Source organism: Ziziphus jujuba, chromosome 5 (assembly GCF_031755915.1).
Source record: "Ziziphus jujuba cultivar Dongzao chromosome 5, ASM3175591v1".
NCBI lineage: Eukaryota > Viridiplantae > Streptophyta > Magnoliopsida > Rosales > Rhamnaceae > Ziziphus > Ziziphus jujuba.
The window spans coordinates 8,989,199-9,093,146 of NC_083383.1; the positions used below are offsets into that span (position 1 = coordinate 8,989,199).

Consider the following 103,948-nt stretch of genomic DNA (forward strand, 5'->3'; position numbering starts at 1 on the left):
TTTGGAGCCATGCCAATGGCATTAATGATGATAATTGAAGGAGAAGAGAGAGGATGAGCCGCCATTGATAGATAGCGCGCACGAGGGGGGTTGTGGGTACCCCATGCCATGCGTTCTCATCCCCCATCAAAACCCCTTTACCCCCACCACATTTTGCACACACACACTAGTCACAACTACTTTGTTTTTTTTTTTTTTTTTTGGTGAAACACACACTACTACTCTACTCCTACTACTCTCCCTTTACATATTATTTTTCTTTATGCATTATTATTTTACACTGATCTAACTTTTTTTATTTTTTAATTTTATAGTCAGCCCACTTTACAACATTTTTTCAACTTTTTTTTTCTTTTCTCTCTGCGGCTTTACGTATATGTTTTATACAATTAACGTCCGCCGTACGGGTTTAGCAAGTTGTAAACCATTTCATTATTTATAAGTAGAATTTTTATTTTTATTTTTTACAATATTTTGCTTGAATCGATAGAGAAATCGTATAATTGATTATTGCTACTTTAATTTTCCTCAAATTGCGTTTTCTTTTATCAATATAATGAAAGCATTTTGATAATTCAACTCCATTTATTCACCTTGTTGTTCCACTTAAACCACCATAAAAAGAAGTAAAGTTTTAAAGTGTATTTGATGACGTTTCACCGCAGCAGAAGTTGAGTTTTGAACTTTGCCTTTTTTTCTGAAAATCAAAGACGCATCAAATAAAATATCATCTAGGTTGGGGAACAAAAAGAAAAAAAAGAAGAAAAACCAACCATCAAAGGATTAAGATTATGGGATCTTTTGATTTCTTTTTTTTCAACTTTTGGTAGAGGGTCCACCAAATGTTTGAGAAAATGGAAAAGAAAAAAATAATGTGAAAAAAAAAATATGGAAGGCACTTAGATAGAGGACCATAGTATAAAAAAAAAGTAGCCTAGCGGCCAACAGGAGGAATCCAACTCTTTTCGGCAACCCTTTTGTAATATAGTAAACGAAGAAAAATTAAAGCTTTAGTTTAAGTTAATGAATTGGGATTAAAGGGGGTGTTTTTTCTTCTTAATTTTATCTTTTTGTTCCGTAAGATGTTGATCCTCTAGCTAAAGAAGCTAAGCTAATGAAGGGCAATTCCACTAAGGTTCCCACTGTGATGGTTAGGATCAATAGCGAGCTCTGGTTCTGATATCAACCACTTCACTTTAAGAGACATGTTGGACCCCTCAATTGAGACCACCATCATTCTAAATTTCGAAGAAAGGAGGGCCTGCCCACGAAGAATATATTTTAGCCTTTTGATTGTTAAAAAGTTTTTCTATCTGACATCAATATACTTTTATATATAATAATAATTTATAAATATATAGTACCAAAAAAAAAAGTTGGGTTTTGGAAGAGGAGGACTGGATCTGACCCGGCCTGCATGAACCGGTCGGATACCATCCTGACCTAGCCAGTTGTGATCTTAAGTGCATTTGCCCAGTTTTTCCTCCTCTTTTTAGTCGAATAAGTACATGACTGACAGCTAAATTTGATTTGCTGTGCACGAGAGAATCTTTGATAGCAGTCCCTTTGGTTGATAGAACTATGACCGACTCCCTACACATTTTGACTCTAGAAACACTTTTCTTTTTAAAAAATTTCTCTTTTTTTTTTTTTTTTTTTTTTTTTTAAAGTATTTCATGTGTTTTTCACCATTGGGAAATTCCATTTTCTAATAGGAAAAAGGTTAAAGCAAATGCGTTTTTTCTTCTGATCTCTACTTTCATACTTTTTTTTTTTTTTTTTCGGTTTTGGCGCAGAAAGAAAGATATCCCAATATATATATATATATATATATATGTATATATTTGAAAAGAGATCCCATATATTTAGTAGGGCTAATTTGATTCCATAGTATGTTCTTGCCCATATATATTAAAGAAAAAAAAAAAAAGAATAAAGGATCCCAAATATTCTGCATATGCATCCCTTAATGGTTATAGATCTTTTCTGCTTTGTCTATATAATAAATTTTTTTGAACGTTTAATAGGAAAGAATTAAAAATATATATGTATATACATATTGAATAATGTATATAGTAAGACTTAAATAAAATTTTTAATATGAGGATAAATATATGTGTTTTTTCTTTTTTAGTTTTTAACTTACACTAAATGCAGAGATTTAAAACTATATTTATTAATTATTTGATTCAGACATAGTTTATTTTTTTTAAATAGAACTTTGATATATGACTAAACCTATATTTAATCACTTTTTGAATTTTAAATTCTTACATTTGATATATTTTAGTGATAATTAAGGATGGAATTTTATTAAATTTTAATTTTTAATGGACTTTAATTTAATAAAGTTGATTTTATTTGAAACTAACTAACTATATATATATATATATTAGAATAATCATAATTTAGTGTGGCTATATAAAAATATGATCAGTAAATCATAATATTTACTTAAGAATTTTGTTATTTTTGTTTTTTAATATTAAAAAGCTAATAAAGAAAAATAAACTCTTTAATATTGTTCAAATAACTTTAGATTTTTCTTTAAAAAAATGCAAATTTTATGTATTTACTTACTTATCCCCATATAATTTTGAATCAAAATTTTATATTCAAAATTTTATGTAGAATTGTGATAATTACCATCCTGACAAATTCATTTTTCTATATATATAAAGCTACGTGCGTACGTAAACGGTGACACCAACATTACATGTGCACCAAATACACGCGTCAAATGACAGCAGGCGTATGGTCCAAATTCCATGCTACCGGCAGGGTTCGAATCCCACGGGCAACCACGCTTGTAATTGTAATTAATTCCGTACAACCACAGGGGCGAATGGCTTCTCTTTTCACATGGCGTGTTTTCCATAATTAAGATGTCTAACAGTGTGGTTTCAAGGGGGTTATAAGTATAATTACACTTTAATCTTTTGAAAGTTGCAACAATTATGTGGTCGAGTTTAGCGACTATTAAGAATATGTCAATTAAAATGAACAAGCATTTTATACTCTTGATAGTCAATCGACAGCATTTTATATTTGAGAGTAACAAATAAAATTGTTTGAAATTATACCTTAAATTTTTTTTTTTATTATTTTTTTCTATCACTCTTCCTAGTACTGTGCTAGCTCAATTATGAGTAATACTTAAAGATATAAATTAACGTGCATGCTAATAATAATGGTGTTTAATGAGCTATAATATTAATTACAAAGGATAACATGTTCATGATACTTCTTACGTGAAACGCCATGATTACAAAGCAAGAAAACTGGAGAAGTAGCACTGATTAATAATCAAGAAGTTGAATAAAAACACTAGAAATCGTCTTCTTCACGTCTTAAATAGAAGTAAGAACACTTTTTTCATTCAATCTTAGAAACTTATGATTTTGTTTTTCAAACAGATACATCGTTTTCTTCAATCAGAATGGTATATTGTCCGGATCGATGAGGCCTAGCTGCTCAAGTCAGTTGCCTTCAGTGTTGGGGTCCGAAGAAATAACCTCAACACAATTGTTTTTTTTTTTTTTTGGAAGAAGGTTTCAATTCAATTTGTCTAAAAATTCAATCTTCTGGTCCTTAATTTCAGCTGCGCACGTACTTGTTGTCTGTTATTGGGTAAACATGGATCACTAACAAAAATTGATAAGCCCCCCATTGACCCCTACCAGTGGGTCATTTCTTGAATGCAACGTTACGAATAAGATCACTTACTCAACCTACTAAGTGACGACAGATGCAACATTATAACAAAGCTAATTAAAGTAACTAAAATGAAACATGCATGCACAGACTGAACCCGTCGTTAATTAATTATCCAAATTTGACAGCAAATTAATGTTGCTAAAGAGAAGCTTTTTATATGAGGAAAACAAACTTACTTAAACGTTATCCATCATAATTGTTTGTTGGTATCCATTCCTTGTCATGGGTGAACCATGAAACTGCCTTATGTTGGTTATGCCTTTTTTCTTTTTCACTTTTTTGTTTTGTTAAAGTCTCCTAAGCTGCTTAATCTCAAAGAATTAGGATCCTTTTCTTATTCTTTTTTTTTTATGCTTATTTTTATTTGACTTTGTGGTTTATTAATCTAATCGTTAATATTAAACTATTGTATCAATAAAATTTTAAAAAATATGATGAAATTTAAGGCTCTTTTTAGTATATTTTTTTCTTTTTCTCTAAAAGTATTTTCCCAAACAAAATATCCTTAATTGATTTTAGTTCAAAATATTTCTAAATGTCAAAAGCATTTTTTAAAAATTATCAAAACATTTTTAGAAGGAATTTTTAAACTTTAAAAACTACTTTTTACTTTCCAAAAATTATATCAAACAATGCCTAAATATATAATCAAATATACTTCAAATGTTATAAAAAATAATCATACAGAAGCATATAAGGAAAACAAACAAAGAATCCACGAATCTGATATTGGTGAATTACTATTAATTCCAAAAAAAAACCAGCTTTTTCTAGGACAAACAAAGAATCCATCAATCCATTTAAAGCTTACAGAAGGTGGCCTTTTCATTTCATTTCACATGTAAGCTCGATTCTTGAAATTATTTTTTTCTTGGGTCCTTACATGTCTGGAATTTTTGAGTTCACGCGTCTTTTGGATATATATATATATATATATTTTTTTTTTATCCTTACATGTGTGAAGTTGTTAAATTTTAAATTCAAAATATTCTAAAAGTTTATATCTAATACCATAATAAATTAACATTGATCTCAAAAGTTTAAACTTTTATGAAAAATAAAATTTTCATTTCATTTATATATTTTTTTTAACAGATAGAAATGATATACGAACTGTGGCTCACCCTAAATTAGTCCCACTTATTGGACAGATGGGCTCCATGGTATAAACTTAGGCGGATCCACAAATAGATTAAAAGGACCGATCGTCCCCACTGAGATTTTTGGAAACTTTTGAATGATCTGGATCTTATTTTTTGTAGTTTGCGCTTGTATATGTGGGAATATATCCTAGTTTCTCCTTGGCCACCTTTTGGAAAATATTTATATGTCTGGGGACCTAATTATATATGTATGTAATTACGTATAATTATGTCTCTCTTATGCGGCAATCAATATTACCCATTCAGTTAATTGAAATTACTTGCAGAACAATGCCTTATTGTTAGTTATGTGTGGAAAATTTTATTTACATCCTTTTGGTTTTACTTTGACTAAATTTAGATATCACATTTTTCAAAAATTATCATCATTTATCTTTTTTAATTTTCTATATTTATCAAAACAATATCATCTATTAGTTTTTGTCATGTTTTACTTAAAAATCGAAATTGTATTTTCAAAATATCATTTTACCATTAAAATATTAATTTTTAATCTTCTTTTTAACTTTAATTAGTATAAATTGACAAATGAGTTTTTTTATAGATATAAAAAATTAAAAGAAGATTAATAATGATTTTCTAAAAATATTTAATCTAAATGGAGTTATTACAAAACAAAAAGAAACGAAATTTAATATGCCACTATTTTATACGTATATGTTCGCTTCCTTTTGTTTTGGTGGGTGGGGGGGGGATAAGGTATGAAGGTATGGGGCTCTCTTTGCAAACTTCCAAAAGGGTATCGAATCACGTAGAGAATAGCCTATAGGTTTAAATCCTTAGGTTTTAGGGAGGTTTGGCATTTCCTCTTAATTCCTACTTCCCTAATGAGATAATGATTTTTGCACTTTTCCCCAAAATTATGTTACTTTTTAGGTATAAAACGCAAACAGACCAATAATATAACTCCATAGATATAAATAACTTCGAAAAATGACATTAGGGAGGTTGAGAAATACTGAAATAGAATCAAACCCAGCTCCCTCCTTTGGGAAGATCTATCTAACTTTTTGTGAATTGGCATTTTTTTTTTTCCGAAATTTTCCCTTTGGGTAGCAGATAAAGCCCACTAGGGGGATAATCTTTATTGCTTTTGTTTGGCTCTTTTGGCACATAAAGTGATTCCACCCACCGCAAAGGAAAGGACTGAGAGACGAAGATATTTGGGTGAAATTAATTTTCACATGCTATTGTTTTAGGGGGTGCTACATGATTACTGATTAGATGGGGGTACTTGTAAAATTTCATGACTTGCGTTCTAAACATTCCAATGTATTAATACCATTCTATTTTATGTCATTTGCTTTCCTCTTTTTTGACTGGAAATCCTTCGTGATCATTAGGGGTCCTCCATACTGACTAAACTCTCCCCCTTAATCTTCTTTTTGACAACCCCCCCTCTCCCTCGTTAATTTAAATTGTAATTTTTTTAATTTATTATTATTATTTTTTTTTGTCCCTTTGCTTGACATTATATCACCCGCACCTTGTTTGCCACTACTCTCTATTCTAACCAAGTTTTTTTAATTTAATCTATTGCTATAAGTAGACAAAAAGACTCTTGGATAACTAAGTAGTTTTTTCTTTAACCAAAACAAAAAAAAAAAAAAAAAAAAAGATGAACTGAGAATCTAGAAACAAATTGCACGACGGCGTCGTTATCAGACAGAGAGAGAGAGAGAGAGAAGCTAGCATAATTTTCAGTGCTCGAGTACTCCATAGACTTGGTAAGGCAATCATAAGTTTTAAAACCCTTAGCATGAGTTTGAGCACGTAATGGCCAAAATAGACGGTTGATTTTTGAGCCCCAAATCAGAACAATATAAACAAAAGAAAAATTAAACCAAAGGAATATAGGAGTCTTCATTATCATAGTTGTAGGATTTGTATGTTTGATTAATAGCAGACTGTATAAGGATCACTCTCATACGTCCCATTCTATTCCAGACCATATATATATATATATATATATTTGACCAATATTCGACTAATATTCATCTTCATCTTCATCTCTACTAAACATTGTATGAGGATCACTCTCATACGTCCCATTCCATTCCTGACCATATATATATATATTTGACTCATATTCATCTTCAGCTGTACTGAACATACTGTGCCTAAAAATCATAATCACAACCATATTTGACTCCCTATCTCTCTCTTCATTTATTGCTTTCCCTTTTTTAACATCCACGTTCATGGGAGTGACAGCGTTTCCACTATATATACCATTCCCTTTGAATTGCAATTGCACCATGCATTGTGAAAGCTAAAAAAAAAAGGGTCCCAGAGAGCTGGGGTATGTATCCCACTTTCCCACTAATATTACAAATGATATCGTCGACCGACTAATCAAGTTGATCCCTCTTTTTTTTTTTTTTCTTTTTTTTTTTCCTTTTTTTGTTGCTCATTTTCTTGGTCATGTTGTGTGAGAAGATGGTATTGGAATCTTTACCAAAAAGATGCTGCTGAAATCTTCCAATCTTCCAAAGCTGACAATGAAGATTCCTAGTTGGTCATTTTCAAGATCCTCATTTTCTCCTCCCTCAGTTTATGCGTGGATCTGACATGCACGCTTCTAGCTTGTAGCATCCACCGCCCATCCAGTGGGCGAGACATGAGTGCCTATTGGTGCTCCACAAATAATGATCTATATATATATATATATATATATGTATACTACTCCATTCCGACATCCACTAAGTGCATTATTGCTCGTATTTCTCTCACAAGATATCTTTAAATATTGTCAAAAAAGAGATTAGTTTTTAAGTTGCTAGTACTCGAATTGTCTTGTCATTCCAAAAGCCATGCAACCTAATTAGCCTAAGGGGAACTAGTTTGGTTGATTATGACTTTTTTACTGTCACGTGATGAACTCTCTCGAGCCCTACGTTATTAAGTTCTACGATCAAGAAGTGTTCTTGATATTTTCATAAAAAAGAAGTATTATTAATATGAGATGGTCAGATATTTGGATTCTAATTAGAAAAGACAAGAACTTTAAGTACCATCATGGATCAGACTAATAAGTTAAATTACATAAAAAAACCAAAAATTGAATTTTTTTTTTTTTTTAAATGTAAACAGTAAAAAATTGAAATTATTTGGCATTTTATGAATGATAAAATAATTCGCTATCATCATGATGCGTATGCTAATCAAATAGGGGTCAGATTAGATTCCTTGCAGTGAATGGGCAAGCACGTCGAATGAAGAGAACTAACCCCATATGGAGACTTTTCATTGTTCCAATTACGACAGCCAACAGGAGAATTGAAAATCTGAGCCCTGTTTAATGGAATGATATTGAAGAATTCCATCGATTGGGATTGACAATACACTTGAGTATTATGGAATTGCGCGCAATCATGATATCTCAGAAAAAAAGAGTATAGGCAGACATGCATCATATTTCTTTGAATTCCAAATCTGGTATGTTGTTCTAGTGGCTAGCCTGCTTTCTATAACTTTCAGACAATTTAGGTTTCCTGTCGACCTACCCAGTCTATGGCTTTTGAAAAATGGGTGATAGTCTCTTTCTACTAGAGTCATCTCTTCCGTTATTAGCGTTCTTAATTAAGGACATCATTAGGTTTTGCTTGTACTTCTTATTGATAGTAGACGTGTTTATTTGCTTACGTGAGCATGGATTACTCTCTCTACCTGAACAAAATACAACCAATTGCATTGTTCTTACTTTCCCTACCCGTTCAAGTCTCACTCAGAAATAGCTCAACTCTGCATAGCGAGCATGCTTTCTTCTAGATGAAATCTTACAAAGTGTTCTATGTTTGTTTCCTTCATTCACAAGACCCAAAAAAAGGGCTAGGTTCAACTGATTCAATTTCTATATGATGTGGATTAGCGAAAGACAATTAGTGGACGCAGATAGAGAGTGGCCGAAAGCGGCGCACTATTCTCAAACTAGTAAAAGTACAGTGGACTATTTTGAGCCCAAAAAATAAAATTAAAAAAATACATTAATTCATGAAGCCTATATGGTGAGAATAGTGCGCCGCTTGAAGCCTATATGGTGAGAAGCCTATATGAAGCCTATTTTGAGCCCAAGTACAGGTCATTCATGAAGATGTACATTAATTCAGCGAAGCCTATATGAACATTTTTTCCTACCACCTCAAATTGAACAAAGATTATGAATTTTTTATGCTACTTTGTAGATTGCAAATCAACATGGTGCAACAAACATGAATATTCCATTACTTGAACTATACTAGTTGATCGTGTCATGTAATTGCTCCCTCATCACCTATAAGCGAGTTTATTTTCTCTCTATATTCCTGTCAAAGAGAGAATGGGTATTAAGGTACAGAGAAAAAAATGATTTTATTCAGCATTTGTATCCTCAACGGATTTCTTGTATTCCGGCTTAAGCTCATAAGTTCCTTGGTTGGTTCCTCTTTTATTGTATACGCAGAGCTCATTCAGGATCTCTTTCAAGAATTGCTGTTGATTAAAAGAACAAACAGATCTTTGTCAGTGTGTGACCAATAAAGAAGAAGATATTAACAATAGAAACAAATTTCGACCAAAAAACGAAAAACAATAGAAACAAATATTTGATGCAGCGGGACAAAAATTCAAATGAACACAAGAACATCCTTTCCAGATTAGGCTGGAGAGAGAAATAGAAGTTCCTGACTTAGAAGTAACCAAGGCACTTCAAGGTATTTGGACTCACCATACAAACATCAATCTACTTCAAGCAATTTGCAACAAATAAGGATAGCATTGTAGACAACTAAGCCTCTGTTTGGTATGGCTTATTTTTTACCAAAAAATATTTATTGATTGTTATAAGCTCTTTCGCTTAAAAAAATTGGATATTTGGCTATAAGTCAATAAGTCCCTGGCAAAAAAAGGCTTCTTTAAGCCAAAATAGAGAAGCCAAAATTTTAGGCTTCTCCCAAAAAGCTTTACTTTGAGCTTATAAGGGAAGCTCATAAAAGTTTTAGATAAATTGTCATAAGCACTTTCTAAACTAACAACCAAATACTTATTTGTTTTCAATAAAAACTCTTCTTACATAGCTCTATTGGAAGACGCTCTACCACCAAAAACTCTTCTTACATAAGCTATACCAAACAGACCCTAACTAATATTTGCATGAACAAATTTTAAAGGCAAACATACCGCAGGTTGATCAGTCTCTTGTACAAGCTGCTTCAAAGCCCAATTTGGTTGTCTTTCAAATAACTTGAACATTATATCCTCCAGTTCCCCACGATCCCTTCTAGTTCTTTTCATGTCTGATTGTTTAACTGGAGCAGTTTTCTTCTTATCCTGTTATAAATAATTTGAAACATCATGCCCTTTGCTTCCATCAAGCAAGTAGCTAAGGATACTTTAGGTCAATACTATAATACTACACTATAGGACAAAACATAAATAACTCTCATTAACAGTACCAAGATTTATTCAAAAACAATCTAAAGTGAGAAAAATAGCAATAACAAGGATAACTGCATTGTATCCTATTCACTACACCTAAATTGGTTTAGTGAATTTCATTTTAATATTCTAACTTATCACCTAGAGAAATCTAAATAGGTAAACAAAGGAGAAACAATAGGATCCAAAGTTCAAACATAGGTCTTTGCTTCCTAAAGCATCTTGAACCCGATCTCAATTTGGTCAATTTACCCAGCCAGCTTGACAACCTACTAAAATTAGATTAACTTCCTGGACGCAGACACGTGCTTGTATGCTGAATGTTGAGGCAAGACTAATAAATTCATATAAATAAATTCATAGTAGAAACTGCTTGTAACCATTGTGGAAGGAAAACAAGCAAAGGAATAACATATAGCTTGCATTTGGAAAGAAATCCATACCTTGGAACTGGACGAAATCAAGCCAACCATACCAGGCATGGGCCTCATATGCACTCCACGATCATTGTCAATTACCTACCATAAAACAGGAAGGATAGGCAAGAAAAGCAGAGTTCTGTCATAGCACATTCTGCAAGAATTGCCTTGGCAAAAATATCAACAGTGAGATGACTACCTGTATTTGTCTATTTTTTATCATGGACTTGTTTGTCCTCTCACGGCACAATTTTCCATACTCCTCAATGTTTTCTCTATGGGGCGTCATATCAAACTTGTGTTCCACCTTCCCTTCTACAGCAACCTTACCTACAAATGACCAGTACTAATCAGTCTCTTGAATTACTTTATTAAGAGACAACAAAGTACACGAACCACCAGAGAAGAAATTAAATCATCAAGCTTAGTCATTATAACTTATAATCTCGTTCGATCACATATGACTGCTCAAGTGAACTCTTAACTAAGCCTTAACCCCAAAAGTTTCAAAATTCATTACATTTGATCACTACGAAATCAAAATTTTAAGTTACTGCTGTTTCAGACAGAAACATTCTTTAGCTCAGATTCATGGCATTTTATGCCAAACAGAACAATTTCATTCTGAACATATCTTATAGCTATATTCTGATGCATATGTAAACCATACAGCCATGCAAATGACATTTTCAAGCATATTCGTTCAGATAAAGCAGAGATACTTATGCATCATAGAAAAAGACTTAAGAGTACTACATTACTGAAGGTGATAAGGCCCAAACTGTAAGAAAAGTAACGTATTTTTAACCAATCATGATTCTTAGTCAAAATTTGGGTATACCAATTTTCAATCATCTTCATAAGGTTTAAGTACAAAGAAGACCAACAAAAGGTGGTAAAATGGGTTCAGGGGATAACGATAACAATAACATATAATGTAATAAGGTGCTCAATAGAGCTAATCAAGAACAGACTTTGAGTAGGTGACCCCAAGAGTTGCAAAAAAATGCTTTGCAATATTATATTGAAGTTACTGTTTGAAGGAGAGTGAAAGGGGTCAAAATCCCAAGAGTTTATCCAGAATCATATACTCAAACAGACAATAAATAATATATGCACAAATGCATATATGAATAGACACTTTACAGTATAAACACACAGGGGAATCTGCTTACATAAAGATGCATAACCGCAGACTGACCATGAAAGAACTCTAAGTAATAAAATTATTAAGTTAGGGATGAGTTTAGGCGATGATAACAAACTAATCTTGCACTAAACAAGACTAGAAACTACTAGCATCGGCATTTATTAAAGAAAACGTGCACAAACATATATTTATATATATATATATATATAAAACAAACTCTGTATTACAGTCCTCACCTTGATTTGTTTCGGAGAATATGGACATAGGAACAAAGTCATGGAACATATTCAAGGAATAATTTTTCGGCTTATTTCCTGTCTCGACAGCAGCCACCTCCATAGTAAACTGGTTAACAATTGAAAACACGTAAGGAAATGAGAATGAGTTATTAGGCAAAAGGATTATGCAGTTCAAATCAAACATTAGATGAAATGCTTTACATTACATATAATTACATCCTTACATCCAACAACATAGATATAAGGATTGAAGTATCTTGTAATACATTGATTTTATGGAGGATTGCATATCATATGAGCACAAAAACTTCATTGAAAGGAAATTCAAAGTTAACAGTGTTCAAATATGTGGTTCAGCTTATATATTTTCAAAAATCAAATCGCAAAATTTTATCATTTTAAAAATTAAAAAAAAAAGCCGCGTTCTGCCTAAAGCGGGTTCATGAGCATTGATAGACTAGGGCTTTGTTGAACCAGTATTTAACTTCTTCAAAAGCTTATAAAGAACATTAACAAAACCTAAACCTAATTATTCTCCGAGCATTTCAGTCGATGAAAATTGTGTGTAAAGAGCGTAAGGAAATTCCAAGACGTAGCTTAGAAGATGAAGAATTTTGGAGTACCTGACGGGAAGAGGGATCGTCGGCGTGGAGAGGATCGAGAGAAACGATGACCTTGGCAAGAGGGTGAGGATCAGAAGGAGGGTGAGACTGCCATGACTTTGCCACCACTAAGGGGCACTTCATCAACCACACCGATCGCTCTGCTTTCCCAATTTCCACGTGGCCATTACTGCTTCCATTGCTACCGTGCTCGTCTTCCATCTCCGATTCTCTCTCTCTTTCTCTCCTCTTTCGACTTTCGGTTCTTCTTCGGCTCTGTGTCTTTCCGTCTTCGTCTTTTTTAACGGTGGTTTCTGGAAGAAATATTAGGAAACAAATCGGACCCCAAAAGAAACCGGGAGTCAACGATTTAAGACATGCCTCCGAGATTATTTACTACTCTTCCACAGCAAGTTAGCTTTGAATCCACTCTATGTTCTTTACGTGTCAGTACACAATTGGTCATGCTGTAATGTATGCCCCCGATTAAGTATGGTCTTCTGATCCGACGAATAGCATTTGGCGTGTATCCAAACCTACTGTGGGCTCGAGCATAAAGTGGACCGGCTACGAAGGCCGCGAAAAAATTGTTGATTGTTAAACGACCGCGCTTTGGACATGACTTGAGCCGCGCTTCCCTTTTTTTTTTTTTTTTTTAATTATTTTATTTTAAAGATTTTGGTAAATATTAAATGGGGCAACACTTTTCCAAATGATTTCTAATGGCTAAGATAATCGTCAAAAGTTACATATTAAACAATTTTAACATTTTTTTTTTCTGTTTTACCGTATTTGTAATTTGATCTTACTTCTTTTAAACATGCAAATTAATAATGTAACTACAATTCTTTAGATTATTTGCGTATTAGTTTAAAATGTCCAAAGTACTTCTTATGTGTTTTAATTACGAATTCCGTGGTGTATTTTGAAACAATTCGAATAAATAAATATATACAGTTGGTTATAAACCCTTTTCATTTAAAAATTCATTATAGAATAGTTATAAATTTCCGCTGGTTAATAACACATAACATACACCATAGCATATTTGATATACCAGTTGAGTTCCATTAGTTGAGGGAAACAGTTGAAAGACCAACTATATAATTCGAGTTGCGTCTTCATAGAAGCAACAAGTAAGAAACGCATCAATTAAACATTAACTAATCAATTAAAGATTAACTTCATAAATTATTAAAAGACCATGATTAATTTGTTGCCTATTCAGAAGCATATAGGCTACCTTTGCTTAATGATGAATGAATCGGTTTGCATGAAACATTCCTCTAACAATTTTCCCTTTCGGGTACAGCCTTCTTCCTACACTCAATACAGACTCCATAGTAAAAGAAAAACAAATCGTAACCTGGTCAAATAAAACAAAACAAAGCCCAATAGCCAAAAACAAAATAAAACTAGAAGTTGAATTTATATATAAGTTACATATAATGTGATATATTTTGAGAGACAAGACTAAGTAGTTCAGCGATTGAAAATTGAAAATAGAATTAGGAGGAGCTTCCATAAATTGTATGAGTACGACTTCCAATGTCTAATTTCAAGCAGTAAGAGGCAAGCAAATCTGCTCCGGTAATTCTCGCTCTATAAATAGGTTGTTACTTGTAAGTAGCATTGCCAAAATCCTATCAGAGGAAGCCTCAAATCCTCACAAAAAGATGTTTGGATTAAACACCATACACGATTCAGTAAAATATCAACAAGAGCATAATCAACCTCAATTGTAGGAATTTGATTCCTCTATCTGATTCAATCTGCAACCCAATCCTTCATTTTGCCTTTTCACTATTTCCTTAAACAATTATTTGAGTTCCAAATTTTATAAGCCCCCCCATGAGTATAGAAGAAAAAAGATAAAAACGCAATATATGGCAAATTGACGTCTACTTGTGGGGCTTGGGCAACTTCAACTATCATAATTATATATTGATCATTACCAAATTTTGTTTGAATATATGAGTATAATTGTTACAAAGTTAGATGCATTTACAAAAGCTTAAACTATAGATTTTTTTATAAAAATATAAACTTTTTTGTCACATTTCTATATTATTTTATATAAGTATTTAAATAAAAATAAATAAATAATGTGTATAAGTAACTACTTTATTCCAACAAATAGATGGATGCTAAGCAAGTAGTAAATTAAGTATATCTGATAGCGTATGGTATTAAAACATATTCGTATCATGTTGTATTGTATTTTGTGTGAATTTAATCAGTTCAAATATGACTTTTTAAGTTTTTATATAAAAATGAATAAATTTATATCTATTTATTAAATTTTCATATAATTCATCATTCGACTTGTTAATTTATTAAAAATATATACAAAATTTAAAAATTCAAATTTGATTTAAAATTTAAATAATAAAATAATTTTTCTATGAAAACTATAACAAATAAATTTGTTTTTTTTTAGATTTCTAAAAATTTAAATTAAAAAAACAAATTAATACATGTTTAAATAATAAACTAAATATTTTTAATATTATAAATTTTACATAATTATAAAAATATCTCTTTTATAAATATAATAAATTTATTGCATATTATTATATTTTATATATTAAAATATATTCATTTATTGAATTTTATTAAATAATACTACAACCTAAATTTACAAATTATTATACCAGTACGTATCATATTGTGAAATTTTGGGAGGCTTAAAGCTAAGATTGCCTCCTTATTTCTGTAACATGCAGTAAAATTTTCCCAATGAGAGAAATGGCATCTAGAAGAGAAACAAATTATACTTGTAAATTGTAATGAATTTTTACATAAATATGATTGAGATTCTTCTTCTTATTATTATTACTTTCGAAAGAATTGAGATTCTTATCAAGTGCCGCCACAGGGGAAAAAAACTTGTACATAAATGGCTTCTCGTTAATTTCATTAAACGCCAAAGACATTTTGCAAAAACAGTTTTACTAGAACATATAAATATATATATATATTATCTAATACAGACTGCTTTTTTTAATATATATATATATATATATAATAAATACATACTTCTTTTTTTGTTTTTTTGGGTGAATATTTAATACAGACTCAATAACGATAGGAAACTAGCGTTGATATTATTTGATACCACAGATACAGGAGCGTTGATATTAATTAATACGACAGATACGGGCTAGACGTGGAGAAATAATGTCCTTCTATTGTTAATGTTGACATCCAAAAGATATTGATAAGATATTGTTCACTTCTTGGCTAAGGAAGGGTAATCTAATTTTGACTCGGAGTTTGTCATGGTTTATACTCACGCAAGTATAATATATATATATATATATATTCTGTTTTTCCATTACCAAATATATATATATATATATATATTTATCAACCATACTTTTATATCTCTAATCTCTTGTTTGGATTTTAGTATATCTCACTTTTCTTTTCTTTTATATTAAACCAAGAAAAGAAAGAGCGATGCTTTGGCTAAATATAAAAGAGAAATAGTTTATGCCTTCTAAATTCATAGCCAATATATACACATATTTGTGTTTTTGAAATATCAATGAAATAATATATTTTTATTTTTCAGTCATATGATATAATTTACAAATTTGAAAATTCGTTAAAATATACTTAGAAAATTCATTATAGTACATGAACCGAATACAAGAAAAATACCAAAAAGAAAAAACAGTACTTAGTTTTATATAACCGGTTATAATAATTATGGGATGGATGCTTTTAAGCGTTTTGTCTTTTGTGAATTAATTTTCTCACTATTATAAATTCGCATCTATCTATATCTACTACCTTACCTTCTCTTTTGACTTATTGGATAAGATATTTAAATTTGTTTCATAAAATCCTCGTAATTTTTGACAAGTATGATATTTCCATTTGAAAATGCTACAAAATAATCCTCACAATTCCACGTTTGTAAAAACATTATTTTAATATTGGTGAAGTCATCCATGATCTGTCTTTTTTTTTTTTTTTTTTTTTTTTTAAAAAAAAAACATATCCATGATCTGTCATTGGGCATCACTCTCACACCGTATAAATACTAGATGGTACATGAAAACCATCGTTATTTATGGTTTGATTTGATGTATATCGAAAATGTCGGTAAAACATTTTTAATGTGTCAATTTTACAAAAATTCTTAATTTCAATGGATACTCTATCGCATTTCAATTTTTATCTTTTTGTAATGCCACCTCTTTTTGTATAACGCTTTACATGCAAATCAAGTATATAGAAGCATCCAATGTCAATTGCAGTTTGTTGAATAAAAATAAATACAGTCTATTACATTTTTTTTTTTAAATAAAGTGTCAAATACAGTTGAATTGATTGTCTTCTTTTTTTTCTTTTTTTTTTTGGGCTAAATTTGAATTGATTGTCTTTAATATATAATGATGACAATTTTTACATATACAACATAAAAAAGGTAATATTGCAATAAAGGAACATTCTAAAGATAAATCCAACTTTTGTGCTCTTGAATCATTTTCAAATGAACCGCGCATTGTCACTTCAGCATATACAATTAAAATTATAAACTTAATAAGTTAGCAACCTATTTAAATTTGCCATGATATTTTGAAAATATTGTAGTAACATAGTGGAATAAGAAACTATAAAGGCATATACGCAAACATATTCACAATTTCCCCTTTCTTTTTTGTTTTTTTTAAAAAAAAAAGGTTGTGAATAATCAATCAAAGTGATTATACCTTGGGATAGAACTATAAGTAAAATCTGTCTTCAAAATCAATATATTTTTAAACATTTTGTTAAACGACTCCAAAATTATTTATATATGAGAAAAAAAAAGTAATAATAATTAAATAACAGGATCACAAAACAATAAAATTAATGAAATGAAAAAATAACATAAAATAAGGTTTTTAAAAAAAAGTTATAAGCCAAAAAAAAAAAAAAAAGGGGAAGGAGAAGCAAGCACCACTCTCTTTCCGTAAATCGTTTTCTAGCGCAACTTGCAGGAAGACCAACGAATTAAAAACCAAACACGCGTCGCGATGCTATTGCCAAAAGCCTTACCCGTAATTTTCCTGGAAGCAGCATGCGTGTTTGTTTTTTCTTCGGTTGATTAAAAAAGTGCCCTCTCATCCTCCAAAAAAATCTCACAGTGCTCTCCTCCTCCATCGAGTCCATTCCTATTTTCGCAGAAATGGACCGTCCTACTCTCTTCGCTTTCTTCCTTCTCTCCATCCTATCCTCTACGTTAGCCTCCACTGTTACTCCCAAAGAAAACAGCGACGATAACCTTCTGATTCGCCAAGTCGTATCGGACGGCGACGATGAGCTTCTCAACGCCGAGCACCACTTCTCCAGCTTCAAGAAAAGGTTCGGAAAGACCTACGCCTCTCAGGAGGAGCACGACTTCCGTTTCGCCATCTTTAAGGCTAACTTGCGCCGAGCCAAGCGCCACCAGAAGCTTGACCCCGGTGCCGTACACGGCGTCACAAAGTTCTCCGATCTTACTACCGGTGAGTTCCGCCGGAAGTTTCTTGGTCTCAGGCGTCTTCGTCTCCCCACCGATGCTCACAAAGCTCCGATCCTTCCTACCAACGACCTTCCAGCTGACTTCGATTGGCGCGATCATGGCGCTGTCACGCCGGTCAAAGATCAGGTACCGTGCACATATACGCAAACCGACGCTTGACCTTTTTTTTTTTTTTTTTGGTCTGTGTTTGTAAGAAATGTATAGTTACTTTCCTTTTTTATTGAACTGGTTTTCGGGAATTAGGGATCCTGCGGGTCGTGCTGGTCGTTTAGCACGACTGGAGCTTTGGAAGGAGCACATTTTCTAACGACAGGGGAGCTCGTGAGCCTGAGCGAGCAACAGCTTGTGGACTGTGATCACGAGGTTTCACTTGTTCCCTTTCTTTACGATTTCATTTTCATCATATGCCTCTATTTTAAGCTGGAGTTGAATGTGAAATTTGATTTTTATTAATTCCTTTTTGGGTTAAATAGAAATTAATCTCATCGAGTTTGACTAAAATGTGAAGGAAATCGCTTTGTATACTATCTTCTGTTATGAATTTGATAGTAAGTTTACTAAGAGACTGTTATGTTTAAGCGTCCAGTGTTGAATATATGTGGTTGATAACTTAATACTACCATTCGATCTAGTTTAGGAGTGGTATGCTTTCAAAGAGCGCAGGGCTGGTTTGATTTTTTTTTGTGATATTTATAACTACTTTATACTATTCAATTTCCTATTACCGTCTTATGGTATCTGATCTTTTATATTGGGGTTGATATTCTGTATGAACCTTTTCTGCTTTAAAAAGCAAGATTTGATTGGTTGACTGGTATATTCTTCAATGTAATAATATTTGATGCATGCTCAATTTATGCTCTTAATAAATGCAGTAACTTTATACATGAATATTTCTGGTACATGGTAAAGTTTTTAATTGTCTACATATTATGAACAAAGTTGTTCAATTGGTTTGACTTTTCGAAATTAAAAAATTAATGAATAAATAGACAAGTTAATATTAGTTTTGAGTTCTAACTTACTATTTTCTAAATTAATATGAGTTTCTAAGATACTATGTTAGTGTTAAAAGAAAAAACTGGAATCCTGGTATCTAATAGACAGCTCACATGCCTACCTTTTGCAGTGCGATCCAGAAGAATATGGTGCATGTGATGCAGGCTGTAATGGTGGGCTGATGACCACTGCCTTTGAGTACATACTCAAGGCTGGTGGAGTAGAGCGAGAGAAGGACTATCCTTACACTGGGACTGATCGTGGTTCCTGCAAATTTGACAAGAGCAAGATCGTTGCTTCTGTGTCTAACTTCAGTGTTGTGTCCCTTGATGAAGAACAAATTGCTGCAAATTTGGTGCAGAATGGCCCTCTTGCAGGTAGTTAGCTTCCCTAGAAACCTTGCAATGATTTTCTCTTTGAGGGGTGTGGGGAGTTTCTTGCTATTGGATTTTTCTAATGATTTTGCCAAATGTTTATCCAACAACTACTTATTTTCTTCGTACAATAAGGAAAGTAGTATGGTTAAAATTACTAGTTAGATTTACTTATACACTACTAATATAAATAATTGTTTTGCCTTGCTGCAGTTGGTATCAATGCAGTTTTCATGCAGACATACATAGGAGGAGTTTCTTGCCCATACATCTGTGGAAGGCATTTGGATCATGGGGTGCTTCTGGTGGGCTATGGATCTGCTGGCTTTGCACCAATCCGCTTGAAGGATAAACCTTACTGGATCATAAAGAATTCATGGGGAGCTAGTTGGGGAGAGGATGGATATTACAAAATCTGCAGAGGTCGCAATGTTTGTGGGGTGGACTCCATGGTCTCAACCGTAGCTGCTCTGCATAATTAATATGTCATTGAATTGTCATATCATTTAGTAAGTTGCTAGGGAAGTGGGGTATGAGCTATGTAAATATATAAAATGATGATACCTATTCAGATAGCTTCTTGATGTTCCCATAAGCAAACTTGTGATGCTTCTGGTGTTATCTGCAAGCTTATTCCATGGTTGTATGTTTCTTTATGATTGTACTATCCTTTGCTTGCTAAACTTTAATAGATAAACTATAAGTTAATGTTTAATAAGACACTTGTTTAATGCTGAGGAGTCTAGTAATTGTCGTTTAATATGCTGTAAACAGGATTTTCATAACTCTTAGAGTTTTTGGTAGATTCTTGTCAGGAGAACTAGAAGCCTTGGTGTTCAACAGTTGTAGAAACTGATTGGTATATAGAATCAGACTGGTTATATGGAATTGTGTTCGCTCATTTTTGTTGACATAGTTCAGCGCTCTTTTTTTGGTGCTTTATCAGTAAGGTGGCTTGCGTTTGGCGAGGAAGGATAATTCAACCTAGCAGCAGCGACCTAATATTAACTTCAATTTCTCCATTTAAGATAATCTTGATTATTGATCCAACATAGGAACGACAACAATAAATAATGATATTGATATAGGAATCAAAACTTAGAAAAACAAGAAATAAAAATAATTATAATAAAAAAAGGTGAGATATTGCACGTGTCCATTGTAGACGATGTACCACTATGAGAATTAACTGGAGGAAACAAGTCGTAGACGATGCCAATTTTTTTAAGTTTTAGCATAATCCAATTGCACGTTTCCGTTGTAGTCTAGTTGGTCAGGATATTCGGCTCTCACCCGAAAGACCCGGGTTCAAGTCCCGGCAACGGAACGTTTTTATTTTTTCAAAAAGACAATCTAGAAATCGCCCAACCATAGAATCCATGGCAGAATTTGCCCAACTATAGAATTTTTGGGATAAAGAATTAAGCCAATAATGGTGTTCCCTGGCTAAAAAAATAATCATCGCAACCACTGATGTTTTTCTTTGAAAAGAAATAATTAACTGAGAAGTCTGGAACCCCATTTTTTTAACAGTCTGTTGTTCCTACGTCTCAAAATTGCATAGAAATAAAGGACATGAAGAATGTGAAAGGAAAAAGTTACTAAAAATAGAGTTACTAGAAGTAATGAATACCAGAACCCGGTATTTCATTATTCTTTGAAAGTTTCAATTGTATGAGTTACAAACTACAATACAACAACATCAATTTGTCATATGAAAATAATTGAATGCATATTACAACTCTCCATCTTCACAAGATTGCAACCGAGGGCAAATGTAAGAATTGCCGTGTTTCTCTACTTAAAGCTAACCTAATATGATCAAATTTTGTTTAGTATATTAATTATGAACAAACGTTTTATGTATTGTATCATTCCTCCTCTTCAGCAACTAATGCAAATGAAAAAGGGTAGAACTTGTAACCATTTCCCTCATAGAACTTGTTTTGGAACTCCACCCAGTGAAGCCTTAGGGCATGAAGAAATGCACTTAGTGTTTCCATTACTAGCAGAACACCAACGGTTGCGAATACAAAAACAACTATTCCGATAATTAGAACTATGACATTATTGAACCTGCAGTAATTCACAAGATAAATACTCTGCTTTTGTTGAAATCTCAAAGTCATTTTAATGACAGAAACAATTTGACCAAATATCTTACCCCCAGGCTAGAAGAAGAACCTTGTCATAAAATACACTCGACAACTCTGAATGAGCTAGGCTGAATGAAGTAAAAAATGAGACAAACCAGATGATCAATAATATAATATGGCAAAGTGGCAGAGGCTTCGTATTTTTAAGAACATGCTTAAATAAATGGAGACATGCAGTCTAAAGGCATGGATAACCTCTTAAATCAGAGATAGTTTCAGCTGTATTTGTATGTAGTGCATTAAATAAATTTATTATGTATCCAACATATTATCTAGCAATGAAAATTGGCAGGATCATACATTTATATAACACTTATGTTTTCAGAAAGCACAAGTGTTCAATGCTGTCTTTACCTGCTTTGCATGTTTTTGATGCCTATTTTTCAGATATGATGCCATGGAATGATACAAGTTGTTAGCCACCTACCTGAGGGCCCATAGACGTAGATATGAAGCTGTATTTGATACTGCTCCAAGAACAAATTCTATTGTATGTATGAGTTGGTGTACAATGACCTCACTGAACTCAAATTCCTCGTGTCCATGGGAACCATGATGTGGATCCTCATCAAGAGGGTCATCAGTGCTGTCTAGTAGAGCATAAGACCGACCTTGGTGCCTCTACAGAAACAGGTTATGGAGAGATGTTAAAGATTAGAAGAAGAACTAAAAGCTCCCAGCACAAATGGAATATACTGAACATATAAAGGCATGAACAAAATTTCGATCTTACTTCCTCGTGCTGCTTCCTCAAGAGAAAAGGTTTTGGAAACAGCATCCATGGTACAGCAACAAGAGCCAAGAATAGTAACAGAAGCTGGAAATAAAACATGGAAAGCTTTCAAAACAGTTCATCACAGCATGAAATAATTTTGGCATTAAAAAGAAAAGGATTAAACCTGAAAGAATTTTTGACCAAAGAAAAGTTGATTTTCACCCAGATCATCAGTAGGACTCAGGAACATGTATATCATAATATGATACAAATCAGCTTGTGACCCAGTGCACCATTTCACAATTATGAGGAGAGAAAGGTAGCCAAACAAGCTGTTTAAAAATATCATCTGGGGGACAAATTGGTACCTGAGCAATCCACAGCCAATTAGATGCATTAAGAGTCAATTCTAGGAAATCAACTCATAAAAATTAAAAACATCCCTTCATGAAGTCAAGGATAGCCATGCAAATAATATTAACAATATCACAATAATATTCTAGAAGCTCTATAAGAGAATGAGACAGTGGGAGAGCAGTTTAACTAGTTGCTCCATACTTAGGTGTGGTAAACATAGCTTACCAGATATTTAATTTATCATCAAAGAATTTTGCGTTAAAGTAACTCATTATAATTCCAAGATTCATCTGGGCTACTCCAAGAAGGATTGACATCTTCATCTTCAATGAGTTAAGAAATGGTAACTCGCTCCTGGATCCATGCCATTTGGGGTCCACACCAAATGGGTAAGTGTCATGTGCCTTAATCAAACCTGCTGTAGTAGCATCCCTACAACCAAATCATTTAATAAATAAAACCAAAACAACAACAAAGTATAAATTGCTTGAGCAGAAAAAATAATATATTGCATATTCAGCAATCGATACCTGCAGGAAGGGTCACGGCATTCATAAGCTGACTTTCCAAATAATTCAAAGGGAACCGAAAAAAATTCGTTATATATTAATCCTGTGTAGATTGAGAACAGTGCCATCATCAAAATAACATAACGACCACCAAATGTCATTTCTACAATGTCCCCGAGTTTCTGTTGTTAACAAAATCAAGTAAGCTGAACTATCCGAGAATATAATAAATGCAAACATCCATTACCAATTACCAGCGAGCCATGCAACAATTACCTGATTGGAAAATTTCTTTTCCCTGATTATGAAATAAAGTGTTGCGAGCAACAAGCAAATACCATGACCCCAATCACCAAACATTACAGCGAAAAGGAAAGGAAATGTGATAACAGTATATACACCGGGATTTGCTTCCTGATACTTGGCAACCCTGCAATGGTATTGCAGTAGTTCAGTTATTCTACAAATGATCCCTTTGGGGGGAAAAAAAAAACCAAAAAAGAAGTTAAACAGTTAAAAAAGAAACATATAGTCGGTGACCATACATCAATTCGATGTGTGTTTGCAGCTTGGAAAATGGATAGCAACACAAGAAATAGTTAGGCTTTCCAACATTATATAAATCATTTTAGTAAATTTCTCCAACATCAAAAGGTAGTCATTAGAGACAATTTAATATAACTACAATTCACCAACTGGCACATCACAATACGTCATTATAATTCATGTTACAAACTGAGACCATGAAAGGTGCACAAGGAATAAGGAAAACAAGTTATCATATAGAGAGAGAAAAAGAAAAAAGAACAGATTTTATTTTTTATCCTGTATTTATGACATGAGAACATTACGGTCCAGTAAATAGGCGTTGTGCAGGATATAGCATCATCATTAACTTCAACCTCCATTCTCTCTTTCAATACATCAAGTTATTTGCACTCATCACATTTCCTTTCTCCTATTTACTTCTAACCATTCAAATAAAAAGTCCTTTGTTTATTGGGACATTCCATCAATCCCATCTTATAATCATACCAAATATGTTGCTAGTTTGAGTAAAGGAGACATCATTCAAGTTGACTCACCCATATGCATCTACAATCTCTTGAAAAGCAGAAGTGAATTTGTTTGTACGGAAATAGGTAGGTGGTGATTCCTTTGTCTGCAAGACCTGGAATATGGCCCCAACTTGAGAGTTGCTGTCAAACGTTGCTTGTTGCAATGTACTTTGAATCTGCCAAAATCAAATTAATGACACATTCATGCCAAAATTCTTTTTTAGATACACTACAATGTCCAGAAAATAAACTAAACAGAGTAAGGAAAAACCTGTTTTGAAGCAAAAACAGGACACCAACCCTCAGCAACAAGACACTTCTTAGTCACATCAAAGCTGAGCATGTTTAAAGTATGATAAATGGACTTTTCCTTCTTCACCTATTGCGTTGATAGGAATAAACTTCAGTCCTTATACATAATTAAATTTGCATAATTGCATATGTAAGATGACTAATCTCCATATTCCCATGCATTCACAATGATGACCACACATAACAAGAAAAAGTAGATATATGTGCATGCTTTAGCAACAAAGGATTTAGAATATCAAATGAAGAAACAAAAACAAACCAGAAAGTTCCACTGCTCATACTCATAGCCAATTGTCTGTAACAAATTGCTTCGGTGCAGCACTCCAGCATCGATTGTAGTCTTCAGCTCAGAAAGTTTTCCAGAGACCTAGATATTGAAGTGGTTAGAGAATTCAGATTATGTAGTAACTTATTTCCAAGTGGAAGAAAAAAAAAAAACTCAAAAGTCCACCAAATTGACCAGACAAATAACAAGAATTTGGACTAAGCTAAGAATCCAACATGGTTGATTTCATCACAACTAAATTTCATCTACCTGCTTATTGGAATAGACAAATTCCAAACTGTAAACAAATATTATTCTTATATCTTAAATAATTTGTGACAACTTCCCTTCTCAGCTGCTTTATACTGCCAGAAGATCCTTCCATTATACATGCTTTATAGGGGAGAATATCATAAATGAATTTGACATATGCTTTACAGGGGAGAATATCACAAATGAATTTGACATAGGTCATCCTTATTTTACCACAAATAAAAAACAGAATCTTATGTGCCCAACCACCTTATACAATCATAAGTCTGGCCCATACCAACTAAGCTGTCTTCTTATGATAAAATTCACACCATTTTCATTTGAAAGATTAAGGAACCCTGCAATGTGAATAATCTACCCAATCTAAACGCACAAACCAATTCAATTGATATTTAGTCAACAAGAACATTTCATAACGTAAAGGCACTAAAGAAGCAAATAATGTATAAACATGATCGAAGAGTCAGCAGGAAAATCAAAATATAAGATATGAATATGATTCCCATGATACCAAGCTTTTAAAAAAAAAAAAAAAAAAAAAAAAAAAAAAAAAAAAAAAAAAAAAAAAAAAAAAGAAAGAAAAGGAAAGAGAAAAACAAAGCAAGCAAAACAGAATCTAAGAAATTGCCATATCCTGAACATGATGGCAGGCTGAATCCCCAAAATACAAAACCATATACCTCTGTAATCATCTGGAATTGTTTGCCTAGATCATCTGCAAATGGGTAACGGTTTGCTCCAAAGGCTTCACATATTTTTATAATCTTGTTCTTTGCCCTCTCTCCAGAAAAGAAGATGACAAACACATTTTTCTCCACCTAAAAAAATAATTCATTTTCCAAATAAAAAAAAAGGTTTTTTTAAAAAACATAATATTAAACATATACATGTATTAGATATATCACGCATATAAATTAGTTTTACACTGGATGAAGAGATCATTATTTACCAAAAAAAAAAGAATGAAGATATCATCACCATACTTTCAGTCAAAACAAGATTAGAGGAAAAAGAACGTTTGTAAAAACCACCTATTCACATAAAATTGGGAAGAATATTAACAATGAAAATTTACAAGTATTAACCTTCTCTCCCGAGATGGGATCCATGACAGGATCATCAACTACAGCTTGCTTCAAAAACACATTACCCCTGGTTGCACGAAATAGGATTCTTTCAAAGGCCATTGATTTATGCCTTGCAACAAGACCGCTGATATACCCAAGCCTAACTTGCTTGGTCGGATCAGTTGTCATTTCCTACATAAAATGAATCCCTATGCATCATGCTGATAAGAAAAACTGAAAAAATATCAATTGAAACTAGAAAAGGAAACATAATGACTGCAAAAGCATACTTGTTCAATTAATAATGGACTGTCAATGGATCCTTCGCCATTGTGCTGCCCTTCAAATTCTCTCTGATGAGCTGCAGCACTACTTTGAGCTGAAGAGAAAAACTCACCAGCCTGAAATGAAAAAACAGAGTTGTGATTTACTAGATGATTAAAATGATTTCTTAAGCCAAAAGTAATCATGCTAATTGATCTGGTGTATAATGGTCCACAAGAAACTTTTTTCTCTCTAAGAATTAAAAGATTTCTTCTTGAGTCAAAGCAACAAAGTTTTTACTAAAATGAGACGAAGCAACAAAATTAGCCATACCTTCTGGAGAACAAGTTTATATTCTAATAGCTCAGTATAAGTGCGGTGTAGCTTTTCATTGTTAGCATTAATTTCTAGCAGATCAGCCTCAAGTTCACCCAGTTTATTCTGCACAGCAAAATTTTGAGGGGATGCCAATGTTATTTCATTATTAACATGACAAGTTGAAAATCCAAAGGACCATATCAAAATATGTATTGACCTCTAAATCATCAAGATCAACATTGCTGCTTGTTCCAGCCCTTGACGAGGGTGACAAACCAGCCTTCATCATTTGCTCCCTGAAGAAACGTAGTTTGCGAGCCATTTCTCCACATCTTTTTATCTGCATGGTATATTTTATAAATATATATCACACAAAAACAAAATTCAAAAGATCTTCACATTTTCATTATTCAAATTTAACCAAAAAGAATTTGAGAATAACCTACAAAATCATGGAAACTGTAATATGGCTTTCCAACAATCAAGTTATGTAAAATGGGATCCACATGGCAAAATGCATGTATTGCAATCGACAAGCAAAAGTAGTGAACACCCATGGTAATAATTTTCCCCATCATGGTTCAAAATCTACCTAATTTATCAAGCAGCTAAAATATGAATGGGATTAGGACCAATTAAGAAAACAAGCATCAGAGCACATGAGTGTCAATAAAGGGAGACTTCCTAATAGTTGGGGGCACATGATGAATCCTTGCAAAAATGACACTGTGCAATATCATATAATATACAAAAGCTTGTTCATTTAAACAACCAGGAAATTGTGTTTTCAATTATGTTATATACAAAGAATATGGTTCATGTCAGTTATAACATTTTCTGTTTTAGTTATGTTATAATTTTACTGTGGAAAACAAAATGAAAATAGCAGTGAGTTTGTAAGCTCTTTGAACAATTAAGAAAACTCTAAAACTATGCTTGAAATAAATCGCTAAATACAAGAAAGAGCTTCACATGCTAATCCAATGTTTATTTTGGACCCTAGGGTTATAAAACTAGTTAGGCACAATATAAGATTTATAATCAACTGGATTCTCTGCTCAATGTGAAGAGCGGCACCATTCGCTAGTATTAATATAAAGGTGAAGAATTGGCAGGGAGGTTGGTGTAAATCCCTAAAACCAAAGTCTTTTAAGGTACCTACCTAGACTACCTAGGCCGAAAACAACCTCTTAGGGACAGAAATTTCACAATGCATTGAAATGATAATATACTCCACTCTAAGATCTCTTCCTATATCTTGACCCTAGACCAACTGTCAATTCTAATAAATCTTGTAGATAATAACTACCAGTAAACACCACTGTTGGAGTTAAACCATTACATGTTCCGTGCACAGACTACAGAGTCAAGCAAATTGAGAAATTAAATACTGAATAATCATGATATAATTTTCCTTCAAGATACACTTTTCCCTAACGTTTTCCTAATTATTTGTAGCTATTAGTTATAAATCGCAAGCGAAGAAAATTGAAGTGATGGATCCCTCATTAGCTCAACAATTACAATAACAATAACAAATATGGGGCATAATATACGCACCTGACCAGCATAGGTCCGCTGGAACGGGCTCTTTTCCGCATTGAGCTGTATAAAATAAATAAATAAAAATAAAAAATAAAAAGTTTGTAACTCAGAGAATCCACACCAAGATAACACTACATAGTTACTACGTATAATTACATAAAAATAAACACAAAAAAACTCTCTCTCAATTATTATTAGTATTTCGTAGATCCAAAAAGTTAGATTCATATTTTGACAGATTTAGTATGCTTCAGATTATCCTAATCGATCAACAAGTCTTCGATCATACAATTTCCTCTCCGCAACTATCATACAAGCCAAGATTTCCCAAACTAAAAAAAAAAAAAAAATCAGAAACAAAAATTTGCAGTTTAAAATAAAATTAAACAGCAATGGAGAAGAATTAAAGGATATGAACGAGCTTTTTACATCAATGAATTGGAAAAGACCAAGTTCGCCGAGGTAGGAAACCGTGAGGTAAGCTGATTCCATGGGAATGATGAGCTGTGCCAATTGCATTGGCTCCGAACGTAGCAGATCCATCGTCGGATAACACCTTTCCTCCTCCATATCTTCCTTCTTCAATATCTATATCACGAAAGTATATAAATACAAAATATAATATCCATATACACACAAATCTGTTTCATATATATGTATATAAGAAATTGTATTATGTATCTAAGAAATTGTATTATATGCATGTACAGGCGTCGGAGCCTGATCGGAGAGAGAATGAAGATGGAGATCGGAAATTTCAGGCTCCGAATATGCTTCGGAGAGATTTTAGAATTCAATTGTTGTCCGTACAGCGTACCTAACTTTAACGAATGCTTCCAGTCCGCGGGTTCAAATATGGTTTCTTCGGTATGCCGTCGTTTTTGGTAAATTATTATTCTTCGTGGTTTCTGTGTCGTGTGCACGACGCAGCTTTAGGCTTCAGGCACAAGCACCAGCAAAGTTTGACCCACCTGCGAAAGTGCGAAATGCACCGGTTGGCTGTTGCATTTTTAGCTTTTTTAAATGGCTGCTTAAAAATATGCTCTATTTCTCTCCGCGTCACCGTCACTGTCCGTACGTTTGAATGAACGGTAACGATTTCAGAATCTTTTTTTTTTTTGGGGGGGGGGGGGTTGCATGTTCAGAGAATCTTCGGAACGACGAATGGGATTTGTTGGAGGCAGGCCCAGTCAGTCGATTTGGCCCAATACCCTTATAGGACCGAGTTTCATGAATTTTGTCCTTTCAATTTAATTTTTTTTTTATCTACCCCTTAATATCCTTTATAATTTTCAAATAAAAAATAATTACTTACATATTTTCTTATTTTTAAAACCAAACAAAAATCAACTGTTCCTTTTCTAAACGTCTTTACACTTTCATACAAATACAAAAATACAAAAAAAGCAAACAAACGGCTTTATACATGAACACACAAATACAAACAACCAAACCGAAGCTGTCATGGAAAAGCCAAACATTAGGATCTCATCTCAGCACAGGGAATAAGGTAATTGGTTGAATCTTTTTCTTTATTTGTTTCCGTGGGACCGGTGTGGGTTGTTTTTGTGTGGATTTGGCTTTATGTTTATTTCTTTCGTTGCCGTGGAGTGAGTTTTTATTTATAATTTTTGTGTTTATATTTTTTGAAGATTTAGGATAGATTGATATTGGGCATTAGTAGGAAATGAAGAGAGGAAAAAAATGGGACCGGTTTGGCCTTGATCGGTGGCCGGAGGTGGAAGAAATAACCCGGTGAAGAATCGGGTCGGTACTGGTTTAGGCAGGTTTATTTTTTGAAGATTTAGGATAGATTGATATTGGGCATTAGTAGGAAATGAAGAGAGGAAAAAAATGGGACCGGTTTGGCCTTGATCGGTGGCCGGAGGTGGAAGAAATAACCGGGTCAAGAATCGGGTCGGTGCTGGTTTAGGCGGGTTCGGGTCGACCCGGACAAGAGTTGAAGATGGATTGAACGACATGTTGTCTGGGATGAACGACACCCAGACGACACGTCGTTTTTTAATTTTTTTTTTTAATTTTTTTAAAAAATATTTTTTTTGGGTATAGATATATATATAGAATTGAAGATAAGAGAAAGAGAGAGAGAGAGAGAGAGAGAGAGAGAGAGAGAGAGAGAGAGAGAGAGAGAGAGAGAGAGAGAGAGAGAGAGAGAGAGAGAGAGAGAGAAATTAATTAGAGAAAAAATGAGAGAAATACTTTATGATTATTTTTTTTGGGTATTTTTTGGGAAAGAATGAGAGAAAGAGAGAGAGAGAGAGAGAGAGAGAGAGAGAGAGAGAGAGAGAGAAATTAATAGTAATTCATAAAGGAATGTAATACCGTCAAGAATTCCCTATTAGATTTTTTTCCTTGTATTCATATACAAAATAATGAAATATATTATGAATTTTGTGTCACAAATATGTATGAAAACTAGGATGCCGTTTATTTGATCCAAAAAGCATAAAAGCATCCTGTCTAGATAAAGGTAATATGTTTTAACGGTTATTGACTAAGACCAAAAGGACCCTTACAAGCAGCAACATCAACATACCCATCCTTTCCACAAATTCCAACACATGCTGAAACCCTTAAATTACCATAATATATATATATCAGAGAGAGAGAGAGAGAGAGAGAGAGAGAGAGAGAGAGAGAGAGAGCAAAAAGACGCCGACTACTAGAAGACTGCACTTTGTTCTACAAATAAATAGAAAAGAAAAAATGCTTATACATGTCAAAACTCTCCAATGGGGAATAAACTGTACAGTATCAAAGTGCTCTTCCTCTGCTAGCTGATGCTATTGCTATGGATATGTTAAAACTAAAACCTCTCAAGTGTGCATATAATCACAAGAAGCACCCTTCTTGCAATGACCACTCTCATGATACTTGCAAACTCTCTGTCCCTTAAACGGAGGCCTTGAAGAATCTCCCCCTCCCCCTCCCCCTCCATTACCAAACGATGACTGCCTGTTCCAAGGTTTATTACCCCCACCATAACCAGAATCCCCACCTCTATCCCTCTGATTTGAGTATCTATCTGCATTATGATTCCGTTCGCTTCCCCATTTCCCTTGGTTCCCTGTTGGTGCGCCCTAACCCGGATTTGGATTTCCTGGTGGTGGCCCTTGACCAGGAGAAAAGAGAAAAATACTTTATGATTAATTAGAATTGAAGTTGAGAATTCCAGAGTTAGTACTTTCTAAAGGTATATATATATATATATATATATAGAGAGAGAGAGAGAGAGAGAGAGAAGATCGATGCATAAAATTTTAGGTACATGGTTAGCTAGAAGCAAACACGCAAACACTTTATCCCCAAAAAAGAAAAAAAGAAAAAATTAAAGAAGAAGAAGATAGAAAGATTTAGATGGCATCCACACTGCTATACATTAAATGTTCAGTAAATGTTATGGCATGCACAATATCCTTAGGAAGAGAGCGTATGAAATTGAGAATTGCGGATATTTATACATGTATGTATACATAGTTGACAATGTTGTTAAAGGTAGATAAAAGTTTATTAATGTTGTCAATGTACATTTGTAGGTTGTACTTTATAATGGCACCAAAGAGGAACTTGCGACGTCAACCAAAGAAGGGAGTTAAGAAGGTGGAAAGTAAGAGACGCGGTGGTAGCACAGCAGCAGCACCCGACTCTAAGCGTCAACGTACTACTAGGCAGAAATCCAAATCTGAGACGGAAAGCACCAAACTACGAGGGCACGTTCCACTTTCCTCTCCCCCATCTGATATGGTAAGTTTTATATTCATTTATGTTGTTTTGTGCGGTAAATGATAAGACATGTGACAGTATTTATTCATGAATGTGAAAACTGAAGAAAAACTTCACCCGATGGCCATCGGTAATTGCCGATAGGCCATCGGGCTTTTTTTTTAGTTCATTGTAGGTTGATTACCGATAGTTTCATCGGTAATTACCACTTGTGCAAAAATGTGAACCCATATGTCTTAAGATTTAGTTGGAAATTATTATTATCAAGTTAGGGTGGAAAAATAGGGTATGATTAAATCGTTGATGTCAGTTCCATTTATGTAATTCATATTGCAGCCCATCGATGCTCCAAAGGAACGGATGTTGCAGGATGCCGATATAAATAAAGGTAGGGCACATTCATTCGGGAATCCAATAGGGGCGAACAAAGTAATTACAAGTGTCCTCACAAGTGAGCAGCTCGAAAAGTATAGACAAACATGTTTTGGACACTTACTTGACATGAAGAACCTCCGGTTCTCTGGTCAGTTAGTGCATCACTTGCTTTGCAAACAAGTTGAGTCCAACAATCCAGAAGTACTGGAGTTTAACTTCGGCGGATCTGCAGTGCGGTTTACGAAGTGGGAATTCGCACTCATCAGTGGGTTAAAGTTTTGTAGGTACCCTTCGATGTATGATATGCAAATTTCCAAAGGAAATGAGCTACGCACGAGGTTGCTAGATGACAGGAGTGACTTGAAACCGCCTGAACTAGAACGACTATTCAAGGATACACTTTTTGTGGATGATTGGGATGCTGTTAGAATTGCGTTACTATATTTCTTAGTTCATGGTGTACTCGGAATGGATCCGAAGGTTCAAATAAAAAAAAAATTCATTGATTTGGTTGCTGATCTCGACGTATTTAATTCCTACCCTTGGGGCATTCTGAGCTACAAGGAGACGATCAACTCATTCCACAATGCATTCCAGCAACGAGGACGAGGATGTGCAGTAAAGAATATATCACAGTATTATGACCTAAAAGGTTTTCCATTGGTGTTTCAGGTACGGTAATATATTTAATACATGTAGCGTTTACTTAAAATTTATATTTAATAACCTATAATTTGTATTTTATAGGTGTGGGGGTTTGAAGCAATCCCTGATTTTGGTAACCAATTTGCCGACCGGTTGGAAACCCGTTGTCCGAGGATCCTTGGATGGCATACTCCAAGGCAACCGAACCATTTTGCTGTCCATAATTGGTTCTCCTCCAATAGCAATGTAAGGCATATTTTGTTTAGACTACATGGTACGACTACATTCAAGTTACATTACCATAGTCAGTTTCCAAATTAACTTTTTTGTCCTTTCTTCATTGCATGTAGTATGTTGTGCACTGGACGTTAGATGCTACCGATGAGGAGAAGACTATGGATTACTGGCGAACAATAGCAGTTGACATACATGAAGTTCGCTACACGTCACCTCCAATTGTAGCACCAATAGTTGGCGCTAAAGATGTTAGCGCTAAAGATGTGTCCAAAGCTGAGGAGCATTCTAGTGGCCCTCCAGATGCTAACTTCAGGGTATGCAATTGTTACTTGCACGCAAATTTGTATTTCATATGTTGTACTAATATATGTTGACTTATGTTTTGGATATTGATATTGATTAGCTTGCTTGCTTGGAGGCAAAAGTTGATGAATTAAATAAAGAGATGGCAGCGTTAAGGAAGATGCTTAGTTCTGTTATTGACCAACAAAAGCATCAGGTATCATTTAGACAACTTAGTATACTTTACTTTAGTGCTTCAGCATTATTAAATTACATATTGTAATTCAGCAATTATTTTTTGTTAGAGTTTGGGAACTGCAAAAATAATCATTGTGTTTTGCAGGCCGAGCATCATATGCATAGCCATTCACCGTCATCTTCGGTTAGACCATCATCCCCTGTGGCACCGTCTGTTGGAGAGCAAGCTGAAGAATTTGATGCACCCATAGACGGTTCCAATGGTAGGAAGGAGGATGATGATTGTACTACACCGTTTGAGCCTATCGTACCTGGAGGACCCTATGTGGAGGATTCCTAGGCTTTGGTGCCATATCGGCCTTTGCATTTCGGGTGGGATATCGGTGCTTCAGCTGACAGTCCACATCATGACCAATCAGCTGAGATTGAGGTGGAAGATCGGAAGCATAACGTTGGTGATACAAGCCGATTCGGTCAAGTTTACCACCAGTCACATCACGTCATCTCTCCTTACACCGACCCGTGTAAAAAGAAGGTCAAATTTAATCTTACTCGACCTATTGATGCATCAAAGGAGAGGGCGTTCGATGAGTGGTATAGGGTGGCATCGAAGGAAGCAACCGTGTGTACATCTTATATGACGGTGGGAAATGAATTTTTTGCTGAGCTACTGACCGATGAAGGATGGTTGAATTCCGATGTAAGTTATATGTTTTATGTTCATGCAAAATCATTGTGGTCCTATGTTTGGAATGATGTTTTATTTATCACCTCGCACTTGTTACTTATTTCCTTTAATGTGGTTTTGTAGCATATTGACACTATTTTGTATTTCATACGAAAAAGGCGGTTTGATAATGAGAAGATGTTCACCAACACCTGTGCCATATTAGACGTGTTATTTTGGGTAAGATGATGGGATGTTACTGCGTTGCTTAATGTTATATTGATGATATTTTATATTGTATATATTTCATTATTTGGCAGTCATCCATCAAAGGGCGTTATCCCATATGGAGGGCATCTCGTAGCACATATTCATGTGATGCGACCCTTTGTAACTATGTGCGTGGGAGGTCACCCAAACCTAGCGTGTCGTGGCGGATATGTGATTATGTAAGTCCATACATATATTGAAAAAAATTCTCACTAAGTTTCCCATTTTGTGGATAATGAGGTTATGTTCTAATTTGCAGGTGTACATCCCCGTCAACAATGGAGGCACGCATTGGTTGGCAGCATGTGTGGACTTGAAGGCCCGGCATATTGATTTATACGATCCAAATATGGGAAATAAATATGTCCAGAATAGAGAGTTGAAGAATGCGGAATGCCTTACGTATATGCTGCCTTACCTATTGAGGGATGGGGGATATTACGGGAAGAATCCGGACGTGTCTCCCACTTTAGATCCATTCACGATGACCATGATCAAAGATGCACCCCGCCAAGATAATGGGTATGAATGTGTTGTCATTTCAAACAACTTGTATTGCTGCTGTTTTTTATTGTGGTTACGTGTGAAAATACACGTAGTTGGTTTTCATTAATGCTAATCATTAATGCTATTCTGCAGGGGTGATTGTGGCGTCTACGCTCTGAAATTTATTGAATACATGAGTAGTGAGGAGAACCCTTCATTTGATCCGCAAGACATTATGTTTTTTAGAAAAAAATATGCTGTTGATTTGTACTTTAATAAACTTTCAATGTAGATCGTATGTTTAATGTTATGACGGTCTATACTAATGTTATACTAATGTTATCTTAATATGTTGAACCTATCTTTACTAATGACAACCGTTGAAAAAAAAAGATAAAAGATAAAAGATAAAAAAAACCCTCGGTTGTGGTAAAAATTAAAGGAAAGATGATTATCGATGGTGCATCGATAATTTCCGATTCACCATCGGTAATTACAGAAACGCTTTTTCGTAACCAACAAATAAACCCTGGAAAAATTACTGACGGTTTCGTCGGTAATTTCCGAATGTGTACAGTCCATCAAGTTTTTCCAATTTGTTGGGCCCCACAAGTTCCATAATGTGTGTTGAATGCAAAAACATGGCAAATAGGGATTCTAAAATTATAATAAGTGGAGAAAATCCCAAAATTTAATAAATGTGTATCACATTTTGCCAAAAAATGGGATGTCTGTTCACCCTCCGTAATTCCCGAGGAAAACGTCGGTAACAGCCAAATTCCCTCCGAAAATTACCGATTTTTTCGTCGGTAATTCCCAAGGGTGTACAGTCCATCACATTTTACATATATTTTGGGCCCCACAAGTTCCATAACGAGTGTTAAAGCAAAAACATGCAAAACAGGGATTCTAAAATTGTACTAAGGAGAGAAAATCCCAAAATTTCATAAAAGTATATCAAATTTTGCAAAAAACTTGATGACTGTTCACCCTCTGGAAAAATTACCGACAGTTTCGTCGGTAATTCCTGAAGGTGTACAGTACGTATTATTTTGCCAATTTTTTTTACCCCACAAGGCCCCTAAAGTGTGTTGAATGAAAAAACATGCAAAAAAGGGATTCTATAATTGTACTAAGGAGAGAAAATCCCAAAATTTAATAAAAGTGTATCAAAGTTTGCAAAAAATAAGCAAACTGTTCACCCTCGGTAATTTCCGAGGAAATCGTCGGGAAACTACAAATGCCCTCTGGAAAAATTACCGACAGTTTCGTCGGTAATTCCCGAGGGTGTACAGTACGTATTATTTTGCCAATTTTTTTTACCCCACAAGGCCCCTAAGGTGTGTTGAATGAAAAAACATGCAAAAAAGGGATTCTATAATTGTCCTAAGGAGAGAAAATCCCAAAATTTAATAAAAGTGTATCAAAATTTGTAAAAAATAAGTAAACTGTTCACCCTCGGTAATTCCCAACGAAATCGTCGGGAAACTACAAATGCCCTCTGGAAAAATTACCGACCGTTTCGTCGGTAATTCCCGAGGGTGTACAGTACGTATTATTTTGCCAATTTTTTTTACCCCATAAGGCCCCTAAGGTGTGTTGAATGAAAAAACATGCAAAACAGGGATTCTATAATTGTACTAAGGAGAGAAAATCCCAAAATTTAATAAAAGTGTATCAAAGTTTGCAAAAAATAAGTAAATTGTTCACCCTCGGTAATTCCCGAGGAAATCGTCGGGAAACTACAAATGCCCTCTGGAAAAATTACCAACAGTTTCATCGGTAATTCCCGAGGGTGTACAGTACGTATTATTTTGCCAATTTTTTTTACCCTACAAGGCCCCTAAGGTGTGTTGAATGAAAAAACATGGAAAACATGGTTTCTATAATTGTACTAAGGAGAGAAAATCCCAAAATTTAATAAAAGTGTATCAAAGTTTGCAAAAAATAAGCTAACTGTTCACCCTCGGTAATTTCCAACGAAATCGTCGAGAAACTACAAATGCCCTCTGGAAAAATTACCAACAGTTTCGTCGGTAATTCCCGAGGGTCTACAGTTCGTCATATTTTGCTATTTTTTTGGGCCCCACAAGGCCCCTAAGGTGTGTTGAATGCAAAAACATGCAAAATTTGGATTCTATAATTGTACTAAGGAGAGGAAATCCCAAAATTTCATAAAAGCATATCAAATTTTGCAAAAAAATGACAACTGTTCACCCTCGGTAATTCCAGAGGAAATCGTCGATAATCCCAAAAAAACCCTCGGGAAAATTACCGATTGTTTCGTCGGTAATTACCGAGGGTGTACAGTACATCAAATATTCCAGAGGTTATTACGGACGAAATATCATGCACTGTGCACCCTCGGGAATTACCGATGAAATCGTCGTTAATTTTTCCAGCGGGCATTTGTAGTTTCCCGACGATTTCGTCGGAAATTACCGAGGGTGAACAGTTAGCTTATTTTTTGCAAACTTTGATACACTTTTATTAAATTTTGGGATTTTCTCTCCTTAGTACAATTATAGAATCCATGTTTTCCATGTTTTTTCATTCAACACACCTTAGAGGCCTTGTGGGGTAAAAAAAATTGGCAAAATAATACGTACTGTACACCCTTGAGAATTACCGACGAAATCGTCGGTAATTTTTCCAGCGGGCATTTGTAGTTTCTCGACGATTTCGTCGGGAATTACTGAGGGTGAACAGTTAGCTTATTTTTTGCAAACTTTGATACACTTTTATTAAATTTTGGAATTTTCTCTCCTTAGTAAAATTATAGAATCCATGTTTTCCATGTTTTTTCATTCAACACACCTTAGGGGCCTTGTGGGGTAAAAACAATTGGCAAAATAATACGTACTGTACACCCTCGGGAATTACCGACGAAACTGTCGGTAATTTTTCCAGAGGGCATTTGTAGTTTCCCGAAGATTTCGTCGGGAATTACCGAGGGTGAACAGTTTACTTATTTTTTGCAAACTTTGATACACTTTTATTAAATTTTGGGATTTTCTCTCCTTAGTACAATTATAGAATCCCTTTTTTGCATGTTTTTTCATTCAACACACCTTAGGGGCCTTGTGGGATAAAAAAAATTGGCAAAATAATACGTACTGTACACCCTCGGGAATTACCGACGAAACTGTCGGTAATTTTTCCAGAGGGCATTTGTAGTTTCTAGACGATTTCCTCGGGAATTACCGAGGGTGAACAGTTTACTTATTTTTTGCAAACTTTGATACACTTTTATTAAATTTTGGGATTTTCTCTCCTTAGTACAATTATAGAATCCATGTTTTCCATGTTTTTTCATTCAACACACCTTAGGGGCCTTGTGGGGTAAAAAAATTGGCAAAATATTACGTACTGTACACCCTCAGGAATTACCGACGAAACTGTCGGTAATTTTTCCAGAGGGTATTTGTAGTTTACCGACGATTTCCTCGGGAATTACCGATGGTGAACAGTCATCAATTTTTTTGAAAAATTGGATACACTTTTATTAAATTTTGAGATTTTCTCTCCGTAGTACAATTATAGAATCCCTGTTTTGCATGTTTTTGCATTCAACACACCTTAAGGGCCTTGTGGGGTCCAAAAAATTGGTAAAATAATATGTACTGTATACCCTTGGGAATTACCGACGAAACTGTCGGTAAATTTTCCAGAGGGAATTTGTAGTTTCCAGACGATTTCCTCGGGAATTACCGAGGGTGAACAGTTTACTTATTTTTTGCAAACTTTGATACACTTTTATTAAATTTTGGGATTTTCTCTCCTTAGTACAATTATAGAATCCATGTTTTCCATGTTTTTTCATTCAACACACCTTAGGGGCCTTGTGGGGTAAAAAAAATTGGCAAAATATTACGTACTGTACACCCTCAGGAATTACTGACGAAACTGTCGGTAATTTTTCCAGAGGGTATTTGTAGTTTACCGACGATTTCCTCGGGAATTACCGATGGTGAACAGTCATCAATTTTTTTGAAAAATTGGATACACTTTTATTAAATTTGGGGATTTTCTCTCCGTAGTACAATTATAGAATCCCTGTTTTGCATGTTTTTGCATTCAACACACCTTAAGGGCCTTGTGGGGTCCAAAAAATTGGTAAAATAATATGTACTGTACACCCTTGGGAATTACCGACGAAACTGTCGGTAAATTTTCCAGAGGGAATTTAGGTGTTACCGACGATTTCCTCGGGAATTCCCGAGGGTGAACAGCCATCAATGTTTTTGCAAAATTGGATACACTTTTATTAAATTTTGGGATTTTCTCTCTGTAGTACAATTATAGAATCCCTATTTTGTATGTTTTTGCATTCAACACACCTTAGGGGCCTTGTGGGGTCCAAAAAATTGGTAAAATAATATGTACTGTACACCCTCGAGAATTACCGACGAAACTATCGGTAAATTTTCCAGAGGGAATTCAGGGGTTACCGACGATTTCCTCGGGAATTACCGAGCGTGAACAGTTATAAGTTTTGTTGCAAAATTTGATACACTTTAATAATGCTACATTTAGCATGTTATTGGTTGGAACACACATGATTGAAGTTGCAGGATGGAATTGTTTTGAGTCTTTTACGACGGTGTACAAATGTCAATTACCGATGATGCATTAGTCATTACCATTGGGCAGTAATATCATCCATGCAATAGTAAGAAACATACAAACAACTGAACCAAAAATTGAAGACGGAATGATATGTTATCAAAACAATACGACAGATGAATTTGACAATAAAGGAACACATAAAGCCAACGTCTATTATGCCAAAACACATGTTACGCGTTTGACCAACTAATTGCATTCCTGACTACATTTCATACACACGCATACCACATAACATGGCCTCATTGTCTGAATATAGCATCATGCGATTGATGGGAGTTCGTTTTAGTGGTGCTGTTGGTTGTTAGTGCTATCAAGAGGTACGGCGGCGGAGCATGATCGGCTGGTGTGACCAACCTGTTTGCACCTCCCGCATCTATATTGATGACGCTCCTCTCCTTGAGATTAAATCCTCTTCTTTCTCGGTCTTCCTGACTGTTTGCCAATTTGAGGTGGAAGTACAACCTGGTTTATGACATCATCTGGAGCATGCCACTGACATTTATCTCCAAATGGATATATGGTTTCCGAATATGCATAACGGAGTGAGTCAACTGAGTAATGCGCCGAGCAAAGGAAATATGGAGAAATATGTCGATGCTTACATGCTGCAATTGCATGGACACAAGGAAATCCATCAATGTCAAATTCCTTGCATGAGCACGCCTTATTTTCTAAGTTAACAACTCCAACGAACATGCCATGGCCAACAACTTGAAACTCATATAAGTTCATTGGCATAACACGTAAGCCTCTGCCATTATTTGAGCGGTCCTGCAAGATTTTTTCCAACCAATTAGTAACAGGAGTTTGCATTGCAGCAGCGTTAGTTCGACGTTCATACCACCACCTTTGCAAGACATCATGAATGTGATCTAGTAATGGCAAAACAGGTTTATCCCTAGCATCAATAAGCACAAAGTTCATGCTTTCTGCATTGTTAGTTGTCATTATGTTGTATCTATTGCCCGGAAAATGTGATCTAGCCCATTTTGAAGGACTTGCATCCTTGAGATATTGTACAGCTTCAATACTAACCCCTTCTAAAACCTGCATGGCCTTATCAAAATCCTCAACAATATATGCTCTAGCTGCATCATTAAAAGTTGATATAATCGCGTTGACATTACCTTTAAACTTCTTAGCACGTAAATTTGTACCAAGATGATATGTGCAGTGGCCATGGTGATTATTAGGGAAAACTGTACGTATTGCTTTTGCAATGCTCTTGTGTCTATTCGATATAAAAGCTATATTCGGATCATCCCCAAATGCTTCTTTAAAGCTCTCAAAAAACCATGTGTAAGCCGCATCCGTCTCCCCAGGGCCTATTCCATAAGCAAGTGGATAAATTTGATTGTTCCCATCCAAACATGATGCAATATATAACAAACCTCTATATCTATTCTTCAGGGTAGTTCCATTGACAGCTACGACTCTCCGCATATGCTGGAACCCTCTAATGCTAGCTCCAAGTGCCATGAAAAAATATAAAAATCTGTTTTGATCATCAGTTTCAATTCGAGTAAACGTGCCCGGATTTTTGCTCTTCAAAACGTGACTCCATAAAGGAAGTTTTGCATATGAATCTTCTGGCGTGCCCCACAAACCCGATAGTGCAACTTCCTTAGCGGCCCATGCTTTGTTGTAGCTTATGTTTACTCCGTAATTAGAGCGAATGTCATGCACGATATTTCAAGGTTTGTATTGCCTTGAAATCCCATTAAACATTGGCTGGATGATGTCTCCGATAACTGAACTTGTTACTTGACGATGATCCCTTTTCATGATATTTAAAGAGCAAATATGCTCATCTTTGAAGGCCCTAATCATGAAGGCCTCTGTATTATCACCATGTAGTTTGGTAGCACGCATTCGCCACACGCAATTGTCGTTTGCACATACAACCTTATATCGGACTCTATCCGACTTCTTGACCTTGAATTCAAAATTTCTCCTTAGTGCATAAAGACTAATCTTCTTCTGTATCACATTCTTACTCGCAAAGATTTGGTTGATTCGAATGATTTCATGGGCATTGACGGATGAGAAGCGATGGTTGACCCTACGTTCAGCCATGGTTGCCGTCGAATCCTGTCGAATGTCCAAATGATTTTCGGTACAAGAGAGGCAAGCACATCATCATTCACATTATCAATTGGAGTACTACCATAAGGAGACTCACCATGTCGACTATCACCAGCTGAAAGTCCCGAATGTTGGGTCCAACAAATGTCTCATAACCCATCTTCACTACGATCAGTGTTGACCTCAACCTCAAATTGTTCATCTTGATCATAATCATGTCCACGATATTCATTCAAATCATTAATTTTGAAGTGCTCGTTATCATGATCATGTTCCGCAGATTGCACATTGTTTTCACATATTTGATTTTCAGAGAATCCAGGTTGAGTTTCCGGCACATGAATTTCGGTCGCTGGGGACTGCATGTCGGCATCAGAGGTACAAGTAGCTATCTCGGGAACTGCAGATAGTGGGGCAATAGTCGTAAATCCTGAACTTGTAGGTATCCTATTCACCACACATCCAGCAGTATCAATACTCTTTGGAACCCTGGATAACACATCAACAATAAGTGGAGATCTGTCTTGAGGTCTGTGTGAACTATACTCTTCTATAAAACTTTGTAGGTCTTCATCATTTTCCACAACGTACGGCTCACATGACAAACACACATGGTATATGAACTTGAAGATTAATTGATGTTGTGTAGAATCTAAGTTGAGAGCGTTGTAGACAACATCTTCAAGTTCGGCCAACGTACAATTCCTTTTGATACGTATAATCTTCGTTCTTTGACGTTGGTATCTCCAGGTACCTTCAGAACATACACTCCATGTTCCATCGTAGAACAGTAAAACTGAAATTTGTGACATTGAGCACAAAGAGTTTACCAATTCAAAACATACTAAGTATCTACTTCTGCAATCGTAGAATCTTTGCTGGAAGGTTTAACTATAATCCTGAAGCAAAAGTAATGAAAAAATACAAATACATTTTTAGTAAATGAGTACATAAAATAAGCCAAACAATTATGTTATTAACGCCTACTGGAATAGCATTTTAAATACAAATACAAATGCATTTTCAGTAAATGAGTAAAGATAAAATAGGAATGCATTTTATGTAAATGAGTACAAATGCTGATTAAGGGAAAAATGTTGCCATATATGTTCACATATTTATATTTATAACACACCCTGTGAAATCTGATAGAAGGTACTAGCTGCTGGATAGAGAAGACAAACGAGTTTTGAGGACCCTACAGTGAGAACATGTTTCTTGGTACTAAAGTGCTACTAAAAAAGGAACCCTATTACCTAGCTTCGTAATCTTATACAATCTGAGATCTAATTACTTGAAGATGACTGGCTTTTTTAAATTTAGTATTTGTAATATTTAACATAAATATATCGTTTTCATGTAGGTATATGAAATTGACTGATATGAAAATTGTAAAAGAAAGGAAACAAATATGTTAACAGTCTTTCCTGAAACAAAAATATGAAAGCCAAAAAAAAAAAAAAAAAAAAAGTCATGGTTTGCAAGCCACAATAATGAAAATTACACTCATTAAATTTAAATGAAATTTTGTGTTCCAAAATCCAAGTCCAATTGAGTCATCCAAAATCTTGACTGGAAACCAATGATCTTATCTTTCCTATAACCCTAAGGTGTTCCTTGTCACTTTGTAAATTGTCCCGCTTCACTCCTCCCAAATTCATTGTGAATTTGCTACACTTTAAGCCAAAAGTACTTGTCAACTCATAAATCACACTCTCTGTCTAATAATTTCTCTCTGCAACTTTATTCTCCCATCTAGAACAACAACAAAAAATAATAATAATAATAATAATACACGGTTTCGGTGAATAATCCTTTTTGTGGAAATTACCAAAGTAATTTTTATTTTATTTTTTATTTTATTTTATTTTTTTTGTGGTACAAAGTTTTGACTTAAGGAGTCCTATTATTCGATCCTTTCCAATGCAGAAGGTACATATCCATGCTCCTTCGGTGAATTTTCACTTATCTGGTTAACTGGACAACAATTTTTCACCAGAACTGAATTGGAAATAAACAAATAAATAAATAAATTATGGGTTTGAAATTTGAAACCCAGTTGCTTTAGGGAAAAAAAAAAAAAAAAGAAAGTTTTGTGGTCTTTTGGAGATGGTCCAGGCGAAAAACCTTTGCTCCTTTTCTTTATTCATTATTAAGTGGAGCTGTCAACAATGACCTTACATGTAAATTGGTAGGAAAATAATGATCAATGAGACCATTTCCATATGAATTCTAGTAAATGTTATTTTTTTAATACAATATTGACTAATTAAATTCTTATTCTTAGGCTAATATATAAATATATATATATATATATATTTATTAATTAAATCGATCCATTGAAAGGTCTAATGCTCTAAATTTGACCTCGATATCATCTTTCTGTGAATTCAAACAAAACATTTTTGATTCATTTTTATAATATTATATTTAATTTTTTGTTCATAGTTTATAACGCCTCCTTTGTTCGTACCAATTCATACTTTTTCCTCACTACTAGTATTGTGATAAGGCTAAGTCATTATTTGATTTTGACTTTATCTATCACCTATACGTAAAATATATTTTAGGAAATTTTTTTCGTAAAATCAATTAACAAAATTAATATGAAGTATATTGTATTTATTTTTTGGCTTACTTATTAAGCCATTTATGTTTACTATTGGGAGTTCATGATTTCAAAACATTAAGATGGAAAAAATTTATTATAAATGATAAAAAAAATTATGTAAAGAAGTAGCATAAAGCCAAATTATGTATATATATATATATGTATATATATCCACATACCAGGTAATCGTTAACTCCGATCTGCAGAAACGTACAATTTAATTACATCCTTTTGAAGTGTATGGGCTCCACAATGAATATTTTCAGATGATGCAGGGAGAGTGAACTGAACTGAAGAGATTTTGGGATTTTCTGCAATGTTCGTCAATGCAAAGAAAGAAGGCTGAAAGGTACCCAACCAACAAAAGAGAAAGAGAGAGGAAGACACAGTATACATTTAATGTGGTAGCAGGACAGAAGTTAATGGGGTAGATGGAAATGAGGGATGGTCAAAAAAGTTGTTTTAATATTATCACCTGTATTCGAGACAGTCAATGAGAAAACTGTTATTTTTACTTGACACTTTCATAGGTATCCATGTATTTAAATAGTTTACAAAAGCCAGACAATTAATTTCCTCCTAACAAGTCTCATTTGGACATACTACCATGGAGCCATTCATGTAAAAGTGATTAATACCATCCATTTAAATTATCATCCTTCTTATTTATTGCTTCTCCACATATCAAATAATATGGATAATTTAATAATGAAATTGGATCCTTACACATCATATTGACACGAGAATCAAGTACAAAAACTAAAAACAAAATCTGAATATGGAAGAAATTGGATCCTTTCACAAATATGGAAGTTTCCTTCTTTTTTTTTTTCTTTTTTGTTTATTACATTTTGGTATCTTTTTTTCTACGAAAATCCAGCTGAACACAACTCTATAATTCCTATGTTCCAAGATTATGTATAAGATTCAAAACATATTGGATACAAAGTCCTACAAGGTAGCAAACACGGCAAGACTTTACTGGCATACCTCATGCTGAACCAGAATCCTGATATCCCAAACAAAAATATATAAAAGAAAGAAAAAATTTGTGAAAATTAAGTGAAAATTCAAACTCCAATGCCTGTTATCAACTGGCCCAGCGTGAAGGATTCTTTTCACATATACCAGGTTAGGCCATCTGCCTCTGTGCTAATAAGCCTTTGCAATTCAAATTTTTTTATGATGCTGAAGAATGATGCCTAAAATTCACACAGCAGCATGCATCTCTAGCCGTCTTCGTGCTAAGATTTTCAAATTTGTTCAGAATGCTTTGAAGCAACCTGTGTGTCCACCGTTCTTGTGTCATGCTTTCTCTTGCTTCGTCTCTTTGATCTAGATGTGCGGGTCTTTGTAGGATGCTTTACAGCATGCTCTTGGATGCCCAACACTACATTTTCATTGGTAGGGAGTTCAGGAGGGGCATCAGGCCATGGTGTGCGTTTTGATGGTACATTGACCTCCAGAGGAGGATCAATTATCCATCTGTAAAGAGACCACACTAATGTCAAATGCATGTGCATAGGAAGAGATTCTGCTAAATGAATTTTAATTAAATAGGCAATTGACTGTCATGATTTTTGTATGTCAATGATATATATTGAAATTTAGATGGCTTGATGAGGGGTGGGGGGAAAAAAAGCATTTCCATATGACAAAATTATTGAGTAAAGGTAAAGATTTGCTGAACCAAAGTAAAATAAAAAGAAGCATGCTACATAAAATCATAGTACAATTATATAAGTCAATTGTTTAAAGGATTGTAGTCAAATTGCAAGTAAGAAAGCCCTTGGGAATAAGGTCAGAGGACTGAACAGAAATACATTGAAATGCCACACCAATACCACTTGACCACTTGAAACAATGCAATGACATTCACTTGAAAAGAGAAGTTGAGCATCATTGTCACATTCACAGGTAGGTTACTAATTTTAAGTTCTACCCATGTGTGATATTCAAAATCACAATTTCACAGCCACAATTTTATGCTTTGAAAATAAATTAGAGACGCATAGTACTTAGAAATTGAAGGATATAACAGCAGAAAGTTTAACATGACAAGAGTATTACAAAACATTTCTACCAATTGTATATGATCATTGGCACTGTTGACTCCATCTATGCTTCAAATTTTTTAAACAACCATGACAACTTTCAGAATGCAAAAATCATATGCACTATAAAATGGAAAATGGATTGGAGACACAATAGGAAAGAAGATATGGTACCTGTAGGGCCAAACCATAACCGCCATTCACATCTTGCTCGAAATAAAGTAACTGGAAAATAAAGCAATTAGATTATAAATTTAATGTCACATCAGCAACACAAAAGAAAATGCAGATGCACAGAGAGAGAGAGAGAGAGAGAGAGAGAGAGAGAGAGTTCATAGTCATCAAACATGGTATATAAACAATTTAAATGCAAAAATATGAAATATACATACCTTAAATTTGCTTTGTGCATTTGAAGTAACTCTTACTACAATACCACACTCGACTTGTTGCTCGTTGATCGTCACACCAAAGAAATGAGCATTTTGCTTATCCACCTGCAACAAAACAAAATCAAGCAAACGAAAAATTCCAGAAAGAATGAAAGTCCATGATAACAAACATGAAAGCACCTTTCCACTAACTGATGACAGAATGGAATGTATCCCTAGTTGGCTGTACTCCATCCAGCATCATATCATCATACATATCTCTCAGCAAGAAATGCCTACCACCACCGTTATTAAAAAAAAAAAAAAAAAAAACAGAACACAACTTTCACAATTTCTCCCAAAAAAAAAAAATTCCCAAAACCACTAAAAGAAAATCAAAATTAGAGTTGTTGCCTACCTGTTGCTTCTACTTCTGCTCCTAGGGCTCTCTAAAATCCTGCAGTTTTCTCTCTGAGTCGCCTCTTCACCATCTCCTTCAAAACGCGCAGTCTCCATGCTTACAATCCGGCCGATTCATGAAAGGAAACAGAGGGCTCCTAAGGTCTGGTTATGGATAAAGAGATGGAGGGGAAAAGTCGAAGAAAGGAAAGAAAAAAACATATAAAAAAAAAACATAAGGTTATTTTGGGATTTTAAAAGATTGGAGGGGTAGATCAAAAAAGAAATGAATTGAGGGGGCAAAATTCATGAAGCTCGGTCCTATGGGGGTATTGGGCCAAATTTCCCTTTTCACAATACTAAATGGGCCACCGACTTTGCGTTTATGGTGCGGGCTTTCCTTGGACTATTTAGGGGAATAGAAGGATTCGTATAAAAATTCTATTTCCAATTTTCTAATTCCGCCCCATGCTATTTGTTTAAAATTGCAATTTTTTTGCGGGGGATTTTCACCTAGTTGGAGATTTACATTTTGAATTTGAAAATATATTTTCAACAATTTTATCACTACAAGGAGCTTATACCCATAGTTTGTTTAAATCCCAGTGAAACACAGATTTGTCAAGCACCAAATAGAAGGGCAGCATAGTAAATGACATTAAATTCCATGGTTTTGGTGCCCCTTTAATTAACAAGGTTAACAATTTGCATTCTTACCAAAATTCTATTTCTAATTTTCTAACTCTGCTCAATGCTTTTTGCTTGAAATTACAATTTTGGACGGGAATCTTCACCTGGTTGGATATTTAAATTCTGAATTTGAATGTATATTTTTAATAATTTTACCATCACAGATCCTATAAATACCCATAGTTTGTTTACATAGCTGTGAAACACAGATTTATCAAGCACCAAATAGAAGGACATCATAGCAAATGACATTAAATTCCACGGTTCTGGTGCCCCTTTAATTAACAAGGTTAACAGTTTGCAATCTTACCCCAAAAAAAAAAGGGGTTAAATTTGCATAAATATTTTAAAATTAAATGTTCATTTATGATGTTTCCAAATTATAAACAGAAGAATATAAATTAAAGATCTTTGGGAGAATTAAACGATACTGCAATATATTGGGAAAATTAAACTAGAAATTAATCAGACTTAAAAGTTTAGAGTAAAGTAATGGACTGGCTGGCCCCGAAAGCAATACAAGGGGATAAAAACATCACAGAGGTTTGCAAACAGCTAGCTAGCAAAGCTCTGTAGCAAAACTGATAATATTTATGGACCACATACCAGTGGTTGTATTGGTAGACCATAGCGCTCAGAAAGGAAGCCAAAAGAGAGAGATGAACAGTAAACCGGCATGCGTACGCCTGGCCTCAACCTAGCTACGATGCTAAACATTCCAAAACCCTAGACCACCCTATATATTTATTACAATATATGTTGAAGGAAATCCCTTACTGCTTCTGCTGGATTATGATGCGTTAGGCTTCCTTTTTTTTTTTTTTTTCCTGCCAACTTTTATAAGGACGATGAACCATACCCCCTGGCTGACAAATCATGGCCATTTCAAGCAAATAAACAGCACTTTTTCATAATATAGAGTGGTAAGCTATCTAGATTTGGCCTACGCAAACTTTAACCCCCCCACCCTCTTTCAATTGATGGTTTTCTTTTCTGGAATGAACTAAGTAGCCTCTCCAAACTCTATTATATTTATCCTCATACACATCCCTTTGAAGAACTTGAATCGGCTAGGAATTATCATTTCTTGTTAACTCATGGTTCAAAACAAAAGGTATCTTGCTAGTTGACCGACAATCAACTCTTGAACTGCCTTTATTCGATGTGCATGATTATTGGGAGACACTCCGGATAAGCAAAACACAATAAAATAAAAGCTCTCATAAATTTTAAAATTGATTTCATTTTGATATCTAAAATATATTGTAAGTCTCTCTGAAGTGATACTTTATATAAAAATAAAAAATAAAAAAATAAAAAAATCTACATGTAGTAATAAAAAATTATGGTATTAACTTGAACTTGCTATTGATATAAATAAGTATAAACTTCACATTATAATAAGTTATAATTTTTATAAATCTCATCATAACTTATTTTTATCTAATAATAATTATCTATATATTGTAAACAAAATATATGCTATATTACATTAAAAAATTTGAAATAAACTAAAATATTCATTTAAAGTTATTTGGAACGATATATTTATAAATTCACATTGAGATTTCGTTTGGAAAATGCTAAAGTTGAGAGAGAAATTGATTACTAGAATTTAGTTTTCTAGAAAGTAGTGTCATGAGAATTAATTTTTCTCTTGTTATGTATGTTTGGTGATAAAAATGAAAAATGAAATTTGTAAGTAATTAAATTTAATATTATATAATAAATTAAGAATAAATATGTATTTTTAAAAAATTTCAAAAATATTTTTTTTGAAATTTTTAAAATGACACATTTATAGATAAAACAATTTTCCTACATATTTTATTACATTTGTGGAAATCTAATTCTTTAAATTTATACTTTTTCATTTTATAATAAATATTCGAATAAAAATCATCACTTTTTTAAGGAAATTTCACTAATTTTACCGTTATTCAAACAAACAGTTAAAAAATATATTAAAAAGAGTGCAAAAATGTACAGTTTTAAGGTAACTTAAGATATTCCTAATAGTTACATATTGGTTACATATTAACTATATCTATCCTCTCTTTTTTTCAATCAATTTTTATATCTTGAATTTAACATGTTTTAATATAGTGCATATTTTACCTTTTATACCACTTGCGCTAACGATGCTTAAATCAAAATAATAATTTTTGTAACCAAAGTTATAGCTTGCTTATAATAATAAACTTAGTTTGATCAAAATCTTATAATTATAAAATTAGAACAATGTATAAATTATAATTTAAGTGAATAAGTGTGTGATCCATTTCATGTATTGAAAAAGACAGGACAGGGTGGGATTTTATATGGATCCCGACACCGGATTCCATATCAAAGCTTCCAACATGCACATCCTATTGCCAATTAAATATCTCTCGAAAATGTAGCAGCCTTTTACTATTTTATTCTATAGGGATGAATCATCCATTTCCGGACCACTGTGTCATTTGAATCATCGTCTCCGACACTGTTGTCTTCCCTGATCTAAATCACGTTTTTTGGGGTGTCTTTATGACCATAATATATAGTTCGGACAAAATATTGCTTATTTTATGGCATGAAAAAATTGTCCACCCTTCAATTTGTATCGCCTAAATAACAAAATAAAGTGTCCCTAGTAATCACTTTTATATCTTATATTAGCTAGCTATCTCCACGATGTCGTATCTAATTTTTATTTTTGTTTTTTCTGTCCTATGGTTGCTAGTAATAGGTGTCAAGCTAGTTTATATTTTCAGGAAGTTGGGGGCTACACATTTGTTTAGACTATCAGAATATTAGGAATATCATAAATTTTTCTTTGGATATGTTTCACAGAACCAATTTTATGTCCAATAAAAATATATATTATAACACGCTTTGACAAATCCTTGAATGCAATGGTCATGTAATTGAAGTGGAAGTAAAGCATATAAAGCTAGGAACAAAAAGCGATATTCATCAGACTAACTGATCAAAAACGTTGGAATGTGTTTGCAATTAATAATAGCAATCTAGAGCATATGAAATTAACCATCGCTTTTGAAACCACATATTTAAAATAATTCACGATAAAAGTTTAAGAAAACATAGACATAAATCAGTTGGCACTAATTGCACATTAAATTTCAGTAAGCAAAATTAAACCTAGCAAGCACATGGCCACATAATATTTCTAGCACTCCAAAGTTCATATTTCCCCAAAAAATCTGGTCAGACTTTTTCCTACACGTTCTATTTCGCATTATATTGTTCAAATTCTAACTCGAGAAAGCATAGACACAATGTTTGAACACATTAATTAAAATGAAAAAGCATGTTCATAAACAAAGATGACTTAATATTAACGAAGGCATTACTGGTTCGGCCAGACAATTACCTCAAATAAGTTAATTTTAAGTTCGTTTCTTGTGATGAGTGAAATGCCAATCAATAATTAGTATCGTAGGGAAGACAATTATATATAAGCTTAGAAAGTTAACATGCATTATACTTGTCCCATTACAAATTCACTACTTAGGCAGCTTTTGTTTGATAAAAACCTTGCATAAACATAGTAGGATACGCTCGCTAGCTACTGAAATACTACTCATGTTATATTCTTTCCAACAAGAGAAAACAAACAAATCGCTAGTGGTAATGTGGTAAGAAATATTTTTCCAACATACCTAACAAGCACCTAGAATTTCAAGAAACAGTCTGAAATGATTCTTATTTTTATATTTTTTTGTTGGAATATACGGATGGATTTTGTTTTCGTCCATGAAGTAAAACATAATGGAAACAGAAGTACTGGAATCAAAATTAGCGTCCATATATTCAATACTATTCTATTCTGGTAGTAGCTAATTTTCGATTATAGCATTTTCAGCACAACCAAATTTGTCTATGTTGCAAGTTGCAGTCATTAATATAAATCAAGCAGCCGCTTTGGCATTTATATATTTCACAACCACATTCAGTTTCACGCAACCACTGTATTTCCTAATGCAGACCCTATAAAAGAAACCTTTCCTCCCCTACATTTGTAAGTTTTCTTGAATTCTAGTTGTAACTTGGTTTCAATTATTGAGTATATATTTATTAATTTTTCTCTTGTGCAGGAATTATGAACAAATTTTTATGCGGAATAATGTATTTAAATGAAAATATGGATACGCATTATCCTGGACAAAAATGTATATAAGATTCCAGCATGAGAGAATGACTAATATATATAATTCTGTGTTTTATTTTAAATATGCATATAAGGTTAGATTTTTCTATTATTGCATGGTTTTTCTTTATTTATATTTCTTTTAAATATGCATATAATGCAATAGCTTCTTCATCATTTTCTTTTTCTGATATCATAATTTCTACTTAACAGATTCCATACATTTTTTCAATATTTTTCCTTCTATTATAATAGGTTAGCAAGTAACTTAACTATACTGTGTTTATAGTTTAATAGGCTATTATCTTAGATATCTTGAACTTAATATATAAACCAAGGTTCTAGTATGAGAAAAGTCAATTTCACCAACTTCTTCCTATATAATATAACTATCCAGTCATGAGAAAATTAAATAAATTAGTTAAAAAATAAAAATAAAAAATAAAAGAAGAAGAAGAAGAAGTAAATAATTAAATTTTTTTATTTGATAGAACATTAAATAAAGGAGCTAGGTGTATTATATATATATATATTCTATAGAAATCTGCTAGGGGGTGTAATTGGTGTCTAAATCTGATGATGAAGATGAGATTGCACATGTTAGGGGTCAGAAGTGTTACGAAACTGGGGAAGTTTTTCAAAAACAATATGTTCTTCCACATGTACCAAATCTAGTAGTCTATAGAAGAACATCACAAATGTACCTCAACCCCTATAGATTATCATTATTTTGTAGTCTACATATATATAAGCCTAAAGGCACATGCAAATACTTTCAAAATGCATTAAACGAAAATAAGCTATATATATAATGATCAAAAACTTTCCACACCCTATAGCTGCCTCAAAATGGGGTCACATCCATGCATGTCTATTCAAATATCTAAAATTTTAATATTTTGCAGATAAGTAGTTGGCATAAATGCATCTTATAAGTATCCATTTACGTGATTATAATGTGTTAATATATATATATATATATTTATTTTGCTGAAATAATGTGTTAATATGTTGTGTATATATAGAGTGAGGGAAGCTAGAGAAAGAGAAAAGAGAAAAGAGAAAAAAAGGTTCTTCAAGGTTTTTCACCTTTTGGACAGGACTGCCTACTTGCTATTTGCCAATACATGAAGCCTATAACACAAAGGGTGGACCGCCCGTACCACCCACTTCTCTTTTCTTTTTTTCTGTTTTTTCAGATTTATTATTTTTATTTTCTTCAATAAAGATAAAAAAAAAATTTAAATTCTTTGGTTAACCAAACACGAAACCTAGTTTCGTCCCATTTCTATCCGGCAAGAGAACGGATAAACGGGGAAAAAGCGGCTTCGAGTTCAACACCAACCAGAAAGCGCATTCAGTATGAAACCGAGATAAGAAAACAAGGGTATTTATTAAAAGTAATAAACCAAAATGGACATTAAATTATAAAAAAAAAAAAAATATATATATATATATATATACGAGCACATATCCAAATGCTGCTATCTGCAGAAGAAACAACCAGGCTCATAAACAACAAAAACAAATGCTTCTTTTCCTTAAATAAATTGACAATGGCTCATCGATAAGATCAAAATAAAACCATATGGAAATCTGAATTGAAATTCGAAAACAAAACAAAACATCCCCCATATTATCCTCATCCCAGTTTTTTCCACTACTTCCTAGGCAATTCTTTTTTTTTTTTTTTTTCTTTTGTTCTACTTTCAGTGCATGTTAAAAAGGTTCTTGAAAACCATAATAAGCAGAACTAAATTAGAGAGAGGAGCTGACAAATGAAGATTTTGGTAAAAAAAAATTAAAAAAAGAAGCAGGTGTGGGTAGAGAGATCTATTGAAGGGCAAATTTTTTAAGGCCTCGGGGGTGGGAAGAATTGCGTACCAGCCATGAAAGCGTTGAGTGGAGTTGGATACAATGAAGGATCAAGCAAAGATGATGGGTTAGCTCCAGTATGGGTTCCTGATGATGAGGTTGTTGTGGTTCCACCTGTGATGAGGTTTAGTTGCTGCACACCGTCGTCGTCGCCACCGCGGCCTGAAGAGCCCTCGCCACCCGTGGAATAATGACCGTCAGGTCCTTGGTCGTAAAGAATTCCTCTGAAAACATGTCCTCCGATGTTCACAGCCGTTTGATACGCGTATTGGTCATCTACATCGTCCATCGTGCTCACTCTCACACACCGAAACACCGCTGGTGAATTCACTTCGGTTGGGAATTGTGATCCCAGTTCCAACCCTAATCAAACTCCAACACAGAATTAAAAATAAAGCAACAAAAATAAATTGCGGATAATTTGGGAAAAAAGTCAGGAGAAAATGATGGAAAAAGTAGTGTCTAGCTAACACCCAAGTTAGATATAAAAGAACTTTTCGTCATTTTTACTTGCGAACAGTGAAGGAATGGAAAAAAGAAAGAAAAAAAGGCAGGTGAGTTGGTAACTATGGAGGTGGACTTTCCTACACGCAAACGATATGGATTTTGTTTTTGTTGGGAGAGTACAGGTACAGGTACCCAAAAAAAAAAAAAAAAAAAGTCTAGAAATTCCTCTAAGATCTTTACCATGAAATTTCTCTATAGTTACCATTACAGTTTCCTGAAAATTCTTTTTGGCAAACTTTTTTTTTTTTTTCCTAAATATCCAAATTCATGAACATGAATTTTTGATGTGTATTTTTTTTTTTTTCCCTTTTTGTTTATTTGTTTGTATTGTAAACTACAACTTTACCTGACGTGGTAGTGGGTAAACGAGTGCAGGCAAGAGAAGCCGATTCTTGATTCTCTCTCTGCCTTTTGGAGTTGTCTACTCGAAACTGTTGTTGTTGTTGTTGTTGGTGTTGCTGTTGTTGTTGTTGTTGTTGTTGTAATTCAGCCAGTTGCTGTTGCCTCTCTCGCCTTTTTGCAGCAGGAACCCAAGTGCTCTTGACATGCGTTGGGCACTGAAACCCTCGGCTTTTGCAACAAGTTCTGCATCTCAAATGGATGCAATCTTTCTTGGCTTGGTTCCCACAATCTTGGCAATTCATACCTCCACCTCCACTTCCACTTCCACTTCCTCCTAAACCACCACTTGGCCTCATCACCGTAAATCCGAATCTCAAAGACTCATCGGAGGAATCGTTGTTGATGTTGAAGCTTCTAATTCGGCTAGGACCCACTCCAAACGAGTAATAGCTGCTCAAATTCTGCTGTTGCTGATGATACTGTGGCCATATCTCAAAACCCTTGTTGTTGTTGTTGTTATAGATCTCTTCGTTTCTGTACAAAAACAGGCTGTTTCCTCCTCCTCCTACTCCTTGTTGCTGTTGTACTCTATGATCTTCTTCTTCCTCTTGCTTGTTATTTGGAGCTTCTTTACCACCACCTAGACAAAAGAACCCAGCCATTTCTTGCACCTAAAATCTGCGACTAACCTCAATTTGGGGTAAAAATCCATATCCAGCTAAAAATTAACCTTATAATGTGTATCAATCAGGAGCTTTCAAATCTTGAAAGACAAGTGATCGAGATCTCCGGGTTTTCGCTAGATTAGATACAAGAAGGGGGGGGGGGGGGGGGGGAAGTGGTTGGTCTGGGTCTTGTGGGGGGATGATATTAATAAAGAAAAACAGCGGTTGTTTGGAGGAGGGATGGTTTCTGAAAATTCTGACTCTCTCTGACTCGATGTAATCTTGTAGTCGAGGCTTTGCAGCTTTTCCACCAACAAATTTTCCCAAATTTTTTTTTTTTTTGGGTAAAATACTAATAAATCATAAATGATAAATGAAATTATGGTTCTTTTTTTTTTTTTTTTGGGATTTCAATTCTCTTCTTTCGTTGTTCGAAGCAATAATGGCACGGAATTAGAGTCCTGCAACGCCGCCATGGTAACTGCACTGAACCCCCTTACTCTGCTACACCACTCTCATTTAAGACAACAACAGCGCCACCTCTTTCTCTCTCTTTCTCTCGCTATCGTATGCAAGTTGTAACTGCGTTTTTTTGGCTGTGCCTTCGCGTGTGTGTGTGTGTGTGTGTGTGTGTGTGTGTGTGTGAGAGACAAGAGAGAGAATGTGTGTGTGTGTGTGTGTGTGTGTGTGAGAGAGAGAGAGAGAGAGAATAGTGTGAGAGAGAGGGAACAAGAAAATCTATCACTGGACACTTCCCTACAGTTCTACTTCCAGTCTCAATGAATCTTCACCGAGCATTATTCAATCCCAGTCATTGCCATGACAATCCTTCGGTCCTTATCGTTCCACGTGTTTTTTCGATCAGCTTTTTTGCTTATTCGTCCTTTCACCGGAAAACCCGCTACTACTTGTGTTTTTTTGACCGTCCCCCACCCCTCCCCTCCTATAATTAAGATTTTTTTTTATTTTTTATTTTTCACCCCCACCCGTTTTTAATCCCATCAAGCAATCTAGTATACTCAAAAATAGATTCTTATTCAACCACATGCATCTATCTTATATTTCCATCACAGATCCTTGTGATTCTCGACGCGTGTTATTCATCTCCAAAATCAAACGGCTCAAAACTGAAGTACTGTCTTTGAGTCCGTGACAAACAGGGTGGTAAATATATATATATATATATATGTTGTATATTCGCATACTCGAAAATTTTATGCCAAAACGTAATTTTGGGTTTTAACGAAATTCTCGGGGCACACGTATGTATATAATTTTCACGTCAAGTGCCTCGTATTCCACTAAAAATTCTTCCTGTAATCATTTTATCATTGACAAAATGATACAAAATAATTTTCTTTTCTTTTTTTTGTCTTTTTACAAAAAACCATTATTTTATGCTTAAATAATTAGTTAACGCGGAAAATTTTACCTGCATCTCTCAGAGGTCAACACCTTGGATCGAGATCTTTTTATTTTAAATATTATACATATATATATATATATATTTCTATAAATGATACCTAATGGAGCTAGGGTTTATGTTTAAAAAAATGTTGGAAAAATGTCCAGCAATTGGATTCGTCTTAGTTAAGAAAACAGGGCAAGAGAAATTTGAAAAGAAAAAGAAAAAAAAAATCATGTGGTACGTTTTGCATAATTATTAATAACGTGTTGACTTGAAACTTAAAATTAATGAGTGTTAGGCAGAAGTAGCACATTTCGGCATTTTAAATGCTTTTTTTTTTATGTGTGATTTGACTGATATTTGATTTTCAATATCTTTTTTCATGTTTGAAGGAAGAAGAACGAACTGGAACAAAATGATGGTCATGATACTAAATGACTGGAGCTTGTTTTCTTTTCAATATGCAGCTGTTTTCACGCAACTTTGTGAGGTTGTGAGGGCACGCACTCTCTCATGCAACTATAATTATTTATAGTTTTAAATATAATTTTAATTCTTTTTTTTTCATAATTTTTAATTAAGTAATATCCCCCATTGATTTTTCCTTGGTGACTTATTCTTTTACTTTTTTATTTTTTCTTTTTCTCTGTTTATCAAAGTTTAATAGCACAGGACTAAATTCGTTTTGATAATAATTCTTCCAAGAAAGGCATAACTTCATAAGTTGTTCTTTGGATTTGAAGTGACATGGAGGTGAGTGATTTAAAGAACGGCCTGTATAGATTAGCTTGCCTTTAATAATACTCTAATGTAAAAGCGAAACATTAGTCTTTTCCTACAATTAAATATTAATGAGATTTTTTTTTTTTTTTTTTTTTAGTTGGAAGGGGAGTGTGATGTTTTCAGAAATTGGATTCATAATATATAGGTAGAACTTGGTGATATATTGGGACCCCATTGGTCGGAAGTGATATAGTCTCCATTCAATTTGGTTCCTTGTCAAATTGGCTTGTCTGTTTTAGTGATATAGAGAAGGACCCTTTTTGAAGTGAAAATTTATGGTTTTTGTTTTTCTCTTGAAAAATATTGTTGTTTAGTCACTATAAACGCTTTCTCCTTTTTCTTCTTTTCGCCATAACAGAACTAAGCTTTCAACCCCTGCCAAGTGTGTCTCCATTTAGATTAGGACCAGTCCATTGATCAAACAGCTGCTGAGGTCATGTCCTTTCAAAATCTCTTCTCAACAAATAAATAAATAAAGTGGTCAATGTTGGTGCTAGAAAAACTATAAGCATTTAGATGCCTTGTTCAATTAAATTTAAAGTAATATATTTTGTCATGAACTTGATGCTGATACTATTTTGGTATTATCATTTCTATAATTTAGCATTAGCATGAAATTTTTATGGTGAATACTAATATCAATGTTAAATTTATAATTCATGTTCCAATGACAAATACCAAAAAATAGCAATGTCAAATTTTAAATTTTATTAAATAACAATGGGACTCATTTTAAATTACTTTTTACTAATTCAAAACAAAAATAATATTGACTAATTCATTAATGTCAATGAGACTCACATACTTTATGAAAGTGGAGTCCAATGGCAAACTTCGTCAATTGCAAATTTTGATGCCAAATTTGGCATGAAAATTGCTTTGACAAAATTTGCAACCTGCTATTGGAAAAGTAAAAAGGTGTTCATATGTTATCATTTAGCAATGCAATGCCAAAACTACACCTCATTGAATATGCTCTAATGAATATTTCAACAAATGTATATAGTATGACAATTATATTGCAGATAAACTTGAGATGAAACTGTATTGCACATACTGCATATACTAGTGTCATTCTTTTAAATCTAACCATGTGTTGAGGTCTCAACTTTTAAAAGTGTCAAATTTAAAAAAAAAAAAAAAAAAAAAAAAACATTTAAGGGTGTCTTCGTGGGACAGTCATTACTGATTTCGAACAATGATCTCTCCTATTTTCAATTGAAAAAAAAAAAAACAACAACAACAACTTTCAAGAGTGTCATTAATAGGACACAGAATATTAACTTTATATATATTTAATTTCACGAACGGCACATGAACTTTATCCTTTTCATGTGCTTCATGCATTGATCAGTTTTCTTGAGAGCAATCGAATAACAAAAACACCACATATTTTTTAAACACCTAAATCATGGAATATTAAAATTTCATGTAAACCAAAGGTAGTAAAAACAAATATCCAATCATACTTTAAAATATAGATGATTTTTTTTATTAAAAAAAAATTAAAAAAAGGGTTTGAGGGGGGGAGGTTAAAAATGATGTGATTGGGCCCCTTTGGTGGGAGGACCACCTCTAGGGTCTTAGGCTAGCTTCACTCAATTAGTTAAATTGGATGTGCTCGCAGGCTCATAGTTTAAAGATCCACGCCTCCATTACTCCATAAAATTATGCATTTTATTCTATGCTACGAAAACTATATAGCTATAGTAGAAGGAGGCCTTTTGCTCTAAAACCTATCTTATTTTCATAATTAAGAGAAAAACGCACCCGCTTTTTAATCAAATAATCACGTGAAGCCCGCTAATTAGTGCACACTGATTATTGGTTTTCAATTATATATACATACAGGTACGGACTCCGGCCGGCTTATCCCGCCGTACGAATGGCCTTGACTCTACCTTAGCTGCGTAAAACAAAAGGAAAGTTTTCGTGGCATATAATAACACTAATTATTTGATTAGTCACTACTTATTTCAATTTAATTAATCCAGTACTATTATTGCTTATTAGGGGCCCGAGGCAAAGCTGGGTCTTGCCTTTATCATTTCTTTATCACTCTCCCATAATTAAATAATTGAAAATAAACTATATTGTATATGATTGTATTAATTACTTGGTGCCCTATATTATATATTAATTTAAACCATCCCGAATCGGCACTAGAAGCCAAATTCAGCTTTTGCTTTGCTCATTTAACAAATTTTAATTTCTCTTACGTTTAAATGTGTATATATGACTTATGAACATAGCATATTGTGGTGTATGTAATTAGATAAGAATTGGTCTTTGATGATGAAGTCGGAAATTAAAGGTTTGGACTGTTCGTGTTGCATTTTGAAAGCCATGTGATTTAAATAATGTGATTAAAATTGTCAAACTCGATCTACGTACTTCTCTACCTAAGTTGATATATCTATTGTCTGATTGAGCTCGATTCAGCATGTGTAAAATCTGATAATTGTTTTGTTTTAAATTTTATTTTTTTTATTTGGGGCTTGGTAATTAAAGAAATTAATTTAATTAGTAAAGAGAAAGTACTATTATGCATGTTCATGAGTATATGTTTTCAAACTTAAGTTCCTTACATATTACCATTATCATTATGTTTTTAGTATCAAAATTATCATATATAATTTGACACATGCTGCTATCTTAATCAAACTAATTTGAAAAATAAAAGCCACTAACTAGCTGCAAACACAGAATTTATAATTACATGCAGGAAGAGATCAATGGAATACATCAAATTAGAGAAGCCTATATAATTCAAATAATAATCATTAACCCTATTTAAATATTAACAATAATATTAATCAAAAATCACATCAAAGTTGTTGGACATAACGCTCATGAGTAAGCGTGACTTTCTAATAAAGACTGATGGTACAAGTATTTTTTTTTTTTTTTAATATTATCATTGCATTAAGCTCGTCTATATCTTATAATTATGAAAGCAATTCCTCAAAATTAGAGAAAGTGATACTAAAATTTTATCGAGCAATATACCCTTTTCTATAATTATTTCTTATTGTTCCTACAATGCAAACTGTGACATGGAATTGATTTTTTTTTTTTTTTTTTTTATAAACGACATGGAATTGATGATGTATAATGGGTACGTAGGAAGAATTTATAAAAATAAAAAATAAAATAAAATAACAGGGTTGGAGAGAGGGCGGGTGAGGAGGGAGGGTTTGCACTTTGCAATTGGGTGAGTGAAAGAGCCAATAATTGTGTCTCTGTCTTTCACTCTCGAGCCCAGTGCATGGCCTTCTTGCAGTTGACTGCCTTTTTTCTGAGTCTTTGCCTCTCCCCCCACTCACTCAGTACTAAAAAAACCCAGTTTTTGCTGAGAAAGGTAAGCTTAAGGTTCCCCTTTGCAAAAATCATTAAGTCCTCCTCCACTGATTTGTCCCTTTGCTCGCACGTGCCCAAACGACTGGACAGTGGACACAACTTTTTATTAACCTTTTTATTTTTAATCTTTCCTTAACAATCTGATTTAAGGTTGTATCTTATATGCTCTAATTTAATTTCATAAGAAAGCTTTTTAATATTATTCATTATGTTCTTCATTCTTATGATCTTCTTCTCCATTTCTTTGGCCTTGTTAGGCGGATATATATCTTGTTTTTTGTTCCTACGATATTTTTTTCAATTCCTAAGTTGGCACCACAAAAGGAAAATCTCGAAAAGTTAGCGGCCCATGTTTGCAGAAGAAAAAGTTATTTTCGTCATAATGCGTGGAAATTTAATTAGTACATGAGAATTGGCAAATTCAAGAATCAATATGAAAGGCTTCATATATATTAACGGATTTTCTAGTACCTTTTTCTTTTTTTTTTTTTTTTTTTTTTTTTTTTTTTTGGGGGATAAACTCCGATTTTAATAGTGCTGTCTTAATAGCCATGTGACTTATATACATCATTCATGAGAAGAAAATTATTTTGCTAGTAGCCTAGTGCTTGATGGTCAAATTATTTCATTAATCTATATTAAATTTTCAATATAATTTGAAATGTGATACACATTTTTTTAATATTAGTTAAATATCCTTGCATTATTAATTATCTATCGAGATATTGACAACTCATGACTATTAGCATTGACTACTTCAGCTAAATTTTGGGCTCTAATATTGGATCTTTGTCTTGCTTAGGATTTGGGTTGATTTTAGAACTACCCTTTATATTATGAAACACGCTTTAAATATATACTATATGTCTTTCTTTTTTTCTTTTTTTTCTTTTTTTTCTTTTTTTGCTTAAATAAATATATACTATATGTATAACTTGGAGCTGGCTGTTAATTAATAAGAAACTTATCGGAATGGATTTTGCTGTGAGATAAGGTAAATCTATTAAAGATGATAAGATAATTAAAAAAATGATGTTGTAAGATTAATTAATCAGATATCCTATAAAAGAATTTTGCGATTATGGATTGACCATGCGAGCTTTGTTATGCAGGAAGTCATCTGTTTTGACTCCCTAGTAACTACCCTATTATTCATTTTCTTCATAAATACTTTATAAGTAGAAAGAAGAAGAAAAATAAGTAGTGTTTGTTCATATTTTTTTTCACTTGTTTTCTTTTTGGCCTCGGACTCCCATTAATATATGAAAGAAAACGCTAAAGTAGTTGTAATTAACTTAGAGATGTATATCGTATAACATACAAAACCTATTGCTTCAAATTGAAATCAACGTTGTTACGTGTTGGGTTCTTTACGGAATCATTTTGTATCCAAATTAAAATTTCTTTTATATAAAATAAATTATATATTTTTTTGGTCAATATTTAAGATAAATTATCTGAATATAATAATTTCTTAATAATTTCACGATTCTTATAACTGAATTATGAAATTAGACATGTTGGCATAGAAACATAAAAAAGGTAAAACTACAGTAATACTAATAAAATTTGAATAAGATAAAAAATTAGATAAACTTAATTTTAAATCCTCTTTGACAACAACCTAATGGTAAAACTACTATCTATATTGAGCATTTTCATTAGAAGTGTGACTGTTATTTATATCACATAGAAATAAATAGTATTAATAACTATATGAAATAAATGTTTAATGTAGCGATACCCAATTCAAAAAAATTGTTCCGTTAAAAAAAATAAATATTAATTAATTATATATTTCATTACTTTGTTATATCTTTAAAAAAAACAACACATTAAAATTTTATTTTTAAAAAAATTTACAATATCTAATAAATCTTTTTAAAAATAAACATTTAATTTAGTAATGTTTATGTGATGTAAAGTCAGACACTTATTTTATACGTTATTATTAGATAATAAAGTTTTAAAATAACGTTTTTATTTATATATACGTGTCTGTATGCGTTAGTTTTAACAATTTATATTTTCATTAGGAGTGTTTTAAAATTTGGACAAAGTAAATAAAAAAAAAATTTAAATTGGACAAAGATCTGCCGAATCTCCCGCCCCCAATGATTTATAAAAAATAAATAACAAAAAAAAAACCCTAAAAAAAAGGAAAGGACCTTTTAGCCCCCGATCCTTGAGGAAGGGGAAGGCATACGTCTACAATGGTGGGAAAGAGGTACATGTTAATGATCCCCATAAAAATGTTCATAGAATGGGTCCCAGCTTAAACTTGGCGTGGGGTCCCCATGAAATATTCATAGGATAGGTCCAAACTTAAACTTGGAGTGGGGTCCCCATAGTCCAGAGCGCAGTGGGGAGTGCATGTGCAGAACATCATGAGCATATATAGTGTAACATACATAGAGAGGTATGTAAAGATGATAGGTTTCCCTTTATAAAGCAGATTATTCATTGTTTTTGGGTGTCTTGGCCTTTAAATGTCATTATGTCTCATGAAAGGTTGCAGATCCTTTACCAAAGGATAAATATATAAATAAATAAATAAAATCCACAAATTTCATAAAAAGATACATAGATAAAGAAAAATAAATTAAAAGCAAAAGCAAAAAAAAGAAGCCGAAAGGAAAGAAAAAGGGAGTTAGATTTGATACTGAGTTTTGGTTTCTGATAATTTTATTACTTTTTGGGTTTCTTTTCCTATTTCTTTTGTTTTTTCCCCCCCTATCCATTAGGTGTGGCTGGAAGATAACAAGTCCTTAATTTTAACCATATGCTTGAATTTTAATTAGAATCTAACCAAAAAAGATAATAGAGAGAATAAATATTATAAATCTTTGTTTATAGTTTCATGAAAATTTAAATTTTAGAATGCATTTTTTTTTTGTGTTATATTTTATATTTTTCATAGTTAGTCACTGATTCACCGATTAAAACATAATAAGTGTTTATTTGGTAGAAATTTTTTATGGATCAAAAACTTTATTTAAATGTTAAATTTTTTAAAAAAAAAAAAGATATTTGATAAAAATCAATAAATATTTATTAACAAAAAAACAGATTTTTTAAAATTATTTTAAAAAAATCTAAATTTTAAACTTTTTTATAATTTTTTTAACTTATATAAAATCTAATGAACATTTAATAAAAAAAATTTATTTACAATCAAATATTTATTAATTTTTTAATATATATATTTTTAAATCTGTTATATAAAATTTTACATAATAAATAAACACCAAATATATTTAGAAAATATTTTATAATGAAATATTGCAGACCAATAAAAACTGACGGCGGAGTTTATTTATGAAAATTAAGACGAAAAACATGATAGGCGTTAACAACTACAGTTGAAAATACTAGTTACTGACATTTAGCTTCTTCATTTAGTATTATTATTATTATTATCCTTGATTGGTTAGCAAATCATAGTGCGTAAAATTAATTTTAAAGCTTAAAGTTTCAAATTCCACCGCAAGTGCTGCGACATGAGGCTGTTAATTAATCATATATTTGAACATTGAATACTATACTGATAAATATTCACAATATTCCATGCATATCTACGATGATCAAATTAATTGCAGACTAAATAGGGCCAGAAATTACACCCAACGTTCCAAACAAACCGGAAGTTTACAGCAGTACTTTTTTTTATTTTTAATAACATAAAGAAATATTAAAGATTTTTTATTATGTTGTTGATGGCTAAAATATAATAATTGTAATTTTTTTTTTTAACCAAGAAAATAATTTTTGTAATTGAACACCTTTATTTATATTATTAAAGCATGAGTTTAAATCATGGATGCATTAAATTTTATTTTATTTTTTATAAATATAATAATTATAAATTTGAACAACTTTATATGTTGACGTGAAAATTAGAAAACCAGTCCCAAGTCCTGGCCGATCACGAGAGCGCGATTGCGGACGCACTGCCAAGTTGATTGGTTGACGAGTCACTCTGGGTTTTCATACCTTTTGGGCCTGGATCGTTTACATCACGATTATAAGAGAATTCTTAGGCCCAGTAAAGAAATGGAATAGGATGTTACGCTATTTGACCATCCGAAAATTTTCTAACATAAAAACAACAAATAAATAATAATATAAAAATATATATAGATTTTTTGGGTTTTAAAAGTCAAGAGGATCTTTGCCAACTTACACGTGCATTGAGAAGTTTCTTAAAGTCTTTGTGGGTAATAAAAAAATGTAAATATATTGGGCTTGATGTTTTGGGATGGATCGACAAGATAGGGCTTTGAGGCAAGGGCTTAGGCTTATGTTTACGCTGAGTCCCTGAATTTACTTTTTCACGAGTTAATTAGGTGTGACAATTCGTGTCAATATATTATCTTTGTATCAATGTATTTATTAATTATGTAAAAGTTGTTCAATTGAATATATTTATTTACTAATTATATTATAAATTTTCAATTTGAATACAGCTTGTTTAATAAATAAATAATCTAATACAATCCATATAATTTGTTAATTAAATTGATTAATTTGGATCAACATAATTTTTTTTTACGAAATTGATAAGTTCTATATAAAATTGACCTGTTTATATAAAATTAATCCGCTTAAACAAAATTGATCTATTTATATGAAATTTATCTAATTAAATAAATTAATTTTTCATATAAAATAAAAATAATTTAGTCATTAATTAATCCTAAATTAATATATTAATATATAACTATATAATTATAGTTACAAATTTACATTAATATAACATATGATATCATAATATAGCAATCTCATATAATATTTAAATATAAATATTTACGTATACATAATAGATCTATTACTATTTTTCTAAAAATAATATACAAAAAACTTTATTAATAATGATGTTTTTAATTTCTACATCTCTAATACTCTTAGGTATATTAATTTTTATTTTTTTGATATCCATAAAGCCATACATGTATTAAACATAATATATTTAAATAAATAAATATTAATTTTAATAATTATTATTATTTATTTTTTTAATTAATAAAAAAATTAATAATACAACTTTATGTAAGTTTGTAATTTAATAATAACAAAATATTAGTTAAAATTTTATTAATGATAAATTTAATTATTAAAATTATAATTTTAACGAATTATAATTGTGTCGAATTAGATTAATATGTTAATTGAGATTTTTAGTTAAATTGATAAATTTTAAGTTTAGTCTATTAATCTAAAATTAACACATTTATAATTATATTAAACAGGTTAATACAAATCCATTTGTAATAAATTAAAATGTACTAATTTTGTATCATTTTTCAATCGTATTATTGTTTTATAATCTAAATTATCACCCCTAAAATTAACTATGTGGTCATAACATCTCATCCCATCCCATCTCATCCCTTTGACTAGCTGCTAGCCTACTTCAATCCCTAATTAGTACAGTTGTCAAGGGATGTCCTAGATAGGCGGTCCAAGTGGTCCAAGTAAACCGTCCTAGACTCCTTGTCCTACATCGACTAGCAAATTGGTGTTTTTTTTTTAATCTAAAATGTACTTTGTATTTTCTATATCACAGTTGTTCGATAATATTCCCATATTGTTTATTTCCGTGTTAGCTCAAGAAAGTTTGAATATCAATTAAATTTAAATCGAATGGTGCCAAAAATCTAATGGAAAATTAATAAATATAGAATTGTCTTACCTGTCATTTACCAGATTAAATCTTTCTGGATTCATAACGTTGTTTTCATTTGTCAAACATTCACTACCAAATTCAATGAACTAAATACAAATATACGTATGCATAAATGTTAATATTAAGGATCAAGTCTGTCTACTAGTATTAAAATTATCAAAAAAACTGAATAAAAGGAGCAACAGTGCCATGACCCCAAAAAAGCTAGCAACAGTGCAAAGAGTACATAAACATCATCGAGACGTCAATTGTTTTCAGCATGTTTCTTGCATTATAGTACAAGTAGAAAAACGAGGAAAAAAATGTCTATAATTAAAGTTTAATAATCTCTCAAAAGATATTGAACAAAGAAAAATTAATTATATATTCTTGCCTGACTTCATGCAAAGTCCATCCCGACATCAATTTCACATTGTAAGCAGAGTATATCAAATATAAAAACCTGCCCAGAGTACCAACCATATCTCTTAAATTACAATTCAAAATGGAGAGATTTCTTATTCAAAATTTTATGTCTTTATTTTATTATTATTATTATTAACTTTTGGGTCTCACTTGCTCAGATAATTACTCTATAAAACCCCACAAAGATGTAGCTCAAAAATGTGCACAAACCATGGAAACCCAAAGGTCTGAGATTGAGCTCGTAACTGACAAAAACCCCAGCAGCGTCACCGGAGACAACCATAATAATCAACAAACCCTCTTCTTCATCATCGCGAAACGGTCATCAAAATCACTAGAATCCATACTGAAGAAATTCCATGCAGGTTACTTCAGAATAAGCCTGTCTCTAGGAGGCCAAGCTTTGTTATGGAAAACACTCGCGGATCCATCCCATGACACAAACGCCATACGTCACGTGCTTCGCATGCTTCTTCATCCTTCAGCTTTTATGGCACTCTGGTCTTTGGCTTTCTCAACTTCATTTCTGCTTTCTCTTATTTACCTATTGAGATGCTTGTTTTACTTCAAGCTGGTCAAGGCTGAGTTCTTGCACCATGTAGGGGTCAACTATCTTTTCGTTCCATGGATTTCTTGGTTGCTTTTGCTCCAATCCGCACCGTTTTTGGAACCGAGGGCAATCCCTTATCTGGTTCTCTGGTGGGTTTTTGCCGTCCCTGTGGTGGTTCTGGACGTGAAAATATACGGACAATGGTTCACGAAAGGGAAGCGGTTTTTGACGATGGTGGCCAACCCGACGAGCCAGTTATCGGTCATCGGTAACTTGGTTGGAGCACAAGCTGCGGCTCACATGGGGTGGAAAGAGAGCGCCGTTTTCTTGTTTTCTTTAGGCATGGTGCACTATCTGGTGCTTCTGGTGACGCTTTATCAGCGGTTATCGGGTGGTGACTGTCTTCCGGTAATGCTCCGACCGGTTTTCTTCTTGTTCTTCGCAGCACCAAGTGCAGCGAGCTTGGCTTGGGAAGCAATTAATGGTGCTTTCGATGTGGGGTCGAAGATGTTATTTTTTCTGTCCCTCTTCCTCTTCACGTCTCTGGTAAGGCGTTTTTTATGGCTTTGAATTAGATATTAATAAAAGGTCAAGATAAATACGTAGTTTGGAAGTATTAGTTTAGCAGCCATATATATATATATATATATATGAATGTATAGTTAGTCACATATAGGACTTTACGATGAACCTAACTTTTTTGTTATTATATCTTTTCAAAGATTTTATTTAGAATTTTATAAAAGTTTAATGAAATGTTAAATCTAAAAAGTAAAATAAATATGAATTCAAATGAATTTTTATATTTCAATTTTTTAAAGAAATTTAAAAATTGATGAGTAAGGTTTCAATGGATTTCCATAAAAAAAAAAAAAAAAGCCTGATGAGTAACTGTTTATATATATATATATATATGTAGATATATATTTTTTTTCTATTAGCTAAGAGATCAAATTTATGATTTGTGGGATATTTTTTGATCTTAAAGCTTTACAATGTGTTAAGGTCTCTCTATTATCCATTTAATTAAATTTTAGAAAACTAAGACATGTTTTTTTATACCATACAATACTTGTCAAACATGGCCCTAATAAGTTGCTAAATATTTGTAAATTTTGAGACCTACCTGCATTAACAAAGATTATCAAACATTTAACTGAATTTTTTCTTCAGCATAACTTATATATTCAGCACAATTATAGTTGATTATTTTAGAATTTATATAATACCAAACTGATTAAGCTGTTATTCTTTTTTCAATTAGATTTATTATGGATAGGATAAAGAGAAAAAAAAAAAATAGGAATTTTTTTTTTTTTTTTTTTTTTTTTGTCCTCTCATGGACGACATGATGCTCCGGACATGCTCGGCATAATAGTTATGACTATTCAAAGTCAAACATCACATATAAAATCTGGGTTTGCTTTGGTAAATATTTTGACAGCTTGCTTGCTTTGTATTAAAAAAATTATTTCTAGCCTTATGAGCATAAACCACTCATTATTTGATAGTTTGTATTTATATTCAAAAAATATATTTAAAACCATTGGCTTTATATTTTCCAAGAATTATGCTCTGTCGCTACTATTATATTTTCTCCCTGTCTCCCATTTATTTTATTTTCTTAAACCATGTATTTTTAATATTTTCAATTTTGAAAAATTGAAAATAGATGTGCAGGCCAAGACTTTTCAGGAGGTCAATGAGAAGGTTCAGTGTTGCATGGTGGGCTTATTCATTCCCACTGAACACCCTGGCTCTGGCTTCAATTAAATATGCACAAGAGGTCAAAGGAGAAATTCCCCACATCCTAATGCTTCTGCTACTGGTGCTTTCTGTTTTGGTGAGCATCAGTTTGATCGTTTTCACTGCCTTAAATACTAAAATGCTTTTACCTGATAACGACCCAATTGTATGTCTTCCCAACATTTTGCCAGTTCGATCGGCCTCTACCACCAATGCCTAGCTAGCCACTAGCTACCTCTATACATACATATATATATGTATAGAGAGAGAGAGAGAGAGAGAGAGAGAGAGAGAGAGAGAATTCAAGAAATGGACTATTTAGTCGTAATAATTTATTATCAAATATCAATGGTAATGGTATGTGTGTATATATATATAATAAATAATAAGCACTTTGTTTGTATAATTGTTTTTTGTTTTGTTTTGTTTTTTTTCCAATATAACTATTACCAGTTTATATAGGAGCTGTAGCTATTTAATATCATCCATAAAATAAATAAAACACGATGAGATGTTGGCACAGGTATTTATATAACCTGGCCATGGACGATGACTTTAACACCTGTAACTTAAACCTTTGGTCATTTGCTCATTGCAAAATGTAAAAGCTTTAAAACAACGCAATAAGTATTATTATTCGGAATATGCCATAGGATACCAGCGATTTAATTATGCATAGTTCATTTTTAGGTATTGAATCTAATGCATCGCATATTCACCAATGTTATATTTGACTTTTTTTTTTTTTTTCCTTTAATAGGACATTTCTCATTAAGAAGTATGTTAGAAGATACATATAAAATCAAATGACTATATTTTTATATGTAAATAGTGAGAATATAGATGATTTTATTGCATGTGGATATGAAAATTTCAATAGTAATAAATTAATCGGGTAAACAAATAGCAATATTAGATTTTATGGATACTCTTCACTTATCTGTAAAAACTCATTAGCATTGCCCTTAAAAAAAAAAAAAAAAATTATTGGGACTTGTTTAACGAAATGCCATATTATATATGGAACCATTGTTTTGACAATAATCCAGTTTGGATATTCCACATCCAATATACAATATATATACATATATAATATAATATTATATATTATTATTATACAAATTAAGGATAAGGCAAGAAAGAGGACAAAATTGTATATATCCAGAACCTTCAAGTTTTCTGTTTGGTACTATCCAGAACCTTCAAGTTAAGAGACTAAGAGAGAATCTTTTCTGGTATTTGGCATATACAAATAATAAGATTTTAATAATAAGATGGTGCTGTTGTTCTAGCTTAATAAAACGACAAAAAAAAAACAGGTTTTGATATATATATATATATATATGTATGTATGTATGTATTTCCTTTGAAATACAGGTTTTGATATTTTAGGATTATACTAATCAAGCATTTTCTTAGCTGTTACTGTGACAAAAGTCAAACCCTTAGCTGTTTTGCAAAAGAAACGTTGTAGAGTCGTAGACCAAGATACTATATATATATATATATATATAAGTACGCTTTATATATAATTATAAAATTTTGTAAATATATACCAATGTTTTATAAAATCAGAAAAGAACAAAGTAAGCATTACAATTAGTCAAAAATTTGCCAAAAAACGACGTGACCGGCAAATCAAGGACTAACGTTGAATTAATTCGACTATTCGTGAACTTGATCAAGACAAAACAATTTAAATTTTAGTGTTTGAAAATTAAAAGGGGTTAGGTATTTAATTAATTAATCGTATCTTAAATATATAAACATATGACTTGTAATATATTTAATACCCATGAAAATTGAATTCTTGTTTTGTTTAATTTCACAGTTGTATATGAGCTAGATTTATCAAAATCATAATTTGTATGCTATGAAAAAACAGATCTTTGCAATTTGGCACGAGACTTATCAAAAGTATAGGACAAAATGCGAATAAAGTGAGGCTGGCTACCAATTTAGGACACAAGAAATAGCTTCCTTAGGTTTACATCTTTTTCTTGCAATCGGCCAACTGTACGTTTCACTGCAACAGTTTGCCTAACGTACGTCTTAGCCAATCTTCTTCAAGTTGCTGCCGCGGTCTCTTTCAGTGTCAAAGTTTTATTTTTTCCTAAATTATTTAATTAAATATATATTTTTAAATCGAATCCTATGGTCTCTGTGTGATCAGTCACTCTCTTTACACGCTTAAAAAAGCTAATTTCTATATTACCAAATATATATATATATATATATATAAAGCCAATTTCTATTTTACCAAACAAATAAAAAGCCAATTTCTTGCTCATCGAGAAAAAAGAGCCAATATTTTTTTTTTTTTGTGGGTAAAATCCCAATTTCTTTAAAATTTCTCCATTTTTATATTATTCTTTTTGTTATCTGTACTTTATGGTTTACATGCTATGTCAATAACAACGGTTGAGCCACATAATTAAATATCTCCTACTAAAAAAGAGATTAAGTCACTTATAAGGTGTAATTAGAATTTTTCAGGTTGAGACTGCAATATCATATTCTCAGTTCAATAATTTTTTTCGCTTGGATTTAAAGTTACTTATCAATATCATGGCTATAGCACGTTCATGAGGACTTTATGAGAACTATCACAGGTTGGTGGATAAGCAAGATAAATAAAATAAAATAAAGAGTGCCGCCCAAAATCATTGAAATGTTTTTTTTTTTTCAATGGACATTGACATGTTAAATAAATGGAAAAACAAAATTAATTATGAATTCCTACGTATATGGGCTTAACCGTTATGCCCGACCTTTAAAGCCCAACATACGGGTATACCCCACGCGGTCTGAGATAGATCAAAGATGGGTTCGAGCCCTCTTCACCAGACCTATATATGCTATGGTCTTGGTCCTCCTCCTGTATATATATATATTTATCTATATATTTGCTTGATGCGTATGAGATTACGTTGTGTAAGAAAAGAAAGACTTTACATTAAACTACGTATGCACGTTGCGCTGAAGTTCGTTGTTTCATTCGTGGGTTATACGTCTTTTTCACTTCTTTGATACTTCCAAAATATAATAAATAAAAACTCCAATTTCCTACTTTTAACAGTAGTAAATTTTTGGATTAGTACATAGAAAAAAAAAATGAAAAAAAAAGAAAGTCAAGCTTTCTTAAAGGATAAATATCGCGAAAACTCCGGGAACACGCTTTTTTTTTTTTTTTTTTTTTGGGGGGGGCATATAAATGCCTTTGTGTTTTTAGAAATAACAGAAAAAAGAAAATCCGCACTTTTTTTTTCTTTTTGCAACATCACCAATTTTGTATATAAATTTTCAAAGATCATTTTTTCTTTTTTGGAATATGACAAAATAGAAGATGTTCAGAACGGTGTAATGTTTCTAAAATATACAATATATATTTATATAATCGTGGGTGTTGTTTATGTAAATTGGGCAATTACGTGAAGGAATTAATGTACATCTTAAGTCATGGATTTACGGGTGTAGCTTTTTTGTTAAATGCAGTCAAATGTTGAAGGCTAGAAGTGTTGAACAACGTTAAGCAATTCAAGTATAGTATTTAGTGTAGAAATTAATTAAGCGGCGCAGATGTGCCAGCTATTAATTGATTTACCTACAAACCTAAGCTGCGTGCCTGCATTCACACAAAACCAGCCGGCAGGCACAGAGAATAGCTGTGTTTCTTGTTTTCCTAATCTTCTAGATATTTGGCGTGAGCAATTATATATTATTAGGCTTTTATTTATTTATTTATTATTTTCTTCCTCTAGTTTGCTGAGCCAGAGAGAGCAATTACGATTAGGTATTAGTCATTAGTACTGTGTAACCCAAAGCACATGAGACCAGCTAGCTAGTCAATATCCAACGGGTATAAACCAGCCGTTAGTTTTTTTGAATTGAATCAATCAAAAGGAAAATGGGAAGGATAAGTAGACGGTGAAGGACGGAAAGTAATGGTCCCCACTTTGAGAAAGCTGTTCTCGTCCAAAGTCCAAACAAAGTATGACTACCACCCCCGTTTTTATCACTCTTCCAAACCTTTCACCAATTCGGCATTCCCTTTCCATTTTTGGCAATGCCTTTTCTCTTCCACTCCTATTTAATATCTTCTTCTTTTATTAATTTATTTATTTATATATTTTCAATCAGATCGAAGAGAACAATTTTTGCTTTGGGAAAAAAAAAAAAAAAAAGGAAGGAAATGGCAAGGGGAAAGATCCAGATCAAGAGGATAGAGAACACAACCAACAGGCAGGTAACCTATTCCAAGAGACGCAATGGGCTTTTCAAGAAAGCCAACGAGCTCACCATTCTCTGCGATGCTAAAGTCTCCATTCTCATGCTTTCCAGCACCGGAAAACTCCATGAATTCATCAGCCCATCCACCACGTAATTAATCTTTCAAACCCTAGAAATCTTCCACTACCGTTGGATTTTTCCCATGCATTTTTGTTTTTATTTATTTATTTTTTAATTTGGTTATAATTTTGGTTTTATTTATTTATTTATTTATCTTTATCTCGGTAGAACGAAGCAAATATACGATCAGTACCAGAGGTCTGAAGGAGTCGATCTATGGAACTCTCACTATGAGGTCTCTCTCTCCTTCCCTCACTTAATTAAATATACGCTAATATAAAGATATATCTAAAGCTTTGGATTATATCTATGTATATATATACATATATATATATATATATATATATATATATATATATGCGTGCAGAGAATGCAAGAGAACCTGAAGAAGCTGAAAGAGGTAAATAGGAGTCTCCGGAAGCAGATCAGGTAAGAGTTAGCGTGATATATATTTTCAGTATTTGAAAATTTTATATTTAATAGCTTCAATTAATGGAAAATTGATGATTTGTGGATATATAGGCAGAGGATGGGTGACTGCCTGAACGAGCTGAGCTTTAAGGAACTGCTTGGGCTTGAGCAAGATATGGAAGAGGCTGTCAAAGTTATTCGAGAACGCAAGGTTTGAATCGTTCATTCTTTGTCTACCGCTTCTTTCTAGGGTTTCAATTATACATATATATATATATATATATATTTTTTTTTTTCTGTTTCTTGTTAATTTATTTTAAATTTACATCGGTTAATGCGTCACTTTCTTTGTCCTTTCTTTCTTTTCTTTTCTTTTTTTTTTTTAAAGAAAGAAAAAACTAATTAAGTTCAAGATTAAACTCTGCATCAAAATAAATAAATAAACAAATAAATAAATAAAGTTCAAGAGTAAACTCTTTAATTTTCAAGTGGATAATTGGGAATTATATTATAGGATTCTTACATTTTTTTTTTAATTTTTTTACAATTTTTCCTTGGAAAAGGAATTTTACAAAAATTTATGATATTTAAATATCTGAATTTAAGTTAATTTGTATAAGGACTAGTTTGAGAGTAATTCTTAGCAATCTCTTGAAGTGAATTATAAAGAATTACTAAAAAAATGATTTTTTTGAAAATAAAAGCACTAAAAAATAATTTCACATTTTATTACTAAACATTATAAGAAGCGCTTTTATCTGTCTAAAAATAATTATGAATTAATTTTTCTCATCACAAAGCATTTTATTATTTATGAATTAAGTAAATCTATGGATAAAATTTTTATTTTTAATTTAACTGGCAATACATGTAACTAAATATTAGTTAATTGAAAGTATAAATACCAATTGACTTGCCATCTCATATACCAATTTACTTACTTAAAAAACAATAAAATCGTAAAATCAGGAAACATGTCCAATTTGTTTTTATATTATTATGACGTCTACCTTGTTTGCTTCACTGAGATTTTCCTTTAGTTGCCAAAGGAACTAGATAGACAGGAGATGACTGCTAGTTAGCACATAAATTGTTACATATATTAATGTCTTAAATGTTATTTTCCCTTTCCCTCCTTTTTGTTCACTGAGCTCAAGTTTTGCTTTGATTTTCTGGTATTTAAAATATTTGATTTTACACTGGGGTTACTCTGGTTGTTGCTGTTGTTATTTGTAATTGTGGGTATATTTATATGCTTATATAAACTAGAAAGTTGCAAGCTATGTAACATAACTATCATAATGATTTACAGTATAAGGTGCTTTCTAATCAGATCGAAACTACCAACAAAAAGGTACGTCTAATAATCGACCATGGTTAATAATCTTTTTGTCTCTTCACTCTGATATTTGATCTTAGATTGGAGGAAATATTTTTGGTTAGCGTTTTTTATCAGTATTGACAGAAAACTCTTCTCTCTTTCTTCCGCTCTTTGAAATGTGTTTGCAGCTAAAGCAAGCAAGACAAATAAACAAAAATCTCCTTATCGAATTTGTAAGAACTATGAAATTAATCAAGCTTATAATACTCTTCTAGTTCAAATTATTATTATTATTATCATTATTATCTTTTTTGAATGCATATTAATTAGATGAATTTCGATTTGATTAGGATGCTAGAGAAGATGATCCACACTATGGATTAGTTGACAATAGAGGGGATTATGAATCCGTTATTGGATACTCAACAGAAATAGTTCCTCGCATGTTTGCATTGCGCCTGCAACCGAACCAGCCTAACCTTCACAGTGGAACAGGCTCAGATCTCATTGCCTATCCCTTGCTTGAGTAGTAGTAAGTATTACTCCTGAGGCTGTGAAGGCAAATAGATATTTAAATTATATTCAGTTGTGTATCTTTGAAAATGAATTATGTATAGTTCGTATGGGTATTATTTGAAAGATTATGCTTTTCAACAGTTATGTATTAACTACGTACCATGGATTTCTGTTGGTTTTTATGTAACTGAATTTGTAGTTCACTTATTATTATTTTTTTCTAGTTAATATATTGAAGATGTTTGCGCAACCGCAGACTTCTCGTGGTGCATATGCTTTTATACAATTACCTGATATATTATACTATTATACAATGTTAATTGCAGTAAAAATCCATATTTAATAGGCAATTTCATACGTAGTTCATGTTAAACACTTTGTAGGATTATTTTTTTAGGACTTGACAATTTGAATTTTTACTAGCATGCAAAAAGGATTTCATTCTTTTTTTCTTTTTTTTGGGATAATATATTTAATGATCTTGATTTGATCCAGAGAGACTAATTGACATTGAATGTAGGGTTGCTACTAAATCTTATCGATTTACAATATGTATAATATATTATATTTGAGTAAGCCTGCTGATATTAGTATTGTTGATTCTTAATCATCACCTTTCTGTTGGTAGTTACGCAATTTTTTTTGGATGCTTTTTATATAGGTTTGTGCTTTGTACATTTTTAGTTGATTTGTATTTTCTTTCTTGCCCAGTTATTGTTCACCTAGCTACTTCTTTGCTTGGAATGGCAATTTACCAATTAACTAAATGATCGGTTGAAAAGGGTAGAGTACTAGTGTTTTAAAAAAAATGTCAATGGTGATTAACTTATGATTAGAACATAATTATCGGAATGTTTGCAAGTTCTTTTAACAAGTCAACTCATGGTATTAATGATACATCACAGACAGTACAGTCGCTGTTAAAAAGTTCCGATGTCCAAAGAAAATTATAGAAGGTCTCCGACAAACAAGAAAGGTCGTTATTGGATTCGTACATATGGTCCCGTTGGCATTGGGCCATGGCCCATGGTACGATTGGTCACCGTCGATGGCAAATTCGTCTTAAAAAAATTGTGAGTCCATTGATTGACTAATATTAGTTTTGTGAAGTGACAAAGAAAGTTTCCTAAGAAAAAATAAAATTGAATTGACAAAGAAAGCATAGATGGGAAAATTCGTAATTTTGACAATCTAGGTTTTATAATTGGACATGAAAAGCTATATGTCCCTTTCAAATATTCACATTACACTCTCACTCCTAAACTCTTTATTTATTCAATGCCATCTTAATATAACTCTTCATTTATTCAATGCCATCTTAATATTCTCTGTCTTTATTAGATCTTTTTAATTTCATGTAAGAGTTTAATTTTTGACTGATGACATAATTAATATGAAAATTTTTATAAGACATGTACTACAAACATAGTCAAGACGTACCTTTCGTGCTAGCTACGCACGTGACACATGTATTTTTTTGGTGGACCGTGGTATTCAATTATTTTATGTTTTATGGTCATTTATTACTATTTTAATTATTTTATCAACCCTTATTTCCGTGCAAACGCTAGTGAACTCTAAAACAGTTTTATTTATTTATTTATTTTTAGAATATTAAAGTTAAAAAATCGAACTCAATGCCTTTTATTACCTTACAAAAAAAAAAAAAACGAAAAAACAAAAAACAATTAAGAACGACAAAAGGTTAATCGTGACATATAACAGCTTTCACTGTACGCAGCATATGTTTTAATAAATATTTTTTAATTTAGATTACGAAATTAATAAAATATTAATAAAAAAAATTGGGCGAATAGAAAGGAAAGAGAGTGTTTGGTTGGGTCAATGGTCAACCCAAGAGTGAAGCAGAAGCTGGATACCGCGGCGACCTGCAAGTCCAGTAAAATAGTAACCTGAAAGAGAGAGATTGCACGTGCCCTAACCTGACATTGATTTCATGGATCCTACATGAATTTACTGGTTACCTGAGACACCACCGAATTGCTCTCTCCTTCTCTTCTCTCTCTCTCTTTTGCCAGTCCGCTCAATCAAATATTAAAAAAAGTTTAGGTTTTTTCACTACCTCTAATAGAACCTCTCTATCTTTCTCACTTTATTTTATTTTAGTTTTTCTAATTTTAATTTTAATTTTTTCTATTCTTTCTTTTATTATTTTGTTGTGACTTGAAAAGCTTCTTTCCTTCCTGAATGTACACAGCTTAGTCTCAGAGAGAGAGAGAGCGAGAAAGAGAAAGAGCGAAATTAAGATAGTTTGTTGAAGTCCCGCCACCATGGGTGCTCTAGCTCCTGTCACTCCTTGGATTCCTGAAGATGACTTTTTGCTGAAAAACGCCGTCGAGGTAAGTTTTGTAACCGCCATTGATGTTCTTTGGGTTCGATTTCGAGTCTTTGGAAATCCTATTTAACTTTCTTCGTCTATAATGTGGGATGGGTGGCTATGTTACTTCTTCTTGGTCAGTTGCTTTACCCTCTGTATTATTATTCAGAAATGAGCGAATATTGTTTGTTTATTTATTTTTTAAATGTTTGATTCTTGGAGTTGATTACTTCAAATTTTTGTAGCCTAATCCTTGTTTTGTTTTGTTTCTTCTTTTCCCCCTTAAAAGCAAATATACTATCTCTGTTAATAGATTTTGAAATCAATGGATTTCTTGTGTTTAAGCATAAATATTTTGGCATAAAAGAAACAGTTTTCTAATTTCCAAGTGCATATATTTTTTCACTGCCATTAAAAGGGGAAAAAAAAAAAAAAAAGGAAAGGAAAAGAGAAGAAAAGAAAAGAAAGGAAAACATGTCTAACCAAAACATTCTAGGGGTAGTTTTTTCTTTTTTGCTTAAGATTCTAGGTCTTGTTTGGCATAGCTTCTGGGAGTGTTTGGACAATATTCAAGAAGTACTTCTGGCATCTAGAACCACTTCTAACTAAAATCAATGAAGAGTGGCTTCCTCAATAAGCACTTTTGGAGAAGCAGAAGAAGAAGCCCTTATTTAGGTATGAAATTCGAAAAATTGAACCAAGGTAGCAAACAGGCCCCTAGTACTTGCTGTTTGCAGAATGCCCCTCTATTTAGGTTTGAAATTCAAAAAAGTTGAACCAAGGTATGTGGGCCATGCTAAATACAGGAGTGTGAATATGTGTGGAATTTTGTGTTGGTGCTAGAGGCATGACATTGCAAAGCCTGAAGTTTGTTATATCTGTCACATGTAGGTAGGGATTGAGGTGGAAATTATTGGGTGGCATAAAAGAAGTGTTACAAAGTGTTAATTTTGTGAAAATGTTAGGTTTTGATGTCAAAAGTGGATATTTTTGAAAATATATGTTTTGTTTCATTGCATGAAGGCTTAGGTCATACCCTCATATATTTTAACAACTCAAATCTAGGTTCCTGTTTTGGTCCTCCATCCCACAGAATTCTTAGCTGGGGGAATCCTGTTAATGTTATGCATTATTCAAGATGGAAGTTTAGAAGCTATCTTGAGGTGAAATTTATGTACTTATGAGCTTCCGAATAAAAGATAATAAAAGATGACATAAAAGGAAAATAGAAGACTAACCAGAAATAAGTGGCCTGTTAATATTGAAATTGATTTCTTCCGAACAGCTCATTAGTAAATTCATAAATTTATGTAGTGATTCCTATCTCACTTTATTATGAAATTTGTTTGAACACTCATTGATCATGGACAGCTGGCTTTAGTAACTCAACATTTTTTGTTTTGTGACAGAATGCCTACTGTTTTTATTTTTTCTTTCCATGTTAAATCTCTTTGGGTTCTGATGCTAGTATGAATTGCAGATATATTTTTAGAACTGTGTTCTTATATAATTTCTTTATTCTGTTTTCAGGCTGGTGCTTCCTTGGAGTCACTTGCTAAAGGTGCTGTGCAATTTTCTCGCAGATTTACTGTTCGAGAACTGCAAGATCGGTGGCTTTCTCTCCTTTATGATCCTGTTGTTTCTGCAGAAGCTTCTGCTTGTATGATTGAGTTTGAGCATTCTGCGTCAATGCTTCCATCTAAGTTTGATAAAATTGCAAATTCAAAAGAAAACAAGTGTGTTTCTGGGAAGAGGAAAGTTGAAAGTGTCCGTAGTTGTTACTATGCTCGGCGTAAACGGATCTGCAATGAACCCTTTAATTCCATGGACCTCAGCTTTCTTGTTGCACCTGGTAGTAGCAATTATGTAGTAAACGGAGATGAGCATCTATCTGCAAATTGCATGCCTGGGGATCCGATGTCAAATCCTTTTGGATTTGAGGGGTCGGATATGGATGCTATAGACCATGCTTTTCCTCAAAATATGATTGATAGTGGTGATGCGGCAGTCCATAACTTCCATTTAGGAGTCCAGAATCCTGTTGCAGGAGGTTTTCATATTGAGCAAAATAACACACATAATGAAATTCCTCATATTTTTGGGGAGAATCCTGTTGCAGGTACTGGCTCTGGGATTGAGGACTTGGGACAATCGAAAGAATTGCCAGTATGTGACTTCTTTAAAGCTGATGACTTGGGAATGAAATCCCCATCTGCATTTGATCATATTAATAGTGACCAGCCAAATATGTGCTCCGATTTTGAAGGGAATAAGGTCTTTAATTCACCTATTTCAGAATGTGGAGCATCATTTAGCAGCTTGGATTATTCATCTCCACTTCCTGGGATGTCAATGTGGAGAACAGTCTCAGCACCAGCTTTGCCAGTTGACTTCAGTCTTAAAGATAAAGATCTGTGCACTGGAGGTTCTTTTGAACTTCCTGATGATTATGATGCTAAAAATACAGGAACATCAGGGTATGATGTGCCATTGGACATTGAGGTGAAAACCGAAATGGATTTGGATGATTTCAAAGGTGATAGTAACCGCGAAGGTTATTTGGCAGAATTATCTAATTCCTTAATGGACTTTACCAATGATGAAGAATTCCAATGCATGAATTTTGATGGAAAAGACCTAGGTAAGTCTTACTTTGATGGCCTGAGCTCGCTTTTGTTGAATTCACCAAATGATGTTGGTCAAGATAACATCAATAATATAACTGAAGCAGAGACATCAATAGCTCCGGATGTGTGTATTACAAGTTCTTCTGGTGTGTGTCCTGGAGAACTAGATGACATTGGGGGCTCTCACAATGTTGATGGACAAATGTCTTGCAGTTCAGAGACTCAGATGGAATCATCTATACTAGCTTCCAGTTTTCAATTTCCTGAATTGAAAGATGGAGTTATTAACTGCATGTTAAACACAGAAGACCCGGAAATTCCATGCAATGATGATATATTTCTTCCAAATCATTTGTCCCAGACGATGATGCCCTCTACAGCTGAACAGAAGTTTCAAGAAGCTAATAACACCATTTCTTCATCTCCTAAGGATTTCTCTGGCATTCAAAAAACTAGTGATAGAGGACCAAGCCTTATGCACAAAGAACGAAATGCTCCTGGAAAATCTCATGCATCTTCTCAAATGTTGTGTCCAAATATGCAGGAAATAGGCTCAAAACCTTCTCTTGTTAATTTTGGGGTTAAATTTGAGCCGTCTAAGCCTGAGTTACCTAATGTAATTTCTAAGGCTGTAGGTATTGCCAGTGGTTGTCCAGATCAGATTGGTATAGAAAATGTAAGAACAAAAGTTTCCCCTGAAATGCATGAAAATGGTAAAGAAATTGTATTCACAAAGCATCTCACCGCAACTGATCGTTTTATAGAGAAGCAAGCTTTTGATTCTGAGAGCTTTAAAAGCTATTCTCAGACAAATGCTAGTGGAATTAAAGAGGAACATGATGTGTCAGTTGCAACTAGAGATCAGCAATCAATACATACAGAAGTAGCATCCATGAACAATGTTGTCCCAGAACCAGCTTTAAATTCTCCAATTCCAGAACAGGATGGGATGCTTATTGAGAGTGATGATGATGTACCTTGTTATTCAGATATTGAGGCAATGGTAACTCCAAAATATTAAGCATCTTGTTGATAGGTGTGGTATCTTTTTATTTTTTATTTATATGTGGTTTCTTTTCATTTTTCTCCTTGTAGATACTTGATATGGACTTGGATCCAGATGACCAGGACTTGTATGCGAGGGAGGAAGGTAACCCAATCAAGCTAGTCTTCATTAAATTGATAGCCAGTTGTTCTGTATCTATACATTGGTTATTATCTGCATCTATGGTTTGCTACTCCTTTAATAAATTTTTTAAATTCTTATTCAGTCATTTTCTAGCATTTGAATTGAAGGAGATGCTTTATAAGCTTTTTGTTGTCAAGTGATTGGCTTTTTGTGGCATATATCCATGCATAACATTTTTACAATGTTATCTTTACATGAATTCCATCTTATATAATTTGGATACCTTTTACAATGAGATTTGTAGTTATTTGTATGTCATATCACCATGGACAATATGCACATGTGTTGTTTGTTTATTTAATATTGACCATCCCTGGTAAGAAGAAGGTACACGTTGGAAATCATGCCATGTTTTTGTAACCCCATGTGTACTGAGGAAACATGCTGTTATGTGATTCAGGTCCTAGACTAATGAAATTCACTGAAGGATATTCTTTCGACTGTGAACAAGCACGTGCTGACATATGATTTTCCTTCTATCATATATATCTGATTGATTATTATTATTATTTTTTCCTTTGATATGGTACTCATTGTTGTTTAGTTAAGTAATTTATAATCATTCATGTTTATTTTTAAAATTTCTTTTCTTTCCCTTTTGTTGTACTGTTGTATTTTGTCTGTTCTGTTACTAAGAAGACCTGAAAAGTTATATTCTTATGCAAATAATTGATGCTTGTTCTTTCATATGTGCAGTCTTAAGATATCAGAATGAGTCCACTAAAAGGGCCATCATAAGGCTGGAACAGGGTGCTTATTCTTATATGCAGAGAGCTATTGCATCTCATGGAGCACTTGCCATTTTATATGGGCGCCACTCAAAGCATTATATTAAGAAACCTGAGGTATTTGCACATCCATAAATTACCTACTTGGGTTGGGTATTGGATCTTTTCCATCTTTTCTCTCTTATCAGGGGTGTATAATGGGTTTCAACCCTTTGGTCAAATCTGGAAAAGAGCTATGAAGTATGCAGTGATTCTCTCTTTAGACTAACCACTTTCCTTAGTTATCAAATTAAATTGGTGTTTAGCAACAGTAAGGATGGAATTTGTTTGGAAGGAGCTAGAGTGATAGAGTTTGATTGTATTTTCACAAAATCTGAAGGTTTTTGACTTCATGTGTTTCAATGGATAGTGGTTTTCAATGTGTTGCAGGCTAGAATAGGTTTATGGAAATTTTATGGTACAAGTGGGTGCAAGTCAGCCAACGTGGAATGACGATCTCACTGAATAATAAATTTGTATTCAGGTTTTGCTTGGTAGATCAACAGAAGATGTGACTGTTGACATTGACTTGGGAAGAGAAGGCCGTGCTAATAAAATATCCCGACGGCAGGTGAGCATTTCTTTAATCATCTTAACTTATTCATAAGAGAAATATTTTGTTTCCCCTAGAAACTTCCTTAAATGAATACATACAACTATAGCGTATTATGCATGAGTGTGTCAAAAATTTTAGGATATGCTGATGTGCTAATCGTACAAAGGTGATGCCTGGTGAACTCTTTTGTTTGGAAGAGAGGTTTGGTTACACTTACTATATATGTATAATCTACCTCAGGTGTAGAAACATCTTTTTTTTGAGGACAGGGGAGGGGGCTATTATTATCTAGCAAACCTTCGGCCTGCTTGTCGTTTCACCTTGTATTATTAACCCCTTCTTGCTAAAATTCAGTAGGGCATAATAAATTCTACCATCTTTGATATGAATGTAATGATGTGTTCTTTTTCATATTTGATAGGCAACTATTAAGTTGGAAAAAGGAGGATCATTCCATCTCAAAAATCTAGGAAAGTCTGCAATCTCCATTAACGGCAAGGAAGTAGGCCCTGGACTGAGTGTAAGCCTTAATTCCAATTGCTTGATTGAGGTATGTGCTCGTAGTTCCCTCAACTGAAAAATGAAAATAAAAGGTTGTAGCTTTGTTTGTTAAATGCAGCTACATGCTATGCATAGCTTTTTTTGATAATCAGTACCTCTGCATTCCACTTCGCACTTACCTTGTCCTTTTAGTTGATTAACGCTGCTGCAAAAATAATTTATATGGATGGGCTGTTATTCCTCTGCAATACTTTATGGTTCCTTTATTAATACATGTATACTGCAATTTATGTCGGCATTCTATGAAAACTGGCTGCTATCTTCTTTATTCTTGTTTGTGCCTTATTTGTTTGATTTGTCACAAATGTTGAATTTGCAGATAAGGGGAATGCCATTCATATTCGAGACAAACCCCACTCGCATCAAGCAGTATCTGGATAGCATCACGAACATTGCTCAAATACAGGAGCACCAATTGTGAATGATTAACTCAGACGCCAAAAACAGTGATCCTATCAAAAGTTCAGGCTAATCTCTCTCCCTCTCTCTCTCTCTCTCTCTCTCTCTCTCTCTCTCTTTTCAATATATATATATATATATATTTTTTTTTTTTGGGGGAAAAAAAAATTTATGGTGCAAATGATAATAGCAGGTCAATACCAAATGTCAAAAGTTTTTTTCATTTTTATTTTTCATCAATTCATTTCTAAGAAAATTTTCTTGTGTAACAGTTCGGTAATGTGGTAGAAGACATGAGTAGAATCAGTTCTAGTCAAATGTATATGTTCTATAAGTTATCTGATTGAAGCAGATTTTCTATAATTTTTCATGTACGAATAGAGTTTCCAAATGATATACAGGGAGAAGGAAAGCAAAGAAGTTTCTTTTCGATGACAACATCGAGTATGATTATGACCTAATTAATAAATGAAATGAACAAGCCGTACATGATGATCTGCCTTTTTTATTATCTGTGAACTTATATTAGGACTCAAACCCTCCATTCTTATAAAAATCTATCACATTAGGTGGGTTGAACACGTGACCAGTAATTTATTTTATTCAAATCTAACGGTTCAAAAGGAATGAGGAAGGTAATGAAATCAATCTCTTCGATTCTACTTCTTACTACTTCTCTCTCTCTCTCTCTCTCTCTCTCTTAACGAACTTCACCCTCTATTCCATTCCGTTTTGGTTCCAAATTCAAAAAGAAAAATGTCAAATTACAATTCTTCTTCCCTCTTCATCTCCTTCAATTCTCTTCTTCTTCTTCTTCTTTTGGTATCACTATGTCCAGAACTGTTCCATTCAGTACATTCAAGAACCTTCACGGGAGACATGCAAGTTCTGAAAGATCTGAAAAACGGGTTGAAAACCGGTTCCATAACACCCGGATCCTGTCTGAGCTCTTGGGATTTCTCGGTGGACCCCTGCGACCACATCTTCACGCAGCGCTTTACATGCGGATTCAGATGCGACCGAATCGTCTCGGGCTCTGCTCGGGTCACCGAGATCACTCTCGACCAGGTGGGTTACTCTGGCTCTCTCGCTTCCACCTCCTGGAACCTCCCTTACCTCCACACTCTGGACCTTTCTTTCAACTCCTTCTCCGGCGAAATTCCCGACTCGTTCGCCAACCTATCACGCCTACGTCATCTAAGCCTCTCCGAGAACTCTCTCACCGGTTTCGTCCCCGATTCGCTTGGCGATCTTTCTCTCCTGGAAGAGATTTACCTCGATGGTAACTACCTTCGCGGCCCAATCCCATCGAGCTTCAACCGCCTCATCAGCTTGAAACGGCTCGAGCTCCAAGGCAATAACTTCTGCGGCGAGATTCCCATCTTGGATTCGCTCAAAAACCTGTATTTTCTCGATGCGAGTGATAATCACATTTCTGGTGAAGTCCCCTCGCCATTGCCGACTTCACTGGTGGAATTGTCGATCCGAAACAACAATCTAGAAGGTGATATGCCGAGTGGTTTCGGTAATTTGGTGGTTCTTCAGGTACTGGATCTGAGTCACAACGAGTTAAGTGGGCGAGTGAGCTCGTTTCTGTTCGATCACCCTTCGCTGCAACAACTTACGCTTTCTCACAACAACTTCACGTCAATGGGAGCTCCATATAATATGGGCGTTAATAGTAGATTAATAGCGCTTGATCTGAGCCATAACAAGCTCCGAGGTCTGTTACCAGCTTTCATGGCATTCATGCCGAAGCTTTCGGCTCTGTCTCTGGAGCATAACGAGTTTACAGGGATGGTGCCATCTCAATATGCAGTGAAAGCGGCCATTCCTGGGGCAGGAACGTCGTCGTTCGAGAGGCTGTTACTGGGTGGGAACTACTTATTTGGGCCGATTCCTGGGCCTTTGATGGGCTTGAAGCCTGGTTCAGCTAACGTGAGCCTGGTGGATAATTGCTTGTTTCGGTGCCCAGACATATTCTTCTTTTGTCAAGGTGGGCGACAAAAGTCGTTGCTGGATTGTAAAACTTTTTCGCGTTTTATTCCTTGATAAAATTCCAAATTACCTTCCTATATGACCACCAAGGAAGAATTATCCGAGTTTGTGGTTTTGACCGTTTAACGTTTAATATTTGTTAGGAAACTAGAATGAAGGTACTGGTTTTAAACTTTTAATTAAATGTACGAGGCTCATTTTGTGAAAAGCTCGTTTTCCTATGCACCATTGCTACTGTAGCCGATGATGCTTGCACTCTATACATTTCATTAATTTCACATTTTGACTTCCAAGTCTGAATTCAAACTAATTCCAAAGACTGGTCATTTTCTCCTCCCAATCTTTTTATTTGAGGACTTTATGATGTAGAAAAGCTTAGAAAGTTTTCATGTATTCAAAATTTTCTCAAAATCTCAAAATGCTCAATGATTTAGGCAATGGTGACAAATACGTTATATCTGGTCTAAGAAAAACAGAGACTCATAGCTAGATGCTGATGAAGCTGAACATTGCTCATTAAGACCATAGACAGCAATATTATTGGTTAGACTCCTACATGTCAACCATCAAGAATTAATTGTTTCAGAAGATGATGATTGTCAAATGGTTGCGCGATTATGTGGACTGGTACCATGTCGATTTGGAATTTTTGGCTCGGAGTGGAGGATGCACTTGCCAATTTACATGGAATGACTATTTCCAATATAATACAATTACCAAAAATAAAAATAAATCCCAATGGATAGGAATTCCATTTCGCATGTTCTTTGCTTGATTACGAAATTATCAGTAATAAAGGGTGCTTCTCTAGAAATTCATCAATTTCACATGCTCTAGGCTTAGCCTGCACCGTTATTGTATTTATCAATTATTATAATGTTAAAATATTTTCTCTTAAATAATTACCAAATATATATATATATATATATATATACAGTGAAGCAAATGTCGCCGACACCGACGAAAAGTCGCTGATACTGTTTGTTGTTAGCTACCTTCGACACCGAAAGGAGGGAGGGAAGAGTTTCTGTCATAGATATCGTCGGAATGTTGTCGAATTCGATGGGTTTACCCTGGAAACACAAGAGTCGGTCAGGATTTCATTTTTTGGGTGGATATGGTGGAAAATCCAGTGGAGAAGTCGGCGAGAAGTCGTCCGGTTTCGGTGGATTTTTTGGGAAGATGTCCGCGGCTGTGATTCTGAGATCTGATCAATGAAGAAAATATTGATGTCGATGAAAATATCGAAAGTATAAATTTAGAGAAATATCGATGGAAATGTCAAAATCGATAAGGTTACGGAAACTGTAAATTTTTAATTTAGAATACAAATTTTGAGATATAAAATAATTAATATAATAAAATAATATAAAAATTCAATAATTAGAATACAATAATAATAAAATATAATAAAATACTCATCCAATTAAGCATATATACTAAAATTTTATATGTTATATAAAAAAAAATTAACAATGTTATTTATTTATTTTTAAATAGATAAAATCAAATTTATTAAAAAAATAAATAAAATTAAATTAAACATTAAGATAAAAAAAATAAAGAGATGTGTATTAAAATACACATATAAAAAAATCATGTATTATCCTTTATATAATATAAAATTATCATATTATTATTTTATATTATTTTATTATAAAATATTATCCTATTATATTTTATATTATTTTATTATAAAATATTATCATATTTTATTTATTTATTTATTTTTTTCCTTTCTCTTTCCTTCCCCCCACGTGGAAGAAAGATTTATTTCTTATCCTTTCTTCTTCTTCCTCCCTCTTTTCTTGTCAGATCACAACCAACCCAACCAGGGAAACAAATTCATAACATATCTGATCTCAGAATCGTAGCTGTCGATATCTCCTTGAAAAATCTACTGAAACTCGACGACTTCTCGCTGACTTCTCCACCGGATTTTCCACCATATCCACCCAAAAAACGAAATCCCGACCAAGTTCTGCGTTTCTAGGCGAAACCCATCGAATCCGGGCGACATTCCGACGATACCCATGATAGAAACTCTTCCCCCCCTCCCTTTCGGTATCGTAGGTGGTCGACAATTAATAGTATCGGCGACTTTTCATTAGTATCGGTGACATTTGCTTCACTGGATTTGATATGTTATGAATTTGTTTCCCTGGTTGGGTTGGTTATGATCTGGCAGAAAAAAGAGGGAGGAAGAAGACGACGGGAAGAGAGCCTGGTTGGGTTGGTTATGATCTGGCAGAAAAAAGAGGGAGGAAGAAGACGAAGGGAAGAGAGGAAGAAGAAGAAAGGATAAGAAATAAATCTTTCTTCCCCGTGGGGGAAAGGAAAGAGAAAGGAAAAAAAAATAAATAAATAAAATATGATAATATTTTATAATAAAATAAAATAAAATATAATAGGATAATATTTTATAATAAAATAATATAAAATAATAATATGATAATATTATATTATATAAAGGATAATACATGATTTTTTTATATGTGTATTTTAATACACATCTCTTTATTTTTTTAATTTTTTTTATCTTAGTGTTTAATTTAATTTTATTTATTTTTTTAATAAATTTGATTTTATCTATTTAAAAATAAACAAATAACATTGTTAGTTTTTTTTAATATAATATATAAAATTTTAGTATATATGCTTAATTGGATGAGTATTTTATTATTTTTTATTATTATTGTATTCTAATTATTGAATTTTTATATTATTTTATTATATTAATTATTTTATATCTCAAAATTTGTATTCTAAATTAAAAATTTATAGTTTCCGTAACCTTATCGATATTTCCATCGATATCGACATTTCCATCGATATTTCTGTAAATTTATATTTTCAATATTTTTATCAACATTGATATTTTTTTCACTGTGTATATATATATATATATATATATATATATGTTCTCTTAAATTTAGTCGATCGTCGATATAGTCGAAATTATCGAGAGCATATCCTAATAAATTAAATCAAATAAATAATTTTAAAAAAATAGAGTGGCATTCCATTATTGTCAGGATAGTAATTTGGACAAATATCTCCGTCCATCTAATATATTATCTCTTACTTTCCTTTCTTGTTTCGGTTTGCCAAACATGCACTTTTGTGTAATATATATATATAATCATCAGTATGTATAGCAGAATTATATTAATCTATTGATCAAACTTCTCTCCAATGGAGGCAGAGGCAGATGCAGAGGCAAATGATAAGTGGGAAGGGAAGGTTTCTGCAAGGCTAACAAAAGCCTCTGCAGACCAAATATGGCCTCTGTTCAAAGATTTCTTCAACTTCCACAAATGGTTTCCTAGTCTAGCCACCAGCTATGGCGTCCATGGCACAAACGGTGAACCCGGCTGCATCAGATTTTGCTCCGGTTTCTCAATTCCATCCAACGACGGTGACAAACCACCCGTTAGCTGGTCCAAGGAAAGACTCGTAGGCGTTGATGAAGCTGAACATCGCTTATCCTATGAGATCGTCGACAGCAATATCGGATTCAACTCCTATGTGTCCACCTTTGAGATTCTTCCCATAGACGGCCATGATCATCATCATCATGATTGCGTGATTGAGTGGTCCTTCACCGTTGATCCTGTAGACGGTTGGGTATTGGATGATTTGGTGGGGAAATATCAGGTGGGCTTGCAACGCCTGTCTCAGAGAATGGAGGATGCATTTGCAAATTTAGAGTAATTAAGAAAATAAATAATAGTCATGCAAAAAAGAAAAAAGAAAATAAATATTGTCTGTCTTCACTTTAGCTTTGTCAATTTATGAAATTTTATAATCCCCAATGTCTATTGAAGCCTCTTTTCCTTTTTATGACCTATGGAGTAGAGAATTAAGAATCAGAGACCAATTAAATGGGATGGGAGTGTGGTTTCTTACGACAAGGCTATAGAAAAGACAATAGTTTATAATTAGAAGTCAACCTTTTTGACCAAATTTGTTTTACCACATGAGATTAGTACTTGGAAAATGAATGCAATGATATTATTTAATAAACAAAATTTGGTGAGAAGATTTGCTTCCTCTAGAACTTTTGAAACTTCGTATGCCGCCCCTTCTTTTTGTAGTTCTCCAGAACGCAGTCTTCGGCATACTTTGTTCAAATCATGTGAAAGCCAGTCAGAAGCACTCGTAAGAAAACTAAGAACTTTTTGCTCTGAGTGGCCCATTTGGCACACCATTGATAATTAGAGAATTGGAAATTGCATGACTTTTGAGGTGAGACAACCCGAACGCAACGCCTTCCCAATAAGCTAAATTGGTTTTCCAACTAAGCCACTGCTCAAACTAAATTATATAACGGGATGTTTATCGTGAGCTATCTTTACACTGCTTTCTGTTTATTGAGGCCCAAAACAAAATTCCATATAATATATACATATATTTATTAAATAGAATATAATTATTAGTTTATTTTATAAATATAAGAATTTTGATTTAAAAATAATTCTATATTATCTCTATTGATTATTTTTTTTTTTATGAATTCTAATTGACCATTTATTACTATAATTATTTTTATTTTTAAAAAATAACACCAATTAAATTTATTTAAATATTTTATATTCCATACTTGATTACATTTTAATGATAAAAAAAGAAAAAACGTTAAATAATCCTTTTGTTTATACACCTTTTCTCATTTATTTATGCATTTTTTCTCATCTAGCTCATTTATTTTTATCATTTCTCATTCACTCATCCTTAATATTTATTTAATTTTAATATCAAACCTATATAATTTGCAATTTTGATCAAAATAATTCTAAAATAAAAAATAAACTTGTAAGTTATTATTTATTTTAATGAATTTATATTGTTCATTCTCATAATATTTTTAATTTTTTTTATGTTTTTTATAAATTTATAATTTTAGTTATTTACTAATTGTTTTTACTATTTATAAAAAACTAGACTTCGTGCTTTCATAATTTTTGCTTTCATTTTCATTTTTTTTATATTTTAATTTGAATAAGTTAATTAGATTTATTTTAATAACTAAAAGTCTAAAGAAAAAATAAATTAAAATTAATAAATTTTTATTTATATTCAACTATGTCTAAACAAGATTAAACAATTTAACAATTCAATCAATTGAAAAAGGTTTATTATTAAATTTTGAATACAAAACTTAAATCGGTCACTTTACATTAAAAAAAAATTCAAAAAAAAAATAAATTCTATTAAAAAAATCTATTTTATTAAAAATAATATTTAATTAAGACTTCAAATGTTTGTTTTTTGCCCAGGGCCTCAGAAGAAATTGTTGAGACGGCCCTGACGGAGGTGAGAAACCACCCGTTAGCTGGTCCAAGGAAAGACTCGTAGCCGTTGACGAAGCTGAACATCGCTTATCCTGTGAGATCGTCGACAGCAATATCGGATTCAACTCCTATGCGTCCACCTTTACAAATAATGTGAAAGCCAGTAAAAAGCACGTGGAAGGAAACTAAGATCTATTTTATTAAAAATCATCTGATTTTTTAGGTGAGACAAACCTGAACGCAACGCCTTTTGAAAAATCTAAATTGGTTTTCCAACTAAGCGACTGCTCAAACTTATATAATGGGATGTTTATCGTGAGCTACTTCTACACTGATTTCTATCATCCCACATTCCCCACACTCTCTTTCTCTCTCTCTCTCTCTCACTCCTTTCTCTCTAATCATAACAGAAGAAATGGAGGAACAAAAAGTTGACCCAAAATGGGAAGGCGAAGCCTCAGCTGAGATAAAAGGCACAACACCACAACAAGTTTGGGATCTCGTCCAGGATTTCGGCAACGTTCACAAGTGGTTCCCAAATCTTGAGACGTGTTACCTACTCGACGATGGTAATCAATTTCCTGCCCAGACTGGTCTGATCAGGTACTGCGCTTACACCCAAACAACATCGTCCTCTGGTACTGATCAGACCATTACCTGGTGGGCCAAGGAGAAGCTAATAATGATTGATCCAATCAAACGGTGTTTGAGCTACCAGATCCTCGAGAACAACATGGGTTTTAAGTGGTACGTGGGTACCATGGAAGTATTACCCATCCACGATGATGGGAAAAATGGGTGCAAGATCAAGTGGTCATTTGTTTGTGAGCCAGTGGAAGAAGGTTGGAGCTATGAAGTTTTAGTCTCTTTCTATGACTCGACCCTGAAGCTCATTGCTAAGAAGATGGAGGAGCTTTTACGCTCATCGATCTAAAGAGCGTCAAACTTGGAAGTCTACAAATTAAGGCTGTTTTGTTAGTTATGTAATAAAATATATGCCTTTTGAATATTCTATAATAATTATTAAATAAATGCTAGACTTCCCTTCAAGGAAGAATAATATATATCTTAGAATGAATGATTTTCGTGGCAACTATTTTGGTCTAAGAGTCAATAAGAATTAAAATGACTGATATGGACTTCATGTGAAGAAAATATGGCGTTTGTAGCCAAAGAATATAAATAAAGCATGTATTATCTAAAATGCTTTGTTATAAGCATCTTGCAGTCATTTCATTATCCCAAACGACGAAAGAATCTAAAGGGTTTTTTCTTTTTTTTCATGGGAGGGGGTCTATTAATTTCAAAATTTCAGGGTTTGCTTTACAACTGCGACTCCTGTAAATACAGAGCCACAAGGAAGCAGAAAGCACTGACATATTCCAAACTAGTGTTCACAGTTGCGTTGCATCTCGACCATTGCCGTTATGTGCTGATACTATGAATAATAGACCGACAGCCACCAATGTTAGGTATCTGTTCTGTTTCAAAATAAAAACAAAATTTATGGGTCAACCAGTTTATGCCTGGCATTTCCTATCTGATCGGCAGAAAGAATAACATATAACGGCGTTCATAATTGGAATCATATCTTCTATCTTTTGTTAGAAATTTTATGGATATAAATATACATAATAAATTCTATTAATCATGAATTACTAACCTTCAAACGCAGCCATTGATAAATTAAATCTTTAATCCTACAAAATAGAAAACAATATAAAGTAGTGCCTATGGACACACTACTCTCAAACCACTCTCAGATCTCTGAAAACCCTAATATCAAAATACCGTATGGCATATGTTTATTTGCTTGCCCTAGACCTTTTATAGTCTTTGCAAGTCACACTTACCCATTAATTTTAACACACACAAAATACTAATAATTTAATAATATAATAATATTAGGAAAAATATGGGTAAGTTATTAGGCTTTTAAAGAGAGTTGGTCCTCCAGTCTAATGGGCCAACTGGAGTCTTATAGAAAGTGTGTGACCAAGAACCCTACTACAAAATAATAAAATAAGCCAGTCCCATTAATGGCATAAATAGGCTCTGTAAGTGAGTAATTGATTATGCCAAGTCCACAAATATTAATTTATTCAACATTCTCCCACTTGAACTGCATAATCATCATCATATAAAATCCAAACTCACTTACTATAGAATCTCCCGAACCATAATGCCATTTCATCCAAATGTATAGTATACAGACAGAGCACAACAATATACTAGACTAGGCAGTAGAGATTCTTTCAGTAAATCTCCCAAAACATTATACCATTTCAACTGACTACTTTACATGCCATAAACTCAGTCTAGGTAGTAGAGATTTACCTAACCATGTGCAATCCCCCAACACACAAAACCATTTCATTCAAGCACATTGCGTATCGACAGGATACAACAATATACCTAAACTAGGTAGTAAGGATTCACCATGGCACCTGTGGATCAACATACACATATACATAGACTAATAGTCTCAACAGGCCTGTAAATACAAGGAGCAATAATATGTGTAATAAATCATCTCATAAATAAATAATGATCCACATACATCAATGTATCAAAATACTCAAATAAATAAATAATACTCAACATGGATATTACTGCAGAAATTATAACAAACTCCTACTGACCCACAGCAGTCTCAACTGTCTAACAATCCCATACGGGACACATGCTCCTCAAATATGCCTACCGGTAAAGCCTTGGTCAGTGGATCTGCCACCATGCTATAAGTCGGCGTGTGAACAACAGTAATGAGGTCCTCTTCAACTTTCTCCTTTACCATAAAATATTTCACATCAATGTACTTAGCACCAGGAATACCTTTTAAATTATTGGAGAAAGACACTGCTGCAGTATTATCATAATACATCATAATAGGCCTTTCAATGGAGTCAACTACTCCTAAATCACGGATAAAATTCCATAGCCAAACTGCACGACGGGTAGCCTCATAACACGCCACATACTCTGCCTCCATAGTCGAGGATGCTGTTACTAACTGCTTGGCATCCGCCAAGATACAGCACCTCCTGCCATGATAAATATATAACCAGTGGTAGATTTCTTATCATCTACACAACCTTTATAGTCTGCATCACTATAACCCACTACTTCAAGAGAGTTGGTGCGACGATATGTCAACATATGATCTTTAGTATCCTGAAGATACCTAAAGACCTTTTTAACTGCTTGGTACTGAATAGGACCGGGATTGCTGATAAATCTACCAAGCACACCCACAGCAAAAACTATATCAGGCCGTGTACATACTTGAACATACATCAAACTACCTACTGCTGAAGAATAACGAACATTTCTCATCGCTATCATCTCTTTATCATTCTTGGAACATTGATCCTTAGAAAATCTTTCACCCTTTGTGACCAGCACGCTTCCAGGAGAACAATTATACATATCAAATCTCTTAAGGATTCTATCAATATAGGCTCTTTGAGACAGTTGCAACACATAATTAGTTCTATCTCGAACAATCTTGATGCCCAAAACAAAAGAAGCCTCTCCAAGATCTTTTATATCAAAATGGTTGCATAACATCTGCTTTGTCTCAGCTAATATGTCAGTGTCATTAGTAACCAAAAGTATATCATCAACATACAACACCAGAAATATAAAACTACTTTCACTGACCTTTTTATATATGCATCTATCAACAACATTCTCCTTAAAGCCATTTTGGATGACAACCTCATCAAACTTAAGATACCATTGTTTTGAAGCTTGCTTAAGACCCTAAATAGATTTCTTAAGCTTACAAACCAAATTACCATTCCCTGTTTGTTGGAAACCAACTGGTTGAACCATATATACATCCTCATATAAATCACCATTTAGAAAAGCAGTCTTGACATCCATCTGATGCAGCTCCAGGTCATAATGCGCCACAATCGCCATAATGATTCTAAAAGAATCTTTTGTGGATACAGGAGAGAAAGTCTCTGTATAATCAATTCCTTCTTTCTGGCTAAACCCTTTAGCTACAAGTCTAGCCTTATACCTCTCCACTTGAACATTGGAGTCCTTTTTAGTCTTAAAGACCCATTTGCACCCAATAGGCTTGCTACCCTCTGGTAACTTAACTAAATCCCAAACTCTATTTGATGCCATGGATTTCATTTCATCTTCCATTGCATCCAACCAAAAATTTGAGTTTGAACTGCTTATGGCCTCCTCATAAGTTACTGGATCTGAATCATCACTTATGTCAAACTCATGCTCCTGCAAGTAAACCTCATAGTCATCAGGAATAGCTGATCTCCTAGTCCTTTGTGACCTCCTCAAAGGTACATCATCATCTGCAATAGCTGGAATATCCTGCTCTTCAACAATGAGTTTATTCTGACCAACTACTGGTTCATTAACTACTGGATCAACAATATCTCTATCAGGAACAACTATACTGGGAATGAAAACATTTTCTTCTTTACATTGAGGCACCCTTGTTCCATTATTATCATCAAATCCAAAATCATCTTCAAAATAAATGGCCCTGTCTGATTCCACGATCCTGGTGGTGTGAGAAGGACAAAAGAATCTTGAATCCCTAGATCCTATATAATAGCCAACAAAATATTCACTAATGGTTTTAGGATCCAACTTCTTAATTTGGAGATTATAAATCCTTACTTCAGCTTTGCAACCCCATATTCGAAAATGGTGCAAATTAGGCTTTCTTCCTGACCACAACTCAAAAGGAGTCTTAAGAACGGATTTACTTGAAACTTGATTCAAAATATAAGCAGCCGTCCTTAAAGCCTCTTCCCACAAGTAATCTGGCAAGCTAGAATTTGCCAACATAGATCGCACCATGTCCAACAAAGTAAGATTTCTCCTTTCGGCTATGCCATTCTGTTGAGGTGTACTAGGCATTGTATATTGCGCATCAATGCCACACTCATGTAAATAAATTGCGAATGGCCCTAGGTTCCGTCCAATCTCATCATATCTGCCATAAAATTCACCACCTCTATCAGACCTCACAGCCTTTATCTTCTTATTCTTTTGAAGCTCCATCTTTACCTTAAACTCTTTAAAGGCAACTAAAGAATCTGACTTCTCACGAATAAGCTCAACATATCCATAACGAGAAAAATAATCAATAAAGGTAATAAAATAACTATAACCACCCAAAGCAGTTGGAGTGAAAGGTCCACATACATCAGTATGGATTAATTCCAAAACATCTTCACACCTTACTATCTTATCCTTTCTAATCTTGAAAGTTAGCTTCCCTTTCACACATTTTACACAAGTCGACAGATCGGAGAAATCAAGATTAGTAAGTATTCCATCTTTCACTAACCTTTCCATCCTGTGCCTAAAAATATATCCCAAACGCTTATGCCACAACATTGAGGAATTATCATTAACTCTTAGAAGTTTAGAAGCAATAACAGGGGCAACAATAGAATTAATAGAAGAATTGAGATCATTATTAAATAACTCAAGTCTATATAAATTGCCACATAAAGTTCTCAAACCAACAACTTTATCATCTTGTGTCCAACTTTATTACAATAGCCACACCTTCCATTGAAGTACTCTTTCTTTTCTCCTATCTGATAAGCATCATCATACTTAGTATTATTCAAAAGATCTAAATAATAATGCTTCTCATTCATATCAAACTTGATAAATTTCTTTCCTGTCTCCTCAAGAAGTTCCTTTGCTATATCAACCTTAGGAATATTAGTATGTATAGCTTCATTCATGTAATTCTCCATCATTATCATGCAGCACTTATTAGAATGCTTTCAATCCTCATAAAGTTTCCTAATTACTGCACTACTATCATTAGTTGGTATCTTGGATGAATCTATTTCCAAAGCCAAATCCAATTTCATAAATGTCAAATTCATAACCAAGATCTTTTTCCACTTCTGATAATTTATCCCATCCAATTTTATCATAGCAGTCATAGGCAGAACATTCAGAATGCTACTAACTGTGAAAATAATAAGCACAATAAAGCATTTAATATATATAAAACAATAACTATTTTCCAGCCCCTTAACACAAAACATAAATTATCAATATCGCTAGGGTCTTTGTAGCACTAAAGATACCCTTTCGCGGGCCAAGGACAATCAACCAAATAACCACAATTAAATGCATTGAACTGAATCACCTACAGGGCAACTCAGAACCTGCAATACATGGCATTTAATTAACTTCCACTGCCATTCCAAGCGTCATACAAAGCAACTAAAACTACCAACAGGGTAGCCTAGTTACCCGTATAGACCCTGGTTAATAAGTGAGAGATAATTAACAAATTGGCAATTTCATAATATAGGTAAATAAAATATAACCCATCCACTATGCCAACACATATTACATTGGTACACATAATGCAGACAAAATAAGTCTCACGACAGGTGAGTACCTAAAATCCCACACTACTATACCAACTAGGTACAAAGCCTCTTTGGGTAAGCTCACACAATTCAATTTTCCAATCACAAATATTTAATTTAATTTAATAAAATTGGAATGTGATAATTAAACAAATAAATAACTAAACTAATCACCAATAAACAAATAAATAAATAAATAAATAAATAACAAGAATTTCCCTTCTTTTTTTTTAATTATTAACAATAAACAATAGATAAATAAATAAATCATCAACAAATAAATAAACAAAACAAAACAAATAATTTTTTTTTTTAATTTCGGGTTGCTGATGTCAGTAAGATGGCTACTGACGTCAGCCTTCTTCCTCCTTCAGCCGGGTCAAGGACGATCCGGTTTTCTGGTTAACGGGTCACATGACCCGGTTGACAAACCCGCCTGTAAAATACAATTCCGGCCATCATTTTATACAATACCGGTGCCATTCTTCTCCTTTCGGTATAGGCAACAATTTTAAAGTATCAATTTGACTAAATGAGAGCTTAAAACAAACACCCAAACTTAAGATTATAATCGGCCAAAACTCAAAAATAAACAATTGTGTAATCACAAGAAATTCCAGAAAATTTGAGCACAATAGATGCCTTTTGATTCCTCTCCTCTTGAGAAAGTTTTGCCCCATATCAATTTGGTTCAAAAATGCAGAAAAATAAACACCCAACACAAGAATTGTTTTGGCCAAAACTTAAACAAACACCCATGTAATTCCAAGAAAATTGCAGAAAAATTTTTGGGCAAAATTGGTCTCGTTGTTGTCATCTCATTGTTGGCATCAATTTTAGCCAAAAATTAACCAAAAACAATTCACAAATCAGGTTGCATTCGGCCACGGTTTCTCCAATTTTTTTATTTTTTTTATTTTTATTTTATTTTTTTTAAGGCTTTTCAGGTCAAATTCGAGATTTTAAACAATACAAAACACATCGAAAAACAATTTTCCACCATGCCCAGGTCTTAATTTGAACTAAAACAAGGTTTATATACTTTGCACAAATTTGATTCAAAACCCGATTACCACTAGTTTCGCATCACAATTTCTTTTTTTTTTTTTTTGTTGTTTTACAAATAACAATCAGGCATGTATTATGTTTCTTCACACATCAAGATCATAGCTTCACAGATCCATGCATGCAGAAAGAAAAATAAAATAAAAAACATATATTTGAATCCCACATATCATTTAATGGCCATATACAGTTTAATTCGATCATCGTAGATACAACGAAGACTAATCACAATGAAATTTATTATGCATATTAACCATGCTTTGATACCAATTGTTAGAAATTTTATGGATCTAAATATACATAATAAATTCTATTAATCATGAATTACTAACCTCCAAACGCAGCCATTGATAAATTAAATCTTTAATCCTACAAAATAGAAAACAATATAAAGTAGTGCCTGTGGACACACTATTCTCAAACCACTCTTAGATCTCTGAAAACCCTAATATCAAAATACCGTATGGCATACGTTTATTTGCTTGCCCTAGACCTTTTATAGTCTCTGCAAGTCACACTTACCCATTAGTTTTAACACACACAAAATACTAATAATTTAATAATATAATAATACTAGAAAAAATATGGGTAAGTTATTGGGCTTTTAAAGAAAGTTGGTCCTCCAGTCTAATAGGCCAACTGGAGTCTTATAGAAAGTGTGTGACCAAGGGTCCTACTACAAAATAATAAAATAAGTCAGTCCCATTAATGGCATAAATAGACCCTGTAAGTAAATAATTGATTATGCCAAGTCCACAAATATTAATTTATTCAACATCTTCAACACTTAGAAAAAGGGTGCACATCTCGACCAAAATGGACACAGAATATTACTTCATCTGGTGAGGTTTCAATCATCCATCACACATTCATTTTTAGCAGTTGAAACTTAATTTCACATTTTCACTAGCTTCCAGGCCTGAAACGACACTAATTCCAAGGACTGGTCATTTTCCCCTCTCAATTTTTGATTCGAGGACTCTATGACGTAGAAATAGCTTACAAAGTTTTCATGCATTTGGAATTTCTCAAAATATCAAAATGCTAATGATAAGACTGGGCAAAACCCGACTCGGACCGACCAACCCGCCCGAACCGAACTATTTGGGTCGGTTTGGGTTGGTTTTTAAGTGTTGATCGGGTCGGTTCGGTTACATATGGATTGAACCCGTGGTTTTCGGTTCGGGTTACGGGTGGGTAGAAAATTTACCCAACCCAAACCGAACCGACCCATACGTCTCTCGCCTCTCGTCTCTTTCATTTCCACCTCTCCAGGAATTTGCTTGAAAATTAAAAAAGAAAACCAGTCGAAATCTCTTGCTCTCTGCCAGTCGAAGTCGAAATCTCTTGCTCTCTGCCAGTCGAAGCTCTTGCTCTCTGCCAGTCGAAGTCGAAATCTCTTGCTCTCTGCCAGTCGAAATCTCTTGCTCTCTGCCAGTCGAAGTCTCTTGCTCTCTGCCAGTCGAAATCTCTGCCTTCAGGAAATCTCTTGCTCTTTGCCAGTCTGCCTTCGTCTCTCCTCTCTTTCCATCTCTCCAGGACAGCTTGTATTTTCTAAGGTTAGCCATTTCTCATCTCAGATTGTATTATTGCTTCTCTCTCTCTCTCTGTGGCACCGTCGGGCATCCACAACTAATCGGACAGCTTCTTTGTTTCTCTCTCTTTCTCGCAGATCTAGCCAGTGGCATTTGAAGAGAAGGGTACCATTCGAGCTTCAATGGTAGTTTCTTAACATCACTGTGAGTTTCTTTCTCTCTCTCTCTCTCTAAAAACCCCTAATTTTATTTCTTTTTGTGAAGCATTTGTATTGCAAAATCAAATTTTTTTTTTTTCAGTTTGTAAAGTAGGCATTCGGTGATGTTGTTTTTCAATCTTTGTGTGTTTTGTAATAAAAGTGCGAGATTCTGGAAATGGAAATGTGGCAATGTGCGGTTGTGAGTCTTATGACTGTTTGGTTGCTTAGAATTTCGGATGATGAAAAGAAATAGCTTTTATATATATATATATATATATTAGGATTTTTCTGCCCCTGATTATTTCCCAGTCATACAATTACCAAATATTTGTTTTTCTTGTGCCTTAGTCTAGTCTGGGGTGATTTGATTTCTTAGATTAAGCATATTATGTTTCTTTAACCTTAAGATATTGGACTTCCATGTAGAATGTTGTTTCCTCAACTTATGGGCATCATGCAGTTGTTGTTTCCTCAACTTTGTTTCCGAAAGTTTTCCTATTGCAATGCTGTTCGAGTGCAATTATATGTTGGCCTAATATAGTAGGCCAACATATGAAGAATTCTGGGATGTTTTGTGAGAGATTTGGTAATTTTCATGTTTAATGTGAGAGATTTGGTTTAGATGTTATGAAGAATTCTGGGATGTTTTGAAGTATATTTGTTATCAGTGTTGAAATTCACTTTCCAGTCTCGTTTGTATTATGTTAGTTATGCATTTAGTAGTTTAATATGAGGTTTAGAGAATCATGGTTGGTCGTTGTTTGATATTTAGGCCTCAATATTACCTTCTGTGGCGACATAGTCCTAAGCCCAAAAAATTCGAAATCCTAACTTTTGGACCTTTTGATCTTTTTTTCCTCTGAAGTTGGTCTGCATAAATGTTCAGGTGTGGCCCACAACCTAACTTTTAAAATACAATGTGGGCAGGTGACGGCCAAGGATGGATTTTTTTTTTTTCCCGAAATTATATTCACCACGATAACTATATACACCCAAATATGATTTTCTGTTAACCTGTATGAGCACTGTTCGATTAATGAGTCTTATGTATCATTTCAATTTCAATTTTGGGCAAACTGGTTATATGACACCTGCCTACACAATCAATCCGTGGACGTCCAGACTCCATACAGTTCAACAAATCATTAAACATTTGTTTAGATTATATGTATATATATGTTGTTTTCTATTTAGTAGGGAAAGAAAAGATATAAAAAGTTTTATATTTCTTTCTTTTAAAGTAAATATGTAAGGGAAATTCAGATCTAAAATGGTTTGCACATGTTTTTTGCAGAGAGGAACAACTTCATTGATTTTGGTGGTTGAGAAATTCAGATACAACTTCAAGAAGGATAGGATTCCAAGTTCCGTTTGATTTTGGTGGTTGAGAAATTTGGAGGTAAGTTATTAGACTTTTTTCTCATTATTTTTGCATCAATTTGTGAAATTTGAAGTTCATTAGAAGTGGGAAGGTGAAAATTAGTTTTGGAAAGTGTAGTGAAGCTTAGGTTGTGAAATTGTTTGCTGTGAAGTTTGGAGATTGTGAATTGAAATTTATGTTATTTGATTACTATGAAGTTATTATGAACAATGTTTGAATCTCATATTGATTGCATCCACAAAATCAAAACATCAAACCATTAAATGTGTCATCGGATATGCATCTAAAAACCCTTCACATTTTTCTTCTATTTGATATGGACTTTACTCCTAAATCTTTTAAAACTGATTCTAAATTTATTTTTCATTTTTTCTGTTTTTTTCGATTGAAGGATTTGATTCTAATGTGTCAACATATTTTTTTTTCTTTTTTTTTTTCCTTTTTTGAGTAAACCGATAACCAAAAAAAAAAAAAACAGCAAGCACCTTAATGTAGTAAATTAAGTAAAACTAATTCTTTTCACATGGATGTGCATGAAATCTTATTATACTTTTTGTTTTCTTGTTTCTTTTTATATGTTTTTCAATAGATTTTTTTGTTTTTAATAGGTTATAGATGGATGAGGACCACAATGATTTGTATGATATTAATGAATTGGAAGAATATCTAAATGAATCAGAGAAAGCTGAGTCTCAACCTTCAAAATCGGATAAATCTTATAAGACACAAAAGAGAAAACCTTCTAGGGCTCCATCTTGGGTTTGGGAACATTTTGAAAAAATTCCAGATAGTGATCCAAGTAATCCTAGATGCAAATGTAAATATTGTGGGGTAGATTATGCATGTGATACTAAGAGGTGTGGAACTAGTACGTTACGGAATCATTTGATGAACCAATGCAAGAAATACCCTAATAGGACAGTGGAGAAAAACCAACAAGTTCTTTCTTTCAATAGTAGTAGTAGTAATTTGGTGTCTGCAAGTACAACATTTAGTAAAGAGGCATGTAGGCTTGCATGTGCTCAAATGATCATCATAGACGAGTTGCCATTTAGCCATGTTGAAGGGGAAGGGTTTAGAAAGTTTTGTAATACTTTGAACCCTAAGTATGAACCTCCATCTAGTAGAACAATTTCTAGAGATGTGTTTCAATTGTACTTAGATGAGAAAATTTTTTTGAAAAGTGTGTTTTCATTGAGGAAGCAAAGGGTTTGTCTTACGACGGATACATGGACTTCCATTCAAAATAACAATTATATGACTCTTACCGCTCATTTCATTGATGATGATTGGAAGTTGCATAAGAGAATTATAAATTTTTGTATTGTCCAAAATCACAAGGGTGAGACAATTGGTAAGGTTATAGAAAATTGTTTAATTGAATGGGGTATTGAAA

At 33.3% G+C, this 103,948-nt stretch overlaps 11 protein-coding genes, 1 long non-coding RNA gene and 1 other non-coding gene across 17 annotated transcripts; 9 read left to right on the plus strand and 4 right to left on the minus strand.

Annotated features, from left to right (window-relative positions):
* Positions 1 to 9,078: 9,078 nt before the first annotated feature.
* LOC107435488 (transcription initiation factor IIF subunit beta) lies at positions 9,079 to 13,062 on the minus strand. Its single transcript, XM_016047111.4, has 6 exons — positions 12,727 to 13,062; positions 12,101 to 12,209; positions 10,914 to 11,044; positions 10,739 to 10,813; positions 10,038 to 10,187; positions 9,079 to 9,350 (listed from the first exon to the last, which is right to left on the minus strand). Exons 1-6 carry the CDS (start codon positions 12,925 to 12,927, stop codon positions 9,231 to 9,233), a joined length of 786 nt encoding a protein of 261 aa, XP_015902597.3. The 5' UTR covers positions 12,928 to 13,062; the 3' UTR covers positions 9,079 to 9,230.
* Positions 13,063 to 17,794: 4,732 nt separating this feature from the next.
* On the plus strand, positions 17,795 to 20,314 carry LOC107420476 (cysteine proteinase 15A). Its single transcript, XM_016029444.4, has 4 exons — positions 17,795 to 18,349; positions 18,467 to 18,586; positions 19,353 to 19,599; positions 19,810 to 20,314. The coding sequence occupies exons 1-4, from the start codon at positions 17,888 to 17,890 to the stop codon at positions 20,076 to 20,078; spliced, it is 1,098 nt and encodes a 365-aa protein (XP_015884930.1). The 5' UTR covers positions 17,795 to 17,887; the 3' UTR covers positions 20,079 to 20,314.
* Positions 19,978 to 29,514, minus strand: LOC107435487 (V-type proton ATPase subunit a3). 2 transcript variants are annotated; one of them, XM_025067968.3, is made up of 19 exons: positions 29,253 to 29,514; positions 28,865 to 29,014; positions 28,451 to 28,495; positions 27,108 to 27,230; positions 26,906 to 27,013; positions 26,599 to 26,709; positions 26,327 to 26,500; positions 25,922 to 26,059; positions 24,963 to 25,070; positions 24,663 to 24,770; positions 24,419 to 24,567; positions 23,610 to 23,763; positions 23,355 to 23,515; positions 23,050 to 23,256; positions 22,652 to 22,835; positions 22,486 to 22,569; positions 22,180 to 22,373; positions 21,761 to 21,820; positions 19,978 to 21,672 (listed from the first exon to the last, which is right to left on the minus strand). In XM_025067968.3, the coding sequence occupies exons 2-19, from the start codon at positions 29,003 to 29,005 to the stop codon at positions 21,468 to 21,470; spliced, it is 2,454 nt and encodes an 817-aa protein (XP_024923736.3). In that variant the 5' UTR covers positions 29,006 to 29,014; positions 29,253 to 29,514; the 3' UTR covers positions 19,978 to 21,467. The 2 variants fall into 2 exon arrangements, with proteins under 2 accessions (XP_024923736.3, XP_015902596.3); XM_016047110.4 differs by having other exon boundaries at positions 28,865 to 29,023.
* On the plus strand, positions 20,851 to 20,923 carry TRNAE-CUC (transfer RNA glutamic acid (anticodon CUC)). Its single transcript has one exon. It is a non-coding gene; the product is annotated as a tRNA-Glu (tRNA).
* Positions 29,515 to 34,568: 5,054 nt separating the features above from the next.
* Positions 34,569 to 35,027, plus strand: LOC132803694 (uncharacterized). Its single transcript, XR_009638915.1, has 3 exons — positions 34,569 to 34,616; positions 34,728 to 34,823; positions 34,904 to 35,027. It is a non-coding gene; the product is annotated as an uncharacterized LOC132803694 (long non-coding RNA).
* Positions 35,028 to 45,348: 10,321 nt separating this feature from the next.
* On the minus strand, positions 45,349 to 47,442 carry LOC125420593 (chaperone protein dnaJ 15-like). The gene is made up of 3 exons (XM_060817617.1): positions 47,111 to 47,442; positions 46,893 to 46,943; positions 45,349 to 46,149 (listed from the first exon to the last, which is right to left on the minus strand). The coding sequence occupies exons 1-3, from the start codon at positions 47,342 to 47,344 to the stop codon at positions 46,138 to 46,140; spliced, it is 297 nt and encodes a 98-aa protein (XP_060673600.1). The 5' UTR covers positions 47,345 to 47,442; the 3' UTR covers positions 45,349 to 46,137.
* Positions 47,443 to 53,840: 6,398 nt separating this feature from the next.
* Positions 53,841 to 56,464, minus strand: LOC107408393 (protein EXPRESSION OF TERPENOIDS 1). The gene is made up of 2 exons (XM_048467227.2): positions 55,057 to 56,464; positions 53,841 to 54,566 (listed from the first exon to the last, which is right to left on the minus strand). The coding sequence occupies exons 1-2, from the start codon at positions 55,712 to 55,714 to the stop codon at positions 54,181 to 54,183; spliced, it is 1,044 nt and encodes a 347-aa protein (XP_048323184.2). The 5' UTR covers positions 55,715 to 56,464; the 3' UTR covers positions 53,841 to 54,180.
* A 10,870-nt stretch (positions 56,465 to 67,334) lies between these two features.
* LOC107420445 (S-type anion channel SLAH4) lies at positions 67,335 to 69,892 on the plus strand. The gene is made up of 2 exons (XM_048476453.2): positions 67,335 to 68,455; positions 69,582 to 69,892. Exons 1-2 carry the CDS (start codon positions 67,571 to 67,573, stop codon positions 69,873 to 69,875), a joined length of 1,179 nt encoding a protein of 392 aa, XP_048332410.1. The 5' UTR covers positions 67,335 to 67,570; the 3' UTR covers positions 69,876 to 69,892.
* Positions 69,893 to 73,795: 3,903 nt separating this feature from the next.
* Positions 73,796 to 76,510, plus strand: LOC107412697 (agamous-like MADS-box protein AP3). The gene is made up of 7 exons (XM_016020519.4): positions 73,796 to 74,035; positions 74,174 to 74,240; positions 74,373 to 74,434; positions 74,528 to 74,627; positions 75,729 to 75,770; positions 75,926 to 75,970; positions 76,088 to 76,510. The coding sequence occupies exons 1-7, from the start codon at positions 73,848 to 73,850 to the stop codon at positions 76,265 to 76,267; spliced, it is 684 nt and encodes a 227-aa protein (XP_015876005.1). The 5' UTR covers positions 73,796 to 73,847; the 3' UTR covers positions 76,268 to 76,510.
* A 636-nt stretch (positions 76,511 to 77,146) lies between these two features.
* Positions 77,147 to 85,064, plus strand: LOC107412700 (uncharacterized). Of its 4 annotated transcripts, none has more exons than XM_048475757.2 (8): positions 77,147 to 77,326; positions 78,472 to 78,613; positions 80,122 to 82,221; positions 82,314 to 82,368; positions 83,104 to 83,252; positions 83,659 to 83,745; positions 84,152 to 84,280; positions 84,611 to 85,064. In XM_048475757.2, the coding sequence occupies exons 2-8, from the start codon at positions 78,545 to 78,547 to the stop codon at positions 84,710 to 84,712; spliced, it is 2,691 nt and encodes an 896-aa protein (XP_048331714.2). In that variant the 5' UTR covers positions 77,147 to 77,326; positions 78,472 to 78,544; the 3' UTR covers positions 84,713 to 85,064. The 4 variants fall into 4 exon arrangements, with proteins under 4 accessions (XP_048331714.2, XP_015876009.3, XP_024926845.3 ...); XM_016020523.4 differs by lacking the exon at positions 77,147 to 77,326 and adding an exon at positions 78,114 to 78,323; XM_025071077.3 differs by lacking the exon at positions 77,147 to 77,326 and adding an exon at positions 78,881 to 79,266 and having other exon boundaries at positions 78,330 to 78,613.
* Positions 85,065 to 85,324: 260 nt separating this feature from the next.
* On the plus strand, positions 85,325 to 87,020 carry LOC107420468 (receptor-like protein 38). Its single transcript, XM_016029436.4, has one exon. It carries the CDS (start codon positions 85,447 to 85,449, stop codon positions 86,740 to 86,742), a length of 1,296 nt encoding a protein of 431 aa, XP_015884922.3. The 5' UTR covers positions 85,325 to 85,446; the 3' UTR covers positions 86,743 to 87,020.
* A 2,614-nt stretch (positions 87,021 to 89,634) lies between these two features.
* On the plus strand, positions 89,635 to 90,750 carry LOC107420473 (lachrymatory-factor synthase). The gene has a single exon (XM_016029441.4). The coding sequence runs from the start codon at positions 89,884 to 89,886 to the stop codon at positions 90,400 to 90,402; it is 519 nt and encodes a 172-aa protein (XP_015884927.1). The 5' UTR covers positions 89,635 to 89,883; the 3' UTR covers positions 90,403 to 90,750.
* A 1,544-nt stretch (positions 90,751 to 92,294) lies between these two features.
* LOC125422985 (lachrymatory-factor synthase) lies at positions 92,295 to 93,075 on the plus strand. The gene has a single exon (XM_048475759.2). The coding sequence runs from the start codon at positions 92,398 to 92,400 to the stop codon at positions 92,914 to 92,916; it is 519 nt and encodes a 172-aa protein (XP_048331716.1). The 5' UTR covers positions 92,295 to 92,397; the 3' UTR covers positions 92,917 to 93,075.
* The last annotated feature ends 10,873 nt before the right edge of the window (positions 93,076 to 103,948 follow it).

Bases quoted from the DNA above. Each gene is read 5' to 3' on its own strand.
- LOC107435488 (XM_016047111.4), bottom strand. From the start codon at position 12,927: ATGGAAGACGAGCACGGTAGCAATGGAAGCAGTAATGGCCACGTGGAA. The intron at 12,210-12,726 runs GTACTCCAAAAT...ATTGTTAACCAG, and splicing joins ACGATCCCTCTTCCCGTCAG to TTTACTATGGAGGTGGCTGC. The intron at 10,188-10,738 runs GTATGGATTTCT...TATTTATAACAG, and splicing joins TGATTTCGTCCAGTTCCAAG to GATAAGAAGAAAACTGCTCC.
- LOC107420476 (XM_016029444.4), top strand. From the start codon at position 17,888: ATGGACCGTCCTACTCTCTTCGCTTTCTTCCTTCTCTCCATCCTATCC. The intron at 18,350-18,466 runs GTACCGTGCACA...TTCGGGAATTAG, and splicing joins TCACGCCGGTCAAAGATCAG to GGATCCTGCGGGTCGTGCTG. The intron at 18,587-19,352 runs GTTTCACTTGTT...TACCTTTTGCAG, and splicing joins TTGTGGACTGTGATCACGAG to TGCGATCCAGAAGAATATGG.
- LOC107435487 (XM_025067968.3), bottom strand. From the start codon at position 29,005: ATGGAGGAGGAAAGGTGTTATCCGACGATGGATCTGCTACGTTCGGAG. The intron at 24,771-24,962 runs GTTTGTTTTTGT...TCAACGCAATAG, and splicing joins ATGAGCAGTGGAACTTTCTG to GTGAAGAAGGAAAAGTCCAT. The intron at 22,570-22,651 runs GTTTAATCCTTT...TTTTATTTCCAG, and splicing joins TTGGTCAAAAATTCTTTCAG to CTTCTGTTACTATTCTTGGC.
- LOC125420593 (XM_060817617.1), bottom strand. From the start codon at position 47,344: ATGGAGTACAGCCAACTAGGGATACATTCCATTCTGTCATCAGTTAGT. The intron at 46,944-47,110 runs GTATGTATATTT...TTTATTTTCCAG, and splicing joins ATGCACAAAGCAAATTTAAG to TTACTTTATTTCGAGCAAGA.
- LOC107408393 (XM_048467227.2), bottom strand. From the start codon at position 55,714: ATGGCTGGGTTCTTTTGTCTAGGTGGTGGTAAAGAAGCTCCAAATAAC. The intron at 54,567-55,056 runs GTAAAGTTGTAG...GAGTTTGATTAG, and splicing joins TTTACCCACTACCACGTCAG to GGTTGGAACTGGGATCACAA.
- LOC107420445 (XM_048476453.2), top strand. From the start codon at position 67,571: ATGGAAACCCAAAGGTCTGAGATTGAGCTCGTAACTGACAAAAACCCC. The intron at 68,456-69,581 runs GTAAGGCGTTTT...AATTGAAAATAG, and splicing joins TCTTCCTCTTCACGTCTCTG to ATGTGCAGGCCAAGACTTTT.
- LOC107412697 (XM_016020519.4), top strand. From the start codon at position 73,848: ATGGCAAGGGGAAAGATCCAGATCAAGAGGATAGAGAACACAACCAAC. The intron at 74,036-74,173 runs GTAATTAATCTT...TTATCTCGGTAG, and splicing joins TTCATCAGCCCATCCACCAC to AACGAAGCAAATATACGATC. The intron at 74,628-75,728 runs GTTTGAATCGTT...AATGATTTACAG, and splicing joins AAGTTATTCGAGAACGCAAG to TATAAGGTGCTTTCTAATCA.
- LOC107412700 (XM_048475757.2), top strand. From the start codon at position 78,545: ATGGGTGCTCTAGCTCCTGTCACTCCTTGGATTCCTGAAGATGACTTT. The intron at 78,614-80,121 runs GTAAGTTTTGTA...TTCTGTTTTCAG, and splicing joins TGCTGAAAAACGCCGTCGAG to GCTGGTGCTTCCTTGGAGTC. The intron at 83,746-84,151 runs GTGAGCATTTCT...CATATTTGATAG, and splicing joins ATAAAATATCCCGACGGCAG to GCAACTATTAAGTTGGAAAA.
- LOC107420468 (XM_016029436.4), top strand. From the start codon at position 85,447: ATGTCAAATTACAATTCTTCTTCCCTCTTCATCTCCTTCAATTCTCTT.
- LOC107420473 (XM_016029441.4), top strand. From the start codon at position 89,884: ATGGAGGCAGAGGCAGATGCAGAGGCAAATGATAAGTGGGAAGGGAAG.
- LOC125422985 (XM_048475759.2), top strand. From the start codon at position 92,398: ATGGAGGAACAAAAAGTTGACCCAAAATGGGAAGGCGAAGCCTCAGCT.